Source organism: Megascapheus bottae, chromosome 5 (genome assembly GCF_031878675.1).
Source record: "Megascapheus bottae isolate mThoBot1 chromosome 5, mThoBot2.hap1, whole genome shotgun sequence".
Taxonomy (NCBI): domain Eukaryota; kingdom Metazoa; phylum Chordata; class Mammalia; order Rodentia; family Geomyidae; genus Megascapheus; species Megascapheus bottae.
In genome coordinates, this window is record NC_143513.1 from 19,509,076 (window position 1) to 19,630,971 (window position 121,896).

The window sequence follows — 121,896 nt, forward strand, 5'->3', positions numbered from 1 at the left end:
AGTGATTACCAACCTTTCACTTTATTACTTTATAACCTCATTTTGGTTAAACTCAACATCTATTAGTTTGTGGGGGTTCCCCTTTTTTCTAGTATCAGATTTTGAACTCAGTGCTTTGTGTTCACTGGGCTTGCTTTCTTATTCTTATTCTTTTTTCCCACCCCTCTATCAGTTGTGGGGCTTGAACTCTGGGCCTGGGCACTGTCCCTGAGCTTTTCAGCTCAAGGCTACCACCCTACCCCTAGTCACAGCCCCACTTCTGCTTTTCTAGTGGTTAATTGGATATGAGTCTCACATTCTTTAGTGCTCAAGCTAGCTTTGAACCACGATCCTCAGATCTCAGCGTCCTGAGTAGCTAGGATTATAGGCATGAGCCACCTCATCCAGCTGGGCTTGTTTTCTTGACTGGCATTATACCACTGGCATTAAACCTGACTTTTTGTTGGCTATTTTGGGCACAGAGCCTTACATACTTTTTGAATCACAATCAAGCAGATCTCAGCCTCCTGAGCAAATGGTGCAAGTCTCATACTCTAGTAATATTTTATGTAGTTAAAAAGACTGGTATAAAACTTATAGTACCTAAAGTGATCCACAAAACACATCTAGATTCCAATGCCCCCACCTTTTTTCCCCCAGAAATAGCATAAGGTCCAAGCTTCATACAGAAACGTGAGGGGCTGTGAAAAACCAAAATGATTTTGAAGAAGAATAAATTTGTAGGACATTCACTTCTAGACTTTAAAACATTTTATACATCTACAGTAATCAAAACAATGTACAATTCGCATAAAAAGCAGATATAGGGGGCCAGGAGTTTGACCTAGTGGTACAGTGCTTGCCTAGCATACATGAATACCAGGGTTCGATTCCTCAGTACCACATACATAGTAAAAAGCCAGAAGTGGTACTGTAGAAAACCCAAGGAAGTGCTCAGGCCCTGAGCTCAAGCCCAGAACTGGCAAAAGCAAAACAAAACAACAAAAAGACAGATATAGACAAATAGGATAAATCAGAGAACTCACAAATAAACTACTGCATAAATGGCCAGATGGTCTTTGACTAGTGTTCCAGGCCCACTCTGTAGGAAATGAGTCTTCAAAAACAGTACTGAGAGACAGGATATCCAGTTTCAAAAAGATGAAGTGGGACCTTTATCTCATACAAGTTATAACAACTAACACAAAATGAATTATATACCTAAACTTAAGACCTGAAACAATAAAGCTCACAGGAATAAATATGGGAAAAGCTTTATAAAATTGAACTGGCCATGATTGCTTCGCTATAAACACCATGAGCAAACAATAAAGGCAAAAATAGTCAAATGAAACTACATCAAACTCAGAAACTTTGTGCATCAAATGACACAATCAGCAGAGAAAAAAGCAGAACAAAAATTTGTGAGATTGATGAATGTATTTGTCAATCATATATCTAATAAGGATTAACATCAGAATTTATAAAGAACTAGAACTCATGAAATTAAAATAGGATTACTATATGATTCAACAATGCACTTCTTAATATACCCAAAGTAATTTAAATCAGGGTCAAATTGATTTTTGCAAATTCATGTTCCCAGCTGGATTGTTCACTATAGCCAAAAAGTGGAAGGGATTCATTAGTAGATGGATGAATAAAATAATGTGTGCTATATTCATAACAAAACACTGTCCAGCCTTAAGAAGGAAGTATCGCCTGCCTTTGAAGTAACATGATTGACCTTGAGGTTATTATGCTTTAGGGCCAGATGTGTGACCCAGCTACAACAGAAATCAGAGATTTGCAATTTAAGGCTAGCCTTGGGAAAAGGTTAACATGCCAGTTCCCATCACAAACCAAAGAGCTGGTCTTTGTGGTGCAATTCCAGATAAACAGGATTAGGTAAGGGGATCATGGTCTGAATCTACTCTCAGACTGAAACCCTATTAAAAAAAAAAAAACAAATAGAGAGACAAAAAGTGAGAGTGTATTGAAGAGCTAGGGGTAACAAGTGGTAGAGTACCTTTCTAGCAAATGCAAATCCTAGAACTGCCAAATATATCAAAAAACATTTGGTGATGACAGAACCCAGCCTAGCTCCTGAGAGGTGATATCCCACTAAGTATTGATTGCCTTCTTTTTTTCATGCATAATTGTTCTCTGGGGCTCCCCATTCTTCTGTCTCCAGGAGATTCCCTTCTCTTCCCCTCCATTCCACAGTGACTGCACTTTTTGTTTCATTATCCTATGCCTTCCTCTTTCTTAGCCTATTCCCTCATCTATACAGAGGTATCCTCCAGGATTTTATGAGACATGTACTTTAAATTTTTATTTAGGGCAGGAGACATAGCTTAATGGTAGAGCCCTTGCCTGCCGTAAGCAAGATCCTTGGGCTGATTGCCAGAACTAAAAATCAGCCAAACAAACAAACAAAATACCAATTTCTTAAAAAACAAACAAACAGGGCCAGGAGTTTGGCCTAGTGGTTAAAATGCTTGCCTAGCATGCATGAAGACCCGGGTTCGATTCCTTGGTACTACATATATAGAAAAAAAAAAACGGAAGTGGTGCTGAGGCTCAAGTGGTAGAGCTCTAGCCTTGAGAAAGTCCAAGGCCAGTGCTCAGACCCTGAGCTCAAGCCCAGGACTGGCAAAAAAAAAAAAAAAAAAAAAAAATCACTTTTTAAATATGTGCATAACTGACAGAAACTTTCTCATGTTTTATCTGAAAGTTTGGCTTGCTTTAGAAATCTAGACTAGAATAAATGTCTTTAGTGTTTTAAAAAGTACTATGCTTTGAGGGCTGGGAGCATAGCCTAGTGGTAGAGTGCTTGCATAGCATGCATGAAGCCCTGGGTTCGATTCCTCAGTACCACATACTCAGAAAAAGTCAGAAGTCAGAAATGCTGCTGTGTCTCAAGTGGTAGGGTGCTAGCCTTGAGCAAAAAGTGTCCAAGGACAGTACGTAGGCCCAGAATTCAAGCCCCAGGACTGGCCAAAAAAAAAAAAAAAAAGGAGAGAGAATTGTATAAAAAGTACTATGCTTTGATTTCCAATGCTGCTAAGAAATCACCACTCCCTCCGGTGGGACTTTTTCTTTCTGGGAGTGGGTAGAATCTTCCTGAGACACAATGTGTTGAAACTTCACAGTCATGCCAGAGATACAGTTTATCTACTGCACTGGAGGATCACTGATCTCTCTTCTCCATGTTCTCTGTCCTCACTCAGCTGTGTAGTTGGACTCCTGGACTCTGCTTTTAATTTTTTTTCTTTGTTCTCTTAGTTTCCATTTGTTTCTTGCTCTACTTCTGAGAGTTTCCTCATCTAAACCCTTCTTCCAAATATTTTATTTCTGACTTTTTTTTTTGGTTCAGAGGTTCTTTTTGTTCCCAAAGATTTCTTTTTTTTTAAAGTACTGTTTGTCATATTTTAATCCATTGTTCATAAGTTTCTATTTATTACACGATACTAATGTTTTATTTCTTTGATTATCGGGATAATATATAGAGGAGTTACAGTTACATTCATCAGGTAGTAGGTGCATTACTTCTTGCATATTGATACCCCTACTCAATATTTCGTCCCCATTTCCCTTTCCCCACCCCCTCCCAATCATCTTATTCCCCCCTTCCCTTCTCTATTTCAAATAAACACATAAACATATATACAATATACCAACTAACAAAGTCAGATACAGTAACAACGTAAGATTAACCATAAGGGCAAAAAAAGAGAAGAGAAATAACATAGTACATTAAGAACAACAATCACACAAGATAAAGCTCTTGTTTCCATATCTTAAAGATCCTTTCATTTAGAATAATCGTATATGACCTTACGTACATAGGTTTTGCGCTATGTAATCTGCTAGGAGAGTCCTACATGTGTACTAATTATTACAATTGAGGGAAACCACTGACCTGTGTTCCTCTGGGTCTGGCTTACTTCACTTAATATCATTTTTTTCCAAGTCTTTCCATTTCCTTACAAATGGATAAATGCCATTCTTTTTGATGGCAGCATAGAATTCCATTGTGTATAAGTACCACAATCATCTTGACCCAATCATCTACTGAGGGGCATCTGAGTTGGTTCCATATCTTTGCTATGGTAAGTAATGCTGCAAAGAACATTGCTGTGTTAGTGGATTTAGTATGGCCTTGTTTCTAGACATTTGGGTAAATGCCAAGGAATGGGATTGCTGGGTCATAGGGGAGCACTATATTTAGTCTTGAGGAATTTTCATACTTCTTTCCAGAGTAGTTGAATGAAGTTACACTCCCACCAACAATGTAGTAGCCATACCTCCTGGCCACATCCCTGCCAGCATTTTTCCAAACATTGGTTTTTTTGCAGCATCCTGTTCTTTGCAGTTAGAATATTTTCCCTGAAGATACTGACAGGTTTTCTTCTCCCTGAACAATGTTTGCTCTATTTTGGACTTTTCTATATTGAATTCCATAGCTGGTTATTTGTGTCGGGAGTGGGGGGGAGGTGGTTTTATGGGGCTTGAACTCAGCCTGGGCTTGTCTGTGAGCTCTTCAGCTCAAGGCTACCACCCTAGCCTAGAGCCAAGTGGAGCCTAGAGCCAAGCTCCACTTCCCGTTTTCTAGAAGTTAATTGGAGATAAGAGTCCCAGATCCTTTTTGTGCTCAGGCTGGCTTTGAATGGAGATCCTCAGATCTCAGCCTGCTAAGGAGCTAGGATTACAGGCGTGAGCCAGTACATCCAACTTTTCTTTTTCTTGTGTCAGCTTTGCTTGTTTGTTTATATATAAAAGAAGTGAAGGCATGGGTGGCACACACCTGGAATCCTAACTATTTAGAATGTAGAGACATAAGGATCAAGGTTCAAAGCCAGTCAAGGCAGGAAAAGTCCATGAGACTTATCTCCAATTAAACAGGAAAAATCCAGACGTGGAGTTGTGGCTTTCAGGGCAGAACATCAGCTTTGAATGGAAAATCCCAGACCTTGAGTTCAAGACCCAATACTAGACACCCAAAGGAAGGAAGATAAGAAGAAGAAAGGAAAAGAGGAGGGGGTGGGGGAAGAGTGAGAGGTTGCTTGATAGCTTTAAGCTTGAGGGTAGGGTTCTGCAACTTTGAACTTCACTATGGAATGAAGGACACTGTACAGTGCCCACATGTCTGTCTTTCTGTCATATAGTAAGTTTTCTCAGAGTGTACTCTTCCAGCCCCTATCTAGAGAGTAGGGGCCTGGCTTGTGAACTCAGAGAGCCACTGAAGGAAGATCTATAACACTCATGTGTTCATCAAATCCCTGATCTTCAGTATAGTGTGTGCTCTACCTTGCACTTGCCCATTCCAAGTACCAAATCCCCTGCCCCATCACTTCCCTAATGCATACATGCTGATCAGCTGCTGATCTTTGAGCACCCTGTGTCAGAGTCAGTGGCTCTCAGCTTTCTCCATGGCCAGCTTAAGAGTTAGGTTTTTTTAAGATCTGCTATACCTATTGTTCCTCATCCACCTAATCTTCTGTTTCCAAAATAGACTTTTTTTTTTTAGACAGGGTCTATACATTTTATATATAGCCAGGTTGGCTTGGAACTTGCTATGTGGCCCAGGCTGGTCTTAAACTTATAGATGGTTCTCCTGCCTTTGCTCCCTGAGGTCTGGCATTATGGGTCTGCACTGTCACATTTGGCTTTGCTTCCAAAATCGTGAGTTTTGTTTCCTCTTTTATTTGGTCTATCCTTCATACATACAGGCCTTAAAAAATCCTAGAGCCTTAGCGGAATTTTTAGACTGCAGCAAACTATGTTTTCAGGCTATCATATTAACCCAGAACTCCTTTAGATAAATCTTTCTTTTTTCTTTTTTCTTTTTTTTTTTTGTGCTAGTACTTTTTGGTCCTCAAGACTAGTGCTGTATCACTTGAGCCACAGCTCCATGTCTGGCTTTTGGGATGTTAATTATAGGTAACAATCTCGTGGAATTTCTTGCCCTGGCTGGCTACAAATTGCAATCATCAGTTCTCAGCCTCCTATGCAGCTTGTATTTCAGGTATGACCCACTGGCATCTGCCTCTAGATCTGTTTTGAAAAAGAAAAAATTCTGAACATGATAAAGTATGTTTCCATTATGTGGTGGAGAAGGTGGAAAATGAGACTACATCAAACTCTAGGCTGGAACAAAAATGGAGGTGACACAACTTGTAGCTTTTCACTACCCTTCATTAGTAGTTGGGTTTGGGGTTTTTTGTTTTTGTTTTTGTTTTTGTTTTTGTTTTTGTTTTGGACAGTTGTAGGGCTTAAACTCTGGGCCTGGGCCCTGTCCCTGAGCTCTTCAGCTCAAGGCTAAGGCTCTACCCCTTCCACCACAGCGCCACTTCCAGTTTTCTGGTGGGTAATTGGAGATAAGATTCTCATGGACTTTCTGTGCCTGGGCTGAATGGAAATCCTCAGATCTGTAGCTAGGACTACAGGCATGAGCCACTGGTGCCCAGCTAGTTGGTTTCTTTTTTGAAACTCATAATGAATAATTTGACCTAATTTTAAAAGAGAAAAACAAGGGAAGGAGTAACAATGTTTGACAAAAAATGTACTCATTATCTTATGTATGTAACAGTAACCCTTCTGTACATCACCTTGACAATAAAAGTAAATTTTTTTAAATAAGTAAACAAAATGCTCAATGTTTACAACTGTTCTAAAGATTTTTTAATTTAAAGATATAGCTTTTAAAAATGAGGGTTGGGGACAATGGCTCAAATGATAGAGATCTTACCTTGCACAGTCTTGGGTTCAAACCCCAGTATACCAAAAAAGAACGCATGAAATAATCTGGGTGGGTGCAGTGGTACATACCTGTGAGTCTCTGTTAAGAGGCTGAGGTGGGAATATCATATAAACCCAGGAATTCAAAGTCAGCCTTGTCAATCCAGTATAGTAGGATCTCTCTCTCTCTCTCTCTCTCTCTCTCTCTCTCTCTCTCTCTCTCTCTCTCTCTCTCTCTCTCTCTCTGTCTCTCTCTCTCTGTCTGTCTGTCTGTCTGTCTCTCTCTCTCTCTCTTTCTCTCCCTCTCTCCTTTCCTCCTTTCCTCCCTCCCTTCCTCTTCTCTCTTTCTCATGTGGATATATACATGTATATATTTAAGAAAGAGAACAGGACACTAGTGATTTAAGCCTCTAATCTTAGCTACTCGGCAGATATGATATGATATGATCAAAAGGATTACAGTTCCAGATCAGTCCAGAGAAAAAGTTGATGAGATCCCATCTCAATCAATAAGCTAGGGGTATTGGCACATCCTCCTACATTCCTAGCTACACAGAAGATAGAGGTAGAAGAGAGTAGCTTGAAGACCAGGTAACAATGTTTGACAAGAAATGTACTTATTCCCTTATCTGTAACTCCCTGAACAACACCTTTACAATAAAATAAAATTTAAAAAGGAAAAAGAGAGAGAGAAGCCAGTCTCCAGCAAGAATATGAGACTCTAGCTGAAAAAAATACTTGAAGCAAAAAAGGTCACATGGAGCTTATACATAAAGCACACAAGGTCTACATTTGATTTCAATAACCCTTGGAGTGATTACACAAGTGCTATAATCTCTGCACGCAGTAGGACAAGATAGCAGACTCACAAGTTCCAAGCCAAACTGGGTAACATAGTAAGACTCTATCCACAAAACAAAACAAAAATAGTTTATTAAAAATTTTCCTATTCAAGTTTCCATCATCTGTAATAATTAGTACACATCCCAAACTCTCCTAGCAGAGGATTACAATAGCTCAAGTCTTAGATACATAAGGCCATATAAGATGAGGCCAAATTAATGGACCTCCAGGACACGGAAACAAGAGCTTAACTATAAGTGACTGTTATTCTTTATGTATTATGCTTTTCTCCCTTCTCTTGTGTTGCCCTTTGGTTAATTTCATATTGTTACTGTATCCCACTTTTATTACCTGGTATATTATATAGATGTTTATCTGTTCATTTGAAATATGAGTGGGAAAATGAAGGGAGGGGTGGAGGAGGGAAATAGGGACAAAAACATAAGAAGGGATATCAATGTGTAAGAAGTAATGCACCCTCTATCTGGTGACTATAACTGTAACCCCTCTATACATCGAAATTTTTTAAAAGTTTTCCTATTTAAGCCATGCTACCTTTAGTTACAGAACAAATTAGAATTTAATTCTAATTGGAACGAGGACTAATATCATCAGCTATACAGATCTCAACTCTTATAGAACCTGTGATCAAACTAGTCCACCCTGTCTACCATATCCTCTCCTGCTCCTTTCACTACTTACTCTGCGCTAGTTCAATCACACACCATAATCAAGACTCTCCAGTTTGCTAAAACACAGATAATTTACATAGCTAGAATTATTCCAGATCTGGTCCTATAGAATCTTTGTTCTTTTCACAAATATACATTTGCAGTCCAGAAATGAGTGTGATGATTATTTCATTCATATTGAATTAAGTTCAAACTCAGGCTCCACTAGGGACTAGCAAAGTAAACTTTCTGAACTCCTCATTTATAAAATGAGGATGACAAGGATAACTGCCTTCTGGGCTGTCAAGAAGACTAAGAGAATATTTGAGAATGCTTGTTGAATGCAAACCCTACACCAGAGAGAGTTCTAAGTCCAGTGAACACAGAAGGCATCAAAATACAAATGCCAGTTACCATGGAGCAACAAACTACACAGACAGACCAAGTTACCGAAAATGATATCAACAGGAAATAATGGTAGATAGTGATAAGGGCATAAAAGAAAGAATGAAAATGTAAAAACTATGTCCACAAAAAAAGGTTATTCTCCACAAAATTTCACAGCACAGGCAGGAATTCAGTCATTTTACAATAGAAATATTTTTTAAAAAGTTCTCTCTTGGCTCACATTAGGGTATAATATTGATTCTTTTCCTTAGGGATGCATTTAAAAATAAATGTTTCCCTTTTAAAGCTGGAACCGACTTGGATTATCATAATGTATGCCCATTCACTAGAGGAAAGAAGAGCTGTACAGTTTTCCTCTTTTCCAAACTAATGCTCTCTATAGTAAAAAAAAAAAAAAAAAAAAACTAATTGCTAGAATTTACTAAGTGCTGAGGGCAGAGGCACTGCATGCCTGATCTTGGATAGTCCCTAGTTTCACAATGCCAGATTTTTGGTTCTTGGGGACACTTCCATTTGCCCCAGGGAAGACCTCAGAATCTTCTTACCCTACCTCAATCTTTGGCTGACAGTGTATGTGGCCTGTCCAATACATACCCTATGAGGTACCCTATATCAAAGATTCCAGTCATCTGCAATCTTAAATCCTTTCTGACTTTAGGTTGTGGCTCAAAGCAATATTCAGTTATGATCTTTTAATCATGTGAGACGACTGACCTACAGTCTTCCAAGACCACCTACTGCTATGGTTCTCACAGATAGAGGCTACAGATTTCCAACTTTTTCTCTTACCTTATTTAGGTTTCAAGCATTAACAAAAATTATGGTAGTCTATAACCTCCAATGTGACTCTGTCCTTGGTTTTTAGGGTTAGCGGTATTTCCCCAGAAGTTCAGTAAAAAAGCGAGAGCTGAACATAGCAATTTTATTCATTCATTCAAAAATATTTTTTTATTCAGGTGCTACTATGTGCCCAAAACTGTGCTACATTACAGTGAAATAGTAGTGAGCAAAATCATTTTTATTATCTGCTCTTGTAGAACATAAAATATGATGGGAAAGATCAAAATTAAGGGAGTATTTACACAGATGGGTGTTACATACTATGATAAACAGACACATGAGGCAAAAAGAGTTCTAGGAGTACCTGTAACAAGAACCCTAAAAACTGGAGGCAGATGGGAAAAGTTTTCATAAGAAAGCCCTGACCAATTTGAGAAAAGAAAAGGAGAGAGAGGGAAAGAAAGAGAGGACAAAAGAGGGCACTGGGTGTAACTAATATGATTAAAATTCATTATGTGCTTGTATGAAAATATCACAAAGAAACTTTAGAGACTCAAATCATGGAAGGAAGGAGGAAGGGAAAAAGGAGAGAGGGGAGGAGAGAGGGAGAAATGGAGGGAGAGAAAGTAAAAGAAGAAAGAAAATAAAGACAGGAATAAAGGAGAAAGAAAGGGAGGGAAAGAAGGAAGGAAAGAAGAAAGGAAGGAAAGAAGGAAGGAAGGAAAAGAAAGACAAGAAAAAAAGAAAAGCACTAAGCTTAATTAAAGCGGAAAGTATATACTTGTTGGGGAAAGGGTCAGGAAGAGACAAGACTGCTTCAAGAAGATGGATATCATGCAAAAAAGTCCCACAACAGGGAGGAGCTGATACATCAAGCCAGCTAGAAGAGGGCAAAGCAGAGGCCCCTTTATTTTCTAAGTCCAGCTTACCTCCATCAGACTTTCTGTGAGAGAAAGACAGCTTCCATTACAAAAAGTTCATTTTGAAAGAAGAAAGAAAGCTATAATCCAAATTGAAGATGATAGAAACTTGGATTGTGTGGTAGCAATGTTGACAGAGAAGAAAATAAATCTGAAAGGTATTTACAAGGCAACATGGACAGGAAGTCCTGAAGATTTTATTTGGGGTAATGAAGAAGGCATGACTTCTGTATGAGTGTACGGCATTGAAGGTGGGAGCAGCATCAGTGAAAGCTGTAAAGACAGTGAGCGGATGAACTCTACATCTGAACATTATCTTTCTGAATAATACTATTTCATAGTGAGATGACTATTAATAGAGGTTCCTTCCCTTCCTCACTTCTTCCCCAGTAGGCGACTGCTTTTTGACCAGATATAGTAAGAGAAGTCCAGTTCAATTGCTACTGGACCAGATATAATAAGAAAACTATAGATAAATTGGCCTGCAGATTTATAGACATTGCTCTCCACCAGACAATGATAAGACATAGATTTAACAGAGTAGGCTAAGTTCATTCAGATAGTATGAGGACTCAAATCCAGATAATAAGAGGACTCAGGTCCATGTAGTGTAAGGACTCAAAACTAGAATGAGAACTCAAATCCAGATCTGATTCACCCTAAAACTGTAGGGTTGAGTAATAGGGAAGAGAAAGAAAAAGCAGTTCTAGACTATTCTTAATGTTATGTCATGCTGTAAAATGGCAAAGTTTGGGGGAAAGCTGTAGCTGTCCCTCTGTTCCCAAAGATGAGGTTTCATTATTTTGTCATTTCCTCTATATTGACCCAGGGCAACCCCTACCACATCCTCAACCAAAGACACCCAGGACACACATCTTAAAAATAAAAAATCCTAATGGCAAACCTAAAACTTACCTTTGGAACACATTGGAAGAATAAAATCTACTCAACTCTACTCTAAAGCTGTTGGTTAGCCTAAATAATTTAATTTTTTCAAACAATTGCCTCTATAGCAACCATAACGAACATGTAATTAAAATTCTGACAACTAAAGTTGATATAGCAATCCTTGCAAAAATGACAAATTATTCATAGTATCAAGCATCCAAAAGGTACTTATTTAATTGAAACTTTAAAACATATCTATATAAATAATCTCCAAAGTAGATTTTTGATTAATAGAACGTTTCTAGCCCAGGTAAGTTGTTAATGTTTCCTGATGGTTTCCATTTGACTATTGCATTTTCTAGCTAGTCTAGAATAAGTCTTTACTTACAGTTCCTTTTACATTCTTGTCAGTATCTAGTACAGGTTCAACCTCCTGCAAACTACCACATGTATTTCAGTAGTACTGAAAACAAGCATTTATTGAATGAGTTCTAATTTACCTGCATTTTTTGTTTATCTTCACAACAGTCTTACTTAGTCTAAATGACCCCAAACACTTATCATCCTATTTATTACATAATATTAGTACTCAGTAAATGTCTCAGTACCTCCCTTCTTATTTCTTCCTCTCTTTTCTCCAAATATATCCTCATGGTCTGTTTATCATCACCAATTACTAAAACTATTACCTTAAGGGAAAACTGTGCCCACATATTATTATATAAGTGATAACATCCTGTTCTATCTAAGTCTAAGATTCACAGTCTAGTTGGCTCAGCAATCCCATTACTAGAGACATGGGCAAAGGATATATTCCCATAAATATGAAAAAGCTATACAGATTAGTATTCATTAGAGCAACATTCATATAGAAAAATGATTACAAATGACAAGAATGTCTGGTAAATAAATTGTTTTACTTTTTATGGAATGTCATGTAGCTCTTTTATAAGAACAATAGAATAGATATGTCTGTGTAAATATGAAAATATATTCATGAATTATTGAATTGAAACAGAAATAAAATACCATAATGCAACTTAACTCTTTTTACATTTTTCTTTTTTTTTGCCAGTCTTTGGCTTGGGCTCAGGGCCTGAGCACTGTCCTTGGACTTTCTCAAGGCTAGAGCTCTGCCACTTGAGCCTCAGCACCATTTCCAGCTTTTTTCTATGTATGTGGTACCGAGGAATCGAACCCGGGTATTCGTGCATGCTAGGCAAGCACTCTACCACTAGGCCAAACTCCCGGCCTACATTTTTATTATCTATATTTATGTAGTATACAAAGGGACAACTTCATTCTTAACTAATCTAAATAAAAGATATACATGCATAAGAACATGTCGTTCTTGAAGTACACCCAAACACATTTTTCAGGAAGCTTATTTTTCACTCTAAATTTGAACTTAGAATTTAAACTTAGACACAGCATTAGAGTTGAAAGAGAAGATAAGACTTAGGAGAAACCACTAGGATGCAGAAAGAAGAAAAATAAAAGGCCAGCTTTAGGCTCTGTAGGCTATAACACAAAGAGAGCTGCAGTTCAGGTAAAGTGTCTGACATGCGTTAAGAACACAAAAATTCTGCCTCCTTAGCCAAAGTCTCAGAAGGAGAATGAAAGGATATTTGAAGGCAGTAGGTGCTTGCTCCTTTTCCATTTGATCTACAAAGAAGATATAGCCCCTCGAGATGTGGGTGCATTATATCAGTGGAAGATAAATCCTCTGTAATCTGTGAAGAGGCAGAAAAAGAACATAAAATTTTAGTGGCCAGGTAACCTGAGCTGCCAAGCGACAAGGCAAAGATAGTAAACAACGGTGGAAGATACTGTTGGTTGGCCAGTTTACAAAGCAGGTCTGCAGAGAAAGGGTGCAGGACCATGAGATTTGAGAGTCAATGTTGCCCACATCACCTCCTTGCAGGACTTGAGAGCAAGATATGGCCTACATTCTCATTAACAGGTACCAGAAGAGTGAGGGCTGCAAGTGAAGCAATTCCTCGAAAGGAGCTGTGTCAAAATGAAAGGAGACCTGAGAAGTGGAACTGGCTCATGTTAATTAACAGGGATAGACTGCCTTCCACCCAGTAATAAAAGACTCAGGAAAAAAAGACAACAGATCAGGTAAAGCAAAGCAGAGACAAAGTAAGATAATTGGTGACACATAAAAGGTCCTGAACTTTTAGGTTACCTCTAGGGCATGAGGTGTTACTACTAGAAGGTTTACATGCAGGGAAGCAAATTTTATTACTTTAGTCAGACAGCTCTGACCAATGTTTTGTTTTGTTTTTTTTTAATGGATCTGGTTGTGGTGGCACATGCCTATAATGGTAGTTACCTAGGAGGCTGAAAACCAGAAGATCACAGCATGAAGCTAGCCTGAGCAAAAAATTCTTAATACAAAGTTGTGTACCTATCAGCCCAAGATACACAAGAGGCTGAAATTGGGAGGGTCAAGATGTCAGGCCAGTCTAAGAAGAAAAGTCTAGGAGCCTCCATCTGTTTCTGTCAAAGGGGAGCTGCTAGATATGGCAAAGGCAAGTGATTCAAACAATGACAGGAAGTCTGAAAAATGGTGGATGGCAGTTTAGATGCCAAACAGGATGGGAAATAAGATCGTATTCTAAAAACTAACCAGTGAGAAAAAGAGATACAGGTGTGACTAAGTGGTATCGTGACCACCTACAAGGCTAAAAATCTGAACAAATAGAAAAAAGTATATCTGGGCACCTGTGGCTCAGGCCTGTAATCCTAGTTAGTCAGGAGGCTGAGATATGAGGATCACAGTTCAAAGCCAGACTTGGTAGGAAAGTCCATGTGACTCTTACCTCCAATTAACCATCAGAAACACTGGAAGTAGAACTGAGGCTCAGAGTAGTAGAGTGCTAGCCTTGAGCAGAAAAATCCCAAAGACAGCACTTAGGCCCCATGTTCAAGCCCCATAATGGTGGGGGAGGGAAGGAGGAAGGGGGAAGAGTATGTATGACACCACCACAGACTAGTGATTTCTGCTATTTTGTTGTTGTTGTTGATCACTGTCCTTTAAATTACTCCATAAATATATGGGCACTCTCTTTACAGTAGTAAATAAAGCCTTTCCCTGTCTTAAAAATACTTGAATACTGAAAGGAGAGATGGGAATGAACACATGTGATAGATAAAAGAATCTTAGCTAGTGGTAATAAGAATAAGCAAAGGCTGGCCACCTATGGCTGATGCCTGTACATCATAGCTACTCAAGAGCCTGAGACCTGGAGGATAATAGTTCAAGGACAGCACCATCAGAAAAAATTATCTAGCAAAATACTGGCCTGGAGGCATGACTCCAGTGATAGATCATTATTAATGTGCAAAATGCCATGACAGTCAGAGCCTTGAGCGGTGGCTCACGCCTGTAATCCTAGCTAATCAGAAGGCTGAGATCTGAGGATCAAGTTTCAAAGCCAGCCCGGGAACAAAAGGACCTGAGACTCTTATCTCCAATTAAATTCTAGAAAACAGGAAGGGGGGCTTTGCTCAAGGGTAGGGCAGTAGGCCCAGAGTACAAGTCCCACAACTGACAAAAGAAAAAAAGAAGACGATGAAGTAAAAAGAGCAAAGACATATAAAACATGTTGGTAGATTAGCCTTTACCTGAGGATCACAAGGACCATACTGAGAACTTTTAAGCAAAGACTGACATGGTTATCTGTGGTTATCACTGAGAAAGGATTGGGTCAAGACTACAGACAAGAGTTCAAGATGAAACTAAACAACTTATGGAAAGTACCTACTATAGTACCTGGCAAGCAGAAGTATGTGACTTCCCTTTTTCCTTACTCTGCTCAAATATTAATGTAGCTTTAGAAACTAGCCAACCCTGGAGTTCACCAATATTTTTAGTCTCATATAGAAATGAATACTTCAAGCTGGGCACCAGGTCATGCCTATAATCCTAGCTACTCAGATCCTACCTACTAAGATCTGAGGATCATGTTTTGAAAGCCACCCTGGGCAGGAAACTCTGTGAGATTCTTATCTCCAATAAATTACTCAAAAAAGCTGGAAGTGGTGCTGTGGCTCAGTAATAGCTCACATTGAGAAAAATCATCTCAGGGAGGAAGGGGGAGGAAGGAAATATTTCACAGTATTAAAAGGTATATGCTAAGGTATCTGGTGCATCCTTGCCTGCAGAGGTAGGAAATAGGAAACAACCTAGATGTCCATTAAGGGGGAGTTGGTTGAATAAATCATGAAGTATATTTACAGAAATGAAAGTTACCTTAACTGAGTTTGGTGGTATATCCATGATATAAAGAAGATGAACACAAACAAGTTGTAATATATGGTATATGATTTCATTACTATTGATATAAAGTAAATAAATAACCCAAGTAAATATATGTAATTAAGATGCCAGTTTATGCTCCCTTGCATGAGCCCATGGCCAGGTGTATCAAGGCAGTCAACATGCTCACTATCCCAATGGGCTGGAAGTCTTGCCTCAATTACAATCCATATACATTACTTTTAAGACTTGTTTTAATTATTAGAAAAATTTAACCATCATTCTGGAGAACTAGAATTGGCAATGTTCCTGCAGAGAGTATACCAATTTCAAGACATTAAAACCCAAAAACTAGTCTTTCTTCTAGAACATTCTTCTGACTGAAGTTTTCTTTTCCTACTGGAATTGCAGTTGTTTTTACTTTTAATGTACCTCAAATTCTTTGTGAGTATTAAATCCAATGGCTTGAACCATAGACTCTCAGGGGATTTGAACGGATTCTAGCTTTCAATGCTAATTACTCCCTGAAAGGAAGTCTCCTTTAGTTTTAGGAAATGAATGGGCCTTCTCATCAGGATAAGCAAATTACAGTACATCGGGTTGTGGGAAAAGACAGTTTTCCTAAAGGAGGTCTTAGTGTTAAGAAAGTAAAACATATAAATCAAGCTGAATCATAAAAGGGTTCCTGTGGTAAGGGATCAAGGCCTAACGTAGATGCTGATTATTTAAATGTACATTGATTAAAGCAAATTGCCAAACTCAGATGTAGAATGCCAGCATTGATGTCTCCCATACACAAGGCCCTTTTCTATCAGGTAATATAAAAAATAATAGATCCCTCCTTCTGACAATGTTACAGGTTTAATTGAAAATGCCTGTAGAACATGCAAGCAGAAATGGCCCCAGGTCTGTCTAGGAATGCAGAACAATGATTGGAGGTCCATAATTATGTATATGAACTATTAACTCTACTAACTTGGAAATTGTGTGTGTATAAAAGAAAAATGAGGCTGGGAACATGGCTCAAGTGATAGAGTATTTACATATTAAATGCAAGGCTCTAAACTCAAAACCCAGTATGGAAGGGGGAGGGGGAGACAGTCAGAAAGAGCTAAAGGCAGAAATGGAAACAGAGACAGAGATGGTAAATAAATCCAAACAAGGTAGATATGGCCCAATGAAGTCACAAAGAAGAATGTTGAATTTAGAATACTGGTTAAGAAAACAGAGCCTTACGTTCAAATCTTGACTGGATCTGGGCCATGTTACTAAAAAAAGAAAAAAAAAACAGTTAATAACCATAGCTCCCTTAGAAAGTTGTAATGAGAACTAAATGAGATAAATATGCAGACACATCTGTGTCCTAAGGAAACCCGATCTCTGAAATTTTACCTATTGTAAGGATCAGCCGGAACAGTGGCCTGAGTAGCACCATGAGAAGGAGGAGCAGCAGAAAGGGAAGAGAGATGGAGGCCAGGCAGGAAGGAATAAGTAGTCAGCAGCTTTGGATGGGCTAGGTTAAGTAAGAACCAGACAAAAATACTTTTACTAGAGTTAGCATTAAGAAAGTCATTAGAACTGTACCAAAGATGTTCAGGGTAGAACAGGACAAGCCGTGTCTAAGACAAGTCAGCAACATTAGTAGTCTTCCAAGATATCTAGGAATCAAAATATTTTCAAAGAAGGTTAAACCTTTTCTGTGGATGTATATTTACACCTGGGTGTGACATGATAGTTCATGTTGTCAATGATAAGCTAGTTTGTATAGTCTGTATTTGTTGAACATTGTGAAGCCTCTTTTTTAAAGATACCTGAGGGGCCCGGAGTTTGGCCTAGTGGTAGAGTGCTTGCCTAGCATGCACAAAGGCCCGGGTTAGATTCCTCGGTACCACATACATACAAAAAAAGCCAGAGTGGTGCTGAGGCTCAAGTGGTAGAGCTCTAGCCTTGAGAAAGTCCAAGGACAGTGCTCAGGCCCTGAGCTCAGCTCAAGCCTAGGACTGGCAAAAAAAAATAAAAAAATAAAAAAAAAATAGAGATACCTGAAGAAAACTAGAAGATTGTTCTTATGATATAAGAATGGTATAAATTCGCTTTTTGAAATAAGACACAGGGGCCGGGAGTTTGGCCTAGTGGTAGAATGTTTGCCTAGATACACAAAGACCCAGGTTCGATTCCTTGGTACCACATACACATAGAAAAGGCCAGAAATTGTGCTGTGGCTCAAGTGGTAAAGCTCTAGCCTTGAGAAAAGCCAAGGACAGTGCTCAGGCCCTGAGTTCAAGGCCCAGGACTGCCAAAAAAAAAAAAAAAAGTAAGACACAATATCTAAAAGCCATAAAATAAGAACACAAAGTCTGCTTCACCTAAAAAAATGCTTTTTGCATGGAAAGAAAACCCACTATCATCTAAGCAGAATGAGGAATGAGAAATTAAAAATATGTGAGGAATTTTCTTTTGGAAGCATACCAATGGCGTAGGAACTATAACTGGCTCTCAGATGACCCTTCTCCCTTATAATAAGAGAGATATAAATCAAAATTGCAATGAGGCATGTTTTTAGTCCCGTCAGGTTGGCAAAGATGAAGAAGACTGATAGCATCGAGTGCTGACGATAGTGTGGGGAGCCACATAGGAGAGTGTGACAACCTCTATCAGTCTCTGTCACTGCTGCCATGCCCCTGAGTCAACTATTCCATTTCTAGGAAACTATTCCACTGATGCATTCACAAATGCAAAATTGTACATGGACAAGATTATTCATTACAGAGTTAGCTGTAATAACAAATGGTTGGAAACAACCTAAAATTCCATCAGTAGGGCACTGGTCAATTAAATGGAATATAAGGGCTAAAAAGGAAAGCAACTTTGTGTCTCCTAGTGAGAAAGGATTGCTAAAGTAAATTCAATTTAAAATGCAAAATGTGACATTATAATTGGTGCATCACCACATATATAGAAGAATAAAATATACAAATATTGTGCTCATAAATCCCTTGGAATCTTCCTAGATGGAATCATTAAAAAATAGTAGTTTTGGTGGGGGGAGGGAAATGGGGACAAAAACATGAGAGGGGGTATCAATGTGTGAGAAGTAATGTATCTACTATCTAGCGAATGTAACTGTAACCCCTCTATACATTACCCCAACAATAAAAAATTAAAAAGAGTTTTTTAAAAACAGTAGTTTTCATTGGTGATTTGAGCATGACGTGACGTATTTTCTACCCAGTGCCTTTTGTACCATTTTTGGGGGTGGGGGGAGAGGCAGTCGTGAGGCTTGAACTCTGGGCCTGGGCACTGCCCCTGAGCTCTTCAGCTCAAGGCTACCACCCTACCCCTTGAGCCACAGCACCACTTTCAGTTTCTCTAGTGGTTAATTGGAGATAAATGTCTCATGGACTTTCCTGCCCTGGCTGGCTTTGAACCACGATCTTCAGATCTCAGCCTCTTGAGTAGCTAGGATTACAAGCCTGATTCACCGTACCCAGTCCTTTTGTACTTTTATTTATATAAAATGTACTTTTATTTATCTGTGCAAAAACTTAAAAAGTAAAATATAACATCCTAAAACAACAAAAAAAACTGCATGAGCCACTTTACTTGCCTTTAATTTTTGGTGGCTATTTTTAAGTTTTTAGCTGCCTTTTCCTTTTTGTTGTATCTGCTTTGGTTCTTTTCTTTCTTCTTCCTTTCTTCTCTTGCTCTACCTCTGTCTAACAACACCTAAACAACAAAATCTGCAACTAGTAGGTTACACATGATAAAAATATCAGGAGGCTCAAAGTTCAAGGCCAATCTAGGCAAAAAGTCAATGAAACAGCCATCTCAAGTAACAAGCCAAGCCGGGAGCAGTGGCTCACTCCTGTAATCCTAACTACTCAGAAGGCTGAGATCTGAGGATTGAAGTTTAAAGCCAGCCCGGGCATTAAAGAACTTGAGACATGTGAAAGGGTATCAATGTATGTGAATTAATGCACCTTCTGTCTGGCAAATATCATGTAACCCTTTTATTAATTACAATAAAAAATAAAAAAAAAGAACTTGAGACTCTTATCTCCAATTAACCATTAGAAAACTGGAAGTGGGGCTGTGGCTTAAGGACTAGGGTTGTAGCCTTGAGAAGAAGAGCTAAGGGATAGCGCACAGGCCCAGAATCCAAGCCCCACAACCAATTTAAAAAAAAGGAAGAAAAAGAGAGAAAGGGGGGGGGGCAGACATGATCATATAGATGTGCAATCCTAGCTCTGTAGAAGGATCATGATATGATCCAGGATGTTCCCAAGCCAAATACAAAAAAGAAGCCTATATGAAAAATAAATGATTGGGGCATGGCTCTAGTGGTAAAGCATCTAATAAGTATGAGGCTCAGGCTCTGAGTTCAAACCTCAGTACTGCTTTTCCAACTTTTTCCCAAACTTTTTCTCATCAGTGGACAATTTGGTATGTTCTTATGATTGATTATTGTGTAGGACTTCATTTAGTTTTCACAACTATTCTCCAGAAGGCAAGTTTTATTTGGCACAGTCGATAAATGAGGAAATTTTGGTTTAGGAAATAAAAGCACCTTGACAAAATCATACAGCAGTAAAGGATGAAGCAGGGACTTTAAGTCTGCCTCTGAAATGTAGGCTTTTTTTCTACTAAGCCCTATTACCAGCCATATGGAATACACACACACACACACACATACACTTGGTTTATTTTTTTAATAAAGTATTAGTCTTTGTTCATAATTTGCAAATAAAAAAACTTCCTATTTTGTGTGACTTTTTTTTTTTTGTTTTTTTGCCAGTCCTGTGCTTGAGCTCAGGGCCTGAGCACTGTCCTTGGACTTTCTCAAGGCTAGAGTTCTACCACTTGAGCCTCAGCACCACTTCCGGCTTTTTTCTATGTATGTGGTACCGAGGAATCGAACCCGGGTCTTCATGCATGCTAGGCAAGCACTTTAACCACTAGGCCAAACTCCCGGCCCCTTGTGTGACTTTTTAAAGGGAATGAAAAAAAATTTTATGAATCAAGCTGTTTTTTGGTGGGGTTTTTTTTCCAGCCCTGGGCTTGAGCCCGGGGCCTGAGCACTGTCCTTGGACTTTCTCAAGGCTAGAGCACTACCACTTGAGCCTCAGCACCACTTCTGACTTTTTTCTATGTATGTGGTACCAAGGAATCGAACCCGGGTCTTCGTGCATGCTGGGCGAGCACTCATCCACTAGGCCAAACTCCTGGCCCCTCAAGCTGTTTTTTACCCCTAAATGTGTGTGTGTGTGTGTGTGTGTGTGTGTGTGTGTGTGTGTGTGTGTGTGTGTGTGTGTGTGTGTGTATGTGTGTGCTGGTCCTAGGGCTTGAATTCAGAACCTGGGTGCTGTCTCAGTTCTTTTTGCTCAAGGCTCGTGCTTTTATCACTTGATTCAGGGTTCCATTTCCTGTCTTTCGTTTTTTTTGGTGGTTAATTGGAAATAGGGGTCTTCTAACTGCAACTTTTTTTTCTTCTGCTATTATTTGTTTTTTTTTTTAATTTTACTGTAAAGGTGATATAAAAAGGGCTAACAGCATAAAGGTAAGGCACATTTTTTGAGCACTGTTACCCCTCCCACATTTTCTACTGCTTCCTCCCAACCCTGAGTTGTAAAGTTCATTTCTAACAGAGTGTCTAGTGAATATCACTGTTGCATACGATTTTTAAACATTCTGCCAATCCTGGGGCCTGAACTTAGTGCCTGGGCACTGTCCCTGAACCTCTTTGTCCTCAAGACTAGTGTCCTACCACTTGAGCGATAGCTCCACTTTGGCTTTTTCTGAGCAGTTTATTGGAGATAAGAGGCTCAAGGACTTTCCTGCCAGGGCTAGCTTTGGACTGTGATCATCAGATTTCAGCCTCTTGAGAAGCTAGAATTACAGGCGTGAGCCATAGGCACCCAGCTACTCTAAACTTATGATGATGTGATGAACACACCTGTTGTTGGGAGACTTCCCTAATCATTCCTCCATCAATTCTGAGTACCAAGTGCTTGAACCTGTGCTGCTTTTGGCACAGGGAAAATGAAGAAATCTGGAAATCCTTAGCAGATTATGGGAAAAAAAATAGTAACAATAGCACACATTTATTTGGGCCTACTATGTGCCAGGCAGATGCTACATTTTCCAATAATCATGTGTCATAGAAACAGTGCCTGCCCCCATTTTTACAAGTGAGAAAAATGAAGGTAGGTGTTTAAAAAACAACAAAACCTTCCCACTTGGTCACAGCTTACAAATCACAGAACAAAGAGTTGTACCCAAACAGTCTGACTTCAGATTCTGCGTCATCATGATATTGCCTGGAAGCAACTTAGTTAGTATAGTGCTCTACCAGGGAGACCAAGTGAGGTGCCCACTACTGTTCCTGGAAATGGTGGCTTCTGGGAGGATGAAGCAGAATCTGAGTCTAGACAGTTCAGAACTGAGAGGCGTCATGGCATTCGCAAGATATCTTTCTTCCCAGCCCTGAAACAGTTCCAAAAAGACTGACATGCATTGGAGGGGGAAAATATTTGTAGCCTAGTCTCATGTGACCTGCCTGGAAACTGTGCCATGTAATGGAAACAGGCTTCTTTTAGGGATTTCATATTTTACTCAATATCCGTAAGTTTGGCTATAACACAGCCAAGTATCAACCAGGCTCATGTCATCAGGGGGTGCTACAGAGATCAAGAGATTGGACTTAATGTCATTGTTTGTTTTTCTAATGTCACATCCTAGAAATTTCCAATAGAACAGTAGCAGAAATGAATCAGAAGAAGAATGCAGCATAAGATGCAATGCCAAGAATAATATTAGAAGTAATTCCCTGCCATTCTGGTTCAGCTAAAAGCTAAACTTACTTTCCAAAAACAAACAATCCTTTGCGGACAAAAAAAAAAAAATCTTTCAGAATTCTCCTCACTGTCTCATTCATAGTCCCTACGTCAGCCCCTTCATGCATCAGCTCTGGTCAGGCTGAGACTGTAACAAATAAGAAATCTTTAGGCCTCTGTGCTACTGGTCTTGATTAGTCAAATTCCTTCTCTGTATGACTGATCTTGAGTCCTTAACTTGACCCATAGCTCAGAAGAGCCAGGCTTGACGTCTGCACTGATCTACCAAGGCACAATCTGGTTCCTGGCTGGAAAAAATCAGGTTCTACCCTCATACATTCTAAACCTTCCTTAATTCAGCTGATAGCTCATGTCTATCTGTTTTTAAGTACAAGCCTCCACTTAAGACATAGCAAAGGCTGGGAATTTGGCCTAGTGGTAGAGTGCTTGCCTAGCATGCATGAAGACCAGGGTTCGATTCCTCAGTACCACATACATAGAAAAAAGCCGTAAGCGGTGCTGAGGCTCAAGTGGTGTAGCTCTACCTTTGAGAAAGGCCAAGGGCAGTAAGTGATCAGGCCCAGAGAGCAAGCCCAGGACTGGAAAAAAAAAGACATAGAAAAGCAGCATGACATACTTCCTCAAAAAGTTCCCAGTTTCTAAAATAAGAGATCATATAGTCTTTTTTTTTTTCTTTTTGCCCGACCTGAGGCTTGAATTCAGGACCTGGGCACTGTCCTTGGACACCTTTTGCTCAAGGCTAGTGCTTTGCAAATGGAGCCACAGAATTGCTTCTGGCTTTATTCGAGTGTATGTGGTACCGATGAATTGTACCCAGGACTCTGTGCAAGCTAGGCGAGCACTCTACCACTAGGCTAAGATCCAGGCCCCATATTTGTGTGTGTCGCAGCAGGGGGAGTGGAGGGGTCATTGGGCTTGATCTCAGCCTAGGCGATGTCCCTGAGCTCTTCGCCCCAAGGCTACTACTACCCTAACCTTGAAGAATGCCCTTCTTTCAATTTTCTAAAAGTTAATTGGAGATAAGAGTCTCAGATCCTGCTGTGCCGGGGCTGGCTTTGAACCTGGATCCTCATATCTCAGCCTCCAGAGTAGCTAGGACTACAGGTGTAAGCCACTATGCCTGGCACCATGTAGTCTTTATTATCATTGGCACATCTCTTTTCTAAATTCTTCAAGTAATATTTCTATAGAAAATAATTTCCACATTGAACTGATTTTGCCCTTGAAGTAAACCTTTATTTACTTGGGCTCACTGAACTATTAGGAGATATTTAACAACTTGTTTGGGAGGGGAGGAAAGTGAAGAAAAGACTGTTTTTCATCATTCTCTCTCTGTGTCTCTTTGTGTCAATGTCTCTCTCTCTCTGTCTATCTGTCTGTCTCTGTCTCTCTCTGTCTCTGTCCCTCTGTCTCTGTCTCTCTCTGTGTCTGTCTGTCTGTCTCTGTCTCTCTCTCTGTCTCTCTCTCTGTCTGTCTTTCTCTCTCTCTCTCTCTCTCTCTCTCTCTCTCTCTCTCTCTCTCTCTCTCTCTCTCTCTCTCTCTCTCTCTCTGCCTATCTCTCTCTCTCTCTCTCTCTCTCTCTCTCTGCCTATCTCTCTCTCTCTCTCTCTCTGCCTATCTCTCTCTGTCCTGGGACCTGGAATTAGGGCCTGGGCACTGTCCTTGACATTCTTTGGTCAGGGTACCACTCTTCCACTTGAACCAGAGCACCATTTCTGGCTATTTCTGAGTATATGGTACCGAGGATTCAAACCCAGGGCTTTCTGCATGCTAGGTGAGGACACTACCAGTAGGCTATGCTCCCAGACCCTGTGGTGTATATATTCTCATGTTGTCTATTTCAAGTAACAATGCTGAATTTGGAAGACATATAGAGAAATATATATTTATATCTATATATACAACCATATATCTATATAGATAGATGTAGATATCTATATGCCTAATCTTAGATCTAGATATACGATATATAGATGTATATATATATGGATGTAGGTATAGCTATAGATATGGATATAACTATCTGGTCGCTACAACTTAACCAGCCAACTCAGGCATGCTCCTGCCTGAGCTCCATCAGTTCTTATTCTGAAATGATTGTAACCACTTCCCTGATTCTAATCCCTGGGCTCTGCATCCTCCTTGCTTAAATGAAAAGATTTCATCACATCACTCCTTGATCTAACCATGTTCTTTGGCTCTCTATTCCCTTCTCTTCCACCTACCCAAATACCAGCTGGTCCTATCAAACAAGGGCTGTTAACTAGGTTTAACAAATGAAAAAAGTACAGCTACTTAAACTTGCATTTCACATACACATACCTAATCAGTATAAATATTCAAAGATTTTTAAGCTGGGCTCCATGGCTCTTACCTATAATCCTAGCTACTCAGGAGGCTGAGATCTGAAGATCCCAGTTCAAAGACAATCCGGACACTTAAGTCCATGAGACTCTTATCTCTAATTAACCACCAGAAAACCAGAAATGGCACTGTGGCTCAAGAGGTAGGGCAGTAGCCTTAAGCTGAACAGCTCACAGACAACAAAGAGGAAGGGCAGTAGTCTTGAGCTGAAGTGCTCAGGGACAATGCCCAGGCCCAGAGATTAAGTCCCACAATTGACAAAAAAAAAGAGATTTTAGATACATTAATACTAAAGTTATTTATGTGTATTTGCAATTTACCTATCAACTAGCTTTTATCCAGCAACCCTAATTCATCCATATTTTATTTCTTTCCCTGAACACCAAAAAGTATCTTTATTATTCTTAGACACTACAAATATCCTATATAAATAATTAAACCCCTCAACAGAGGGGTTTCATACCTCTATAGAGTAAATTTTAAATGAATTAATATGTGGAAAACATCTAGCCTAGCAGCAAATACCCAATTCCACATACCAAACCCAAAATAATCAAAAAACTTTAGAAAGAAACACACTATCGGAATTATAGAACTCAAAGGCCAGGGTATCTTCCTAGGGCTTCATCTGGTATGTGTAAACCACCCTAAGTTGATGTCTATGAGTTACTTATTGATTTATTTATTTTTACAGAGGGGTTACAGTTACACAAGTCAGGTAATTTCCCGGCCTTGAAAATGTGATTCCTTGAATGCATTCCTTCCGAATGTCTTTAAAATGAAGAATGTGGGGGGCTAGGAATTTGGCATAGTGGTAAGAGTGCTTGCCTAGCATGCATGAAGACCCAGGTTCGATTCCTCTGTACCACATACATATAAAAAGCTGGAAGTGGGGATGTGGCTCAAGTGGCAGAATGTAGCCTTGAAAAAAGCACAAGGACAGAGCTCAGGCCCTGAGTTCAACCTCAATCACTAGCAAAAAAAAAATGAAGAATGTGCATGTTCAGGAATCATCTATAAACACCTCTCTTGTTTTTTTTTTCCTGAATTCTGAATTATCCATGTAATTGCTAGCCCTACTTTGCCCAGAGAGGTGCCTAGAATGTTTTACATGAAAAGAAAAAAAAAGTTATCAAGCATTCTGCAGGGTGGAAACCCAGTATTTTTCACATACACATGCACACATAAGACATGTATGCACATAAATGGAAAATTTATACCATAATAACAAATATTACAGGTGAGTTATTATATTACTTTTTAAATTTCTCTTTTCCCTCTATATTTTATGTTTTCTACATTAAAGAAATACTACTTATTGTAAAAATCATTTCAAAGCAACCTATAAATCAATTCTGAATACTTACATGTAGATAATATGTGAAATATATAAATATTTTACACATATATAGAAAGGCTCTACTTGTCAGTCTGTACATTAACAACAGAAGATCAAACATTGCTCATGGAACCAAGTACAAATACGATCCATATTAATATAGGAAATACATTAGGTCTCCTTGGTACAGGTCGAAACTTTCTTAAAAAGGACCAAGAAACACAACAAATCAGAGAAAGGCTGGATAAATGGGACTGCATTAAACTGCAGAGCTTCTATATGGCAAAGGACATAGCTAGCAAATTAACTAGAAAGCCTAGAGAGTAGGAGAAGATCTTGACTAGCCATACAACAGACAAAGGCCTCATATTTAAAACATATCAACAGCTTAAAAAATTGAATCACTCCAAAACTAATCTCCAGAGAACAACCATCCCATTAAAAGATGGGCCAAAGACTTAAAGAGAGTCTTCTTTGAAGAAGAAATAAAAATGACCTATAGGCACATGAAGAAATGCTCAACATCTCTGGCCATAAAAGAAATGCAAATCAAAACAACTCTCAGATTCCACCTCACTCCAGTTAGATTGGCCAGGATCAAGAAATCTAATAACAACAGATGCTGGTGGGGATGTGGCCAGGAGGGATCACTACTATGCTGTTGGTGGGAGTGCAAACTCGTTCAACCACTATGGAAAGCAGTATGGCAGTTCCTCAAAACACTAAACATAGAACTCCCCTATGACCCAGCAATTGTACTACTTGGCATTTACCCAATCGTCCAGAAACAAGGACATACTAAATCCACTAGCACAACGATGTTCGTTGCAAAACTATTTACAATAGCAAAGATATGGAACAAACCCAGATGCCCCTCTGTTGGTGAGTGGATCAACAAGATGTGATATTTATATGCAATGGAATTCTATGCTGCTATCAGAAAGAACAACATTGCCCCATTTGTAATGAAATGGAAAGACTTAGAAAAAATAATATTAAGTGAAGTAAGCCAGACTAAAAGGAACATAGGCTCAATGGTTTCCCTCATTTGTCATAATCAGTAGAAACCTTGGGCTCTCCTAGCAGAGATTCACAATAGAACAAAACCTAGATACATAAGACCATATGGGATGACATTAAATGAAAGGACCTCAGGATAGAGAAACAAAAGCCATATAATGACAAATTGTTGTCCTTAATGTACTATGTTATCTCTCATCTCTTTTGCTGTCCCTTGGCTGTCTCATATTGTTACACTATTTCACCTTGTTATCTGACATATTGGGTATAAGCATATTTGGTTATTTGAAATCGTATAGGGAAGGGAGGAAACAAGACAAGGGGTGGGGTAGAAGGAGGGAAATGGGGACCAAAGACATGAGAAAAGGTATCAATGTATATGAACTAATGCACTTTCTATGTAGTGAATATAATGTAACCCTTCTATTAATTAAAAAAATATATATGAAAAAAGAAATACTATTTGTGCAATTAATTTTTAAAATATTTAATATTAATTTTCATTTGTTTCTACTTGTACAGCAACTAAGGAAGCTATTATCTCATTACAATAACATGTCTCAATGAAAATGCCATGGCTTCTCCTGAATGACGTTAGTCATTTGTGTGAAGACAGCAAGATCTTAAGTGAGTCAAAGTGGACAGTACCCCAAACACCCAAAACAAAAAAACTAATTGCTCTTTCAATGAGGAGTAAGAAGACAGCATCAAACTTTTAGTCTGTCAACTAGTTCTCAACTTTAGGAATACATACTGCTATAGTTCCACTGTGGGTAGATGTGGATCAGTAAGTAAAGATACTGAGAATCCATGTAGTCATAGAGCATCAACAGAATGTTGGAGGTAAGAAGGAATTTCAGGAGCATCTCTCTAATGGAACGCTCAGATTAGAGAATACCTTGCCCCATATTCTCCACTTAGTCATCATCTTGGTACTCATTTCTGCCAACAGTTGCACTCATAAAACCAACAAAACCGAGGATTTGGCAATGCAGTAAAAAAAAAAAGACTAATTCAGGGAAATCCATTCAGCCAAGAGTTTTTTGCTGGCAAGATATAACCACAATCTCTTTCTGAGACACATATATGATACATATAACAAAATTAAATAGCCTGAAGAAATTAACTATGACTCTATGGCCTGTTTACCTTGGCCTGCTTTCTCCTATAACATTTTAACCTACTCCAGTGAACCTACATTCAGAAATCAAAAAACAACACCAAAACCATTACCTCAGAAGTGCAGTGTTAAACATTCAAAGCATTTCATGGGAAATGTTTTACTGTGCAAACTAGTGAGACCTTCCCTACTTTCATGAATTCATCTTGCAAGAACACACAGGAGACTCTTTTCACATGAAGTAAGACACATACTTATAGCAACTAGCTAGGAAAAAGGCAGTGAAAGATGAAATACATCCGTAGACCGACAAGCATAATCCCCTTGTCTTGCCATCACATCTGATATTTTCAAATGTGATCTTAGTACCTTAATTTGAGGGAAAGAGTTGGGGAAGGGGGGGAAGGTTAGCTAATGCTTTGCATGTGTTCTTTCTGTATGACTCGGAACTCAAAGAAATAAGATCTTTGGAGAAATCAGATATGGTTCAAATAACTATCTGGATTAGACTAACTGATTGTTCTAAGCTGAAGTTTCCTACTTACAAAGCAGAATCAGCAGTTGCCTATAAAGAAAACTTGACCCTACTGATGGGAAAGAGTGAAGCCCAAAAGCTCATCCTGAGGGATCTCCCTTGCCCTGGGCAATATCTTAACTCTTAACAAACTTGAAGCAGCCAAGTTTATCAACACCTTAAAACCAGATACCCTCTTCCCAACAGTTCCAAAATTCAGATGAAAGGGTATAGAAGATCCTAAGGCAGAAAAAGTCTGTGTTGTTGATTCAGGAGAGGCATATTCCCTTGAGATACCCAAGAGTTTCCACTTGAGCAGGAGAAGGTAACTCAACATGCAAAGAAACTATGTGAGTGTAGAATAGGTGAGACCCAGAGGAATAAATACCCCTTCCCTGGGCTTAGAGGAGCCAGGTATAGCCCAGTTGTACATTCTCCTTAGAAAAACATAGGACAGACCACGAAGTCACCAAAAACTAGAGTGGGATTATCAGAGCCAGGCCTCTAGGCAGGGCCACTATTGGATTAGGCTGGTGCCAATCAAGAGCTTTAATCACTTACTCTCCTGCCCTCCAGAATCAGCCTGATATTTCCAAATAGACACAACATATGGCACCAATAACCTCTCATCAGGTAATCCCAATACTTTCCCCAAATCATGATATTTCCCAGAGCCTTCAGCCTGACATTTACTCTCTGGGGCTCTATCCCAGAAGTTAAGTCAACCACTATTTGTGAGTATTTCCTTGCCTTAGGACAAGTGAAAACAAAATTCGAACAGCAGCTACAGTTCCCTAGAACCCAGTGACTTCCCTTTCCTCTTTAGGATGCTCCTGTTAAATTGCAGATCCACCCATCTCTAACCCTCAGAATACAGAACATAGTTTAAGAGATGTAGACAGCATTTCTGTAGCCAATGGAGATTCCCTTCTTCTTGCCTCAAATGCATTCACGAATCCTCTGAACTGGATTCTACTACACTGTAGGAAAGCAGACAGGAGCAAGGGACACAGTCAGATCTTGTATATGATGGTAAAGGGGGCAAAAGACATTTCTCATTTGTCCTTCTCTTAGTCTCAGCTTGCAGTCATTCCAAACCAGCAATGGGTCAATCGGCAACTAAAGCATTAGTTAATGAATGCTGATGATCTGGTGGCCTTTCCTGGTCACTAATACAGGCTAACATGTGGAAGAGATTTAGGAACAGGGTATAGCTGAGAAAATTCTGGACCTTCATCCCAGCTTTGCCATGAACTTCCAGCTACTCTAAAAAAATAAGAAATCTTTAAAAAAAATAAACGACTATTTCCCCAACTTGAAATGTATTGAGATGAAATGAAAGAAAGATAAGCTATCATGGTAGAATCATGACATTGCTTTAATGCTTTGCAAGAAGGAAGTGTCCATTTTTCCTACAAGGAATGCTTGCCCAAGGCATTGATCCCACAAAAATTCATGCTACTGGTATACAGGGACCGAAAGAGTACTCTTTCATTCTTACAATCTGACTTTTGCTGGTTGCCCCAAGCACAAAACCTGCATTGTCAGCCACTTCACCACCCCTTTGTTCAGGAGCCACTTTCAGGAACTTAAATAATGATGATAACCAAGCTCAGAGAAAACACTCAGCAGAAAGCCTTGAGAAAGGTCTAGGAACAAGAACAACTAGCTAATTACCTAAAACAAGGGACCTGGTTGAGGATCATTATGTTCTTAAACAAGAGAGGAAATTTTTCCTTTTAGTGCTTTACTCTGTTATAAGTAATTTTGAACAGAACATACCTAGTATTTTGTTTTTTTAAATTGTTTGGCACTCTGTTTCTTTCAGACTGGCCATAGGAGAGCCGGGAAAGCATGTCAATCCTGTCTCAGAGAAGGCTCTTGTTGGATTTCAACTTATTATAACAGGACCTACCCCACGGGGTTCAGTGTTCACCATTTGAAAGCAACATCATGCAGTGAAATGCAGTTATATTTGGGCCAGAGGGGACACTCTTTGAGGATGGTAGCTTTAAAGTAGTCATAGAATTTTCTGAAGAATACCCAGATAAACCACCAGCTGTTAGATTTTTATCCAAAATGTTTTATCCAAATGTGTATGCTGATGGTAGCATATGTTCTGATATCCTTCAGAATCAATGGAGTTCAACATGTGATGTATCTTCTACCTTAACATTAATTCAGTCTATGTTTGATTAATCGAATCCAAACAGTCCAGCCAATATCCAGGCAGCACAGCCTTATCAGGAAAACAAACAAGACTATAAGAAAAGAGTTTTGGTCATTGTTGAGCAAATCCAGAGTGATTCATAATAGACAACAGGTCTGTGCATCTTTTTCATCATTGTTGTCAAAAATTTACATCCCAGTAGAAATGCTAAAAATTTTTAATTGCCACATATTTTAATGATCCTATATAAGAAAAGAAAGAAGAAAAAGAAACAAAAGTCCTTCAGTTTAGAACCTACAAAAAGGTTGTGTATCTTGATTAATATATTTTTATTGCATAGTATGAACTAAGTTATTGCTGCATAAATTTGTAATATATCCTGTTTGCATTTTTTCAAGTGTATAATGTTCCTGTGGAGTTTTCATGACAGAATATATACATATTATAAATCTGTACTTTTTTCAGATGCCTTATTTTTTAATTCTTTAGATTTTAAAATTGGAGAAAAGCATTTAAAGTTTTTATTTATAAATATTACATGTAACGCTGTGAAAATACATAACTTCTGTGCAAAACAAATTGGTTTGCACAGGAACCTGTTGCCTTCATAGTAGTTAGACATTATATGATATAATAGCTATGCTCAAATAGATTCTTGAGGTAGAAGTTCCTGTCACCAAATGTCTCTAAGATTTCTTACCTGTTTCTAGGATTGTTATACCCCAGGGAATTTTTTGTTGTTATTGCCAGTCCTGGACTTGAGCTCAGGACCTGAGCATTGTCCTTGTATTTTCTCAAGGCTAGAGAGCTCTACCCCTTGAGCCTCAACACCTCTTCTGGCTTTTTCTAAGTATGTGGTACCGAAGAATCAAACTCGGGTCTTCATGCATACTGGGCAAGCACAACACCACTAGGCCAAACTCCCGGCCCTGGAATTTTTTTTTTTTTAACTAAACCGCATTTACTCTTCACTGTAGCCCAGTAAAGGAAGAAATGTTATTGTTTTGGTGTATAGATAAATAAACAATGCTATAAATTTTTCCTGCAACTCAACCAAGGTCAGATAAGTGTGGCTTGGGCATTTGACCCAAGCATTGAGACTCAAGAGCCTGTACAGATACATTCCCAAGAAAGAAACATCTAAAGTATTGAAAATTACAGAGCATGTCTATCTGCTTGTAAATACACACGTGAGTGCTTGGGAGATGAGGAGACTAGGTCAGACTAGGTCAACACAAGTCTAGACACTTCCTCTGGGAGAATAAGCCAGAAGAGGAGGGGGCTTTATTTTTCCCTAAATATTCTAGTGTCTTGTTCATAAATTTTATCATGGACATATGCCTATTTTTTTACATGCTCCTTAGAAAAGGTAAATCTGAACATTGTTTCAGTAATTAAATTCAAATATTTAAAAATTTTTGAGTGTAAGATGTTTAAGAGCCAAAAACACTAAAAGTGAAACCATTAGCCATCCTTCCCATTTTCATTTTCAAACTAAAAACCCCCATAAAGCTAGGACTGCTATCTTTATTTAGACAAATAGGGAAAGAATGGGTGGCCTCTCTTTTTTTCAACAGGCAGATCATCCCATGTTATACATAAAACAAAAACAAAAAAAAATTTTTTTTGCTACTCCTGGGGATTGAACCCAGAGCCTGGGTGGTGTCCCAGAACTTTTGCACTCAAGGCTGGCACTCTTTTTCTTGAGCCTCAGCTCCACTTCTGGCTTTCATGATGCTTAATTGGAGATGAGTCTCACAGACTTTGCTACCTGGGCTAGCTTTAACCCCAATCCTCAGGTCAAAGATTCCTGAATAACTACAAAGCTTTAGAAATTTGAGGAATCAAACCCCGGTCTTCATGCTAGGCAAGCACTCTACCATAGGGCCAAACTCCTAGAGCCTGATGCATGTTTGTTTGCTTTTTTAATACACTAGAAAAGGTCATAATTTGGGAAATCCTGAAGAGAAGATCTCCGCAAAACAGAGGAGATGATTGTGGTGCTAAAGCTATGTCTTGTAAATAACGTTTTTGGTGTCATGTAGGGGGCCTACTTTCCACTTCAATGCTATCTGGAGACTGGTAGGTCTACTATCCACAGACCATATGCAGGGGAGCAATAACCCTTCTGTAAGAGAAGCCATTCTAAAAGAGAATTCTTTTTAGCTGAATGGGGTAAGGAAGGCATCAAATTGGAGGGGAAATCTTGACTCTGAGCCTAGATTCAAATATAATCTTGCAGTAGAAAGCACCCATCAATGCAAGCTCTAAAGATACCATAACATCTTCCTTTGACATCCTCATCAAAGAAGTATGTTGTGTTCCCCATTTCTGCCATAAGCCACGTGAGCTTCAGAAACTGAGGGTGCTAGCAAGCTGGGCCATTGCAAGTATTGCAGGTACACTGGAGAGCCAACCGGAAAAGAAGCCACAAATGATAGGAAGGAAGGAAAAGAGGGAGGAAAGAAGGAAAGAAGGAAGGAAGGAAGGAAGGAAGATTCCATAAGCAGGGACAAGACAGACAGCATGGAACAACCCTGTGGCACAAAGATCTAAGCCCTCACCAGGTGGATCCCCAAGAAGTCACCAGAGAGACAGCAACACTCTGAAGTGGGTAGAAGTGGTGAGAAAGCTGGCATGTGCACTGGGACAAAAAAGGAGTCATTTATGCATGAACAACACACTCTACCCAAGACTCCTAAAGAGTGCAAAATTTGGGGTGGTGAGGCAGTTTTGCAATAATTGGTTATGGTGAAAGTCAGGAAATAAGAGTTCTGAGATGACTGGCACAATTACCGTTGGTGTAATCCCAGGTTAAGTGTCCATGATGCTATCTGAAGAAACTGTTATAGGAACATCTTAGATTTTTTTTTTACAAGTAGAATACTAAATCATAGCCACTTAGTCTAGTAAAGAATGTGGGTGCTTTTTAAATCATAGTTTTAGCTCCTTTGTTGTCCTCCTAAATAAAAATTGTGAATGTTACTGCTTTACTTTCTTTTTCCCCCAGTTTTGCTAAAGTGCTGTGTCACAAAAAAAAAAAAAAGAATAAAGTGAGGAGGAATGATTCTGCTTCATAGAGCTAACCTTAAGGATGACTTAAGCCACCCTTTTTCCCCAGAGTTGTGATTCTTTCAACGTCACTTGCACAATCATCGTAATTAGCCTTCCAATCAGCCCCACCCACTCTGGCCCCACCCCACCCCCAACAAAGATTTTTATCAAATGTGGGATTTTCCCATGAGTCTCAAAATCTGACTCTCAACTCCCAATAAATATGAGACTGGGGATGTCAGAGACTCATTCTGCTGTTGAGCCCACCAAGAACGAAAGAGAGCTCCATCTGCCCTTCAGGAACAGCTATGAAGTTCCTCTCCACTAGTAAGTGAAGGGAATCCCTCGCCCTCTGGTGGGACTACTGAGTGCCTGTAGAGGGAGGAGTAAGGGCTGATGGCTGGCCAGCAGCCAGGGGCAGGCTCCCAGCTGTGCTGTCAGCTCACTTACTGCTTTCCCTTTCCTCCTTACAGGCACCTTCCGTCCACTTGCCTTTGTGGGGCTGCTCCTGGTGGCAGCTTCTGCCTTCCCCACCTCAGGAGTCACAAGAGAAGATGTCACTTCAGAAGGCCTAACATATTCCTCTACACAACGAGCTGAAAACCAGATGTCATTTGCCCTCATGAAAATCAAGGAATTGAAAAGGGAGGTGGGTAGGCCTGGTGGTAGGGAAGTAGGGCATTCATTCATCTGCTTGCCACTGCATGTGGACAGAGGCTCCTGACAAAATCTGGGGTTTTGTAGGCACCTTAAATTTCATGTCAAAATGTGGACTTTGTTCTACATTTCTTCTGTGCATGAGTCTCAGGAGGTTCTTTTTGGAAAATATACAGCATGGGGCTGAAATACATGTTTTTACTTGGCATGTATCAGGTCAATCTCAGGGCTCTCTTTTGCCATATCCATCAACCTTCATTTTGTCCTTTGAACTTTCTAAAGCTTAGAAAAGCGCCACTGTAAAAGAATGTTCTGCCTCTCAGGCTAGTTCTCATAAGTTTATCTTATACAAGCTCAGTGATCAGAAGTCTCTAGGGTCATTTCAGTCAAGATGCCACTTCAGGGGCCACCAAGGTACCATCAGTATTTCAGAACCATCTTTCACTTCCAGATCTCCATGTAATTTAGATGTGTTTCTGGAGTTTTTTGTCGTTGCTTGTTTGTTAATCTGTTACTTTTGTACTGATACTAGAGCCTCTTGTGTTCTCATTCTTGAAATCTCAGCCTCCTAAATAGCTATGATTACAGGTATGTGCCACAAGTGGGTACCTGGATTTTGGCTCTATTTGACAAAGAAAGATGGGGGATAATATAGGAAACCCAGACTGCAGCTCTGGTTTTGCTGAACCATCTTTGTTATCTTGACAAAAATGACCTGTATTTGACCACTTTATCCATAACATTATGAATTATCTCACAGGCCATTCTAGTCAGAACATCCTATGGCTAAATTGTACTTGCCCCAAATTATTATCAACATTGCTGCCACTTATTAAGTACCTACATTGTACCAAGCATTTCATTTTAATGTTACAACTAATCCTCACAACAAAAATAGGAGGTACTGAATGCCTTCCAATTTGGAAGGAAGGCAACTGGGACTCGGGATACAAAATATGCCTAAAGCCATAGACAATCTTAGATTGAGCCCAATTGTGCCTAATTCTACGAGAAATTGCTTGCCAAAGGCTAATACAAATTGACTTCCCTTTTCTGGTGAGGTAGAATATAAGTGGGGCCCTCTAGTGGTTTTTTTTGTCTTTCAAGCACAATTTTTGGGTTAACAATTCTGGTATATTTTCCAGATATGTAACAGTGAGAAAGCATGTATCCAAAATGAAAATGCAATGTCAGAAAACAGGCTGAACGTTGCAAAAATGGTACCAGAAGATGGATGCTTCGAAACTGGATTTAAAGAGGTATGAACTTGCCACGTTTACTTTCAGCTATTCCCTAGCTAGATCTTTTTGCAAGTATTTTATACAGATATATACATACTAGTAACAAAGAATGGTACAGAGTGGTACCCTTGATAAAGCCCAAGGACAGTGCTCAAGACCCATGACTGGCAAAGTTGCTTTTTGAACAGGTGGCTCTCCTTTGTGCTAGGATTTTCACAACTTATTCCCCATCGTGGACTTGAGTCCTGCCCTGGGTTATGTCCCAGAACTCTTCAGCTCCAGACTAATAGGTTACACCTTGAGCCACAGCGCAACTTCTGGTTTTCTGGTGGTTAATTAGAGATGAGTCTAACAAACTATGGTGCCCAGGCTGGGTTTGAAGCATGGTCCTCAGATCTCAGTCTCCTGAGTAGCTAGGATTTACAGGCATGAGCCACCATGCCCACATGTCAAGACTTTTTAAAGAGACAGACAGGTCACTCTGTCCAATGTTCTAAAACAAAATGCCTAAACCACTCAAGGAAGTCAGAGGGAGAAGATGCTGAATTTTAAGGCCTCAATCTGATTCTGTTTTCTACAAATAACCAACAATCCCATGTTTTTTCTTCTAGGATACCTGCCTACTGAAAATCATCTCTGGGCTTCTGCAATTCCAGATCCACCTAAGGTACATCCGGGACAAGTTTCAGGGTAATGATGGCCAGAAAGTTGAAGATGTGATAAACAGTACCAACTCTGTGGTGGAACTCCTGAAACAAGAGGTGAGATTCCAAGGAGGGATGAAGGGAAGAGAGGCTCAGGAACACCTGACAACTCAGGGGTATCACATCGGCATGGGAAGGCCCTCAGATCTGTGGACTCTCAACGGATGCTAGATGGGATAGTTGAGAAGAAAAACTGGAGAAAAGTACAATATTTAGAACTCATTAGGTCTGTAGCTATTAAATAATTACGTGACACATACTATTTTGGATAACACAGAGGAAGACAAATTAAGATAGGGGTGGTGCCCTCTGGATGCTTACCATATCATGGAGACAAAAGTGCAAAAGAATATAGTTCAGTTGCTATGAAAGGGTCATCTCAGGACTCTGAGTCAAAAGCACTAGTCCCAATTTGGAGGAGTCAGAGTAGTCTCTTTAACCTAAATTGGAATGTTTTTCTACAGTCCAAAACATATCTCCCCTGAAATTTTAATATTTAAACAACTCTTTTTGCTTTCTTTTCTCTTCAGACAAATCAAGATGAAATAGTCTGGCCGACCACAATTGCCAATGCTGAGCTGCTGGACAAGCTGCAGTCACAGAAAGAATGGCAGAAAAGCATGATGATGCACTTCATTCTGCGCAGCCTTGAGGATTTTCTGCAGCACAGTGTGAGAGCTATTCGTTACCTGTAAAACACGGCAGCGAAGATTTGAGTATATGGGCATTCCTTCCTATGGTCAGGACAGAACCATCCCTGTCCACTGGGGATCTACCTTATGTTCTCTACGAAGAACTGACAGTATGAACATTAGGACACTATTTTAATTATTTTTAATTTATTGGTAATTTAATATGAATTAATTTATATGTGATTGTTATTTATAATTTTGTGCTAGTCCTGGGCCTTGAACTCACGGTCTGGGCACTGTCATTGGGCTTTCTCAAGGCTAGAGTGCTACACTTGAGCCACAGCACCATTTCTGGCTTTTCTTCTATGTATGTGGTACTGAGGCATCAAATCCTGGGCTTCGTGCATGCTGGGCAAGCACTGTACCATTAGACTAAACTCCCTGCCCTATTTATAATTTTTATAAAGTGCCATTTGAATCTTAATTGTCAAGGCTTTGAAATGACAATTTAAGAGTCTAGGCAGTTTAACTAGCCAAGGTTTCAGAACCAGAATCATTTTTTGGAATGTGTAAGTTTACCTCAATAAATTGCTAATTTATACACATTTTTAAAAGAAATGTTTCTGTTGTGCTTTTTATAATTACACTCTTTAAACAAAAGGTCACGTTTCATGGTAACAGCCATCAGCACTGTAAGGCTGTATCGGTGAAGTAACACAATGGTTCAGAATGACCAAAAAAGGGGAAATCCTTTCTTGGAGCTTTCACAATTTACTCACAAAGGAATAGTGTCACATATAAAATCTTGACAAGATAAATGTATATATGCAAAAAATGGTAGTAGGAAACTTGAGGAGAGAAGGTTAGGTGGAGTTAAGATAAATGGGAGGAGAAAGATTGAAGGAGCAAAACTTCAAAATCACCAATATAAACACCTAGAGAGTTCGACTTGTATGCTACCTGCATTGCATCCATCAACTCAGTCAAACTTTTCTAGGTGTAGGAATCCCAGATTCAGGATTTCTCATTTGTTTTGTTGGTTGGTTGGTTGGTTTATTTTGCACCAGTTCTGGGCCTTGAATTCAGGGCCTTTGTGCTGATTCTGAACTTTCTTACTCAAGGTTAGCACACTACCACTTGAGCTACAGCTCCATTTCTGGATTTGTGTTGGTTATTTAACTGGAAATAAGAGTTTCACAGATTGCCTACACAAGCTGGCTTTGAACCGCCATCTTCAGATCTCAGCCTCCTGAGTAGCTAAGATTATAGGCATGAGCCATCAGTACCCAGTTTCCTACTCCTATGTTTCATAACCACACAAGGAATGGAAAGATGAGTAGAAAATCCCAAAACTACTTAAAATATGGCAATATTCAAATGTCCAAAAGTTTTGCCTCCCTTCTCAAACACTGCACATACCTGAGTGTCTACCGTGCATATATCTTCCCTGCTACCAAGGGGATTCTACCCATCTTTGTAGTCTAAATTCATACATGAGAACCTAAAGAGGTCCCAGTGAATATTAAGTGAGGGAGCATACTTAAATAACCACTAACATAAGACATTTCAGTGCTTGGGGGCAAAGAGCATTAAGGGAAATCACACCCATGTATCATCATCTTAAGGGATAATAGAATTTGAAATCTAAGGACTTCCAGAGAAAGTGATAAAAAATCCAAGCAGGTATTTCCTTTCACACTGGACATATTCTTTGTCAATCCTCTCTCCTACCTCACCAGGAGTAGTGGCAAGAGAAGAAACTGCCACAACTTAATGCAGACCCTCTGTGCATTTCAACAAAACACTGGGAAACTAGTAGAGATTTCCCTCTTTTTAACCCCAACAATGTAAAAGTTCTCTTTGTAATAAAGCCTTTCCCCTTGCTAACCACCTTAGACTACTTCTAGGTCATGAATTCTGTTGTGGATGGGAAAGTCCACAAAGGCCCAGAACTGGAGGAAACACGCAAGCAAAGAGCCACATAGTCTGACTGCTAGAGACCATGCAGTAAGCTCTAGCTAATTAGGGTCAATACAAGAACTACTAGCCGTTTACGAAAACATCCACGCTCTAACAAAATATGTTGAGTGCAGAGTCAAGGAATGCTTATAATGAAGAGGCAAACAAAGTAGACATAGTCCCTTCCACACATGTGAGCTACACTGTAGCAATGGGAAAAAAAAGACTATCATCAGAGAATATAGTGTGATGACATGTACAAAAGAGAAATGTGAGGTACTCAGGAATCTATCCTGGGGATGGGGGTCCACTAAAGACAGGGGTACATAACTAAACTTGCATTGAGGCAGTTAGGAAGGTTTTCTGGAGGCACAAATGTTTGGGCTGAACTATAATAAACACATGGACATTTAGCAGACCAAGATAGTCAGAAAGAGCATTACAGGCAGAGGGAATAGCACGTACAAAGGTCAGAGTTGGCAAAAAGGATATCATGAGCAAGATACTGAAAATTACATTATACTCAGTGCCTGAAGAGCTACAAGGATAGTGTGTAAGATGGGTTTAAAAGGGAGGCTGGGACCAAGCCAACAACTGTGTTAAAAACTAAATTCAATAATTTCTATTGATCAAACGCAGGGTAAGTAGTGGGATGGAGTATATACGAGTTTTATGTTTTTACATAATTACTCAAACTTCAATATGGAGAGTTAGTGGCATAGCTACTGAGAGAAGATGTTGGAGAGCTGGGTGTGGTGGCTCACACCTGTAATCCTAGCTACTCAGGAGGCTGAGATGTGAGGATTCCAGTTCAAAGCCAGCCTGGGCACTACAGTTCATGAGACACTTATCTCCAATTAACTACTAGAAAACTGGAAATGGAGCTGTGACTCAAAGGGTAGGGCGGTAGCCTTAAGCTGACGAGCTCAGTGACAGTGCTCAGGCCCAGACTACAAGCTCTACACTGACAAAAAAAAAAAAAAGAAAAAGAAAATTGGAGGAAATTTCCAGAGGCCATAAAACAAAATATAAATTGTAGCTCACAAACAAAGGTGGTGAGCAAAAACCAGAAAAAGTAAGTATGATAGGGAATGAATCTTTTTATTTTCCTGTTGGTCATGGTGCTTGAACTCTGGGCCAGGGCACTGTTCCTGAACAATTTAGCTTAAGGCTACTGCTCTACCACTTGAGCCACAACACCACTACTGTCTTTTCTGGTGTTAACTGAAGATAAGAGTCTCATGGAATTTCATACCCAGGCTGGCTTTGAACTGGGATTTTCAGAACTCAGCCTCTTGAGTAGCTAGGATTACAGGCATGAGCCACAGGTTAAAAAAGGCTTCTTAAACACCAGTGCCTGGTTTCCTATAGAACATGTCAGGAGTTTGGATTTTATCCTTTTCATCCTATAAATCCTAGCCATGAGCATAATTATATGCTCACTAACTCACCAATTTGGAGTATAGTCTTGGATATTGCCAATAGAGTGGCTGCTTTTCACCAAGGAAATGTCAGAAGAATGATGGGACTTTACTTCCACTTGCCTAAAATTATCTTACCCATATTTCTAAGTGTAGACTGCAAAGATGGGTAGAATCCCCTTGGTAGCTGGGAAGAAATAGCCAGAGCAGGAAAACTCACGAGACGCTTATCTTTTTTTTTGCCAGTCCTGGGCTAGAGCTCAGGGCCTGAGCACTGTCCTTGGACTTTCTCAAGGCTAGAGCTCTACCACTTGAGCCTCAAGACCACTTCCAGCTTTTTTCTATGTATGTGGTACTTTTTTCTATGTATGTATGCGGGTCTTCATGCATGCTAGGCAAACACTTTACACTAGACCAAACTCTTGGCCCCGAGACGCTTATCTTTAATTAACCGCCAGAAATGAAGTTATGGCTCAAGTAGTGAAGAGCAAAAGCAACAGCAACAATAACAACAACAAAAGCTCCCAGACAATGCCCAGGCTTTGTGTTCAAGCCCAGGAACCCATATCAAACAAACAAACAAAAAGAAAATTTTAAAACATACCCATTCCAGAAAGTCTGTTCAATTGGTATGTTTCATACAATCTTCCTTCCTTCCTTTCTTTCTTTTTTTTTTTTTTTTTTTGTCGGCTGTGGGACTTGAACTGTGGGCCAAGTCCTTGTCCCTGACTGCTTCAGCTCTTACCACCTTACCTATTGAGCTACAGTATGATTGACTCGGAAATTTACATTGAAATGAAAGATATTTGAATGAAAACAACTGCATGCAACATTTTGGGAACCACGCTTATTTAGATTCAAGAAAGCCTCTTCTGAGTATCTATACCCAAGTACCAAAGTCCACCCGATGAGCGTCTTCAGTGTCCACTTTACCTCTCACCAAACTAAGTTCTGCCTGTGTCACTCCAGGCATCAAGCAAGCAGTTGTTCTCCAACTCATGCATTTTAGTTTGATTTCACTAATCTTTAAGCCCTGGTTATTCGAAAATACCTAAAATTTACTTAAAATAATAACATCTATTGTATTTTATGGTGGGGAGAATGTATAGGAGGGTTTTGGTTACATTCGTTAGGTAATGGGTATATTATTTCTCAAACCTTGATACCTATTCTCAGGTTTTTGTCCCCCTTTCTCTCTCTTGACCCCCTCCCAATCATCTTGTTTCTCTCTAAAAAAACAAATAAATGTATGTATAATATACCACTTAACAAAGTCAGATACAGTAACCACATGAGATTAACCAAAATAACACACAGACACAAAGACACACACACACACACACACACACACACACACACACACACATATTTTGTTGTTGTTGTTGTTTTTGTTTTTTGGCCAGTCCTGGGCTTCCAGCCAGGGCTACAGCACTATACTTGATTTTGTTTTTTGTTTTTGTTTTTTTGCTTTTCCTCAAGGCTAGCTTTCTACAACTTGAGCCACAGCACCACTTCTGGCTTTTTTCTAAGAAATGGTATCAAGGAATTGAACCTAGGTCTTCATACATACTAGGAAAGCACTCTACCACTAGGCCAATCTTCCAGCCCTACTATATATATATATGTTTATATATATATATATATATAAACATATTTTCAGGATAATGTATAGGGTGGTTACAGTTACATTCGTCAGGTAGTAGGTACATTACTTCTCACACATTGATAACCCTTCTCATGGTTTTGTCCCCATTTCCATCCACCCTCACCCTCTCAAACATCTTGTTTTCCCCCTTCCCTTCATTTCAAATAAACAAATAAACCTACATACAATATACAAGGTAACAAAGTCAGATACAGTAACAACATGAGATCAAGCATAAGGGCAACAAAAAGAGAAGAGAAATAATATGGTATATTAAGATACCTATCACAAAAGATAAAGCTATTGTTTCCATATCCTAGAGTTCCTTTCATTTAGTCTTATCCTGTATGACATTATGTATCTAGGTTTTGAGATACTCTAATCCTCTGCTAGGAGAGTCCTACAGGTGTACTAATTATTACAAATGAGGGAAACCATGGAGCCTATGTTCCTTTGGGTCTGGCTTACTTCACTTACTTCACTTAATATGATTTTTCCAAGCCTTTCCATTTCCTTACAAATGGAGTGATGTCATTCCTTTCCATGGCAGCATAGTATTCCATTGTATATAAGTACCACATCTTCTTGATCCATTCACCTACTGAGGGGCATCTGGGTTGGTTCCATATCTTTCTATGTAAATAAGGTTGCAAACATCGTTGTGCTAGTGGCTTTAGTATGTCCTCGTTTCTGAACATTTGAGAAAATGCCAAGGGATGGGATTGCTGGGTCATAGGAGAACTCTGTAGTGTTTTGAGAAACTGCCATACTGCTTTCCATAGTTTTACCATGAGTTTGCACTTCCACCAACAGTGTAGAAGTGATCCTTCCTGGCCACATCCCTGCCAGCATCTTTTGTTATTAGATTTCTTGATCAGGGCCATTCTAACCGGAGTGAGGAGGAATTTCAAAGTTGTGTTGATTTGCATTTGTTTCATGGCCAGAGATGTTGAGCATTTCTTCATGTATCTATAGGCCATTCTTATTTCCTCTTCAATGAAGTCTCTCTTAAAGCCTTTAGCCTACCTTTTAATGAGATGCTAGTTTCTTTGAAGATTTGTTTTGGAAAGATTCAATGTTTTTTAGCTGTAGATATACTTTAGATATGAGGCCTTTTTCTTTTCTTTTTTCTTTTTTTTTTTTTTTTTTTGTGCCAGTCCTGGAGCCCAAACTCAGAGCCTGAGCAATGCCCTTGGGCTCTCTCAAGGCCAGAGCTCTACCACTTGAGCCACAACTCCATTTCCAACTTTTTCTATATATGTGGTACAAAGCACTCTACCACTAGACCAAACTCTTGGCTTATGAGGCCCTTTTATGTTTTATGGCTAGGGCAGTTCTTCTCCCACAAAATGGGCTTTCTATTTAGCTCAAGGCTACCACCCTACCCTTGCAGAAAGCCCCTCTTTCCATTTTCTAAAAGTTAATTGGAGACAACAGTATTAGGTTCTTTTGTGCCTGGGCTGGCTTTGAACCTGATCCTCAGATTTCAGCTGCCTGGGTAGCTAGGATTACAGTTGTGGGCCACTGTGCCTAGCACCATGTAGTCTTTATTATCATTGGTACATATCTTTTCTAAAATCTCCAAATAATATTTTTATAGAAAATAATTTCCACATTGAACTGATTTTGCCTTTGAAGTAAATCTTTATTTCCTTGGGATCACTGATCTATTAATAGATATTTACCAACTTATTTGGGTGTGGAAGAAGGTGAAGAAAAGGCTCTGATTTTCATTATTTGCCAATTTTTATGGTGTATATATATTCTCTCTTTCTCTCTCTCTCTCTCTCTCTCTCTCTCTCTCTCTCTCTCTCTCTCTCTCTCTCCCTCTCTCTCACTCTCTTCCCTCTCCCTCTCTCCTTCTCCCTCTCTCCCTCTCCCTCTCCCTCTTCATCTTTCCCTCTCTCTCTCCCATTCCTAGGGCCTGAACTCAGGGCATAGGCACTGTCCTTGACACTTTTTGCTCTGCCGCTTGAACCTCAGCCTCACTTCCTGCTTTTTCTGAGTATATGGTAAGAAGGAAGTGAACCCAGGGATTTGTGCATGCTACGTGAGGACTCTACCAGTAGGCTATGCTCCCAGACCCTATAGTGTATATATTCTCAGGTTGTCTATTTCAAGTAACTATCAGTAGTCACTAATTGCTGAATTTGGAAGACATAGAGAGAAACATCATATATTTATATCTATATATACAATAATATATCTATATAGATGGATATACATATCTATATGCCTATATCTACAGATCTAGATAGATCTAGATATATGATATAGAGATGCATATATATGGATGTAGGTATAGAGACACATATAGATATGGATATAGCTATCTGGTCCCTACAACCTAAATCAGTCAAGTCAGGCATGCCCCTGTCTGAGCTCCATCAGTTCTTATTTTGAAATGATTGTAACCACCTCCCTGACTCCAGTGACTGGGCTCTGCATCCTCCTTGCTTAAATGAAAAGATTTCATCACATCACTCCTTGATCTAACCATCTTCCTTGGCTCTCTATTCCCTTCTCTTCCACCTACCCAAACACCAGCTGGTCCTACCAAACAAGTGCTGTTAACTAGGTTTAACAAATGAAAACAGTACAACCACTTAAACTTGCATTTCACACAAACAAGGAATACATAATAAGTATAAATATTCAAAGATTTTAAGCTGGGCTCCATGGCTCTTACCTATAATCCTAGCTACTCACGAGGCTGAGATCTGAAGATCCCAGTTCAAAGATAATCTGGACACTTAAGTCCATGAGACTCTTTTCTCTAATTAACCACCAGAAAACCAGAAATGGCGCTGTGGCTCAAGAGGTAGGGCAGTAGCCTTGAGCTAAAGTGCTCAGGGACAATGCCCAGGCCCAAAAATTAAGTCCCACAATTGACAAAAAAAAAAAGACAGATTTTAGATACATTAATACTAAAGTTATTTATGTGTGTTTGAAATTTTACTAGTCAACTGGCATTTATCCAGGAACCCTAATTCATCCATGTTTTTTTCTTTCCCTGAACACCAAAAAGTATCTTTATTATTCTTAGACATTACAAATATCTTATATAAATCATTAAACCCCTCAACACTTAAATAATAGTAATAGCTACCTCTATAGAATAAATTTTAAATGAATTAATGTGTGGAAAGCACCTAGCCTAGCAGCAAATACCTGATTCCCCATACCAAAACCCAAATAATCAAAAAACTTCAGAAAGAAACACACTATTAGGATTATACAACCCAAAGGCCAGGCAGGATGTTTTCCTAGAACTTCATCCGGTATGTGCAAACCATCCTAAGTTGATATCTATGAGTTACTTATTGATTTATTTATTTTCACAGAGGGGTTATAGTTACTTAAGTCAGGTAATTAGTACATTTTTTTGAACAGGGTCACCCCTATCCCTCATTTTCTCCCAGTTTCCCACCCCAGCGATTCTTGCCCCCAAGTTGTAAAATTCATTTCCAACATAGTATCTAGTGAGTACCACTATTGAATTTGCTCACCCTTTTTGCCACAGTTTCTGTGATTCCCCTTTCCCTTATGAAATCAGATAAAAATTATATAAAGGACAGAGCGTTCAGAAATTTAAAAACCAAAACAGTGACAATAGCTAATAAAAAGGAAAGAAAGAAAGAAAAAAATAACTGCACACAGTACAATAAAAAAAACCCTCTCATTTCCATTTGTTGGTGTTCATTTGATAAGCATCATTTTATATGGTCAGATGCACACAGCTCTTGAGCCATTGTGATCCTCTCCTAAGAATACCCTCCTTTGTTCTCACTGTGCAAATGCCTAGAGTGCTGGTTACTTCATCATTTGCAAGTGTGATTATTTGTCTTTTACTATCCACTGGATTAACTTGTGGGTTTATAGACATGTTCTAGTGATTACAAATGAGGGACTCTATACAGACTATGTTTCTTTGAGTCTGGCTTACTTTGCTTAATATAATTCTTTTCCAGGTTTTTCCAATTCCTTACAAATGTGGCAATGCCATAGTTCCTAATGGAAGCATCAAAATCTATTTTCTTTAGAAAGGACTTTAATATTTTTCAGTAAATTTTAGTATTTTACAGGATCATATTTCATTGCTATTATTTCATGGTTTTTCTTCTGGAACATCATAGAAGTATTACCTGCAGAATTTGTAAAAAAAAAAATAACAAGGACTGAACTGAGTCTTATTCATGAGTCCAATACAGAACAATTAACTCAATCTTCAGAGTGGCATATGATTGTTTTTATAAGTGATCTAGGGGGTGAATTCAAGGGAAATAATCAGTGGTAGCTGATCTCACCACTTTAGAGTCATCAGAAGTCCTAACCCTCTCTCACATCCATTTACTTTCCCTGACCATTATCAAGGGCTGTTATCAAGGGTTTGCTATTTGTTTTATGGTAGCTCTTACTTCATTCTCTTTCTTCTGGAGATGTAGTTTCTCTTGTGCAAGCAACACTATCACAGTAGATGAGTAGTCCCTGGAGGAGACACACCTAGAGTAAAAATATCTGCACTATAAATTCTTTTCTCACTTTTTGTTTGTGAAAGAGGATTCAATAAAGAATTTCAGGATACTGGGGGCAATTAGCCACAGGAGATGAGATACCCAGGATCTCTATACCCTACCACCAATGAAGAGCGATGAGCTGCTGATGCCCACTCTGAACTTCAACCAATTCCAGGGCAGGTATGAAAGAAAACTTCAGTTCAAACACTTCATAATGTCAAACCATCAGCTCAACTTATGAATTTAGAAATTAGGTAGTCTGTAAACTAGTAAATTAGCTCTTAGGAAATGTGATGCTTTTTTTTTTTTTTTTGCCAGTCCTGGGGCTTGAACTCAGGGACTAAGCATTGTCTTTGGGCTTTTTCTTCAAGGCTAGCACTCTGCCAGTTGAGCAACAGCACCATTTCTGACTTTTTCCATGTAAGTGGTACCAAGGAATCAAATCTGGGTGTTCACGCATGCTAGGTAAGCACTGTACAATTAGGCCAAACTCCCAGCCCTGGAAATGAGATTCTTTGAATGCATTCTTTCCAAATGTCTTTAAAATGAAGACTGTGTGGGGCCAGGAGTTTGGCATAGTGGTAAAAGTGCTTCCCTAGCATTCGCGAAGACTGAAGTTCGATTCCTTGGTACCACATACATAGAAAACCTGGAAGTGGTGCTATGGCTCAAGTGGCAGAATGCTAGCCTTGAGTAAAACCCAAGGCGGTTCTCAGGCCTTGAGTTCAACCCCAAGACTAGAAAAAAAAAATGAAAAAAGAAGAATATGCATGTGCAGGAAACTTCTATAAACAGTTCCCTTATGTTTTTTCTTGAATTCTGAGTTATCCATGTAATTGCTAGCCCTACTTTGCCCATAGGGGTGCCTAGAATATTTTTACACAAAAAGAAAAAAGTTATCAAGCATTCTGCAGATTAGGGACACAGTATTTTTCACATACACATGCACACACAAAGATATACATGCACATAAATGGAAAATTCATACCATAAGACCAATTATTATAGGTGAGTTATTATATTACTTTTTAAATTTCGCTTTTCCCTCTGTATTTTCTGATTTCAACATTAAATAAATACCACTTCTGTAATTCTTCTTAAGCTAAAAATATTTAATATGAATATTCGCATTGTTTCTACTTGTACAGCAACTAAGGAAGCTATTATCACATTGCATTAACATGTCTCAATGAAAATGTCGTGGCTTCTCCTAAATCACGTTAGTCATTTGTGTGAAGACAGCAAGATCTTAAGTGAGTCAAAGTGGACAGTACCCCATTTACCCAATACAAAAGTAATTGCGCTTTCAGTGGGGAGTAAGAAGACAGCATCAAACTTTTAGTCTGTCAACTAGTTCTCAACTTTAGGAATACATACTGCTATAGTTCCACTGTGAGTAGATATGGATTAATAAGTAAAGATACTGAGAATCCATGTAGTCATAGAGCATCAACAGAATGTTGGAGGTAAGAAGGAATTTCAGGAGCATCTCTCTAATGGAACGCTCAGATTAGAGAATACCTTGCCCCATATTCTCCACTTAGTCATCATCTTGGTACTCATTTCTGCCAACAGTTGCACTCATAAAACCTACAAAACTGAGGATTTGGCAATGCAGTAAAAAGAAAGACAAATTCAGGGAAATCCATTCAGCCAAGAGTTTTTTGCTGGCAATATATAACCACAATTTCCTTCTGACATGCATATACGACACATATAACAAAATTAAATAGCCTAAAGAAATTAAATATGATTCTATGGCCTGTTTACCTTGGCCTGATTTCTTGTAACATTTGAAACTACTTCAGTGAACCCAATTTCAGAAATCTAAAAACTATAACAACAAAACCATTACCTCAGAAGTGCAGTCTTAAACATGTTCAAAGCATTTCATGGGAAATGTTTTATTGCGCAAACTAGTGAGACCTTCCCTACTTTCATGAATTCATCTTACAAGAACACAAGGAGACTTTTTTTACATGAACTAAAGACACACACTTATAGCAACTAGCTAGGAAAAAGGGCAGTGAAAGATGAAATACATCCGTAGACCGACAAGCAGAATCCCCTTGTCTTGCCATCACATCTGATATTTTCAAATGTGATCTTAGTACCTTAATTTGAGGGAAAGAGTTGGGGAAGGGGGGAAGGTTAGCTAATGCTTTGCATGTGTTCTTTCTGTATGACTCGGAACTCAAAGAAATAAGATCTTTGGAGAAATCAGATATGGTTCAAATAACTATCTGGATTAGACTAACTGATTGTTCTAAGCTGAAGTTTCCTACTTACAAAGCAGAATCAGCAGTTGCCTATAAAGAAAACTTGACCCTACTGATGGGAAAGAGTGAAGCCCAAAAGCTCATCCTGAGGGATCTCCCTTGCCCTGGGCAATATCTTAACTCTTAACAAACTTGAAGCAGCCAAGTTTATCAACATCTTAAAACCAGATACCCTCTTCCCAACAGTTCCAAAGTTCAGATGAAAGGGTATAGAAGATCCTAAGGCAGAAAAAGTCTGTGTTGTTGATTCAGGAGAGGCATATTCCCTTGAGATACCCAAGAGTTTCCACTTGAGCAGGAGAAGGTAACTCAACATGCAAAGAAACTATGTGAGTGTAGAATAGGTGAGACCCAGAGGAATAAATACCCCTTCCCTGGGCTTAGAGGAGCCAGGTATAGCCCAGTTGTACCTTCTCCTTAGAAAAACATAGGACAGACCACGAAGTCACCAAAAACTAGAGTGGGATTATCAGAGCCAGGCCTCTAGGCAGGGCCACTATTGGATTAGGCTGGTGCCAATCAAGAGCTTTAATCACTTACTCTCCTGCCCTCCAGCATCAGCCTGATATTTCCAAATAGACACAACATATGGCACCAATAATCTCTCATCAGGTAATCCCAATACCTTCCCCAAATCATATTTCCCAGAGCCTTCAGCCTGACATTTACTCTCTGGGGCTCTATCCCAGAAGTTAAGTCAACCACTATTTGTGAGTATTTCCTTGCCTTAGGACAAGTGAAAACAAAATTCGAACAGCAGCTACAGTTCCCTAGAACCCAGTGACTTCCCTTTCCTCCTTAGGATGCTCCTGTTAAATTGCAGATCCACCCATCTCTAACCCTCAGAATACAGAACATAGTTTAAGAGATGTAGACAGCATTTCTGTAGCCAATGGAGATTCCCTTCTTGCCTCAAATGCATTCACGAATCCTCTGAACTGGATTCTACTACACTGTAGGAAAGCAGATAGGAGCAAGGGACACAGTCAGATCTTGTATATGATGGTAAAGGGGGCAAAAGACATTTCTCATTTGTCCTTCTCTTAGTCTCAGCTTGCAGTCATTCCAAACCAGCAATGGGTCAATCGGCAACTAAAGCATTAGTTAATGAATGCTGATGATCTGGTGGCCTTTCCTGGTCACTAATACAGGCTAACATGTGGAAGAGATTTAGGAACAGGGTATAGCTAAGAAAATTCTGGACCTTCATCCCAGCTTTGCCATGAACTTCCAGCTACTCTAAAAAAAAAAAAGAAATCTTTAAAAAAATAAACGACTATTTCCCCAACAGGAAATGTATTGAGATGAAATGAAAGAAAGATAAGCTATCATGGTAGAATCATGACATTGCTTTAATGCTTTGCAAGAAGGAAGTGTCCATTTTTCCTACAAGGAATGCTTGCCCAAGGCATTGATCCCAACAAAAATTCATGCTGCTAGTATACAGAGACAGAAAGAGTACTCTTGCATTCTTACAATCTGACTTTTGCTGGTTGCCCCAAGCACAAGACCTGCATTGTCAGCCACTTCACCACCCCTTTGTTCAGGAGCCACTTTCAGGAACTTAAATAATGATGATGACCAAGCTCAGAAAAAACACTCAGCAGAAAGCCTTGAGAAAGGTGTAGGACCAAGAACTACTAGCTAATTGTCTAAAACAAGGGACCTGGTTGAGGATCATTATCTTCTCAAAAAGAGAGACTTTTTTTTTTCATTTTGGTGTTTTACTCTGTGCCTTAAAGAATTTTGAACGGAACAGAACTTCTCTAGCATTTTTTAAAAATTGATTGGCACAGTAGCCTATCACCTTCACAGCAATAGGACATTATATGATAAAGTAGTTATGCTCAAATAGGTTCTAGAGGAAGAAGTTCCTGTCACCAAGTGGCTCAAAAGTTTCTTACCTATTTCCAGGATGCCTGTGCCCCAGGGAGTTTTTTTTTTTAACACTAAACCTCACCCAATCTTTACAGTAGCCCAGTAAAGGAAGAAATGTTATTGCTTTGGTTTATAGATAAATAAACAATGGTATAAATTCTTCCTGTAACTCATCCAACTTCAGATAAGTGTGGCTTGGGCTTTTGACCCAAGCTGTGAAACTAAAGAGCCTGTACAGATACATTCCAAAGAAAGAAGCATCTAGAGTATTGAAAATTACAGAGTGGGTCTATCTGCTTATAATAATGTAAATACACACATGAGTGCTTGTAAGATGAGGAGACTAGGTCAGACTAGGTCATCAGAATTCTAGACACTTCCTCTGGGAGAATAACCCAGAAATGGAGGGGGCCTTATTTTGCCCTGGATATCTGGTATTTGGTTCATAAATTTTATCATGGACACATGCCTCCTATTTTTTTACATGCTCCTTAGGAAAGGTAAATCTGAGCAATGTTTTGTGGCTTAATTTAGTTCACATATTAATTTCAATTAAGGTAAATATTCAAAAGATTTTGTGTGTAAGATGTTTAAGAGACAAACTCTAAAAGTCAAACCATTAGCCATCCTACCTATTTTCATTTTCAAACTAAAAATCTCCATAAAGCTAGGACTGCTATCTTCATTTGGACAAATAGGGAAAGAATGGGTGGCTTCTCTTTTTTCCACATGCAGATCCTGGCATGTTATACATTTAAAAAAGCAAAAATTTGTTTGCTATTCCTGGAGGTTGAACCCAGAGCCTGGTTATGTCCCTGAACTTTTGCTCTAAAGGTTGGCACTCCTCTTGAACCACAGTTCCACTTCTGCTTTCTTGGTGCTTAATTGGAGATGAGTCTCACAGACTTTGCTGCCTGGGCTTGGCTATGACCTACAATCTTCATATCAATGGTTCCTGAATAGCTAGAAAGCTTTACAAATTTGAGGAGTCAAACCCGGGTCTTCGTGCATGCTAGGTAAGCACTCTACCATAGGGCCAAACTCCTGGAGCCTGATGCATATTTGTTTATTTTTTAATACACTAAGAAAGGTCATAGTTGGGAAATCCTGAAGAGAAGATCTCTGCAAAACAGAGGAGATGGTTGTGATACTAAGGTTGTGTCTTGTAAATAATGTTTTTGGTGTCATATAAGGGGCCTAGTTTCAACTTCAATGCTATCTGGAGACTGGTAGGTCTACTATCCACAGACCATATGCAGGGGACCAAGAAATTCTGCAAGAGAAGTCATCCTAAAAGAAAATTCTTTCAAGCTCAATGTGGTAAGGAAGGCTTCACATTAGTGGGGAAAGCATGACTCTGAGCCTAGATTCAAATACAATCTTGCAGCAAAAAGAACCAATCAATGCAAGCCCTAAAGATACCATAACGTCTCCCTTTGACATCCTCATCAAAGAAGTATGTTGTGTTCCCCATTTCTGCCAGAAGCCACATGAGCTTTAGAAACTGAGGGTGCTAGCAAGCTGGGCCATTGCAAATATTGCAGGTACACTGGGGAGCCAATTGAAACAGATGCCACAAATGATAGGGAAGAAGGAAGGAAGGAAGGAAGGAAGGAAGGAAGGAAGGAAGGAAGGAAGGAAGGAAGGAAGGAAGGAAGGAAGGAAGAAAGAGGACTCCATAAGCAGGGACAGGACAGACAGCATGGAACAACCCTGTGGCACAGAGATATAAGCCCTCACCAGGTGGATCCCCAAGAATCCACCAGAGAGATAGCAACACTTTGAAGTGGGTAGAAGTGGTGAGAAAGCTGGCATGTGCACTGGGGCCAAAAAGGAGTCATTTATACATGAACAACACACTCTCCCAAGACTTCTAAAGAGTAACTGTGTAAATTTGGGGTGGTAAAGCCATTTTGCAGTAACTGTTTATGGTGAAAGTCAGGAAATAAGAGTTCTGAGATGACTGGCACAGTTACCTTCTGTATAATCCCAGGTTAAGTGTCCATGATGCTATCTGAAGAAACTGTTATAGGAACATCTTAGATTTTTTTTCACAAGTAGAATACTAAATCATAGCCACTTTGTTGTCCTCCTTAACATTGTAAATGTTTACAGCTCTACTTTCGTTTTCCCCCCAAATCTTGCTAAAGTGCTATGTCTCAAACAAACAACACAATAAAACAAACAATGTAAAAAAGGAATGTTTCTGCTTCTTAGGCTAACCTTAAGCCATGCTTTTCCCCCAAAATTGTGATTCCTTCAATACCAAACAAAGTCACATGCACCATCATCGTAATTAGCCTTCCAATCAGCCCCACCCAATCTGGCCCCACCACACCCCCAATAAAGATTTTTATCAAATGTGGGATTTTCCCTGAGTCTCAAAAACTGAGTCTCAACTCCCAATAAATAGGAGACTGGGGATGTCAGAGTCTCATTCTGCTCTTGAGCACACCAGGAATCAAAGAGACTTCCATCTGACCTCCAGGACCAACTATGAAGTTCCTCTCCACTAGTAAGTGAAGGGAATCCCTCGCCCTCTGGTGGGACTACTGAGTGCCTGTGGAGGGAGGAGTAAGGGCTGATGGCTGGCCAGCAGCCAGGGGCAGGCTCCCAGCTGTGCTGTCAGCTCACTTACTGCTTTCCCTTTCCTCCTTACAGGCACCTTCCGTCCACTTGCCTTTGTGGGGCTGCTCCTGGTGGCAGCTTCTGCCTTCCCCACCTCAGGAGTATCCACAGAAGGACACGCCTCTGTACAACAAGCTGAAGACCGGATGTCATTTGCCCTCATGAAAATCAAGGAATTGAAAAGGGAGGTGGGTAGGCCTGGTGGTAGGGAAGTAGGGCATTCATTCATCTCCTTGCCACTGCATGTGGACAGAGGCTCCTGACAAAATCTGTACTTTTGGAGGCACCTTGAACTTCATGACAAAAAGTAGACTAGATTTTGTTCTACATTTCTTATCTGCTTGAGTCCCAGGAGGTTCATTTTGGAAAACATACAGCATGGGGCTGAAATACATATTTTTACTTGGCATGTACCAGGTCAATCTCAGGGCTCTCTTTTGCCATATCCATCAACCTTCATTTTGTCCTTTGAACTTTCTAAAGCTTAGAAAAGCGCCACTGTAAAAGAATGTTCTGCCTCTCAGGCTAGTTCTCATAAGTTTATCTTATACAAGCTCAGTGATCAGAAGTCTCTAGGGTCATTTCAGTCAAGATGCCACTTCAGGGCCCACCAAGGTACCATCAGTATTTCAGAACCATCTTTCACTTCCAGATCTCCAAGTGATTTGGCTGGGTTTTTGTGGGGATTTTTGGTAATCTGTTACTTTTGTACTGGTACTAGAGCCTCTTGTGTTCTCATTCTTCAAATCTGTCTCCTAAATAGCTATGGTTACAGGTGTGTGTCACAAGTGGGCACCTGGATTTTGGCTGCATTTGACAAAAAAAGATGGGAGATAATAATGGAAACTCAAACTGAAGCTCTGGTTTTGCTGAAACATCTTTGTAATCTTGGCAAATATGACCTGCATTTTACCAATTTATCAAAAATATTATGGAATTATCACACAGGCCATTTTAATCAGAACATCCTATGGCTAAATTGTTTTGCCCCAAATTATCAACATTGCTGCCACTTATTAAGTACCTACATTGTACCAGGCACTTCATTTTAATGTTACAACTAATCCTCACAACAAAAACAGGAGGTACTGGATGCCTTCCAATTTGGTAGGAAGGTAACTGGGACTCAGGATACATAATATGCCTAAAGCCATAGACAATCTGGGATTGAGCCCAATTGTGCCTAATTCCACTAGAAATTGCTAATTACTAGAAAGGCTAATACAAAGTGACTTCCTTTTTCTGCTGTGGTTGAACATGAATTGGGCCCTCTTTTTTGTTTCAAGTATGATTTTTTGATAAACAATTCTGGTATTTTTTACAGATATGTAATAATGAGGTAGCATGTGTCCAAAGTGAATATGCCATTTCAGAAAAGAGGCTGAATGTTCCAAAGATAACACCAGAAGATGGATGCTTCGAAACTAGATTTAAGGAGGTATGAGCTCGTCGCATTTATTCTCAGCTATTCCCTAAATTGCTCTTTTTGCAAGTACTTTCTACAGGTAGACCTAGTCTGGTAACAAAGAATGGCACAGAGTGCTAGCTTTGAGTAAACCCAAGGACAGTGCTCAGGCTCTGAGTTCAAGCACCATGACTACCAAAAAGTTTCTCTTTGAACAGGTGCCCCTCCTTCCTGTTGGGATTTTTCAAAACATTTTGCCATCCTGGACTTCAGCTCTGGGCCTGGGCATTGTTCCTGAGCTTTTCACCTCCAGGCTACTACCATACACCTCAAACCACAGCACCACTTCTGGTTTTCTGGTGGTTATCTGAAGATGAGTCTCACAAACTACGGTGCCCAGGCTGGGTTGGAACCGTGGTCCTCAGATATCATTCTCCTGAGAAGCTAGGATTTTCAGGCATGAGCCACTATGCCCACATGTCAAGATTTTTTAAAGGGACAGACAGGTCACTCTGTCCAATGTTCTAAAACAAAATGCCTAAACCACTCAAGGAAGTCAGAGGGAGAAGATGCTGAATTTTAAGGCCTCAACCTCATTCTGTCTTCTAGAAATAACCAACAATCCCTTGTTTTTCCTTCTAGGATACCTGCCTACTGAAAATCATCTCTGGGCTTCTGCAATTCCAGATCCACCTAAGGTACATCCGGGACAAGTTTCAGGGTAATGATGGCCAGAAAGTTGAAGATGTGATAAACAGTACCGAGAATGTGGTGGAACTCCTGAAACAAGAGGTGAGAATCCAAGAAAGGATGAAGGGAAGAGAGGAACACCTGACAGTTCAGGGGTATCACATCGGCATGAGAAGGCCCTCAATATTTTGCCACATGTTCTGATTTTTCCAAAGCGCTCCCTGTGATGCCAATGCTAAACTGCTCCAGGACCACAATAACAGGTTACCATCACCACACCACTGGGCTTAATGATGTTTCTAGTCCTTTTAACACTATCAGATCTGTGGACTCTCAATGGATGCTAGATGGGATAGTTGAGAAAAAAAACTGGAGAAAAGTACAATATTTCGAACTCATTAGGTCTGTAGCTATTAAATAATTACGTGACACATACTATTTTGGATAACACAGAGGAAGACAAATTAAGATAGGGGTGGTGCCCTCTGGATGCTTACCATATCATGGAGGCAAAAGTGCAAAAGAATATAGTTCAGTTGCTATGAAAGGGTCATCTCAGGACTCTGAGTCAAAAGCACTTGCCCTGATTTGGAGGAGTCAGAGTAGTCTCTTTAACCTAAATTGGAATGATTTGCTATAGTCCAGTACATATCTCCCCTGAAAATTTCATATTTAAACAACCTTTTTTGCTTTCTTTTCCCTTCAGACAAATCAAGATGAAATAATCTGGCCTAGCACAACTGCCAATGCTGAGCTGTTGGACAAGCTGCAGTCACAGAAAGAATGGCGGAAAGGCATAGTGATTCACTTCATCCTGCGCAGCCTTGAGGATTTCTTGCAGCACAGTGTGAGAGCTATTCGTTACCTGTGAAAAACAGCAGCGAAGATTTGAGTATATGGGCATTCCTTCCTGTGGTCAGGACAGAACCATCCCTGTCCACTGGGGATCTACCTTATGTTCTCTACGAAGAACTGACAGTATGAACATTAGGACACTATTTTAATTATTTTTAATTTATTGGTGATTTAATATGAATTAATTTATATGTGATTGTTATTTATAATTTTGTGCTAGTCCTGGGCCTCGAACTCAGGGTCTCGGCACTGTCCTTGGGCTTTCTCCAGGCTAGAGTGCTACACTTGAGCCACAGCACCATTTCTGGCTTTTCTTCTATGTATGTGGTACTGAGGCATCGAACCCTGGGCTTTGTGCATGCTGGGCAAGCACTGTACCATTAGCCTCTGTTTCAGAACCAGAATCATTTTTTGGAATGTGTAAGTTTACCTCAATAAATTGCTAATTTATGCACATTCTTAAAAGAAATGTTTCTGTTGTGCATTTTATAATTGCACTCTAAACAAAAGGTCACGTTTCATGGTAACAGCCATCAGCACTATAAGGCTGTATCGGTGAAGTAACACAATGGTTACAGAATGACCAAAAAAAGGGGAAATCCTTTCTTGGGGCTTTCACAATTTACTCACAAAGGAATAGTGTCACATATAAAATCTTGACAGCATAAATGTATATATGTGAAAATGGAAGTAGGAAACTTGAGGAGAGAGGGTTAGGTGGAGTTAAGATAAATGGGAGGAGAAAGATTGAAGGAGCAAAACTTCAAAATAACCAGTATACACACCTAGAGAATCCAACTTGTATGCTACCTGTATTGCATCCATCACATCAGCCAACCTTTCTAGGTGTAGGAATCCCAGATTCAGGATTTCTCATTTGTTTTGTTGGTTGGTTGGTTGGTTGGTTTTGCACCAGTTCTGGGCCTTGAATTCAAGGCCTTTGTGCTCATTCTGAACTTTCTTACTCAAGGTTAGCACTCTACCACTTGAGCTACAGCTCCATTTCTGGATTTGTGTTGGTTATTTAACTGGAAATAAGAGTTTCACAGATTGCCTGCACAAGCTGGCTTTGAACTGCCATCTTCAGATCTCAGCCTCCTGAGTAGCTAAGATTATTGGCATGAGCCATCAGTACCCAGTTTCCTACTCTTGTGTTTCATTACTAGACAAGGAATGGAAAGATGTGTAGAAAATCCCAAAACTACTTAAAATATAGCAATATTCAAACTTCCAAAAGTTCTGCCTCCCTCCTCAAACACTGCACATACCTGAGTGTCTACCGTGCATATATCTTCCCTGCTACCAAGGGGATTCTACCCATCTTTGTAGTCTAAATTCATACATGAGAACCTAAAGAGGTCCCAATGAATATTAAGTGAGGGAGCATGCTTAGATAACCTCTAACACAAGACATTTCAGTGCTTGGGGGCAAAGAGCATTAAGGGAAATCACACCCATGTATCATCATCTTAAGAGATAATAAAATTTGAAATCTAAGGACTTCCAGAGAAAGTGATAAATATTCCAAGCAGGTATTTCCTTTCACACTGGACATATTCTTTGTCAATCCTCTCTCCTCCCTCACCAGGAGTAGTGGCAAGAGAAGAAACTGCCACAACTTAATGCAGACCCTCTGTGCATTTCAACAAAACACTGGGAAACTAGTAGAGATTTCCCCCTTTTTAACCCCAACAATGTAAAAGTTCTCTCTTGTAATAAAGCCTTTCCCCATGCTAACCACCTTAGACTTCTTCTAGGTCATTGTCGGGGTTTTTAGCACTCTTTGCCTCCTGACCAGCAGGAAGGGCAAAGAGAACACGCCCCGACTAAGAGGGAGAAAGGATAGGGCTGGCTGGCCGCCTTCACCCAGCCCTCCCTTCTCCAGGGGGAAAACACAGATGTGCCAGGGAGAATGTCACAGTAGACTCTTTAATGGGAAGATACCAGGGGCTAAAGTAAGAAGCAGGAATCTATTAACATAAAAGTAGGCAGGACAGGGGGAGGTAGGTGTGGTCAGAGAGGGCGGGGCCAATCCATGGGTTCGAGGTAGCCTTATTTTACATCACAAACCATAGCCAAACCACCCAACCAGGGGACAGGCAGGTTGGATCTCCAAAACCAGGAAGTGAGCACTGGGCCATGAGGTAGGCCTTTTACCCTTGATGTGACGTGCCCCACAATCATGAATTCTGTTGTGGATGGGAAAGTCCACAAAGGCCCAGAACTGGAGGAAACACGCAAGCAAAGAGCCACATAGTCTGACTTCTGGAGACCATGCAGTAAGCTGCCCAAAAGTAGGGTCAAGCACAAGAACTACTAGCAGTTTACCAAAACATCCACGCTCAAACAAAATATGTTGAGTGCAGAGTCAAGGAATACTTATGATGAAGAGGCAAACAAAATAGACATGGTCACTTCCACACATATGATCTACAGTGTAGCAACAGGAAAAAAAGACTATCATCAGAGAATATAGTGTGATGACATGTACAAAAGAGAAATGTGAGGTACTCAGGAATCTATCCTGGGGTTGGGGGTCCACTAATGACAGGAGTACATAACTAAACTTGCATTGAGGCAGTTAGAAAGGTTTTCTGGAGGCACAAATGTTTGGGCTGAACTATAATAAACACATGGACATTTAGCAGGCCAAGAGAGTCAGAAAGAGCATTACAGGCAGAGGGAATAGCACATACAAAGGTCAGAGTTGACAAAAAGGATATCATGAGCAAGATACTGAAAATTACATTATATTTAGTGCCTAAAGAGCTAAAAGAATAGTGTGTAAGACGGGCTTAAAAGGGAGGCTGGGACCAAGCCAGCAACAGCATTCAAACCTAAATTTAATAATTTCTGTTGATCAAACACAGGTTAAGTAGTAGGATGAAGTTTTAGTTTTAATATTTTTACATAATTACTCAAACTTCAATATGGAGAATTAGTGGAATAGCTTCTGAGAGCAGATGTTGGAGGTCTGAATGTGGTGGCTCACACCTGTAATCCTAGCTACTCAGGAGGCTGAGATCTTTTATATGGCTAATGAAGATCTCCTACTCTTTGGGTTTTTATTTAGCTTGATAGCTATGTCCTTTGCCATAGAGAAGGTCTGCAGTTTAATGCAGTCCCATTTGTACGAACTTTCTTTAATTTGTTGTGTTTCTTATCAAGTTTCAACCTGTGCCAAGGACACCTGGTATATGTACTATTGCTTTTTGTAAAGTTTTCTGTGTATCTTCTGTTACCTCAAGACTTTGATCCTTTTGGAGTTAATTCTGGTGCAGGGTGATATAAAAGGATCCAACTTTAGTTTTCTGCAAGTTCTTTACCAATTCTGTAGCACCATTTGTTGAAGAGGCTGTCTTTCTTCCATCCTATTTTTTGGCTCCCTTATCAAATGTTAGGTGGCCATAGGTCTGTGGGTTAATTTCTGGGTCTTCAACTCTATTCCATTGATCCTTAGGCTTGTTCTCCTGCCAGTACCAAGCTGTTTTGATTACTATACCTCTGTAATAGAGTCTATAGTTTGGTATTGATATTCCTCCAGTGCTGTTCATTCTGCCAATGACTGTGTTTGCTATACAGGGTCTTTTATTATTCCATATGAGATTTTGGATTGCTTCTTCTATTTCCTTAAAGAATGGCATTGGGTTATTGATAGGTATTGCATTGAATTTGTGGATAGCCCTTGGCAGGATTGCTATTTTCACGATGTTAATTCTTTCAATCCATTAGCGTAGGAGGTTTTCCACTTCCTCAGTTCTACTTTTATTTCTTTTTTCAGGTTTTTAAAGTTTCCTGATTTCTGCTCTTATTGTTGGCATACAGGAAAGCAGTTGATTTTTGAGGGTTAATTGTATACCCTGCTACTTTTCCCAAGTTTTGAATCAGCTCAAGCAACTTGGGAGTGAAGACTATAGGGTCTTCAAATACAGAATCTTGCCATCTGCAAAGAGGGCAAGTTTCACTTCCTACTTCCCTATTTGGATCCCCTTTATTCTTGCTTCTTACCTTATTGCTCTGGCTAGGAATTCTAATACTATATTAAAGAGGAGTAGAGAGAGTGGGCATCCTTATCTTGTTCCTGATCTTAGAGGAAATGGCTTTAGCTTTCTGTCATTAAGTATAATGCTAGCTGTAGGTTTGCCATACACAACCTTTATTATACTAAGGAATGTTCCATGGATTCCTAGTTTCTCCAGTGCTTTTAGTATAAAGGGGTACTGGATCTTGTCAAATGCCTTTTCTGCATCTATTGAGATAATGTGATTCTTGTCCTTGCTCCTATTGATATGATGAATTATATTAATTGACCTGTGTATATTGAATCAGCTTTCTAGCCATGTAATAAATCCTGTGTGACCATAATGTATAATTTTTTTGATGAGGCTAACATATTTTTTTTTAAAAAACCTCTGTGATATAACCAAAGACAATTGTACATTAATTTAATCAGTGAAGGACTACTGTTCTTCAGCCAGGTATTTTTCTAGGTAATAGGATGGTTTCATCCAGTGAACAAATGCAATAAAAATCCCTAACTTCATCGAAGAGAAAGGAGTCAAACATAAATAGAAATAATAACATGTATGAATTTTAGAAACTGAAAATAAATAAGGAAAGAGATATTTTGCAAAAAGAAATCTGATATAACCTTTTTTTTTTTTTTGTCAGTCCTGGGGCTTGAACTCTGGGCCTAGGTGCTGTACCTAAGCTCTTCAGCTCAAGGCTACCACCCTAGTCCTGGGCCTGGGCGTTGTCCTTGAGCTCTTCAGCCCAAGGCTACCACCCTACTCTTGAGCCAAGCCCTACTTTGTTTTCTAGAGGTTAATTGAAGGTAACAGTCTCAGATCCTTTTGTGCCCAGGCTGGCTTTGAACGTTGATCCTCAGATCTCAACCTCTTGAGTAGCTAGGATTACAGGCATGAGTCACCATGCTGGGCTTAACAATGTTTTATTATTCATTCATTGTTTTCTTTTGCTTTTCTCTTGTTTTTGATTCCTGTAGCCTTTGTCTTGTAAGTTTATCTGATTTGGGGAGGGGAAGAGAAAGTACAGAAATGGTGGACAAAGGGTCAATCAACTCAGCAGTGATACTCACTGGACACTATGTTAGAAGTGAACTATACAATTTTGGGGCACAGAGTTGGTAGCGGAAAAACTAGGAGAAAATGAGGGGTGAGGTGAGACTGCTAAAAAATAAAAATGTACTCATTACCTGGCTCATGTAACTGTGACCCCTCTGTACATCACATCTATAATTAAAAACAAACAAAAAAGCCCCTCACTGTATGATGTAGACTACAGCCAGCAAGGACTCGCCTCCCATCATAACTTTCTTTGGATGGTAAAAATGGAGCAACAGGATTTAGTGTTTCCTTATAGAGATAGGAAACCTTGACATACATTTAGGTGTGTGTGCACGTGTGTGTGCAAATGACCCCTTTGCACGCACAATAACTTAAAATGAGGTAACTGGGATGGTAAAAGTTAATGTGAATGCCAGGCATGGTGGTTCTCCCTGTAATCCTAGCTACTCAGGAGGCTGAGATCTGAGGATTGCAGTTCAAAGCCAGCCTGGGCACTAAAAGAATGTGAGACTCTTATCTTCAGTTAATTACTAGAAAAGGGGAAGTGGGACTGTGGCTCAAGGTTCCTTGAGCTGAAGATCTCAGGGACAGTGCTCGGGCCTAGAATTTAAGACAGTCTGGAGACAGTAGGTAGGTAAGACAGATATGAGGTTTGCCCTTAGAGGTTAGAGAACACCAAGATTAGAATAGAGGATGTCATCATATGGACATCAGAGAGAACATTCCAGTGAAGAAGACACACAAGGGTCCTAGGTGAAAGCATGCCTGGCCTTCTTAAAGGACAGAAGGATGACAAAACCCCATTAGTGTAAATGAGTCACAGGCTACAGAAACCACAGGCATGTAATGCCAGATTCCATAGGGTCTTCCAGGTCATAGAAAGGTCACTCTGTGTAGTAGACAGAAGCAGGAGCGCCACTGCAAGTTTATGGCAGTTCTCAAACCTGAGTTGCATAAAAAAATCATCTAGCTTTTGGTCTATTAAGAGAGACTGATGACACACATAAGACACACACTCATACACAAGCATTGCTTTAACAAGCTGAATTAGAAACCTAGACACTATCCTTATTTATTATAAAGTACTACGCAACAATAAAAAAAGCAACTTTAGTGTGTGTGTGTGCCAGTACTAGGGCTTCAATTCAGGGACTGGTCGCTGTCCCTTGGTTTTCACTCAAGGAGTGTGCTCTATCACTTAAGCTACAGCTTTACTTCTGGCTTTTTCCTGGTTAACTGGAGATAAAAGTCTCAGACTTTTCTGCCTGGTCTGTGATCCTCATATCTCAGCCTCCTGAGTAGCTAGGATTACAGGCATGAGCCACGGCTATAAAGCAGGAATCAATTATTGATACATATAACCCAGATGGATAGAGCATTATGTTACTAAAAAAGAGCTAGTCCAAAAAGTTAATGATTTCACTTAGATTTTTCACTTTCAAAAGTGTAGACAGATATCCCCAGCCTTCACTTCTCAACTCTAGAAATCCTGCATGACAAAGAATATATAGTGCAAAATTAACTGAATAGGAATTTGCAAGTAACACTTAGCAACAACAGGACTGTGGGAAGATGGCCATGATACATGATAGTCTTAGTATGCTTAATTCAAAAAAGACTCAAGACATAACGATGTTAAAAATATTTATTTTGATAGTCTATTATAAATAAGTCAGTAGAGGTTCCACACCACCACAGATGCATCTGAGAAGAGCACTGTGCCATCCAACTGAAGACTGGCCACCTGAACGATGTCCCATGTCTTATCCCATCCAGAGCATACACGTTCCATGGTATCTCCTCTGTTCGAGGATTGCTTCCAAGTCCAGATGACCAAATAGTCCTTTATCCCCAAAGTAGGCTAAAAGATTTGTGAAATGGAAAAAATACATTAAACCCTAAAACAAAATTGTATTTTGTATATCTATGTGCTTGTTCATCTTCAAATTCAGTTACTGGAAAATAATAATAAATTTTATTAAGTAACAACAAATCAAACATTCAGAATAGTATTTAAAGAAATAGTTTTGTTATTTTTGTGTGAGACAGTCTATTAGAAACAAAAAGGGAAATGTATGTTGACACATAAAACAAAATCAATGGAAAGGTAAATGATTAATAACTACTAACAGCAATGATGGAGGAGTCTAGATAGTAAAGCCTTATCATTAGGTTCAGCATCAATACTAAAATAACACTGACTGAAGACCTTCAGTGAGTTATACTCTGTATGGAAAGCCTACTATAACTCCTAGTTAAGATTCCTGCTTTAGAGCTGTGGAAACTGAGGCCTTGAAATGATTACATATAATCTGAATACTCTTAACCTTGGCCTAGTCCCATTTCCAGGAGAAATAAGCCTCCATTTCCACTTCAACTAATTCTTACCACAAACATTCCCCCCACTAAGGAGCTGTCAGAACTCCCAAACCACTTTATAACTAGAAGCAACAGATCCAGGAAGGAGGGAAGTATTCACATTCCCATTAATTCTGGCATACAGTTGAGATGTGCAAATAAAACTCAAACTATAAAGATTATTTCTCAGAACTAAACATGTAGTAGCTCAGTGTTAGAACACTGACCTACCACATGCAAAGCCTGTCATTCAACTCCTGTCATTGAAAAGCTCTGAAAATGTAGTAAGCATCCAAAAAGAAAATCTTCCTCTGCCTTACAGATAATAGGAATAATTCTGTTAGCTAACTTATTTTGTCTGAATAATGTTTTTCTACTATTTACTCTTTTTCATTAAAACACTGTATTGAAGGGCTGGGAACATAGCTTAGTGGTAGCATGCTCATCTAGCATGCATGAAGCCCTGGGTTCCATTCCTCAGTACCACATACACAGGAAATGTAGTGTTGTGGCTCAAGTGGCAGAGCAAAAAAAGGGAGCAAAAAGTGTCCAAGGACAGTGCCCAGGCCCTGAGTTCAAACTCCAGGACTGGCCCCCCAAAAAAGAAAAGAAACAAAAAAAACACTGTATTGGAATATATCATTCCTATCAATCAACAATTCATAATCACATACATTGTATTACATTGGGTATAAAAGGTGATACTAAGATGAATGTAGTTCTACTACCAAAAGAAAAGTAGAAAAACTACTAACTATATTACTTTTATAAGTATTATATAAATAATAAAATTAGAGAGCCAGACACTCATGCCTGTAGTCCTAGCAACTATGAAAGCTGAGATCTTGAGGACCAGCCCAAGCAAAAGTTTGTAAGTTCCCATATCAAGCAGTGGTGTATCTGCCATTCCAGATATAGGAAAGCACATACAGGAAGACCATAGTCTAGGCTAGCCCTGGAATAAGAGATCAAACTGGTAGAGCACCTACCCAGCAAGGTCAAGGCCCTGAATTCAAACCCCAGTACCTCCAAGAGTAATAATAAATTTGTATTAACAGTAAATTTTATGATGCTTCTGCTCCTTTCAAGATATAGAGTAGGAAACCAGGCAAAACCTCTCTAGTCTCCCCAATGCAGCCAGTAAAGAATATGAAATTATATAATAAACCTTTGTAGGCAATCGATTTTTTTTTTTTTTGGTCAGTTCTGGGGCTTGGACTCTGGGCCTGGGTGTTGTCCCTGAGCTCTTCAGCTCAAGGCTACCACCCTACCCCTTGAGCCTCAGCACCACTTCTGGTTTTCTAGTGGCTAATTGGAGATAACAATCTCACAGTCTTTGGTGCCAGAGCTGGCTATCTGGAAGTTTTTTCATTTCTCTACCTTACTTTACTGTCTTCTTGGTACTTCCTCTTTTCTTGTGCTGACTTTCTCAATCATTGTCAATAGGGGAGTGTTCTAATTTCCTTCCAAGATGCACTTGCATTTTAGTAAAGAATTGATTGCCAGATAGGCGCAGTGGCTCATGCCTATAATCCTAGCTGCTCAGGACGCTGAGATCTGAGCCACAAGCCAAGTTACTTTGGCTTTCTTCCATGTAAGTTATCTCATTTTGTCAAAATAATGGAAAACAGACAAACGTATATACATTCATGTGCATATAAATATACACATAGTATGTATGAAGTTTCTGAAACTGCTTATCCAACATTAATCAGGTTGCTTCTGGGAAAAGAAATGTGACTACATTTTCAGAATTACGAGTACTTGTATATTATGAATTTACTAATTTCATAAAAATTTATTGTAAGGAAGTAAATCAAAGTCTATAGAAACCTATATACATTGCAATGTTGTAAAACTAGGAGCTTGGCTCAAGTGGTAGACCACCATTGTGGAAAAAAAGCCAAGTGAGAGTATAAGACCATGAGTTTAAACCCCAATCCTGGCATATAAATAAGCAAATACATGCACTGTTATATAAAACACTGAAAAGTTGAAAAATTAAAGTAATTGGCAACTGAAAAATATATGGAATAAAAACTTAATTTTAGGTAAAAAGAAAAACCCACAAAATCCTATGTATCCTTGTTAGAAGGAAACAAAAGGCTGTATTTATCTGAAAAAAGATAAGATGTGAACATAAAAAATTAAAGTTCCCGGCTGGGAGTTTGGTCTAGTAGTAGTGCTTGCCTAGCATACACAAAGACACAAGTTCAATTCCTTGTTACCACATATACGGAAAAAGTCAGAAGCTGGCTGGGAGCATGTCCCAGTAGTAGAGTACTCCCCTAGAATGCACAAAGCCCTGGGTTCGATTCGTCCATACCACATACACAGAAAAAAAAGCCAGAAGTGGTGCTGGGCTCTAGCCTTGAGAAAGCCCAAGGATAGGTTTCAAGCCCTGAGTTAAAGCTCCAGGACTGGTTTAAAAAAAAGAAAGGAAGAAAGAAAAGCAAAAGGGGGGTTGAGAGTTTGGCCTAGTGGTAGAGTGCTTGCCTAGCACGCACAAAGACCCAGGTTGGATTCCTTGGTACCACATACATAGAAAAAAAAGCCAGAAGTGGTGCTTGAAGCTCAAGTGGTAGAGCTCTGGCCTTGAGAAAGTCCAAGAACAGTGTTCAGGCCCTGAGCTCCAGCCCAGGACTGGCAAAAAAAAAAAAAGAGAGGGGGGGGGGGGGAAGAAAGTTCATTTTCTGATGGACTTGTCTTTCATCTAAAATCTAAAATAAGCTTTATTATGAATATAACAATAAAAAACTTGGAAGAAGACAGTGCCCAGGCACAGAGTTCAAGCTCCATGACCCACCAAAAAACAAACAAACAAACAAACAAAAAACTCCAAAATTTAGAAGGAAGTAGGTACCTGGTCCACAAATTTTTTCCAAAAGTCCATTTGTAAACAACCATTTAACAGCTACCCCTATTGTCTTGTCTTCCAGGGACACATATAAACATTGTCCTCAAATGTTAATTTGTAACAACAGTACCTTAAAACTGTTGGTTCAGGCATTCCAGGATCTGCACCTCTTTTAAATCCTAAAAAAGAAAAAAAACAAGAAACTAATTAAAACACCAGCAGATAAAAAAGTTTTTTATTATTTTGTTGTTGTTGTTGTTTTTTGTCAGTCATGTGGCTTGAACTCTGGGCCTGGGTACTATCCATGAGCTCTTCAGCTGAAGGCTACCACCCTACCCCTGGGCCTAAGTGTTGTCCCTGAGCGCTACAGCTCAAGACTACCACACTAGCCCTGGAGCCACAACCCCACTTCTAGTTTTCTAGTGATAATGGAGATAAGAGCCTAACATTCTTTAGTGCCTGGGCTCACTTTGAACTATGCTCCTCAGATCTCAGCCTCCTGAGTTGCTAGGATTACAGGTGTGAGCCACTGCATCCAGCTGATTTTAAAAAAAAAAGCACAACTGAGGATATCTAACTCTCCCACAAACTACTACTACTCCTCTTCCTCCTCTTCTTCCTCTTCCTCCTCCTCATCTTCCTCCTCCTCCTCTTCTTCTTCTTCTTCTTTTGGCTCATGGGGCTTGAACTTGGCTTGGGCACTGTCTCTGAGCTCTTCAGCTCAAGACTACCGCCCTACCCTTGCACCAAGCCCCATTTCCCATTTTCTAGAGGTTAATTGGGGATAAGTGTCTCAGGTCCTTTTGTGCCAGGCTGGCTTTGAACCTTGATCCACACATCTCAGCCTCCTTCGTAGCTTGGCTTACTTTTTTTTTTAATAAAACAAAGAGCAGCAATAAAAAGGAATGTAGTAATTCAATAAATTATTTAGTAAACTAAATGAGCTATCTAAAGTACAATTAAATAAACCTTTTACTTTTCAAAATATACTTTTAAATGTGATAACATATATGTTAAATTGCCAAACTAACAAGTTAGGAATGTCAGGAGTTAGGAAGGGTTAGATATGGTAGCTAGTACTCAGAAGGCAGGAGGAACTTGAATTCAAGACCAGTCTAGGCAACATAGCAAGACTCTACCTAAAACAACAACAAAAACCTAGGAATTGTTAAATTATGAAACGATAAATTCTGAACATTTACCCTATTTTCAGGATAACTATTAAGTCATGGCCTAGTGGTAGAGTGCTTGCAGGAATCCCTGCGTTCCATACAAAAAGCAGGAAGTGGTGCTGTGGCTCAAGTGGTAGAGCACTATCCTTGAGAAAGCCCAAGGAGAGTGCCCAGTCCCTGAATTCAAGCCCCAGGACTGTCCAAAAACAAAAAACAACCCGGAGAGTAGTTTAAACATAAAATTAAACTTTAAATGCAGTGTAAGAGAAAAGCCAATGATAAAGAATAAGTACTGAAGGCAGCTTTAGCATCAAGCTTGAGTTAGATACTAACAACCAATATAACAGTAATCCTAGGAAAGGTAATCAGTACGCACAGACCCCAGATTCTGTATGGAGGGAAAAAAAAAAAGCAAAACCAAAAATGATGGGGGATAAGGGACCCTGCAAGGATGCAAGGAATAGGGAAAACTCCACAGCCTGTGTAAGTAAGCTGTCATAATCGCCTCTAATCCATGATACCTAGACAGTCACTAAAATGTGGGAAAGTAATCTATATATATTGGTCAGTTGTAGGGCTTCAACTTAGGGCCTGCGTCTTTCTGTGCTAAAGGCTCTACTACTTGAGTCACAGCATCACTTTCCGTTTCTGAATGGGTTAATTGCAGATTAGAGCCTCATGGGATTTTTCCACTCAGGCCGGCTTCAAACCCCAATCCTCACATCCCATCCTCCAGAGTAGCTCAGATTACAGGCACAAGCCAAGCCACCGTGCCTGGCAAAAAAAAGTAATATATTCTTTAATGAATTCAAACTACGGGACGACAAGGATATTTTAAAGCCCTTCATAAGTATCCCCTTATTAGTTCTGGCTTGCAACTAACTCAAGAGAAAATAAGAAACACAGATGTCTAGAGAATGTCCAACCTATTCAAAGGCTGTCAATGTGAAGACCAAATATAGTATGACATCTTAAATGAATTGAAAGCAGCACCTTAAAGTTACTCAATACCTGACCTATGTAACTGTAAACCTTCTGCACATCACCTTTACAATAAACTTTAAAAATAAACAATAGAAGTAAGAAATGTGAGGGCCTCAAATATTAAATTGCTTCTTCAAACTGGCAAAACTATGGCTAGAACCTATACTGTTTCCCTTTCACCATATTGCTGGGATTTAAGGACAAAACTGCGAAACAGGATATAGTTCCAGTATACAGCCCTACGTGACAATGCGTGCCTGGGAACTGACAAACACTTGCGGTACACCACCACCCTGCCCTCGGTGCTTCGTTGCTTGGGCAACAAACCAGGCCGTTTCTACAACTCAGTTTCTTCCCTTTACGAACAGGACCAGTATTAAAAATCATTCAACGAGACTGAGAAGGCAGAGGCATCCAACTACTGTAGCAAGGACCATGCTTCCCAGACAGTGGCTATTTCTGCCATTCCCAGGCCAGGGTCCTTTCCACATGAGGCCCGCCGGGGGTGAAGTCAAAACGCCCTGAAAACCCAGCCCCGGCGGCCTGCTCTCAGTTCCGGTCACCTCACAACGACCCTGAAAAGTAGGCCTCGCCTCCACGTTCACAGGTAAACACAGAATGGGCAGGGCTGTGTGGTGTGCTAAAGACCACGCAAGTGGGTGCGTGGGTCCAATCCCCTCCACCACCACCACCCCCCCACACACACACGAGACCAGACGCCGTGGGGGGCCGCGGGGGTCCCCCAGTTTCGGTTCCTGCTCCCCTCCGGTCTCCTGGCCGGTTCTCTCACTGACCCAGGTAAATGACGAGGGGGATAAACCCCCAGCGGATGGCGAACTGGCCGCCCTTGAAGAGCTGCTGCAGCCTCTGCTTGGCCTCTTTGCTCAGCTTCATCATCGTGACGTGACGTGATGGCCGCGCCGCACAGACCGATACCTCACAGCCGCGGCCAGCACCCGACGAGAAGTGCGCACGCGCACGTGCACGGCCTTTACGGCAGGTGTCGTGAGCGTCGCCAGCAGACGTAATTCATCGCCCTTAGCTTGTTCTTCCGCCGCGTTGCCAGGGGGAGGCGCATGCGTGGTTGGTTCGCCTTCGCTTTCCTTTCCCTCTTCTTCTTCCTCCTCTCCCCTCCCCCCGCCCTCCTCCCTTTCAGGATAGAGTTCTAGTTCTTTGGCTGTCTGGGAAAGATGAAGACAATTGTTCTTTTATTGGGATTATATTAGTTTGAATGCGTATTCTCTTGCTCTCTTCCCATTATCTTAGCCATTTTTAAAAACACATCTGCAGTATTCCTTTTTTAATATAGAAGGAAAATTAATTCGAAAGCACTGGGTTTATTCCCCACCTGATCTGACTTGCTGTGTAATATTGGATTGGATAAATTCTGTGTGTGTGTGTGTGTGTGTGTGTGTGTGTGTGTGTGTGTGTGTGTGTGTGTGTGTACTGAGCTTCAGGACCTGGACGCTGTCCCTTAGCTTTTTCACCCAAGGCTGGTGCTCTACTATTTGACTTATGTCTTCAACCTAATCTTGGATAAAGTCCATTATGAATCAATGCTTAATAGGGAAGGTATCCAGATTTTTTTTAATCCCCTCCATTCCACCCCCACTCCCCACCTCCCACCCTTACTCATTCTTGCCTTGCACTACTAATCAGCATTTTCAGATATGTGACGTTTTATATTAAACTCTGTACTCTTTTTGAAGAAGCTGATCATTGAAACAATTAATGGAGTTGGTAGTGTTATCCCCTCTTGCCTTCATTGAGTAAAATTACAGTAGATGTCCACTCTGGCTACACATCAGAATTAGGGTAGGTTTAAAACTGTGATTGTATAAGGATCTACCAGAAAATCTAATTAGTTGGGGGAGAAGAGGGAAAGATATCTATTTGTTTGCATATTGGAATCTAAGGTGAATAATCCAAGCTACTTAGGAGGCTCAAATCTGACCACCACAGGTTTGAAACCATAGCATGCAGAAGAGTCCATGAGACTCTTATCTACAATTAACCACCAAAAGCTGGTTATAGAGCTGTGGCCCAAGTGGTAGAGCACTGACCTTGAGAGACAGAGCCCAGGCCCTGGATTCAAGTCCCAGTCCCAGTACAGTTTTATTTTCTATGACACTAAAAACACCTGGTGTGTTTGGCCCATTTTTATAACACCTATTTCAATGCATTTACTATGTCTGTCTCTGGACTGAAGGCTTCAAATGCCATAGTGCATTTTAGTTATTACAAAAAGTTGTAATAGCTGATGGTGTGGCTCAAGCAGTACAATCTTGCTAGCAAGCAGAACTTATCGTAGATACCCAAGGGACAGAAAAGCTTGCTATACTCTATCTCCAAAATAAACAACAAAAGACAAGAAGTGTGACTTAAGATATATAGTGCCAGTAGAGAAAGTTCTAGGCACTAAGTTCAAAAACCAGTATCACCTTAAAGATAGGAGCAGGGATTGTATGATTGTATTATCTCATAGCTTATTTTACTAATGCTTGTAAAGATTAAATTTTATATTGAAGGCATCATCTTGCACACAAATTGAAACTCATATTAAAAACTGACTCATAATAATAATTTGCACTTTTAATCATACTATTATCTGCACTCTAGAACAAAAGCTGTTTCTTTCTCATCTTTTTTATGTATGTTGTGCTAGTCTTAAGGCTTGAACTCAGGGACTGGGTGCTGTCGCTGAGCAATTTTGCTCAAAGCTAGTTCTCTACCATTTGACCCATGGCTCCACTTCTGGGTTTTCTTTTGGGTTTTGTTTTGTTTTTGTGGGTCATGGGGCTTGAACTCGGCCTGGGCACTATCCCTGAGCTCTTCAGTTCAAGGCTTCCACCATCCTACCCTTGAGTCAAGCCCCACTTCCCATTTTCTAGAGGTTAATTGGAGACAAGAGTCTCAGGTCCTTTGGTGCCTGGGCTGGCTTTGAACTTTGATCCTCAGATCTTAGCCTCCTGAGTTGCTGGGATTACAGGCATGAGCATGAGCCACCATGCTCAGCATATATATTTTTTTTGTTTTTTAGAGTGTGTGTGTGTGTGTGTGTGTGTGTGTGTGTGTGTGTGCTTAATTGGAGATAAGAGTCTCACAGACTTTATGCCTGGGCTGGCTTTGAACTGTAGTACCTAACTCTTTCTTATCTTTTTATCCAAGGATCTTAATCATAGTAAGAATTCAGTGAATGCTGCTTGCATTCTGTTAGATAAATGTTAATACCAAGGTTATTTGATGTTCTCAAATGTTCATTGAGCCTTACTTTATGGTAAACACTATAGATAAAAGATTTTATTTATTTTGTGCAAGGCCTCACACTTTATTCCTGTGCTACACCACCACCCCAAGTTTTTTTTTCTTTTTTCATTCAGTTTACAAAAAAGGAATAAACTAGTAATTGCAATGAAATGTGACTATAAGTCCCACAATAAGGCCATGCATTAAACATTATAGAAAAGCAAATGGAAGACACCCAACATCCTCTAGGGTAAACAAAACCTTTTGATTGCCAATGGCATTCCAACTGGAGAAAAGGAATATATTTGACAATTAAGACGATAAAATCTACAGTGCTCCGAGCCAAACTGAAAGAATGAATCCAAGAATAAGAACCCAGTTCTGAGTTTGTGCAATTTACTAAGCTAATAATCACATGCTTTGACCTCCACAAAGTGGGAAGGCTTTTTTTTGTTTTGTTTTGTTTTTGTTTTTACCAGTCCTGGGGCTTAACCTCAGGGCCTGAACACTGTCCTTGGGCTTTTCTCAAGGTACCACTAGACCAACAGCACCATTTTTAGCTTTTTTTTTTTTTTTCTATGCATGTGGTACCGAGGAATCAAACCCTGGTCTTGGTACATGCTAAGCAAGCACTCTACCACTAGGCCAAACTCCAGACCCAGTGGAAGAGTTTCAACATTAATTCCTGCATATAACATTGGGAATGGTAGCAACATTGTAGTGATTGTAGATAAATTCCTTAGCTATATTTCTTATTCAAAGAAAAAAACCTTGAGAATCTTGCTTTTTCTGTTGTTTTGACCTTCTGGTTCCATCGGCCTAGCTAGAGCAGTCAGCAATGATAGCTGGAATTGAAGGTGGCTTCCCAGTTTTCTCCACTTCCTATTCTAACTGAGACATTGGAGTCAGCCCTGCTGCACTGAGGTCTGCTCTGCTTTCTGCTCTGCAAGGCCTCTTGTAAATTACCAGTGATTTCTTCCTGAAATCTGTCTTCTCTTCTGAAAATAAGTGTAATGCCAAGAACATTATTGTGAGACATTAAAACAGTTAATGGTTATGAAAGGTTTATATGTAAACCTTGGTGTTTAAAATGTGGTAACTAATATAGTCCATGATAATAGATAGTACCCAATGATTTTTTTTCATATATTTTATTGTAATTAATAGAAGGGTTACATAATATTCGCCAGATACCCAATGATTTTTTTACAATTCACTTAGGAGGAAAGAGGTGATCCTGTGAGCTGAGATAATCAGAAAAACACCAAAGAACATATACTTAGCTAGTCATCTAGCTTATACATTTATAAGTCATGTTTTTCTTTTTTGCCAGTCCTGGGGCTTGAACTCAGGGCCTGAGCACTATCCTTGGACTTTTTCAAAGCTAGAGCTCTACCACTTGAGCCACAGCACCACTTCCAGCTTTTTCTGTGTATGTGGTACCAAGGAATCGAACCTGGGTCTTCATGCATGCTAGGCAAGCACTCTACCACAAGGCCAAACTCCCAGTCCGATAAGTCATATTTTTATGTGTTTGCTCATTCTGAACAATACTAAAGGTGATGAATTCTCTATGTTATGGATTATTATAGTCACAGTGCTCACTTAAAGGCTGAAACAAGTATATTAATTGATTACTTGACGATGTGAATAATATTTGGAAGAACACTAGCATAAAGAGGAGATTAAATGCAAAGACCTGGGAGAGAGAATGATTTGCATTTTATCAGCTATATCATCATCAACCATTTTTTCTTTTGCGGAAGAGAATAACAATATTTTCTACCTGTATCAGTTGCTGTAAGCACAGAAATAAGCTGCTGAGGTAAAAGCTTAACTAAATGTAAGTTGTTTATGGTTTGCACCTTTATTCTTGCTAGTTTCATTCTGAATGATGAAGACTTTCCAGAAGGCAGTGATTTGGTGGTTCACACCTGTAATCTTCATTACTCAAGAGGCTGAGATCTGAGGATTGTGGTTTAAAACTATCCTACAGAAATGTCAGTGAAACTTATATCCAGGTAACTACCAAAAAGCTGGAAGTAGAGGTGTGGCTCAAGTGATAGAGCCCCAGCTTTACAGAAAAACCTAAGTGAAACCAGCACCATGGCTTAGGCTATGAAAGCTTATAGCCCAGAGTTCAAACCCCAGATAAACACACACACACACACACACACACACACACACACACACACACACACACACAGATTTTCTCTAAAGCTATCAATACATAGCCTTCTGGATCTACTTACACCTACCATATACATAGCCAGAAAAAGGTACAAATATGCAATATTGAAGGACTGGAATAGTCATTATGGCTAGGTTTTATACTTTTTCCTATGTTAGATACTCATAATGTATAATGAAGAAAATACTGACTTTGACATGTGGCTCTGAGATCCACATGCCAAGATAACACTGCCAAGATTTGAGTCTAGTTATGCCACTTACTTAAAATGAAGATTTGGAGAATTACTCTATAACATATCAGAAAAGCTAATTAGTTTGCCATGGTTACCAAGAAAACAAGGCTTAGTTTGTAAAATGTGGCCAAGTTGATGAGCCAAGTGAAAAAGAGGGACATTTTCATTATGCATCTTGTTTTTTTAATGACAGATTTAACATTACATTGATAAGCAAACACCATGTACTTGATATTTTAACTCTTGAGTTTTAGTTCTCACTTTGTCATCTTGTTTCTACTAGGTTATTTTTGAGCAGTTAAACATCTCAGTGCAATGATTTAGTTTACAATTCTTATGCACATTAGGCAAGCATGTGCATGAAATACAATTTTCACAAAGAAATTACTTTTTAAAAGTAAAAATACACATTGGAACAGAGAGTAATGTCCCATGGCTTTAACACTGTGATGTCTGAAGCAGGAAGATCTCAAGTTCCAGGCCAGCCTAGGCATGAGGAGAAGAGAGAAACAGCACTGGGACAAAAAGCACAAGGCTCTGCCAGGAAAAGGGGGTTGCAGAAAACTATCATACTACTGCTCCCAAGGAATACTCTTAATAAGCTAAGTAAGACAGACTGTGTATTATTATAGGAATTTAGACAACCAAAGTATGGCTCAGATGGCAAACACAAGGCCCTAATTTCAAACCTCAGGAATGCCAAAAGAAAAGGAATCTAGAAAAGTCATCACAAAGTACTTGGGAGTTCAGATTAAACTTCATAAAAATGAGCCTAAATTGATTTGGGGTATGTGTAGTGCTGATTTGGGGGCTTGAAATCAGGGCCTGGCGCTGTTCTTGAACTCTTATGCTCAAGGCTAGTTTTGTACCACTTGAGCCACAGCTCTACTACTGACTTTTTGTGGTTAATTGGTAATAAGAGTCTCATGGACTTTCTTGCCCAGGCTGGCTGTGAACCAATCAGATATGAGCCTCATATCTCAGCCTCTTGAGTAAGTAGGCTTATAGATATGAGTCTCTGGCACCCAATATTTATTGATTTTTTAAAAAATTAATTGATGAATGACATATTTATTGAACAGTGCTAGGCATTGAACCCACCAGAGCCACAGGAACATTAAGGCAAGTAAGTTACCCTAAGCTGCCCGTATTCTGACTCCCACATTCCCATATATCCTCCCCATCTCCAGCAAAGCCACCCCCTACCTCCTACTTGTTTTTCATGGCTGGGGAAGCAGAAGAGAAGAAGGCAGACATGTCAGGGCACATATGATTATGAGGAGTGAAAGAAAGAAACAGAATTGGAAAGAGAGTTACCCAAAAAAGTCAAGAAATTTGGAATTTAACCACAGATTAACTGGAACATTGCTGAATATTTCAGGGGGGAACATTACAAAGTGGCACTTTTAGAATTTGACTAGTTACTTTTCAATTTTCTTTATTTTGTTGTAAGTAAAGTCATATAATCTACATTTATAAAGTAGAAAGGGGTATATATTGGAAGGTCTCCCTCCCACAGCTGACCCTCTACTGCCTATTTTCTCCCTAGAAGCAAACCAGCATCACTGGGTTCTTATACATTCTTCCAGAAATAACTATGCATACACAAAGACATACATAAATATCCTTTCTCCCCAGTTTTGTAAATAAGGTATACTCACCATTATTAATGTTTTGGAGATTCTTTTGTACAAATGCCTTTAAAAGAACCTATTCACTTGTCTATGAATAGATGGGTTGGAATGAAAATTATATAGTTAAAATTCTCTCTACCTATTTTGCACCTTGCTGCTCAGTTCTCCCTGGAGGAAAATCAAATGTGTTTCTTCTGGGTCCTTCTAAGGATATCATAGGCATATGGAAATCATTGAAACACAGATGCATACCCACACTGATTCACACATGCACTCATGTGTACATTCTTTTTTGACCACTTTTAATATATATAAGTACACAATATACTTTCACATATTTCTTTTTTATTTAAAAATATTCTCAGAAATGTTTGTTTTCTTGCCAGGCCTGGGCTTGAGCTCAGGGCCTGAACTCTGTCTTTTCTCAAAGCTAGAGCTCTACCACTACAACTACAGCACCACTTCCGGCTTTTTCTATGTATGTGGCACCAAGCTAGGCAAGCACTTTACCACTAGGCCAAACTCAGCTAGGTAAGCACTCTACCACTGGGCCAAATTCCATGCCCCAGAAATCTTAATTAAGTCACTGAACCACACCAATGTTCGTTTCTTGATTTTAACAATGTATTTTGGTTGTGTATAATGTTATCCTAGGAGAAGCAGAGTAAAAACCAAACAGGAAGTCTGCTATTTTTGGAACTTCCTGCGAATCCTGAAATATGCTATGATGAGAAACACTATAAATATTTCTTAGTGATTATTTCAGATCAACACATAGCTTTGTTTTTACAGAAGCTCAATATACTTCAAATTATTTCTGTTGTCCTCCAGTTATCACAGAATACTTGGACCAGTCTCCATCAACACTCGTCCAGTGTTTGGCTGCACTGTTAATAGTTATCAATAGATCCACAATAAAGAGCTTAGTAGGAGAGCAAAAGCCAGAGATCATGAGTGACCTGTTCTCATTCTCATCCCACTGCTCACTGGTGGCTGGAAACTGAGCTGGCCAGTCGGTCTTTCATGTCCTTCATCTGCAACATTAATATTGCCAGTCTTCTTACCTCTCAATTCTTCTGAAAGCTCACTTAGAAAGCTCTTGATAGTTGCAACATTCCTTATTCAAGTTGAATCAGTTTAACTAGTATCAAGGAGAGCTGTGCCCTAATCCGTATTATTTTTCACTTAAAATTTTTAAAAAGCCAAGTGCTGGTGACTCCTACCTCTAAGCTACTAGGGAGACTGAGATCTGAAGACTGAGGTCCAAAGTAAGCCTAGGCAGACAAATCTGAGTGACTCTTATCTCCAGTTAACCATTAAAATGCTGGAAGTGGAACTGTGAGTCAAGTGGCAGAGTGCCAACCTTGAGCAAACAAGCCTAGTGAGAGTGAGAAACCCTGAGTTCAAGTCCAAGTACTGGCACAAAAATTAAAATGGATAGAATTCCTAGTCACTTCTGTTTCCCAATTCAGTCACCATTCAGAAGGGGTTCTGCATAATAATATTAAGTCAAATACTTGCACTTGATAACCATGCTGTACCACTAAACCCAGCAGTTTAAAAATTCCATCCAGGGGGCCGGGAGTTTGGCCTAGTGGTTAAAGTGCTTGTCTAGCATGCATGAAGACCCAGGTTCGATTCCTCGGTACCACATACATAGAAAAAAGCCGGAAGTGGTACTGAGGCTCAAGTGGTAGAGCTCTAGCCTTGAGAAAGTCCAAGGACAGTGCTCAGGCCCTGAGCTCAAGCCCAGGACTGGCAAACAAACAAAAAATAAAATAAAATATGAGTTTGCACCAGTCCAACTAGCCCAACTATGAACTAACTGCAAGACTGCACTTGTTCATATAGGTCAGCTAGCAGGGCAATTTTTATTTGTTTTCTCCAAAGGGAACATCATATTGACTTTCTCTAAACATTTTCCCTTCAATGTTCCATGGCATGGAAATTGGAACATTCAAAACCTTTCTGGAGTTCCCCCTGAAGAGTTATTTATTGTGCAAGGCTTGCCCAAAGTGAAAACTCACTGTCCCACAGATAATAGTATCTTGTTTCAATTTTTCATTGTGATCCATTCATTAGACCCACCAGTGGTGATGTTAACCAGAAAGGTTTCTCAAAATTTATCTTAAAACAACTCTTGACACTTGGAAGGAATGGCCAGTTTACTGTGGTCTTACGTTTTCCCATTTCTTTTCTTGCTTTTTTATTCCTTCCTTTCTTTCTTTTCTTTTCTTTTGCTCCAGACTGGGTCTTGAACTCAGGACCTAATCATCTCTCTTGGCTTTTTTGCTCATGGATATTGCTCTATCACATGATTTGATTTCTTACATCAAGAGAGTATAAGTGGAGGGGTTGGGGATTTAGCTCAGCGGAAGAGCCCTTGCCTGGCATGTGCAAGGCCCTGAGTTCGGTCCTCAGTTCTGGAAAAAAAAAAAAAAGAGTGTAAGTGGAGTGTAAATATAAATGGAGAGGGCGACATCAATCAAGATGCATTGTAACAGCCTGACTTCTGGAAATGAAACGATTTTGTACAACTACTAATACAAATAAATGTTTTTTTAATAATGTAAGTGGAAAATAACTAATCAAGGAAATTATTGCAATAGGCTTTAAGACCTGGAAGCAACCTTACTGTTTAACAGAAAAATAATCATTGTTACTACTGATCTTTACTGATGTGTAGCTTTTTTAAACGCACTTCTATATAGTCAATGTATCAACAGGGTTAAAGGTTTAACTAATCGACAGCGCAAAATTTTATGATGATTGAGATTACTACCACATAAAAATACATTCAAGACTGATAGAAAAGCATAAAAGGTGGAAGTGGAAATAAGAGGTTGTAAGTGCCTGAACTTCAACACAGGTATGGAAATGAGGATATGATGCCTTGTTAAATAAAGCATTGATGGAAAGGCAGGGATGCAAATATAGCTATCAGCTTTTCTGCTTGCGTGACTGTGCTTTGATGCTTTATCTCAAATGGAAAAGGAAGGCAAAGATAGGAAAGCAAAGAGGAACATCATATTCTTACAGCAAGGATTCAACTATTTTGGGAGAGTTAAGACTGTCTTGTTGGACATAAAGTTAAGTCTTAACACAAACCTAGAAATCTGGTTTTCAGTCTACAAACACAAAAAGCACAAGGTCCCACAGGTGAAATAACCACCCAACCTAAGACTTAACAAATCCAGGGTCTTTAAATTAAGTCAAGTATATTTTATACATGCCATACTGATATGAAATATGAAATAATGTTTATTATAAATTAGAATGGAATCCAAGTATCCGTGTCTCACACCTGTAATCCTACCTATTCAGGAGGCTGAGTTCTGAGGATTGCAATTCAAAGCCAACCTACACAGTAAAGTCCATAAGATTCTTATCTCCAATTGACCACCAAAATCCCAGAAATGGAATTGTGGCTAAAGTGGTAGAGCATTAGCCCTGAGTGAAAAGCACTCAAGCCCTGGTTCAAAGCTCAATAATGAAAAATAAAATGGAAATGAAGAAAATAAGGCAAAGGTATACGCAACAAAACCTTTCCCACTAACCTACTGAGAAAAAAAGACACAACTAGAGGTTTGTTTTACTAATCTCCTAGGCATTTCTCTCTTCTATTTCTTTTTCTTGTTGGCTATGGAGCTTGAACTCAGGGCCTAGGTGCTGTCCCTGAACTTTTTCACTCAAGGCTAGCACTCTACCACTTTAAGCCACAGACCATTTCTGGTTTTCTGGTGGTTACTTTAAGATAAGAGTATCGTGGACCTTCCTGCTGAGGTTGGTTTTGAACCCAGATCCTTAGATCTCAGTCTCCTGAGTAGCTAGGATAACAGGCATGAGCCACCATTGTCAAGCTTCCTAGGCATTTCTTAATTCAACCAAGTTTACAATCAAGATTAACCATCACTGGTAGTATACAGCAGATTCTCTACAGATGTTAGTCTCTAATCAGAATGTGGAACTATATATCATGACTGCCTGAACTAGATCAAGGCAGTGAAATGACTTAGGGACATTTGGGACAAGCGTAGAGGATTCCAGTTGGGTACCCTAGGCCGTGGAGAGGTTAGGGGGTGAGTAGATCAGCAACATTTTACAATGAGATTCCAAGAGATGTTCCAGATTCCATTTAAAGAACAGGACCATAGGACTGGACAATAAGTAGGGCCGGGAGCATAGCTTAGTGGTAGAGTGCTCAGCTAGCATGCATAAAGCCCTGGGTACCACATACACAGAAAAAGCTGGAAGAGGTGCTATGGCTCAAATGGCAGAGCACTAACATTAGGAAAAAAGTGTCCAACCCAAAGGAACATAGGCTCAATGGTTTCCCTCATTTGTAATAATTATACACATCTAGGACTCTCCTAGCACAGGATTACAAAATCTCATAACCTAAGTACATAAGGTTATGAGACTAAATGAAAGGATCTTTTTTTGTGGGGAGGAGGGTCATGGGGCTTGAACTTGGCCTGGGCACTGTCCCTGAGCTCTTCAGCTCAAGGCCTCTGATCTACCCTTGAGCCACAGCCCCACTTCCCATTTTCTACAGGTTAATTGGAGATAAGTCTCAGATCCTTTTGTGCCAAAGCTGGCTTTGAACCTTGATCCTCAGATCTCGGCCTCATGAGTAGCTGGATAACAGGCATGAGCCACCCACAGCCCACCAGCTGAAAGGATCTCTAGGATATGGAAACAATAGCTTGTGTGATTTTTGTTCTTAATGTACTATGTTATTTCTCTTCTCTTTTTTTGCCCTTTGATTAATCTTATATTGTTACTGTGTCTGACTTTGTTACCTGTTATATTGTATATACATTTATTTGTTTATTTGAAATAGGAAACGGAAGAGGGGAAAACAAGATGATTGGGAGGGGTGGGGGAGGGAAATGTGGACCAAAACATGAAGAGGGGTATCAATGTGTGAGAACTATTGCACCTACTACCTGGCAAATGTAACTGTAACCCCTCTATATATAACCCCGACAATAAAAAAAAAAAAAAGTGACAGTGCCCAGGCCCTGAGTTCAAGCTCCAGGACTAGCAAAGAAAAAAAATGAAAATATGCTGTTTAAACCTATAGAAAGACTAGTATAAGCCAACAGTGGTAATACCAGGTGAGAAAGGGGGCATGGAGGGAGGCGTTACCATGGGAAAAGTCATGTTCAGAAGCCATGTAAAGCAAATGAAGCAACCTGGTTGCCTAGCAACATCAAAATGGAATGCTTCCCTTAGGTCTTAGAAGTGGCACTAGTTAAGAACTAGTGGCATGCACCAGTAATCCACTGGCACCCTGCAGCCACCATTTCTTTCTTATAAATGCCAACATCAAAGAAAAACAGAACTTGAGCCTGTCAATCAGAGGCAGTTTATAATAATAACTAGAGACTTTCCAACGGGCATGACCAAATAAGACAACTGTATCACTGTGACCAGTCAAATGGTTCCTTCTCATCTGAACACATCCACTCCCTGGCACTTCTACACAGTAGAGGTCTTGAACCCATTCTGGTGTTGCCCAATTTATACATCACTGTTTGCTAAGTAAACCCCTCAAAAATTTCATTGTGTCTAGCCAGGTGCAGTGGCTCATGCCTGTAATCCTAGCTACTCAGGAGGCTGAGATATGAGGCTCATGGTTCAAAGCCAGCCTGGGCACTAAAGTCCAGGAGACTCTTATCTCCAATTAACCACCAGAAAACTGGAAGTTGTGTTGTTGCTCGAGGGGTAGGGCAGTAGCCTTGAGCTAAAGAGCTCAGGAACAGCACCCAGGCCCAGAGTTCAAGCCCAATGACTGACAAAAATTTTTTTTAATTTAATTAATTAATTAATTTATTTTTGCCAGTCCTGGGCTTGAGCTCAGGGCCTGAGCATTATCCTTGGACTTTCTCAAGGCTAGAACTCTACCACTTGAGCCTCAGCACCACTTCTGGCTCTTTTTTCTATGTATGTGGTTCCGAGGAATCGAACCTGGGTTTTTGTGCATGCTAGGCGAGCACTCTACCACTAGGCCAAATGCCTGCTCCCCCCCAAAAAAAATTTTATTGTGTCTTAATTTACCTTCATAACACAAGTTAGTCTTTCAAAAGACAGAGGTGCTACTAGGTCAGAGACTAGAGACTTTATTATATGTGGTGAGAGACATAGCCAGTGCTTTGTGTTGGTTTACATTGGTTTCCCATGGCCCCCAAATTCCATAATGGGGACAAAAGGGACAAAGACATCAGTTTTGGAAAAGGAGCACTGTGGAGGTCAGGTTTACTGTTTAACTGTAAGCAAAGGCAAACCTGCTCTTTGTCTCAGGGAAGACATTCACAAAGTTGCTTGTAAGAAACGTAACTCCAAATAATGGCCTGAGGGAGGAAAAATCTGGACTTTGTATCTATCTTATTGTCATTTCTGAATGTGTGTGTGTGTGTGTGTGTGTGTGTGTGTGAGAGAGAGAGAGAGAGAGAGAGAGAGAGAGAGAGAGAGAGAGAGAGAGAGAGAGAGAGAGAGAGAGAGAGAGAGAGATCTCACTGTGTAGCCTAGGTTGATCTTGAACTCACTATCCTTCAGTCTTCCTAGTGCTGATATTTGAAAACTGCAATACCTAATTGGGTCCTTTGTCTCTGTGTTCTCAAAAAATGAGTCCACAACACAGAGAGAAAAGAAAAATAATAAAGATTAATTGAAGGAAAAGATAAACAGAGTTCCTGCTAGATAGGAGAGGTCCCAAGAAATGGCACACCCTAGGATGCTTAATAAGAAGTCTCTAGGTGACCTAAGTGACTCAAGATCATTGGACAGCCCATGTGACATATCAGTTCCCAGAGGCTCTACCCAGCCTGCATGAGCCCCTTTGAGTAGATACCAGGTCTAGCACACACCTCTAGGTCAAATCACAGGCAAGTCTTCCAGAAGCAATGGGCAAAGGCCTGATGTCCAGCGCTGTGCATACAGGGCTGCTGAAGTCTATGGTGATGTCTGCGGACCTGCATCTATATGCAGGACAAAACTGATGTCTTTGTGTGTACAGTCCTTCTTATTGGGTCCTTTTTGTCCCCATTGTGGAATTTGGTGGGCATGGGAAACCAGTGCAAACCAACACAAAGCTCTGCATCTGCTCCAGGACATTGTGGGTAAGGCAGAGGCTCAATGCAAGGGAACCTTTTACCCTGATTGCCTTGCCAGTTTCTTTGTCTGCTCTTACTGAGACTATAGCATGTGCCACCATCACGGCTTAGGGCCTTGCCTTCCAATATGCTCTGAAAGAACATTCAGAGATACCATGTGCTCAGGGAAGAAAGCTTCTCCCAGCCAGAATGAAAGTTCTTGAACTAGGGTAGAAATTTTCCTTGAGATAGGTTCAAAATATGAGACTGAACTAAGTGAAAAGAAAGGAAGGAATCTCTAGAACTCCAAAAATTAGAAGCTAAAAAGGAGTGGGTGAGTTAGAGGCCAACTGTAGACAAGAAGAGACTGAAGATGGGATGTGGAGGGCAAGGTAGATGCAGAAGGAACAATTCCCCCAAGGAAGAGAATGCAGAGGGAGAACACACCAGAAAAAGATTATACGTAAAACACCCAGAGGGCAAGAAAGAGGACAGGTATGCCTGACTGTAATCCCAGCACCCTAGGAACAGAAAAAGGAGGATCCCAAGCTGATGCAAGCCTGGACTTCATAGTGAGACCCTGACTGAAAAGGAGGACATAAAAGAAGAGAAGAAGGATGGAGGAGAGGAGAGGAAGAAAAGGAAAAAGAGGAGGAGGAGAAAGAAGAGAAGAATAAGACTGAGGCTGTTAGATGAGCGGAATGCACAGGCAGGAAGAGAACCAGACTATACCTTTGAAAGTCAGTAAGTAGGTCACAATTCCAGGAAACAACTTCAAGGAATTAAAGTCCAAACAGCCCAGTTCTCTAGGGAATAAGCAGAGCAGCAGATGGGATAAAGTCGGGGCAGTAAGCTGTTAGTCTTTATGTATCCTGCCCCCATGGTCAGGTAGAAGCATCTGCTTTTCCTCAAACTGTCTTCTAATTAAAAGTTCTTAAAAAGCATTACACAATAGCAAATGTGCATTATGCCTCAGAAGAGAAAAACAATTGCAGTGTACAGGTCCTGAATTCAAGCCCCAGGACTGACAAAAAAAAAATCATCATGCTTCAAATCTGATTCAAATTCAAGAGATGGCTTTGGATTCTGAGCCTCTGATCAAAGACAAAGAAAGAAACTCCTGCTGTTAGTAGTTGTGCAGGGTATATTTGGTGAGATGATTTATAATGAAGCTCTCTAGCCAGCAGGTAGCAGCAAGGGAGATCAGGAGGCCAGTGAGGAAAGCCAGAACTGTGGGGATTTCTTGTTTCATTAGGACAGTCCTCAAGGGAGCCACACAGGCAAGGTCAGCCACCAAAAAGGAGAAAGAGAGCAGGAAAAGTCAGATGGAAAATACCTGCCTGCTGTATGTGCCTAAGCATGAGCGTTCTCTCTCTCTCTCCCTCTCTCTCTCTCTCTCTCTCTCTCTCTCTCTCTCTCTCTCTCTCTCATTCTCTTTCTCCCACCTCCTTCTCTCCCTTCCACAGACTTTTAGCCATGGAAGATTTGCAAGGTATATCCAAGCCAAGAGAGCAAGTGACTGGATCCCAGAGGTCAGCAGCAAACACCAGAGAGGAGCTAGGACTGTGAGCAATGGCATCTTTGCAGCCACTGTCCCAAGGACAGCTCACACTACAGCAGAGGCTGGTGTGTACAGGGGATGTGTGCCAGCTGCTCTCTACCCATATCCCACATGGCTGATGCCATCTGGAGAGGAGGAAAGGGAAAGCAGAAATCCAAAAGACTGTCCACAGCAAAAATAGATTGCACATTTCCCTCAAGAGTCTGTTTAGATGATGGCATCTGAAGAAATGGACTTGAGTACCTGTACAGGCCCCTGGGCACCCTGTGAATGTACTCAGACAAATATCATCCCGAAAGGAGGGTGGTGGCCACAAGAGCAATAGAGAGAAGGTGCCCTCTGTGTAACACTGCAACACTGTGGCTTGCAGGCCACTTGGGGCCAGGAGAGGAGAAATGTCCTGGAACAGTAGTTAAAGGGAGCTCCATGGGCTTGGGCTTTTCTCTAAGGCTGAGAATCAAGCACACACACAGGCTAACACATGTCAGCAAGCAGAAGCTAAATATACTTCTTGTACTTCTCAGCAGAGAACAAAAGGATCCTTCTTTTTTTTTTTCCCCTACTCTAATTTTTCTAAAGCTAAAAGCCTGATTTTTGGAGCAGCCATTTGGGGGCTTGGCTGTAATCAGAGGTTTGGAAGGGCCCGGCATCTATGTCCAGGTTTCCAAATGTGATCATAAATACTCCTTAATCAGAATGGACAGTGCAATCAAAGCCAGTACACATTAGATATCATTATTTGTACATCGAATGGCAATAACTGCATGTAGCTCAGGCAGCCTAGGTTTTGTATGCTGAAATCAAGCAGTCACAATCTCTACCACCCTTGAAATTTAAACTCGGCAATGTTGAACAGTCACATACAAATGCACCTTAAGGAAACTTCTGCAATTAGGTTCCATCTCAATCACTCTCCCTGAGATTCAGCTTGGGGGAACTCTTTTGCATGAGTACTCTCAATTCTGTACAAGCTCTGTACTTACCTGAACGCCTACCAGTTTAAAATGGAAACATGAAGCAAGGAGTTGGAATACAGTTTTTTCTTGTACAATAGTAAGAAATTGCATTGCAGAGCACTTATCTCCATTTCTCCATTGCTGCTTGTCATTTCTTCTTGTCTATAAAAGCACCCCAAAGTTATTAACTGCTTTGTTCCTGGCGGGACCATATTTCAAAATCATTCACCCTCCATCTATTTTGCCTTTTTGAGTTTGATTTATCTCACACGAGATGATGTTCTCCAATTCTATGCATTTTCCTGCAGATAACATGATTTCATTATTCTTTCTGGCTGTGTAATATTCCACGATATATATTACTGTGTTCATCTTTATGGGGACCTCAGCTGGTTGCACCACTTGGCTATTATAAATATATAACGCTAAATGTAATAAACATAAGTATGCGGGTATCTTCTTATATATTGGTTTATTATCCTTCAAAGATATACACAGTAGTGGTATGGTGGGGTCATAAGGTAGATCTATTTTGCGTTTGTTTGATTGGTTGATTGATTAAATCTCCATAGCGATTTCCATAGCAGATGCACTAATTTACATCCCCACCAACATTTGTTGTTGTTGTTTTCTTTTCTTGATGATTGCCATTCTTACTGAGGTGAAATAGAATCTTTCATTTCTTCTATGGCTAAAGATGTAGGATATATTTTTTTGCCAGTTGTAGGAGCTTGAACCCAGGGCCTGAGCACTGTCCTTGGGTTTTTCTCAAGGCTAGAGATCTACAACACACTTCCAGCTTTTTCTATTTTTATGGTACCAAGGACTCAAACCTGGGTCTTTGTGCATACTAGACAAGCACTCTACCACTAGGCCAAATTCATGGGCCTAAGATATAGGACATTTCTTCGTGTATTTTTTAGCCATCTGCATTTCTTCTAGATGTTAATTCTTTATCTGCTAATTAAGAGAAAGCAAATTTTAAAAGTGTTACCTCAGTTGACATTCTGGGCACCCTTCTCAGTTCCTTGCATGGAATGCAAATGACAGAGTAGAGATACAGCTGTCATCTTGTGGTGAGGAGGAGTGGAGTTGAAAGGCTAAAGCCAAATTACAAGGATGGCTGTACCAATTCAAAAATGTTATGTGAAGAAAATAGAATTGCTACTTACTCAAGCCCCTCATATCTATTACATGCACTCACATGAAATCATTAACTGACCGTAAGAATGACATAGGAGGTCACTGTGATTGGAGTTTACTCTTTGACAATATTTTCTTCCTTTTGAACACTAGTAATTGCATACAAAATTCATAGCAATGTTAGTGGAGGAAAAGTTTGCCCTAATTTAATCATGAATATCTAATTAGCCATTAAGTGAGAAATTGTGATGTATGGACACAGGGCTGAGGGCTCTGAGTTTAAGTCTCTGAAGCTGGGAGGTGATGTCTACTGCTTTATCTGCCAGCTTCAGTGGTAAGCAGAGCTCACAGAGTTTAACTCAGTGCCTTTGGCTCATAATCTCAGTCAACACTGCTAGTGAAGTGTCATGGAAAATCTTACAAGGCTCCACAGAGGAGAATCAGCTTCCAAATTTGCACATGTGATGGTCAGGCAAGCTCAGATCCAAGTTGATTGTTGGCCTGAGACCTCTGTTCCGTGCCATGTGGACCTCTGATAGGGCAGCTCCCAACAGGGTTTTGCTTCCCCTAGCAGGGTGAGGAAAGTCAGGCCCATAGGCTATATAAGTGGGGCCCGCTGTCCTCCTCCACCCCTCAATCAGCTGGTACTTGACAGGACAGACCTATATGTTTCTGCTATGCTTTTTGTCAGCTGTCTGTTGGCCACCTTCCTGTATTGGTAATTCCATATGTCCTGAAATAATGTTATCTGTATCCAAATGACCCTTGACAGAAAAATAATTTCTCCTAAGATACTGAGTAACTTGCATAGACAACAGAAGGCAGCTGAAGAGGGAAGGTATGTCTTTTATAAGCAACTCTCATGGGTGATCATATTGCCTTAAGACTTGATATTTCAGAGTCATTTTAGATTCCCAGCAAAACTGAGCAGAAAGCATGGGGTGTCCACATTCTTCTCCTCAACATAAATAGACGTTCTCGCCATCAGCATCCCACAGTGGAGCTGGATCTTTGCAACCATTAGTGAACCAGCATCAACATCTTATTGCCAACCCATTCCATGGTTGGCATTATAGGTCATGCTCCTATACACTATATGATCTTTGACAAATGTATAAAGACTTGTGTCCATAGGACATAGAACTTGTTATGTCTGCCCTAAAAATCCCCTGTTCCATTTGTTCATTCTTTCTTCCCCAACCCCTAGTAATTATTTATCAGCTCAGTATCTCCAGTCTTATCTTTTAAAAATACTATGCAGTCAGAGTCATACTGCATGAAGCTTTTTCAGACTGCTTCCTTCACAAATAATAGGTCTGTTAGGATCCCGAATATAGTCCTGATAGTTCATTCCAGTTTAGCAGCAAATAGTATTCACTCACAACACTTAATGTGCACACATGAAAATAAAACTAGGAAACTTGACAAGACTGGTGGGGGAAGATATAGCTGGGAGAGAGTGATGAGGAGGTGATTGGAATAAAGATGTATTACGCATGTAAATGGACATGTTAAATTGAAACTCCCTTTCTATTTGAAGTTAACAGTAATTTTTTTTTTTTGGTCGGTCATGGGGCTTGCACTCTGGGCCTGGGGGCTGTCCCTGAGCTCTTCATCTCAAGGCTATCACCCTACTTTTTGAGCTACAGCACCACTTCCAGTTTTATGGTGGTTAATTGGAGATGAGAGTCTCACTTTAGTGACCAGGCTGGCTTTGAACCACAGTCCTCAGATCTCAGCCTCCTGAGTAGCTACGATTACAGATATGAGCCACCATGCCCAGCTTAACAGCAATTTTTAACTAGATTATTCTTAAAGTAGTAAAGGTGATATAGTTGCTGTACCAAATATGTAACTTCCATTTTATACTTTATCCATTATTTCTTAGAAGTTCTATGAACAACAGTACTAAAGTTGATAGTTACAAACCTGAGGGGATTTCTGGTTTGAAACAGCTGGCTTAGTAACTATGTTGAAACAAAAACATTCACCCTGCACTGCTGAAGTCAGCACCCAGGCTTAGGTGGGTGATGAAACCAATCTGCTGCAGTGAAGGGCCAACATTTTCTCTTGACTTGAAGACAAATCTCCAGCTGCTGGAAAAGACTAAGCTGTTGCAGTGACTGACACATGGCAAATAGCCCAGTGACACCAATTAAAATGCTACCTGGCTGGCGTGAGCACTTAGATCGTAAATAATGCTTGCCATTGCTTTATAATCGGTCTAGAAGCTGCAACACACCAAGATGTACCTCTCTCTCTCTCTCTCTCTCTCTCTCTCTCTCTCTCTCTCTCTCTCTCTCTTTTACACACACACACACACACACACACACACACACACACACCACTGCCTTCCACTGGCCCTGGGTGGCGATGGGAAAAGGGTGGACTTGCACATTCTCTGAATATATTACTGTTCATAGAGAAAGATGGGTCAGTGGACAGCATTTATGGTAGCATCAGTGAGGACATATTTACACTGAGAGAATAACAATGCGGTGGCACTGCAGTGTGCACAAGGACTATTACTTTTGAAGCCTGGGTTGTCAAAAAGCACCAACTTCAAAGTGGTAGCACTTATGAGGTACCCCATGGACTGCATGTTGAGCCAGGATTGCTCTCAATGGCGTCCAGAGCTTCTTCCACCACATCAGTGAGGACTCAGTCAATTTCTGTTTAGAACTGGGGCAAAGGTAGAATGGGAGTCAACAGGTCGACCTCAGTTTATTCCCATCAACACAGAAAGCTACTGAAAGCCTTCTCTCCTCTGGCCAGCAATGAGAAAAGGATGGGGAGAGGCCGTAGGCACTAACTGGCAGAAGTCCCTACACAAATGTGAAGCCGAAGGAAAAGGCTCCCCATCAACAACCAGAAAACTTGCCAGAGAAGTGCCAAAAACTCCACAAGGGATGTGTGAGGCAGCCCAGTGGGAACTGACAAAAGGGAATTTGAGGACTGAGGATTAACTGAGTGGTAGAGTATTTCCCCAATATATGCAAGGCCCTTGGCTCCATCCCCAGCCCCACTACAAACAAACCAACAAAAATTCATGAAATTTGGCAAGTTTTAGTGAGTATTTACTATATACCAATCTCTAGGGTAGTATATAATAAATGAGAATTCAGAAAAGAATTTCCCCCTTGATGTATGCAGTTATGACCTAAGGTGAAATTTTTGAGGCTTGCCAAGTCTTAGAGTATGAATGTTCCTCCATTTCAGAGAACAAATGGCAATCTTTCTATTCTTGAAGTCATTTCTTCCAAATACAGTTAAGCACTATGTTAAATTTGGGGGATTCAGAAGAGAAGGGAACAATTCTCCTAGAACTCCCATTTTAGCTCTACTGCTGCTCTTTGTTGTGGTGCTAGAATGGATTGAATCATATGAAGGAAAAGAGTTCTCCCACTTAAGCCATGTCCCCCAGTCCTTTTTGAGATAGACTCTGGCAAACTTGCTTTGGACTAGCTATACTTGAACCTGTGGTCCTTCTGCTTCTACCTAGCTAATGCTGGGATGGTAAGTATCCCACATATACCTCTGCTTTTAGAGAATAATCTAAGGCTAGCTCCCATTTATCAAAAAAAAAAAATCCTAGCTAACTTCAGATCTCCTACGATTTTATTTTCCTTCATTTTCTGGGCTGCTCCTAAACATTATATACTATGGGCTTTCTGCTTACAGTGCAAACTCTGCTTACAGCCCCTCTCTTCAGGAAAGCCTTCCTTGCACTCTTAACAGGCTGGTTTCAGTGGTTTGTGACATCCTCTGGCATTCTACTTGAGATGCCCCATAATCCCACTTCATGTCTGCCCATGCATCACTCACAACACATGGTAAGGAACAGACACTCAATAAATAGTTGTTGCACTGAACAGTCTTTGCAGCTAAAATGGTCTTGAGTGCTCCAGTTCCTAGAAAGCCTCAAATGTCAAAATCCCAGGGTAAAAGCAAGTGTCAGAAGAGGCCTTGGGACTGGAGGTGGAGTCCAGAAGTGCTTCTGTAGCCTGCAGATCTTTGGGAAAGACTCCTGACTTTCATGTTTATAAATGTTTTCCACACAGTCTGTCAACCATGATGTCCTTGTCTTTATGCTACTCTGCAAGGCCTGAATTCAGAATAGGCTGTCAAGGATAATGGCCATTAAAAGCATGTTAGGTGCAAGCAAGTGCATTTAGCAGCAAACAGCAGTGACCTGGGGAAACAGGGCTGACAGGAGATACCAGTCATAATCCTGACATAATCCTCCCTGTTCCCCTTCCTAGCTGTCATCCCGAGTTCCTTAGAGAACATCCTTCCAAACAAATGACTTGGTGACTTAAGTCAAAAGGCAAGATCTCAGGAGAACTAAATTCCCTCTGAAACCCGATGAAGAAAATCCTGTGTTGTCTCAGCTTCTCAAATCTCTGCGTCCATCGCATCTGCTCTCTTGTGTGTTTATGTTCACACACAGATTTCCTTGTTTAAGGGGCCAGAGGATCTGCAGCAGGGAGGCTCACACAGTTATCGCATCTTAATTACATTCGCAAAAACGATTTCCAAGTAAGATCCCAAGTAAGGGGGTACTTGCAAGTCAGCATTTGAATGGGTCTTTGGAGAGGGGCTAAGATTCAGTCGCTAACACCCATGCTATGGACACAGTGCTACCTAGACCTCCAGACAATAGAATTTTTTTTTTCCTGCCTTCAAGATGCGCCCCTCCTTCAATCTGGTGAGTTGAGCCCTTTAGGGAACAAGATATGTACAGACGTTAGCCATTGTTCTAAGCAAGCAGATAGCCGCGGGGTTTCTAGGCACAGGTTACATAATTCGACTTACCTATGGGTCTTCAAATGGAATAAGCACAATGGGATGTGGCTGGAGACCTTAAGAAGAAAGAGGAAAAGAACTTTTAAGAAGCCAGCGGAAAAAGGAGCCCCTTCCCTCCCCTTAGCCAGGCGAGCAGGCAGATGTCCCCAAGTCTACTGACCGCAAGAGGGGCCGGAGGCCGACAGGGGGCGCGCGAGGGCCTGCGGGAGAGGGGAGGGCGCTGGGCCGGGCGGGGCTCTGGGCGGGGCGCTCCAGCAACTTTTTGGTTGGCTGCACCTCATCCCCGGTGCTGACGACTCAGGCCTGTTTTAAACTTGGTCTGTCGGACGCCCTCCCCTTTCGACCGCGCAGCCCTCTTCGGTAAGTCGGGCCTGCCTCTGCGCTTGTGGGGGCCCTGCCACGTGGCCTCGGGTCTCGTCCACCGCCCTTTCCTGCACGGGTGCCAACCACCTCCCGGAGCGAAGCCCCCACTGAGGTTCCCCTGGGGTGGGAGGGCGCCGAGCCCGGGGTGGCCGGCGGGCCCTCGGCGCCCCTGGAGCTCCCACCAGCCCCGGACGCCGGGCGACCCGAGAGCCTGTTTAGGAAGCGGATGAGATCAGAGGTCTGAAGCTTCTTGCAGAGTTTCCAAGCTGAGCAGTGTAATTGTAGAGTTAGCAACAAAACGGAGGTGATTTCGCCCCCACAAGCCCTTCACACCGCAAGTGCTTGCCAGTTCCCACTTGGCACGGTAGTTGAGTTTTTGAAAGCCTTGGGGATGACTTTTGGGGGGCTGATCGTTATGGTCAGGCAGAGCGCGGGATCCCATGACTTTCTGCCCCCAGATCCACCTCGGCCACACCACAGGCCTCTCCCAGCGAGGAGGCGGCAGTGGGTATGGCCTGTCTTGGTTTGCTGGGCGGGGGGATCGGGACCATTGGATAAAGATTTAAATCCTAATTATGTCTGCCGAGATGTAGCAAGAGTGCCCTTGTGTCGTGGAGGGATCTGCCTTCTGAGCATCCAAAAGCATTCGAGTGTTTATTGCTGGTACAAATCGCTATGTGTGTCCTTTTCATAGGGAAAGGGGAAGGAATTTTAAATGAGTTTAACTTGGACAGCTGGGAGACTTCAGCCGCCCTGCCAGGCCCAGGAATGTGTTGAATAGTGAGTCAGGGTTTATTTAAGGATTGTAAAAACTGATCTTTACCCTTAGGCTCGACCTCGGAACAAGCAAGTTTCCTACTGCCTTTTACATACTTGCAGAGCTAATTGTTTTGCTCTGCAAAACTGTTTTCTCTTTCCTAAACCTGATAGTGTTCCATGTTAATGTAAAGAGAAAATTGGATGGACAGAACCCTTCAATCCAAGAGCATTCCCAGAGAGTATAGGGATCTTTATTTGCTTCAGTTTATTCAGAGCTGCAAATCAGAACTCCCAAGTGTCAGAAATTTGGAGGTCAGGGCTTTGTAGGGAGTTCTATTAAAGGGCAGCAATTTTTCTTTATTAATTGAAGGCAGCTAATGGCCATAGCTGTAATGAATTGCTTAACCTTGCTGGGCGCTGTGGCTCACACCTGTAATCCTAGCTACTCAGGAGGCTGAGATCTGATGATCCCAGTTTCAAAGCCAGCCTGGGCACTAAAGTCCTTGAGACTCCAATTAACCACCAAAAAACCGGAAATGGTGCTGTGGAAGTGGTAGCCTTGAGCTGAAGAGTGCAGGGGCAATGCCCAGGCCAAGTTCAAGTCCCACGACTGACAGAATGCTTAACCTGCTCGACCACCTGCATGTGGTTTCATCCTTGGGGTTATTGACTGGGCATGGTGAGGTAACATGGGAAAGACCTACAGTGCGGTCTTTCTCTTTAAAAGCACAACCCCACCCAAGGATGGACTGACTGTTCTGACCCTGAAGGTGGAGTGCAGTCTCTGCACTGTTATTGAGCTGACTCCTGGCTCCATTCACCTAGTACTGGTGACTTGAATGCTGCACAGATTGGGGGCCCCCATAATGGCTGGGATATAATGGCAAATTACATTGTTTTGAGGAACTAAAGCTCTGGTCCATTTTTTACCAGGCGCGGTGGGATTGAGTGCTGGTGATCATGAGGTATGTATGGCCCAAATGTGTCCCTTTGCTTAATGGTGATGTCGGCTTCTTGGCCAAGGATGAGAACTCAGTCTGACTCAATCTGCACTGATGGGTTAAAGGATTTACCTGAGGCCAACTTGATAAGCAGGAACTTAAACTAAATGTAGTCATATCACCCCTTGATACATTCTGCTAAGACCTCAACCAGAGCGGGGATTTATTAAGCTGCAGATCTAAGTACCTGCTGTGATCATTTCTTTTTCAGGTCTGGTGTTGAATGTAACATCCTCAAGACAAGGTACCGAAAACAGATTTGGCTTCATCCCTTTAATTGGTGGAAACCAGGCTGACCTAACATCTAGAAATATCTTTGAATATTTTCTGCCTCTTCCCTGTAGTTGCCTACAACTGGGTTTTATATTGCTTTCACATTTCTTTATAGTAGATCATTTTAGTGATAAAGATTTGCTTCAATGAAGCATCTCCTGATTCCACGAGATCAAGAAATTGATTATAAGGGATTTTCCTTTGTTTTTTTTTTTTTCTTTTTTTTTGGCCAGTCTTGGGACTTGAACTTGGAGTGGGCACTGTCCTTTAACAATTTAGCTCAAAGTTGGTGCTCTGTCACTTGACACAGCACCACTTCTGGCTTTTACAGAGTATGTGGGACCAGGGAATCGAACCTAGGGCAAGGCGAGCACTCTACCACTAGGCTACGATCTGCAGCATGACTGGTGGGGATAGAACCAATTTACTCAATGTAAATTCATAGTCCAATAAATATACTTTTAAAAAACATCCTTTCTGGTGTCTTATTTCCAGAGAAATTTGGGCGATGGTTTGGAAGTATTTACTATTGACTGGAAGAGCAGTGCTTGTCATTTTTCCCGTGTCATATAAATGGCTCAAATACATTGTGAAATAGGTAAAGCTACTTAAAAACAGTGATTGAAATTCTGGCTATTCATGAGGTTTAAGAAATTTGGGGCTGACCCCAATCTGGGAGAAATAATGTGTAAGGAACCAGGAAAGAAATTGCAAGTGGAGGAGTGGGGTTGAATAGTCCTTAACCTGAACTGAAGGTGATACAGGTCAAGACCAGTATCAGCAGAACAAATAAATGTAAAGAATTGGCACATTCAGACTTAACTGGGTGAATTCCATCCCAATCAAGTAGAGCCTTGGCTAATTTGGCTAGCCAAGAAAGCAGGAACATTAGGTTCAATAGACAACCTGAAGGCTTGAACGGCTAGCCTCACACTTGCTAGGTAGGCATTCTTCGCATGAGGTTATGCTGCTATTCCCTTTTGTGGTTTTTTTGGGGGGGTTTCAAAACCGGTTGCTATTTGTGCTGCCCCCATCAAAAATTGGGATGAAATGTAATACCTGCACACTGCTTAGATCATTACGACATATCAAACATTGCTAGAGCTAGTTTCCAGTCTCGCCCAATACCATGAATCATCCCTAGCAAGAGCTCACTAAAATATTGGGATTACATTTTACAAACTTCCGGCTTTAGGTGACCTCCCCATTTCCCCAAAGAAAGCCTACTATAATCTTGCCCTTTCATTCCTCCTTTGTGTTGTGTGCTGTGCCAGGAATGGGAATATCTCCTTTTAACTAAGGTTCTAGAGGGTCCCTTAGTCCTGAGTGCAGCAAGTAGCTGTTTTAGAAGCAAATCTGGGTATTAGGCATTCATGGCTCAGGAGGCTGGTTATTTCTACTGACTTCTATTTGTAGGGATAATTTTACTTATGTGGGTCAATAGCTGAAAGATTTTATTCATACAAACCAAGGAAACCAATATTTATGTCTGCTATCACCACATCCCAAAGTGACTTTGCATATTTGATTTTTAAAAGCCCAGAAGTAAACTAAGCCATTAGACTTGTGCTCTAACTTGGCTGCTCTTTTAAATAGAAAAAAAAAACAGCTGTCAAAGTTGATTTCAGCAATTGAATACTACAAAATAGAAAACAGTCTTAGGATGTTCTCTCATGAACTCAAGTTCTTTGCAGGAAGGAGTGGAAAACATGTGTTTGGTAACAAGGATTGAACAGTAGAGGTTGCTGCATTTGAAGTCATTCTCATAAAGTTCCAAAGTTTACCAGATATTCAGAAACAGGCTTTGATTCCCTTGTGATCCAGTTGTGAATTATCAGTCCTAGATTATGCAACCATAGCTAGAAGGCCCCCTTGTGGGCCTTGTCTAAAGTACACTGGGCCCTTTTGCCTGTCCCTCCACTGCCCCACGCCATCTACATCACCAGTAGAATAGCTTCCCTTTCAGTCTGAGTCAAGAGACAAAACCATAACACTCATTTTTATCTGTTTGATGCATATGTTTTCTGGGAGCCAAGCAGACTGGTAGCTGATGGAATGAGGTTTACCTAGTTCCATTAACATTGGCCAAGTATTAGCCATATTCCATAGCAGAAAAGGTCACTGTCACTTTTAGGCCTTTTATGGTGACTAGACTGGTGGAGCTTTGACCATCAGTCTAAAGCTTCTCTTCAATATGCCCCTCTCTAATATGGCAGTCACCAGCCAAAATGTGGCTCTGCAATACCAGAAATGTGATTGCTCTAAATTGGTATGTTGTAGACCTTTAAAAAAATGACCAGGAATTTGACCTAATTGGTAGAGTGCTTGCCTAGCATGCGTAAAGACCCAGGTTCGATTCCTTGGTACCGTATACATAGAAAAAGCTCAAAGTGTTGCTGTGGCTCCAGTGATAGGTCTCTGGTCTTGAGAAAACCCAAGAATAGTGCTCAGGCCCTAAAGTCAAGCTCCAGGACTGGCAAAAGTAAAAACAACAATAACAAAAAAACCTAGAATTTAGATATGAAGGATATGAAAGAAAATAAAACCCTCAATTTTATAATGGTTGCAAGTAAACTGATAATTGGGTACACTGGGTCGAACAAAGTATTTTAAATCATGTAAATATAAGTTGCTTTATATTTCTATTAGAACTAGTCTAAAACAGGAATAGGAATAAACATGGAAATACACAAACAGTAACCCACAGTGTCATAGAAAGATGCTGTTCTACTAAAGAGAACCTTGAGGGAAAGGAAGAGTAAGATTAGCACTCAAAATGCAGAATTTACAAAGAAACAACTATTTTTATTCAAGGCCAGAAGATTCAGGGGTAGGGAGCCAGCACTTAGAAAACTTGGCAGAAATTCTACTCTGCTCATGCTGCTGGAGAGTTTAATGCTTTGGACACTGTTCTATGTCTACTCTGCACAAACATGTATGTGCTCATTAGAGTAATCAAGACCAAAGGATTTGGCATGGTAAATCTCATGGAAATATAACTTTTCAAGCCTATGTAGTCCACAGGCCTGTAATCCTAGCACTCAGGAGACTAGAGGCAGGAGGACCAAGAGTTCAAGGAGAGCCTGGGGTACATATAAAAGCTCAATCCTTACCCCTAAGTTCAACTTCCTTAGTGAAGAATTGAAATGAATTGTTATGGTCTCCTGAGTGAGCCTTCACTCTGTGTGTGTGTGTGTGTGTGTGTGTGTGTGTGTGTGTGTGTCTGTAGTAATATAGTTTGAGGACTTTTTATGAGAGAGCAATTGAGTATGGAAGGAGAGAGCAACTGAGGAAACTGGCACCATAAATATCAGAACTTGTATAAAATACTCTTTAAAAACTAGCTTATATTAAGCAAAATGTTCCATGAAATTCTCTTCCCTCTGTTTTATTCGACTGTCTTAAAAAGCAGATCTGTGTAAGGTTATCTTTTTGTGGTTTTCTGGGACCTAATAAAGTTTTGCTTTCTTCTGAACTCAGGGCCTCAGGCATGCTAGACAAGGGGTAATTATATATATATATATATATATACATATGTATATATGTATATATGTATATACACATATATATGTATTTTATATACACACACACTTATGTGTGTGTACATAGGTGTCTGTATTTATTATTTTGTATTAGAGATGAGTCTCACAAACTTCTCTGCCAGGGCTGGCTTCAAACCACCATCCTTGGATTTCAGTCTCCTGACCAGCTAGGATTACAAGCATGAGCCAGTCACTGGCACCTGGCTGCATTTTTGACTTTTGAGACAGAGTCTCACTAAAGGCTGTTCTTAAACCCACAACCCTTCTGCCTTAGGCTCCTGAGTCCTAGGATTTCAGGCACAGATCACCACACCTCGTTAGTGACATTCTTTATCAGAGCTTGCTGAAGCTTACCCAAGTTGACTAAGGTATCATTAGATCTCTGGCCTGGCTGGAGCTCATAAGCCATACAAAGGTATTTATCATAATCTATTTTCCCAACTAACAGCTTTAGTCTTCACTAGGGGCCTTTAATTGGATCAAAGTACATTCGCCGGGAGTTTGGCTTAGTGGTGAAAGTGCTTGCCTGTGTTCAATTCCTTGGTACCACATACATAGAAAAAAGCCAGAAGTGGTGCTGAGGCTCAAGTGGTAGAGCTCTAACCTTGAGAAAGTCCAAGGACAGTGCTCAGGCCCTGAGCTCAAGCCCAGGACTGGCAAAAAAAAAAAAAAAAAAAAAAAAAAAGTACATTCACCCACTATCTGAAGAAGAAAAAAATAAAACAAGAAAACAACTCATGGCAAAGAATTGATATTGAACATGATTAATCATGCCCCATCTCTAGAATTTTAATGCCGACCAAAATATTTTAATTTTAGATTCTGAAAACACTCCGTTCTTCTCCTGGCAAAATGAAAAGCAGTCCTGTTCGGTGCTTGGGTGCAAGAGACTCTGTGCCTGTAGTTTGGGAGTGTGACCCTCTCACATACAGGGGGAGTCCTACCAGGAAAAAAACATGGTTTAAGCAATCCATGCTGTCTGCAAAAGGTGGTGGCACCTTGCTTTCCAGTGCAGTGATGGGGTGTAGACAACACAATCTTGGGGGAAGGGGTGAGTATCGTGAGAGCTGCAAGCAGTTCTGCCTACCTCTCAAGTTGGAGGTGTCCAAGTGCTCTTTTTCACTGTCTTATTCACATGGGCATTTCTCATCTTACACTTCCTTGCATAAAAAAAATACAACACGTGACCGGTGGTGACAAACAGTATGGAGATGAAGACCAGCATGCCAAACTGCTGTGGCCTCGGGGCCAGCAGGACCAGGACAAAGTGGATGAGGTCCATGAGGTAGTTCAGAGAGCACTGCACACCGTTCACAGCTCCTCGCTCTGCTTCTGGAATGTTCTCCTGGAGAAGTTGGGTCACAGTGAGGTCAAATGACCAGAGACCTGTAGGATAATGATTCCAGGAAAGAATAAATGTGAGGAGGACTGGCTACAGTGATTGCCTTGGGTCAGTGTAACTCTGCTGCTCATCGGGGGACAGAAATACTAGATACTCTCTCACTGGAGGATTCCATAGAAGCACTGTAGCAAGTGCAGACCTGTGTCTGGCCTCCATGCATGGGAGTTACTCTTAACATCTGAGGTGTTACAAATTGCTTTTTGGCATTGTTTTCTGTGTTTTGAAACAAGACCATGCTGTATAACTTAGGCTGCCCTTCAGATCTTCCTGCCCCAGCCTTCTGAGTGCTGAGATTACAGGCCTGTGCTGCCATACCCAGCTAAGTGACCTTTGCAAATCACCATCACAACCACCATTATTGTATAGGCCCCAACTTCATTGTGGATTGATTTATTTATTTACTATTTTTCCCACCTTATTGCAAAATGTCTAGGATAGAGACCAAAGTCTTGGGATTCAAATCAACTTCAATTCCATATTTCTTTTTCCTATTTACTCCTGCCTTACCAGAAAAGAAATTGAGCTTCTGTCATCTTCCTACTTTTATTTTTTTGGTGCCAGCACTAGAGCTTGAATTCAGGGCCTAGGTGTTATCCCCTAAGTTTTTTCACTCAAGGCTGGTGTTCAACCAACCACTTGATCCATAGCTTTGCCTCCAGCTTTTTGGTGGTTAATTGGAGATAAGAATCTCATGGTCTTTTCTGCCTACAAGTGTGAGCCACCAGTCTCTGGCTTCTCCCTACTTTCTACCATGAATGACTACATTTTTATTTCACTAGTCCAAAGGCTACACTTTCATTCTGAAGCAGCCACCAAGTCCGGGTTTTCTAGCCAGGATTCCTCTGGATTTTCCCAAGACAGCAATGGCCTGGCAGAGCCTTCCTGGCTGCTTCTATCTTGATCCTAGAACTTAGCTCTGGACTTGAGTCATTTAGAGGTGATATACTATGTCCTCCAGTGTCCACCTTTACAGAGGGTTGGCTGGACACTGTTCTCCAGACTGCTATGGCCCTATCCTCTACTTCCTGGGCTATCCTGGACAGATTGGAAGCCTCAAAGTCTCTCCATATGGCTCTGATGTCCCACACCTCCCAGCTTGGATTATAGCAGAGTTTAGCTGTAAAATCCTCACCACTGGCCCTCAGCAGGCATTGCTTACAAAGTTAGAGATGATTTGTACAGTGCTACAATGGTACAATGTGCAATGTAACAGGAAGTGAAGGCTAATTATGCACTGAGAATTCTTTCTAAATCAAGATCAGAGAGTTACTGTTCTTAGATGTTAAAAAGGGAAGTGACTTTTAAGCAATGTGCCATTGTTGTAGGCAATAGCAAGTTTGCTTCCATTACAGTAGAAAGAATCACTTAGCTGAGCAAAGCCTTAGAAGAGTCTGTGCCTAGAGTATACATAGTAAATACAAGGCTGACCACAGGGCAACATTTCCAGTTGAGAGGACCTAGCCTGCATGGCTACCAGGCATGAAAGGCTGGGCTTGCCAACAGAGGCACAAATACTTCTATCATTCTGAGCACCAGTAGTTTTTGTTTTGTTTTGTCAGTTGGTCAATACCACATCACCAATCCCAAGGTCATTTGTAATCTTGAAGCATGTGGGAATAGGCAGTGTCCGCATTGCCATTGAACACTGTGTGTGGCTCCCTGTAACTTAATGCCCTGCTCCCCCCTCTCAGTAGCCCTAAGAAAGCATCCAAAACACAGCTAAAATACAGGGTTTACAGTGGTGATTGAAAATGAGCATTGTAATCTGTTTTTAACAGATAGCTCATGTATCTGTAAGTATTGTGCTAAGCACATTAACTACAGAAGTTAGCTTGGCACCTTCTCAGGACTCCTTAGTAGAGAGGCATGGTTCCTCCTTACCCTTGTTTACAGATCAAGGAATAGTGACAGGCATCCTGGCTGCAGATCTTGACAGTATCAGCATCAATAGAAGCAAGGCACAGGTGGTTCATGCCTGTAATCCTAGCTAATCTGGAAGATTGCACTGTGAAGCTATCCTAGAAAGAAGAGTGAGACTCCATCTCCAGTTAACCAGCAAAAAAAAGGTAAAACTAGAGGCATGGTTCAAGTGGTAGTGTACCAGCCATGATCTAGAAAGCTGAGCAAGAGCTGGAGACCCTAAATTCAAGTCCTAGTACATACATACATACACCCACGTACATACACACACATAGAGTGTCAAGAGAGATCTATGTCTCTGGAATTCTCCTAAAGGACACAGTAAGAAAAATGCTACTGCCACAGCCAAGGCCAAGCTTTTCCAGACTGCAGTCTTTAACTGCACCCATATTTGCCAGATGCGTTCAGGGCCTTTGCATCAGGAAAGCCAGTGATCTTGGCCAGTTACAGTTTCTGATGGACTGTTTTGTTTTTCCTTTATAATGAAATACTTAATACTTAATTAATGAATTAAGTATAAATCTTAAATGGCCAATGTACGTTTTTTATGAGATGAAAAGGTAGACACAAGTAACACAACACAAAAGATCATCCACTCATCATGTACCTTACTTAAACTCTATGCAAGCCAAGCAATCTCTAGTTGGGAAATAAAAATAGGTTTCTAAATCAGTTGTTTGGTATAACTCCTTTACATTTCCTTTACATCAGAGGAATATGATTCCAAGCTTGGGCCTTCAAAGCTCTCATTTCCTCTCTCCCAATATTCCCAAGAATCTACAGAATAAGGGATTCATGGGCCTTGTTGCAAACATTAGGAATATAATCCTCCTGTCCTCAACCATGGCTTCTGAGACAAAGAGGATGCTCTGAGACCCTGGGACTTTGCTGCATTAGTGACTGAAGTAGAAGATGTGGTACCAAGGTGAGTATGTGCAAAGGTTTTTGAAAGATGGAAAAGATATGCTTGGGGTTTGACCCATGTCTTTTTCACTATCGTCCACCATACTTGTCACTCCCTCTGTTTCTGACTGGGGGGAAAGGGTGGGAAAGCCCCTGAGGCTTAACTATGCTGTCAGGGAGGGCCTCTGAAGGTGGTGACTTTGCAATTGTATAGTGGGAGACAGGATTGGGCAAAATAAATGGTACTGAGTCAGGTGTAGTGGCTCACATGATAGTCTCATCACACTGAAAGAATATCTTGAGTTTAAAGCTAGCCTAAGCTACATAATGAGACCCTGCTCACAAAACAAAACAAAAATCCATTTAAAAGATGATGCTATTAGGGTCAAAGAACAAGGCCCAGACTTCTTGGTTTGCGTGCGTGTGTGTGTGTGAGCGCACACGCGTGTACCAGCAGTGTTTGAACAGACACAATGCACAGTCCTTGATCATCTTTTACTCAATTCTAGCTCTCCATCCCTTGAGTCACAGCTCCATTTCTGCTTTTTTGTAGTTTAGTGGAGATAGTCTGATGAACACTGTGTGCAGGCACGGGTGTGCACACGCAGTGGCTCACTCTTGTAATCCTAGCTACTCAGGAGGCTGAGATCTGAGGATAAGGTTCAAAGCCAGCCCAGATACAAAAGGACCTGAGACTCTTATCTCCAATTAACCACTAAAAAGCAAGAAGTGAGGCTTGGCTCAAGGGTAGGGTGGTAGCCTTGAGCTGAAGAGCTCACGGACAACGCCCAGGTCAAGTTCAAGCCCCATGATCCTCAAAAAAAAAAAAAGTATTATGGACTTTCCTGCCTAGGCTGACTTCAAACCTCAATCCTCAGATCTCAACCTCCTGAATAGCTAGGAATATAGATGTGAACCAACAGCACTCAGTAAGACTCTTTTCCTCTCAGGTTTACTCAATTATAAGAGCTTCTAGTTGTTCCTGTCACCATCACCATTTTCTCCAACAACTCATTATTGGGGTTGCCAATCCTTGGAGGTCCAATAGTTTTTTTTTTATTTAAAACAATTTTTTTTTGTCTGTCAATTGTGGGGCTTGAACTCAGGTCCTGAGCACTGAGCCTGAGGGTGTTTGTTTGTTTGCTTGTTTTTTGCTCAAGGCTACCACTCTACCACTTTGAGCCATGGTACTACTCCATTTTCCCCGTGGTTAGTTGGAAATAATAGTTGCATGGACTTTTCCTATTTGTGTTGTTTTCAAACTTATGATCCTCAGATCATAAGCTAGCTTTAAATTATGCTTAATAGTAAATATTCTAATGAAAGCAGGTATGTTCTGACCATTAGAAATGAAGGACACAGTAGATGGCAAAGTTCAGAGCCCAGGTCCATGGGGCAGACAAGCTTGTAGACCTCAGTGTCAGGCACCCTATGGCCCTGTGCCCCTCCCCCGGGCGACTCCTCCCCCATTAAATTGCTCTTTCCTTCCTCATCCTAGTTCCACCAGTAGTCAACAGATTCAGGTAAAAAAAAAACCCACACCTTTCATATAGATACCATGTGCATATGCTAGCATGTTTGTGCTTTGCTTCCAGCAAGTACAGTCTTGTGTGTGTGTGTGTGTGTGTGTGTGTGTGTGTGTGTGTGTGTGTGTGTGTGCCCCTTGGATGGGTTTTCAATTCTCTAACATAGCCCCTCTTAGCCATCTTGCTAACTATTGCTAGCTACTTACTTAACTGGTCTCCAGTTTAGGTGAGGAAGTCCATAGGACTAAGATCTTGCCTGTATCTCCACCATCTATGAGAGAGTTCTTGTCATCTAACAGGTTCTCAGTGGATGATGAAGACTCACACTGGCATAGTCAAGACCATCATATGCATAGAGGGTAAGTTAGGAACATCACAGGCTGCACGCTTCCCACCACACACAGCCCACTCACCAATTCTTGCCAGGATCACACCTGAGAAGAGTAAAATGATGGAAATGTAAGACTCAGGCTGCTCAGGATCCTGCTGTCCATCAAACAGAACTGTGCTGTTGGTCCAGTGGATGGAAGAGCGGTCTGGAAGGATGGGTTGGTTCAGGTTTCTTTCAAAGGAGTACACATGCACCTGGTCCTCTTTGAACAACTTGTGGTTTGAAGAAGAATTCTTGTTTAGTGGAAATGAGAAGACAGCCATATCAAATGGACTTCCAGGAGCAAAGACAGAAAACACACAGAGCATTAGACACCCTATATGGAGCCAGCTGGAAATAATGCCTGTGGTGACCAGACCATAATGACCCCGGAGCCAGGTGAAGAGAATTGTGCCCAGAAGGCCAGATAAAGCAGAGAGAGCTGTGAGGATGCTAAGCAGAGACCCTCCGATCCCTTGGGTGTAGGCGTAGCCAGTGGTGATGCAGTCAAAGCCCAGGACTGTCATGTAGAGGAATGCCAGGCCCAGGCCAGCCAGGAACACGTTCTGCCTGCAGTACGTCTCCCAGCCATCGCGGCATGTGCAGAGCAGCCTATGTGTGTTTCGAAGACAAAGGCGAAACCCATTGGCTGTGTTCCACTGTCCTTCAAGGTTAGATTTGTGGTCTTTGTCTAAAGATCTGGATTTGTGGGTGAATACAGCAGTGGTTTCCCAAAAGTCTGTTTCACCTACAATAAAATGGAATGGTAACCCCTTTATACAAAGGACTAATAATCACCAAAAAATAAAGAAAAGAAAATCAAATTGAGGTAAGCTTGAAGTCCACAACCGGCTGCATCCTTCAGCCCATCCCTGCCTCATCCACTTCTGCACTGAGCAGTTCCTATACACACTGATGGCTTCCTGTCCCTAAGCCTCCAAGTCAGTCTACTTAGAGAGCTCTGTGTAGGTGCTGGACTGCAAGGGGTAGGCAGTGAAGGGTCCTTGGTCACAATTGTCACAATGAGTGACATAGGTGCTAGATAAACACCCAGCTTGCCGACCATTGATTAGACAATGTTTTTTCATGTGTGTGTGTGTGTGTGTGTGTGTGTGTGTGTGTGTGTGTGTGCTTGAACTCAGGGACTACCATGATTCTGTAGCTTTTTCCACTGAAGGCTGGAGCTCTGCCACTTGAGCCACACCCCCACATCTGGATTTTTGATGGCTCATTGGAGATATGAGTCTCATAACTTTTCTGCCTACGTAGCTTCAATCTGTAAGCCTCAGACCTCAGCCACCTGAATAGATAGGATGACAGGCGTTAACCACCAACACCCAGCCTTCTCTTATTTTAGCATCTTTGATGAAGCTGTTCATGAAGGAAATAAAAAAAAGTTATTTTCCCCCTAAGACCATGGGATAGCTTGTGTAGGTTGTACACTGCACAGTCCCCAGGGATGCTACTTACATTAAAGTCTGTCTGAGTAGACTTAATGGCAGTGCAGAACCTGTGTAATTATACAAAATAGCATTGCCTGTCCCCACCAAGAAGAGCGGCCCTATGGCATGGCTGGAGCCTTCTCATTTATCATTGTGTCTATCACATTTGCATATAGCATTTTAAACATGTGATTGAACACAAGCTCTGGAAAGAAAAGGAGATTGGCTTACAACCCGAATAAGAAAAGGAAAAAGAGGTCTCTTTGAATTTGCATTACCTTGCATGTTCACAGCGTCCTGTGGCCGATCTAGAAAGTGCCCCATTGTGTGTTGCTGGGGTTTTACAGCCAACTGGGGAACTAGCTGAAAAACCCTGGACAGAAATAGAAACTCCACAAGAAGTGAAAGCAAGTTCCATCCAAGAATGAAACCACAACCAATTACATGAGATGCCCATGTCATCACCTGGCCCACGGACAAGGGGGCAAATATACTGATGACCTGGTCCAGACGCCGGACGGCTGCATTCATCCCTGGAACAAGAGAGGAAACAGAGACTCAGTGGATGCTCATATCCACTGGTGAATTTACCATCACATATTGACCAGAGTTGCCACTGCTGTGGGGTAAATGATAGTGTTAGCCAGAAAAGATTCTTTGGTTTCACTATAGATTAGGCTTCCAACCTGAAAAATTAACTTTGAGATCAGCTCTGGTGGAGTGGAACAATTGACAAGTTTGTTAACTGAGAAACAAAGCTGCTTGGAATTATTTATTTATTTATTTATTGTGCTGGTACTGAGGATTGAATTCAAGGCCTGAGTGCTATCCTTTATCATTTTTGCTCATGGTTGGTGCTCTACCATTTGAGTCACTCCTCTGCTTCTGGCTTTTTGTTGGTTGATCGGCAAGAAGAATCTCACAGACTCTTCTTTCCAGGCTGGCTTTGTACCGTAATCCTAAAGTCTCAGCTTCCTCAATAGCTCAGATTAAGGTAAGAGCCACTGGCACATGGCTAGAGCTAATCATTCGAACTCTCGTTTTAGCACCCTTTCCCATTATATTTCACTACTTTAACAAGGACAATATTAAAAGCCTAATATTAATAGGCCTAGCATAGAGATGGGATGAGGGGACAAGGGAAGAGGAAAGATGAGAATGAGTTGAATTCTTGCTCTGTGCCAGGCACAGAGTTCTAACCCCCGTATATAGATCCGCTTATTTAACCCTTATAGCTCAAAGAAGTCAATAGTATTTCCTCTTAACAAGTCAGGAAGCCATAGCATACAGGGGTGCATGCTCCAGGTGAAGAGAAGTACAATTGTGGGGCTGAGACTCAAACCCAGGTAGTCTTATGTCAAAGCCTATTTTCTTAGGTATTCTATCATCATTTAAGACTATTTACAAGTTCATAAAAAAAAAATAATGACCTGGAACTACACTGTGTGCTTTACCTCAGATTTCTTTGAAATTAATTAGCAGAGGATAGAAAATTTTTCTTTACCCAGAGATAGAGGACATAAACACTGTCACCAGCTCTCACTCGTGTAACTACTTTATTTTGGGTGGTGTTATTTAAGCCCAGAACATCCACATCCATACTGTTTAAAAGAAAACATGATTATAAGGGGCTTCTACTTTCTGTGAGACATGTACTTTCATAGACTCCCTCTTAATAGCTTCCTTTATCTTAGCCTTCAAAACTAGCGGAGCACCCAGTGTACTAATACAGGGTAGGGTGAAATCTTCAGCTTTAAGTGGGCAATTAGAAGATATTACAATGTGAACCTCCCAATTCTTGCAAATGGACGACAGTAAAAATGGTGTCATACTATTCCATCGAAGTACTTTCCTAGAAAATAATTCTACCTCTACTGTCTGTAATAACCAATGATCAATCACTTTTAAAGATAAATTTTGTTTGAAAGGTAAAAAGCTGATCACTAGCCAGAATAAAAAAAGACTTTAAGATAATTTTATTTGAAAGTTTAACTTGCCAAAGAACTACTGCATATGAAAGGCTGCTCTCAGCTAAGCATGATGGTGCCTGCCTGGACTGTGAACTGGAGGCCAGCCTGGGCTACATGATGAAATACTGTCTCAAAAAGAAATAGAAAAGTAAAAATGGGCTACTCTTCTGATGCCCGGTATTATTCTTCAGTAATTCGCTGTATGAGCCATTCTGTACCCATTTCCTCTGTAGGCATAGTGTTAAACACTTTACAAATACCAGACACCATAAACTCCTTCCTTCCTCAAAGTTCCAGGGCAAGAAGGAGGAGGGTTGGTTCACCTGTGTGTGTGTGTGTGTGTGTGTGTGTGTGTGTGTGTGTGTGTGTGGTGTGTGTGTGTGTGTGTGTGTATATGTGTGCAATGTGTGTATATATGTCTATGGCATGTGTATTTATGGATGTGGTGTGGGTATATGCACTATATGGGTATGTGTATGTGGCATGCATCTATGTATACATGCATATATATAAATATGCATGTGTGGTGTGTGTGTGTGTGTGTGTGTGTGTGTGTGTGTGTGTGGTGTTTTATGTGGCACATACTTATGTGCAAGTGTGTGTTCTCTTGCTCCGTTCTTTGAGGAGAGTCAGGCCCTGAGAAGTTAGGAACTGAGTGGCTCCTCAGCCAATCCAAGGATGAGCCAGGCCCAAGGTAGTTCTGCTCACCAGCCAGCTGGCCTCGATTGCTGCCTGTGAGGCTCACAATCCAGTCTCTCTGAATGGTAATGGTCAGCGCTGTGCCAGCCAGGTTTGCCATGGCAGCCAGGGTGATCACTGAAGCATAGCACACCACCTACCAAAGGAGGGAAAGGAGAGTTTGGAGACCTTTCCAGCCCGCTGTGGCACATTGCTATTTATCTACGAGCTTAAGCATGCACATGTAAATGAACTCAAAGACCCTCGAGAGAAAAGGCTCGAAGTAAGCCTGCAGCTGAACATTACACTAAAGCTAAGCAGTTTCTTCCCTGTACACCATTGCACCAGATCACTTGCTGATTTGTACCTGCAGACAGACCCTGCAAGGTTGTTCTGTTGATTCCATATCTGAGAGATTTGATTCACAAATTAGTGGGGAGGGGTGGAAGATTAGCCAGATGGCTTGCTGGGGAGCTGGTGGTACAGAGATGATGGAGGTGTGATGTGTGTCTGACACTAGTGCTCATGGCACAGGAGGGGAGAGAGACACTCACTGTGAGCCAGCCATTCCAGATTTGTTCCATCTCCCTTCTGTAGGAGAAGACAAGCATCAGGACCACACAGCAGGCTGTGACAGAGGCATTCTGGATGAAGAGTGAGGCGTGAGCAACTACAAATGGAAACACCCAGCGGCCCAAGATTTACTATTGGTTTTAAGAGATAGGTCACAGCTACATGGGCAGCTAATAAGAGCCACTGCATTTGATCAGACCCCAAGGCAAAGCTTTTCCAAAAAAAAAAAGCTTTGTAAGTGAGTTAAACCATACTTGGAAGCTGGGCATTTTAACTGTAATTTTAACTACTCAGGAAGCTGAGATCTAAGGACTGCAGCCTAAGCAAGAAAATCCATGAAACTCTTATTTTCAATTGACCAGCAAAAAACAATCTAGAAGTATGGGCCAGTAGTTTGGCCTAGTGGTAGATTGCTTGTCTAGCATGCACAGAGACCTAGGTTCGATTACTCGGTACCACATATAATAGAAAAAGCCAGAAATGATGCTGGGGCTCAAGTGACAGAGTGCTAGCCTTGAGGGAAAAACCCAAGGACAGTGCTCAGGACCTGAGTGCAAGTCCCAGGACTCGAAAAAAAATCCAGAAGTGGAACTATGACTCAAATAGTAGAGCACCAGTCTTGAGCAAAAAAACAAAACAAAACAAGGGAAAGAGCCCAGGCCTTGGGTTCAAGATCCAGTACTTGGTACAAAAAAAAAAAATATTTTCAGACACAGATGATATGAGAAACCAGATTCAAGCAAAACTAGAAAACATAAAGGCATCTACTATGACCCTCCTGGATTTAGTTTGTACTGCAGTTATTGTCCAGTCTATAGAGAAATATTCCAGATTTTAAATAAATTGAACTTTTCCATGGCGAGGTTCCAACAAATGCCTCTTCTAGGTCCTAAGTAATGTTAAAAAAAAAAAAAAAAAGCAAGCAAGCCGCTGGACATGGTGGCTCACGCCTGTAACCCTAGCTATTCAGGAGGCTGAATAGCTCAAAGCCAGCCTGGACACTAAAGACCGTGAGACCCTTATCTCCAATTAATCACTAGCAAATGGAAAGTGGGGCTGTGGCTCAAGAGGTAGTCTTGAGCTGAAGAGCTCAGGGACAGTGCCCAGGCTAAAGTTCAAGCCCCATAACCCACACACACAAAAAAAGCAAAACAATAACAATAAAAACTTAACCAGCGATCAAATGAATAGACCAGGACTGGGGCAAGGAAACATACATTTGAACAAATAAGTATTAATTCCAGTTTAGATATGCTATGTAGTACAAAAGACATGTTTTATACATTAAGTGTTAAAATAAATCAGATATTATAATAAATAATATAAGAACACTAACAAGAAAGCATGTTGTACCAGGTGTGACAGTACACTTCTGTAATTTTAGCTTTGGAGAGGCTGAGACAGGAGGAACATGAATTCAAGGCCAGTTTGGGCTTCAAAATGAGACCCTGTTATAAAGATATGCATACATATAGACACACACACACATACACACAAATGTTTTTCAGTAATTTACTATTTAAAATGTTCACTTGGCAATAATCTAAACAACAGTAATACTTCTTAATGTCTAGAAGTGTAGTTCAGAGGTGGAATACCCAGAAGTATATAAGAGGCTCTGGACTTGCTCCCTAGCACCACAAAAAATGGTTAAAATTCAAAAACACATTAAAATACTTTAAATGGAGTGATGTAGATGTCAAGTGTTAGAAGCACAAGGCTCTGGATCACACACACGTACACATGCATATGCACATGCACACAATTATAATGTAGCACTGGAGTATAAATATGTCACAGAGTTACATAGTTCCATTTATAGGGTTTTTTTTTTGCCACTCTTGGGGCTTGACTTCCATAGTATCTTAATGTTATGCCTGTTGCAATTTAGCTCAGCTCTATTATTTTGTTTCACTAAATAAAACATTCTCAACTAGTGAGGTCATAATATACCACATAATTACATGTGTCAGGAGGAAGAATATTACCTTTATTTCTCGGTTTCCTGTCGATCCAGTCACCAATTAAGACCCCAAATATTAACACAGATCCAGCCACCACTAAGCCAAACACTGCCGTTAGAAGGAGGTTTTGTCCATACAGTTCTATCAGGAACACAGACATAGCAAAGTGCCACATTCGGTCTCCCTGCAAGGAGGCAGAGGCAAAACATGCTGTCATCACTAACACATAGACGGAAGCAAGTTGAAATCCAGAACCATGCATTTCTTCCAAAGGACACAGAAGGTCAAAATTGTTCCTTCATGCAGTACAATTATAATTTACCTTTAAGTAAAATATGTATAACTTGAAAAAGTTCTATTTTAACAAATATTTTTAAAATCCTTAAATGCACCAAGAGTCAACCAGCTAATGAGAAAAACACAAAACAAATAAGCAGGTAGGAGAACAAAAGTAAGAGCAGGTTTTGGGGGTTTTTTTGTTGTTGTTGTTTTTTAAGAATAATCTGCTGATGAGAGGCAAGAGATATGAAGTAGGCCTGCAGTTCTGTGAACCCCAAAAAAGTCAGATGAAACAAGCCTGTTTCACCTTTACAGTAAAGGGAGGAGCTAGAAGAAAACCCACCTATCTAGTCAGGATTGCTTCATCTGTAGGGTCCAGGAAATCCAAGCCTTGAGCTTGGATTAATCATTGAGTTGAACAGCATTATCATTTCCAACAGCAATTGAAGAGTTTGTTTGTTTGTTTTTTTTTAATTTTATTTTTTTTGTGGGTCATGGTGCCTGAACTAGGCCTGGGCGCTGTCCCTGAGCTCTTCAGCTCAACGCTACTGCCCTACCCTTGAACCCAGCCCCACTTCCTGTTTTCTAGAGGTTAATTTGAGATAAGAGTCCCAGGTCTTTTTTGTGCCAGGACTGGCTTTGAATCTTGATCCTCAGATCTCAGCCTCCTGAGTAGCTAGGATTACGGGCATGAGCCACAATGCCTGGCTAGCAACTGAAGTTTTTGTCTTTTTTTTTTTTTTTTCTTTTTGGTGCTGGTACTAGTGTTTGAGGTCAGGGCCAGGGTGCTATCTCTTAGCTTTTTTTTTTTTTTTTTTTTTTTCTCAAAGCTGGTACTCTATCACTTGAATCATAGCTCCATTTCTGGTTGTTTGTTGGTTAATTGGAGATCAACGTCTCAGGGTTTTCCTGCCAGATTGGCTTCAAGCTGCAATCTTCAGCCACTTGAGCAGCCAGGATTATAGGCATGAGCAACAGTGCCCAGTAGCAATTGCAGTTTCAATTATAGAAAAATGTCTGGCATCCTCTATATATCTGAAGGCCATTGTCATCCTTTACTAAAGAAAGAAGCTGTTACTTTCAGCTTCAAAGTCCTCAGCAATAATTCTAAAAGGTGAGGCCTACCACACAGTCAAAGACAACCCAGTCACCTAAGAAAATGGGACAATGGGGGTAAAATCTAACTAAAAACAGCCAGCAGAGAATGGACTGTTGAGAGCTCGGGTAAATGATCAGATATGAGCTATAAAATCTTAATGCTTACTTTATCTAAAGACATAAATGCCAACTCTGAAAACCTGAGCAGGGAATTAGAAAGTACAGAGTGGCATAGCCAGTTTCAAAAACTCGATATATTGGGCCGGGAGTTTTGCCTAGTGGTTAAAGTGCTTGCCTAGCATGCACGAAGACCCGGGTTCGATTCCTTGTTACCACATACATACAAAAAGCCGGAAGTGGTGCTGAGGCTCAAGTGGTAGAGCTCTAGCCTTGAGAAAGTCCAAGGACAGTGCTCAGGCCCTGAGCTCAAGCCCAGGGCTGGCAAAAAAAAACAAAAAACAAAAAACTCGATATAAATTCTAGGACATATATATTATATGTGTTATATACACATATATGTGTATATATACATATATGTGTATATATACATATGTGTGTATATATACATATATGTGTATATATATACATATATATGTCCATATATATGCATATGTATGTAAACTTAAAACTAAAACCTCAGTTCATAGAAGCTGGGTGTACTGATACATGCCTGTAATCGCAGCATTCAGGAGGCTGAGGCATGAGGACCATGACTTCTATACCATCAAGAGCTATGCAGTGAGTTTCCATTTCCAAAATGAGTGTGACAAGAACATTGAACAGCAAGAAAACCCAAGCACGTAGAAGAAAGACATGAGTAAAGATAAGAGCAGAAGACTGAGGCTGTAGCTCAGTGGTAGAGCATTTGTCTAAGCACCAGCAAGGCCCTAGGTTTGATCCCCAGTTCTACACACATTCAAAAAGTAAGAGCATCCCAAAAATGGAAACATAGGTTTTGTGGGTGGTGGCGCTGCTATTGGTGGTGTTTGTTTTTGCTTTTGCTTTTTGCTCTTTGGGTGGGGAGGGGAATGAACTGTGTAACTTGTGTGCAGGAACAGGAGAGGAAATGGGAAAGTGAAAGAAGAGGTGACATTGTCCAAAACAAAGAAATTTACTCATTATCTAACTTATGAAATGATAGCCCTTTTGTACAACACATCAATAAAAACCATAACATTATATATATATTTTAAAGATAAGAGCAAAAACTGAAACTAGAAATTGAACTAGAAAAATGAAGAGAACACAAAAACTCTATAAAGTAAAAAAACAAAAGCAGAAAACACCTGGCTCTTCAGGAAAAAATGAATTAAACCAGTTGTGCAATGAAATGCTACACAATAATGAAAAGTAGCAAACCAGGGCTGCTTATAACAACATGGGTATCCTACACCGAGCAAAAGACAAAATATAAAATGCAATATATATATATAGTTGGATTTCCCTGGTGTAAAGTTCAAAGACTAAATTTTTGTGTGTGTGGCTCATGGGGCTTGAACTCTGAGCCTGGGTTCTGTCCCTAAGCTCTTCAGCTCAAGGTTACCGCCTTACCCCTAGGCCTGGGCATTGTCCCTGAGCTCTTCAGCTCAAGGCTACTATCCTACCCCTTGAGCCACACCACCACTTCCCATTTTTTAGAGATTAACTGGAGATAAGGGTCTCATGGACTTCAGTGCCCGGGTTGGCTTTGAACAGCGATCCTCACATCTCAGCCTCCCGAGTAGCTAGGATTATGGCATGAGCCACCTCACCCGGCTCCATAGACTAAATTTTAACAGTAAAGGATGTGTACAACGGTGTGAGAAGCTATGCATCTACTACCTGGTGAATGTAACTGTAACCCCTCTATACATTACCACAACAAAAAATAAATAAAATTGGAAAAATAAAGGATGTGTGCAATAGTAGTAAAACCAAAAAAAAAAAAAAGAAATAAAAAAGAAAAGAAAAAAAAAAGCAAGGATGCCAATGTTATAAAAATGAGGCACCAGTGGCTCCTGCCTGTAATCCTAGCATCTCAGGAGGCTGAGATCTGAGGATCACAGTTCAAAGTCAGCCCAGGCAGAAAAGTCCCCATGAGACTCTTATCTCCAATTGACCACTCAAAAAATAGAAATGGCACCATGAATCAAGTTGTAGAGCACTAGCTTGAAGCACAAAGAGGCTCAGAAACAACACTCAGACCCTGAGTTCAAGCCCCACAACCAACAAAAACAAAAACTAAAAATAATAAATGAGGCCTATGGCTACTTTTTATGGATGAGGAAGGCTGAGAGGTATCCCACAGGTTGGCTAAGGCCTAGCCACCTCGCTGGGGTGGTTCTTGGTATCTACTTTAAAAGTAGGTATTATAACCATCTTTCATATAGGTTTTATGCATTTCTTGTCTGTTTTATAAGCAGAAACATACACACATTTTGCACCCACTATCCTTAGAATTTTCATATCCTTAATATTAGTTTTCTTAACCATCTAAAACTTTACATTGCATTTTCTTCATCTTACCCAGATCGATAAGGCACAGCTTACATAAATCAAGAATCTTGGACTCATGAGGTAGGTCAAGGTTGCTCCTAAAACACATATTCAAATCACAAGTGTCATTAGATTCTAAAATGTTATCTGTACATATGTTTATTTACTTAAGCAAAATGTTGCCAGTAGCACAGGAAATTAAATGCTGTTTCATATAACTTTGCTTTTTGAAAATAGCCCAGTGCTAAACATAAATACAAGTGGCAGAAGGATAGTTTGCCCAATCAATTAGAGAATCCTCAAGATTTTTGTTTCTCTTTGACTTAAAGTGGTCTTTATGCATGCTATTAAGTGACTACAGGGGAAACAAGTCAACCATCTTTTCTCATGGAGAGGTAAGCCAGCCATGACACTGTAATGCATGCACCCAAGGAAGCAGCCTGGAGTTCAATGGAGTACCATAGAAGTGTCCATTGGCCCAGCGCAGATAGCAGGGCAAGACCTCGAGGTGGAAGTCAGCCCTGAGCACAATGGAATGGCCACAGGGAGGAGCTGAACTCATCACAAGGTCTGGTAGATAGAGCCCTCTAGGTTAGGAGAGAAGAGAAAGAATAACTACCAACAAGAAACCCGGATAGTAGGGATATACAGTAGAAGGGGAGAGAAGGATCAGAAACAGAAGAAAGGTAGCAAGTCCAAATGGAGCTTCCTGACTCCAGGAAGAGGGAAAGCCTCAAAGCCAGTGCCTTGTGGCTTCCAGATGCTCAAGCAAGAAAACGCTGGACTCTCCCTCTTTGATACCCTATACCTGAATCAATCATGATGTTACCTGAATCTTAAACAAAAGAAAGAAAGAAAAGAAAAAGAAAAAAGAAAAAGGGCAGCATCTAACTAGTTTACTCTCGTAGTTCCTTTCATTGACTTCTTCCATACTGTTTGTCAACTGTGTGATTTTCTTACTTTTGTAAATTCATCTCTGTATCTTGCTTACAGTTTGCTCTTGTTGCTAGAAGGTAAACTCCATGAGGAGAAAAAGTCTTTTGGTTTCCTACCATATTCCCAGCATGTAGGACCATCCTGGTTAATGACATATATCTGAAAAATACTGGTTAGGTAAGTGAAAACAGATCAATAGAAGAACCTACAAATTCTACTCAAATATTAGCCCAGGTTTGTTCTGTGAATTTGCTCTAAATCTTGTCTCCTTTGGATGCTCTACTGCTCTGTGGCTCTTTTTATTGCTTTGTCCTACCTTTCAGACACCTTTAGCTAGTTTCCCAGCAGTGTGTCTCTCCCTTTACCTCAACACACAACTCTCTACTCTGGTGGTTAGTTTATCAGAGACTCTTGAGGGCAGTGTTGGCTTCAGCTGTATCTCTTTTTTATTTTGGTTTATTTGAGACAACAAATAACCAAGAGGCAGGGCAGCTTGGGCTTTTCTGGGCTAAGCATCCAGAGAACAACAGGATACTTCAGAGCACACTCACCAGTCAACCATGGTAATGAGGTAGACCTTAATCACAAAGCTCATGTACTAAACACTATTAGACAAGTGGACTGGAAATGAGGGGCTTCTGGATTCTCAAGGATCTTTTGAGAATAGTCATACCCTTTTATGCCTTCCCAGAATACACAACTGGGCCAGCTCCCCGTCCCTCCAGTGACAGGGTTAGGTGGTTAGCAATGAAACCCATCCCAATGTATGTACAGTAAGTGTGTCACACCTTTTGTAAAAGAAAAGTCACTTACCTAACGTGTGTGTGTGTGTGTGTGTGTGTGTGTGTGTGTGTGTGTGTGTGTGTGTGTGTTGCTACTGGGCTTGAATTCAGGCCATCACCTTCTCAGTTAACTTCTTCCACTTAAGGCTACTGCTCTACCACTTGAGCCACAGCCCCACTTCTGTATTTTGGTGGTTAAATGAAGATAAGAGTCTCACAGACTTACCTGCCTGGGCTGGCTTCAAACCACATTCCTCAGATCTCAGCCTCCTGAGTAGCTAGGATTATTGGCTTGAGCCACCATGCCCTATTATACTTTTGATACTTCTGGTTAGTTAGAGGTAAGAATTTTATGAATCTTTCTGCTCAGTTTGGCTTTGAACTTCAGTCCTCAGATCTCAGATACCTGACAGCCTGACTGGTGGGGAGGGGACTAGAGGAAAAGTCTAGAGACTTTAATCTGGCTGTTGTGAGATTAATAAGGACAATGCATTTTAAGACATGAGTTGTCTAAAGTTTCCTGTTGTAGGTTCACACAGGCAGAGGAGGAAAGAGAAATTAGAGTGGTTATTGAAGCATTTCAGTTTTCTCTTTATTAAGTCTGGTGACTCAGACTTAATTTAGGGCTTTTTGTAACAACCAGGCCCATCCCTCTTGCATAAATGAGGGAACTTGTACTTATTTTAGTACTTTGCATTTAGAGGACACTTAAACTATGGCTTACAATACAGAGAGCAGTCTTAATATATTCCATTCTGCTGCAGGGAGGCCATCATATCGAAAACAGTCTTCAAAAGCACATTGAAAGTGAAGTAAGAGGTAATTTTCATCAACAGTAAAAGTTTCCATGTCCTTAGGCTAAAGAGGTTCTGAACACAAAGATGAGAAAGCCAAAGACTCCCTTTTGTGCCTCATTTATCTTCTGCTAAACATGAACTTGATTTAGTAAGGACTTCTGTTATTTAGAGACCCAGAACTCTTTCCTTTCTAGAGGAAAATAACATCTGGTTAGGAAAGGGCAATGTAGTCATTTCCCCTTTTTCCTCCTTAACAGAAAGTCAATCTGGGAATCAGTAACAATGCATCCCCCGCCCCTCCCCCCAGAAGATGAATCGCAATCTTTTCATATTGGTTCTATTTTCACACTCCTCCCAGAGCTAGGATTTGCACAAGATTGTTCCAGCCACTGGGAACAGAGCAGAAGATTTCTGTGGGCTTTTAGTAACTATTTTGCTTTCTGATGAAAGAGGCAAAAGCAAGAGGCTTTGCTCTTCTTTACCACATCCTGCCTTTGAATGTGGACTTGCTGCCTCAAAGCCTGGAGCCACAGCAGCTGTCTTGCAACCATGGCCTGAACAAATCCAAAGCCAGAAGGCTGGGGTGATGGACAGAGCCAGCTGGGGTCTGGTTGGCATCCTTGAGTGGCTAAATGACTCTAATGAGGGCTCCTGAAATTCTCATTTAGTTAACAACTGATATTCTTCAGGTCTAATCCCTGGCCATCTGAAGTTTTTTTTTTTTGGTTGTTGTTTTTAAATTTTTTCAGTTGGTCAGGGGACTTGAACTCTGGGCCTGGGGGCTGTCCTTGAACTCTTCTTCTCAAGGCTACTACTCTACCCCTTTAGCCACAGTGCCACTTCCAGTTTTCTGGTGGTTAAGTGGAGATAAGAGTCTCACGGAATTTAGTGCCCAGACTGGCTTTGAACCATGATCCTCAGATCTCAGCCTCCTGAGCAGGTAGGATTACAGGTGTGAGCCACCGCACCCAGCTTCCAGTTGAGTTTTATTTGCAGTCAGCAGTCAACTGACACATGCTTATTGGCTTAAAGATTGCCATGCACTCAGTATCTAAATCAAACTATTTCCAATATTTACCATATTTGCTTTATCACTGAATTGACATTGTGCTTCCAGTGAATGTGGAAAATGAATTTTAGGTATCATGACACACATCTTAGCACATACCTCCTAAAAGTAAGAACATTTCATTTCATAACTACAGTGCTAATATCTTGCCCTCAAATATTAATAACTCCTTTATAGCAACTGAGAGTTGGTCCATATTCATATTTCCCTTTTATCCACTAAATACGGTTTTGTGGTTGGAGGGACTTGCCATGAAAAATGTGACAAGTGGAGACTAGATATGTGGCTTCGTAGTGGAGCCTCTGCCTAGCGAGTGTGAGACTCCCAGTTCAAACCCCAACAGTGCCCTCTCCCCCAATAAAATGTGACAAGGGGGAATTCAAATTTCTCTCTCTCTTTTTCCCTCCCTTCTGCCCTTCCTCTCCCTCCCTTCCTTCCTTCCTTCCTTCCTTCCTTCCTTCCTTCCTTCCTTCCTTTCTTCCTTCCTTTCTTCCTTCCTTCCTTCCTTCCTCCTTCCTTCCATCCTTGTTTCCTTCTTTCCAGTCTGTTTGTGTACCTCTCTTTCTTTTGAGCTGATATTAGGGTTTGAAGTCAAAGGCATGGACTGTGAGGGGCCAGCTTCTTATTGGGGCTCTAACTTGACGGTTCTTCCCTAATGACCCTACATATCACAACCCCAAATTTATATGTAACACTGGGAATTTACCTATGGTTGAGCTACTTACACTAGTTATGGATATGAAATAGTCAATGGAGAAAAAATAAGGATATACCCAAATTCCGGAAGAACGAAATAGAAAAACAAAGCTAATTTCCTGTGACATTTAAATGAGTTTAAAAAAATCAATTGGGATTTTTTTTCTAGAACACTGTTACATAAAAGGAGAAAAGTTGATTAATTATCTTTTGCTTTTTTTTCTAACCTTCCATTTTACTTAATAATTCTGTTTGATTTAATTAAAGCCACTGTACTCAGAGGAACTATGCATTTTCTTGGTGCTGTGCATACAGCCCGGTGTTCCCATAGACAGGACACCCATTCTCAAGGAGAGCTCAGTAAAGCAGACCAGAGACTTACCCAAAGGACTCCTCTGGCTTTTCACACATCTGGTGCCTGTGGTTTTAGTCTCTTTCTCCCCATTTCCAGAATTTTCAGTGTCATCCAATTCTCCCACCATTCCTATATGCTAAAAGAAAACCATTTCAATGAAAAATGCTTTCAGACTCCTATGCTGTGGTCATTACCAGGGAAAAGTCAATGTGCCTCACTGACGTGATTGAATTCCTCTACACCGTTTCAATTGCATTTACTTCAACTACAGAATGCTAACTCTGTAATCCATTTGGAGTGCTTTATTGCATGCTAATAAAGTCACAGCAATTATCCTAGACAGACAGAGGCCTATAATGCTCAAAACCAATTATTTGGGGGGAACACTCAGCCAGCTATACAGTCAGCGACTCAACAGATAACACACACACACACACACACACACACACACACACACACACACGTTAAAGGTCTGTTTGAACTAAATTATCTGTGTTTCCCTTCAACCCAAGAACAATGGTGGAAGTAATCCATCCTTCTTCAACGTATTATTTTACCAATTTGAATTTGTCTGCTGGGCAAACTCACTACTATTAGCAACTTATAACACATACAAGTTATTAATACATCTTCCTTGCATTTTCACTAACAGTTTCTTTTTCCCCAGAAGAGTAAAGGCCTATTTCTGCTAATACCTCTTTTACTTGCCATAAACATTGCTGGTTTACTTACCGAGCGTGGACTACAGGCCCGTCTGGATCTCTCCCTGGACTCCCAGAAGCTGATTAGAAAGCTGAGTGACAAAGTGGCCTGGCACAGGGCTCTGAACTACACCCAGGTCTTGCTACCGTGCACCGCTTTGTGTGGAAAGTGCTGGAGGTGCAAATGTGTCCTAGGGGTTGTGGAAAGAAAGGCCAGCAGTTTCTGCCACTCATGACCGCCCAGCACAATATGCTCTGGCAGGGGCCCTTATAAATCGGTAGCTCACTGAACTTCGGGGTATGGAGTTGTAGCCAGTACTGAGGGCCTGGACAAGACGTGTTCAAAATGTCCTGATCCAATAAAAACCTGAATACATGAAAGATCATCTATTAGGATTCTTTATCCTTTGAAATATGTCAGAAATCACTTCAAGGCAAATAAGAGTGTGCTCTCTACTGAGTTAAAGCAAAGTATCTCAGACATTCTCAGACTGTCCTCACTGGGCCGTGGCTCTCCAGGCCTTTCCAGAACAAAGCTGCCCAATGCTTCTATTTCTCCTAAACCTTTGGGAAAAGTAGTATACTCTCAAGTGCAGAGCTTCATTTCCAGGACAATCCCACTGATATCGACACCCAGGAATCCCACTCAAGTTTCCAGCCACACATAAGCTTGGAGCTGTTCTTCTTTACAAGAGCAGTCGGCACCAGCCTAATGAAAAGGATTCCTTTTCCTAAATCCTTTTCAGGATCCCATGTTTTCATGCCCTGTAGTATTTGGGGAGGACAGTGAGATGTGTTCAGGTCTTTGGCTCACAGGCTAATAGGTAGTATTTAGTGGGAGCTGTGACCCAACAAAAACCATCTTTCTAGCTGGGTGTGCCAGTGACTCATGCCTGTAACTACCTACTCAGGAGGCTGAGATCTAAGGATCATGGTTCAAAGTCAACCTAAGGAGAAAAGTCCACAAGGCTCTTAGCTCCATTTAGCCAACAAAAAGCTAGAGATATGGAGGTATGGCTCAAATGGTAGAATGCCAGCCTCATGTGAAAAAGCTAAGGGACAGAGCCCTGGGCCTCAGTTCAAGCTCCAATACGCACATAACAATAATCTTTCTGCCCGGAGCATTCAGTATTGAGTAAAGGATACTGGAAGTTCAGCACTAATGCTCTGTCAGTGTCCTGACAGACACTGCCTGGGAGTGGGAAGTTCAGGAATCTTATTCGCAGTTAATGGCAGTTAGTTGAAAAAAAAAATGATAAAAGCTAACAGGCTTTCAGTTCCTAAGTGTTCTACCAAAGAAATCCAAAAAGATTTAATTAAGCATTCAATTTGATACATTCTAGATACATTATTTAAATTTTGCTGCAACTGCTTCAGCTTAAAATAAATGGCTTTGTTTGCAGAAATGGGTAGCCTACATTTGTCAAAACTCACCCATTTGGAAGTGCTGTAGTCCTGGAAACGGGGGATCTGGGTGGAGCTGAGAGTCTTGCAGGCTGGCAGAGGTGACAGCACCCCCACTATGGTGGGTACACATTCACTAAGTCACCATCCTGCCTCCAATCCCAGCCACAGGGTGGGACAAAGCTGGCTCTTGACAAAGGATACCCGTTTGCTGTCTTGACAAGGGTGAAATAGGATATTGAGAAGAAACAGAACATGTCCCAGCTTTACCTTTGGTGCACACATGTATTACTCTTACAGAAGGCAAAAAGGATGAACAAGAGATGTTCTTTCCAAAAGGAAAATGTTCACAAAGTGTGTGGCATTATCAATGCAACTCTGAAAGTACAGGTGATTGCTCTAGGCAGGTAGGATTCAGCAGGACTCAAAAAGACAATTTAACACTAAGCAAAAACATGGCAGTAGGGACAACAGGAGAATTGGAAAGTGTCTTATCAAATGGCTTTTAAGTCATACAAATTTTCCCAGTTAATGAGTATCATATGTATTCATTTTCAAACATGTATGTATCTGAACATGCATATGTATATACATCTATGCATACATGCTCATATACCAAAGAATGACATTTCAGTAAAGGATGGGTTGCATATACAATGATAATTCCCTAAGAAAATGCCAGAGCAGAAAAAATTTGTGTTGCCTAGTAGCATCATAGTCATAGTTTATGTAGATATTCTCTTTGGTATTCCCATAATGATGAAGTTACCTAAGGATGACATTTTTGGAACATGTCTGTCTCTATCATTAAGCAATATTATATATATGGACCCACATTATAGTAT

The 121,896-nt window shown here is 40.7% G+C and overlaps 4 protein-coding genes, 1 non-coding gene and 1 pseudogene across 5 annotated transcripts; 4 read left to right on the forward strand and 2 right to left on the reverse strand.

The window, feature by feature from the left end:
* Positions 1-30,565: 30,565 nt before the first annotated feature.
* LOC150063063 (ubiquitin-conjugating enzyme E2 B pseudogene) lies at positions 30,566-31,024 on the forward strand (annotated as a pseudogene).
* Positions 31,025-34,243: 3,219 nt separating this feature from the next.
* On the forward strand, positions 34,244-37,232 carry LOC150063064 (interleukin-6-like). Its single transcript, XM_090332211.1, has 5 exons — positions 34,244-34,262; positions 34,409-34,584; positions 35,738-35,851; positions 36,445-36,599; positions 37,070-37,232. Exons 1-5 carry the CDS (start codon positions 34,244-34,246, stop codon positions 37,230-37,232), a joined length of 627 nt encoding a protein of 208 aa, XP_090188337.1.
* Positions 37,233-37,257: 25 nt separating this feature from the next.
* LOC150063065 (interleukin-6-like) lies at positions 37,258-56,462 on the forward strand. The gene is made up of 5 exons (XM_090332212.1): positions 37,258-37,339; positions 53,530-53,684; positions 54,821-54,934; positions 55,544-55,693; positions 56,298-56,462. Exons 1-5 carry the CDS (start codon positions 37,258-37,260, stop codon positions 56,460-56,462), a joined length of 666 nt encoding a protein of 221 aa, XP_090188338.1.
* A 6,702-nt stretch (positions 56,463-63,164) lies between these two features.
* Tomm7 (translocase of outer mitochondrial membrane 7) lies at positions 63,165-69,882 on the reverse strand. Its single transcript, XM_090332743.1, has 3 exons — positions 69,699-69,882; positions 66,879-66,927; positions 63,165-63,394 (listed from the first exon to the last, which is right to left on the reverse strand). Exons 1-3 carry the CDS (start codon positions 69,799-69,801, stop codon positions 63,379-63,381), a joined length of 168 nt encoding a protein of 55 aa, XP_090188869.1. The 5' UTR covers positions 69,802-69,882; the 3' UTR covers positions 63,165-63,378.
* A 24,028-nt stretch (positions 69,883-93,910) lies between these two features.
* On the forward strand, positions 93,911-93,977 carry LOC150063067 (small nucleolar RNA SNORD93). The gene has a single exon (XR_016535757.1). It is a non-coding gene; the product is annotated as a small nucleolar RNA SNORD93 (small nucleolar RNA).
* Positions 93,978-98,741: 4,764 nt separating this feature from the next.
* LOC150063068 (ferroportin-like) lies at positions 98,742-119,073 on the reverse strand. Its single transcript, XM_090332213.1, has 8 exons — positions 118,974-119,073; positions 114,342-114,409; positions 110,484-110,643; positions 108,477-108,592; positions 107,953-108,079; positions 105,553-105,807; positions 103,876-104,580; positions 98,742-99,097 (listed from the first exon to the last, which is right to left on the reverse strand). Exons 1-8 carry the CDS (start codon positions 119,071-119,073, stop codon positions 98,802-98,804), a joined length of 1,827 nt encoding a protein of 608 aa, XP_090188339.1. The 3' UTR covers positions 98,742-98,801.
* Between the last annotated feature and the right edge of the window lie 2,823 nt (positions 119,074-121,896).

Bases quoted from the DNA above. Each gene is read 5' to 3' on its own strand.
- Tomm7 (XM_090332743.1), bottom strand. From the start codon at position 69,801: ATGATGAAGCTGAGCAAAGAGGCCAAGCAGAGGCTGCAGCAGCTCTTC. The intron at 66,928-69,698 runs GTCAGTGAGAGA...TTTCTTTTTTAG, and splicing joins CCCCCTCGTCATTTACCTGG to GATTTAAAAGAGGTGCAGAT.
- LOC150063068 (XM_090332213.1), bottom strand. From the start codon at position 119,073: ATGGTGGGAGAATTGGATGACACTGAAAATTCTGGAAATGGGGAGAAA. The intron at 108,593-110,483 runs GTAATATTCTTC...TTCCATTTGTAG, and splicing joins CAGGAAACCGAGAAATAAAG to TTGCTCACGCCTCACTCTTC. The intron at 105,808-107,952 runs GTGAGCAGAACT...CTCTTGTTCCAG, and splicing joins CAATCGAGGCCAGCTGGCTG to GGATGAATGCAGCCGTCCGG.
- LOC150063065 (XM_090332212.1), top strand. From the start codon at position 37,258: ATGGGCATTCCTTCCTATGGTCAGGACAGAACCATCCCTGTCCACTGG. The intron at 37,340-53,529 runs GTATGAACATTA...TCCTCCTTACAG, and splicing joins TTCTCTACGAAGAACTGACA to GCACCTTCCGTCCACTTGCC. The intron at 55,694-56,297 runs GTGAGAATCCAA...TTTTCCCTTCAG, and splicing joins TGGAACTCCTGAAACAAGAG to ACAAATCAAGATGAAATAAT.
- LOC150063064 (XM_090332211.1), top strand. The intron at 35,852-36,444 runs GTATGAACTTGC...TTTTTCTTCTAG, and splicing joins TCGAAACTGGATTTAAAGAG to GATACCTGCCTACTGAAAAT. The intron at 36,600-37,069 runs ATTCCAAGGAGG...TTCTCTTCAGAC, and splicing joins CTCCTGAAACAAGAGGTGAG to AAATCAAGATGAAATAGTCT.